Below are 121896 nucleotides of genomic sequence, written 5' to 3' on the forward strand. Positions count from 1 at the left end.
ATGTAAACCATGCCTCAAGACAGTCTGTTAGGGGAGATGTCATTTATCAGCCCAATCCGCTAGTCGAAGCTTTGCCTGTTGCCCGCAACTCCCCTGTGAGTCTGTGTATTCAAGGGCCATGAGTGGAATCCTAAGAGGGAGGACCTGTGGACCCTGGTTATGGTAATCGCCACAGAGATGGGTGGCCCCAGAGGCAGGTGAGGCCAAAAAGATTTCAAGAGGTCTATTCTGTGATTACCATTTTTTTTCAAAAGGTCAAAAAAGCCAGGCACTGAGGGGCACGCCTGTAATCCCAGGGGTTGGGAAAGCTGAGGCAGGAGGATTGAGAGTTCAAAGCCAGCCTCAGCAATTTAGTGAGGCCCTAAGCAAATCAGCGAGACTCTGTCTCTAAATACAATATTTTTAAAAAGGCTGGGGATGTGGCTCAGTGGTTAAGCGCCCCTGAGTTCAATCCAAGGTACCAAAAAAAAAGGGTCTAAAACTTTTTATCCTTATTTCCTTAGACAAATTCTTAGGATCGCAAGGTGTGAGATTTTAATATGTGTTACCAAATTTCCTCCCAGAAAAGTTGACTGATTCTGATGCTCCTCAGCAGGGGATAAATTTACCTATGTTCTCTTTGCCCTAAACACAGCTCCTAAGCTCTAGCCAAATTGATAGGCTGGAAACATAACGGTTCCGGATTCTGCTTTCTGTGGTTGAACTAGTTATGTTTGGTAGAATGAGTTCAAAAATCGAATCATTTCCTCTTCATCATATGTTTATTAAGTATGTCTTCCATGCAGGACACATTCTTGGCAATGGAGAGATGGAGTTTGTTCTCTGAGGCTGGTACTCTAGCAGGAGAGAAACATACTCAACTGACAGCTGCGTCATTCTTGCACTTGTGCTTGGTTTTACAAAGATAAGTTGCAGAGGATGGCACTGGATTGCCTTATTCTGGAAGGGCAAGGAGAACCAGCTTTTTAGTAATCAGTGTGGCAACCAAAAGAGGGGGAGAAAATCCACACTTCTACTGTAAAAAATTCATGCTCTTTAAATAATTTGAGTAATTTAAAAAATCAAGTATATACAAACTTATCAAAGTCAATGTTGGTCTTTTCAAAAAGGTATCCTTGGAAAAACACAGATATATTCCAGGGTTGCTTCACTGTTTGAAAAAAATGAATTTTAAATAATTTTCAAACATCACCAGAACTAAAGGCATAATATTTTGAATGCCCTAAACATTTAGTTCATTTTCCTTGGAGAAAAACTTCACTCTCTGAAATAGCCCAGAGTCATTCAAAGCCAAGTTCAATTGATGAGGCCTATGATCAACCTGGGAGATAAGCTTTTTAAATTAAAAACATTGCCTGACTTTTAAGAGTAATGAGCCCCGTCTTCCTTGGGTACTTAATGAGCCGTCTTCCTTTGGTACTTCGCGCGCTGTCTTAAGACAGTCAAACAATGTGTCAACATTTTTTTGAGAGAATGTCAGGCCCTTCTAGGGGGTCCCAGAAGTTTTCTTAAATCTTTTATGGTTCCCATAAAGTTGTGCTTCTGAAATTTTTATGAAGAACTGCAGGTACTCCTACAGTAATTTCTCAGCACAGATCTGTCAAGAGATAGTATCCTGGAATCTATGGTCCTTTGTGCTCATTCTTGGCAGAAAAACAAGAAATGAGGGAAATGGTTTCAGGATATAAAAGATATCACGTCAAATATATGTTTATATATCACAGAATCTATCTTTGCATATACACACGAAAAATATGTATGACATACAAAACCAAGTTTATCTACTTTTTAAAAGGAATACTGAATATTAGCCATAATCTTACACACCCACGTAGTCAAAGACTTCTAGAACTTTCTCCCCTCCAATGCAGAATAGTAGTTGGAAGAAATACTAACAAAGGAATGTTCTACAATTCAGTTTTTTTTATTTTGTATATCCTGCTCTCTATTTAAACTCAGGTGTCAAGCTAGGTCTTTTGTCCCTGGTTTGGGCTGATAAACCTCAGTGATCTGTAGTGCTCTTGAGTAAGAAACAACCTTGATGACCATTTTTCCTGATAAATCGCTCTGCTTAATGGGTGGGCCCACTATGAACTCCAGAACAGATATCGATGTTCCTGGATCAAACAAGGACTTAGAGAAGCTGCCTTTGCTAACAGCAGCAACTCTTCCTAGTCCTGAAGAAACCTAATGGCTAACTGAAAGTAGGAACAGCCCAGCACCTCTGCCTTTATTTTGTATCTGGCTTCTTTATTACCTTAAATTTTGTGAACTACTCATCTCTCTGCTCACAGCTAAAAAACGAATAATGCAAAGTTTATTAGCCCTAAATTTTCCTATGCCTATATCATTCCCCTTCAATACTGAGACACAATTTGTAGCATTCTGTTTCAGACTCCTGGAAGTCATTGGTCATTGGCCTACACCTTCCAGGAAATGTGCCCCCTAAACAGAAGCAATCATTTGATGGGGACTGAATTACTACTCCTGCTGGGTTCACAGGTCTGGCAGATAAACATTTTGAACAATAAACAAAAATTGCCCCCCTCAAGTGACTCTTACTTTTCTAGAACTGCCTTGCTTAACCAGAATTGAAATGTTGATCATCCTGACCACAGTCTGACTGAGAAGGCTAAATCTTGCCTATGACTCAATCCCTGTCACAGTTCTCCATCTATTGAAACCTGTAGCTCAAGTCAACTACCTGAAGACAGAGCTGGGATGCTGCATCTCACTCTGCCTTCTCAGTATGGCCAGATTAACTAAAGTTTCCTTTTCTTCTTTTCACCATTATCTATTCTGTTTGCTTTTGGGGGCAAGTGGCCAGACCTGGTTTGTTGGGATCCCCAGAGTCAGTAACAGGGAGGGATTTATTTTGTACAAATAAAATATCATTTTTTTATTGATACATAATAATTATACATATTTATGGGATACAGTGAGTTGTTTTGATACATGTATACATTGTACAACAATTAAATGAAGGCGATTATGTGATCACTTCAAACCTATCATTTGTGGTGAGAACATTCAAAATTCTCTCTTCTAGCTATTTTGAAACATACATTATTGTTAACTGTAATCTCCGTCTGAGCAAAAGAACACCAGAAATTACTCTGGAGAGAAATTTTCATCTGAATCTTGATTGCAGACAACAAATGGATTAAGAAAAAAATGGAAGTCTCATTATAGAATTAAATCCATATGCAACATATATAATTATCCTTGTGTTACAGCAAGATAAGCAAATTATAAATGGCTTATTTCAGAGTTTTATATTAGTTGCCACTTACTCCTGCCTATGATTCAGTGGCTCACAAGTTGTCTTATCCTGATCCAATACAGAACTTCCTTTCTCACATCTCAGGGTTCAGCTGGTTCATTTCTGCCCAGATGACAGTCTTTGCCTACAAGGGTCCCTTTTTACTCATGGCAGCCTGTCTGCAGCTGCCTGAAGTTCATTATAAATATGTACTTTATCAGTTTTATTCAAAGGATGTTGCTTTCCATTAGTGGTTGCCATAAGACAAAAATCTGATGCCAATTTGTTGAGGAACCTAAAAATAACTTTCCTTTCTAAGTCAGTGGCCCCTTAGCTTTCTGTGTCTAACTGCTCTCTGCTTGATGCTTCTGTGTTCCTAAAGTCTGCCTCAATCTTAAAAGTGGCCCAATTTGTATCCATACTTTGCCTCTCATGGTGGAAAGAAGAACTTCCCACAAAGGCCCTACGTGAGTAAAAAACGTGGATACCACCATCACTGGGCTCCCAGCCAACATGCTGTCCTTTGTTTTAGCAGATTAAAAAGTTCATGACTTATGTATCTCATGCTTAATACCAAGTGGCCACACCAATACACCACATATTTTTATTATATGCATTTTTAAATATTTTTAACAAGTTCTGAAGACCTCACAACAGAAAGCTGTTCTTAAGGGAAAAATCAAAACCACAATATCAGAATTGAAAATTGTGGTCAAATAGAAGTCAGGGCTCTACCCAGTGACTCGGTGAGAAAGCAGATGAGAATGCCGCCGTTGTTTGACTAAGCCCTGGGTGACTCCAACCTTAGCCCTGGACAGGCTGTGGGAGCAAGTGCAGCTAAACTGTTTTAAGCTAGTTTCCTTCCCCTTAAAGGGGCTTTTGTGAATGTGTAGTAAGGCAAGTCACAAAAAGTTGTCAGCATAGTGCTGGAACAGGGATATACAACAAATGGCAGCCATCAATACATGAAATTTCAGAGATCCCTTCCTAACCAACCTTGAGTTCTGCCACTCCAGTACTAGTAGATAAGTAATAAGATTTGTTCTTTGGGAGGGAGATTTAGGGGAAAGATCAATGAGGTATCCCTGGAGCCAAATCAATAATAGTCCATACTCAGAATGTGGTCCAAGGGTGAGCATAAATTCATCTACTGTGATAGAGTAAGAAATATATTTTTGGAAAGGGCCCCTACATCCTGAAATACATTTCCTAAAACTCACATATAAAAGTGTCTTTTATATGCTAATGAGGCTAATGAAGTGATCTATGGCCAGTGGTGCTGGTGTGTGTGGTTCCTTAGCCTGAAAATGTGGGGTGGTCACCAAGGATTACCAGGGGAACCCACCAGTGAGAAAGGGTAAACTTTCAGCTCCACCCTCTGACCCTGCAGGAGGGGCAAAGGGGTGAAGACTGACTTAATTACTAGTAGTAATTTAATTAATCATGCTCAAGTAACAACACCTTGAGAAAATCCCAAAAGGAAGGAATTCAGAAATCTTTCAGATTGATGAACACATGGAAATGATGTACCCAGAAAGGCATGGGATCTCCACAACTTACCCTGATCCCTTACTTTATGCATCTCTTCCATCTATCTGTTACTGACTTGTATCTTTTTATAATAAACCGTGTTCTGGAATTCTGTGAGCCATTCTAGTAAATTCCAACCTGGGGTGGGGAGGTGTTGTGGGAACTTCCAGTTGATAGTCTTGTCATGAGAAAGTTGTGGATAACATGGAGACCTGCCACTTGGGGTGGGTGTCTGAAGTAGGGTGCAATCTTGTGGGACCTGAGACTTTAGCCTGGAGGGTTTGCACTAACTCTAGTAGATAATGCCAGAGTTGAATCAAACTGCAGGACACTATTATGGTTTAGATATAAGGTGTCCCCAAAAGCTCATGTGTGAGTCAATGCAACAAAGTTTAGAAGTGAAATAACTGGGTTAGGAGAGCCCTAATCTAATCAGCACATCAATCCACTGATAGGGATTGACTGGGTAATAGCAGTAGGCAGGTAGGGTGGGGAAGGAGGAAGCATATCACTGGGGATGTGCTTGGGATCTATATGTTGTCTCTGCTGAGTGGACCTCTCCCTCTGCTTCTTGGTAGCCACGTCCTGAGCTGCTTTCCTCCTCCACTATCTTCCACCATGATATTCTGCCTTACCTTGGTCCCCAAACAATGGGGTTGATGTCTATAGACTGAGACCCCTGAAACCCTGAGTGACAAACTTTTCCTTCTCTACGCTGTTCTTTTCAGGTCTTTCGGTCAGTGACACAGAGCTGACTAAGACACCAAGCTGATACCTGCAGAAAACTCTCCAGTTTATAGTATGCTTGGTATGCAGAAATCCCACATCTGGTACAAAAGGTGCAGATAGTAGCAGGAGGTGAGGGAGGAAATAAGACTTTTCTTTCAGCACTCCACCCTAGGCTAATGTGGCCAGCACTGAGTTTGATCTTTCAAAAGGCAGTAAATGCTTTTACGTGCTTCACAGCTTTAAGCTTATCCACCTAGGCCCTCTGCCCAAAAGTCTGAGCTGTTACTAAGTGCATGAACCAACAGGTCACAACTCCCAGGAAGATAGATGCAAAATTGGCATCTCCACAGGCCTTTCAATTCTCATGTGTGGTCACCTTGCAAGCTGTGGTCATTCAGATTTGCCATGTTCCCCCTCCCAACCACAAGAGTTCCTTCCCACCCCTAAGTACAATTCTCTCTTCTGTGTTAGCAGTGTCAGTGAAGTATCTAGAAATGTTATGTCTTATCATTTTGACTATTAGATCCAACAAATAACAGCCATATGTAATAAATGTGTGTGCCTAATGGCACACACTTAGTGATTGATTAATGGCATCTTACTTCATGAGCCCAGCAAAGCATGGGGCCTGCTGCTAGAAGATGGCTAACGAACCAGAGTCCATTGGTGCTTTCTCTCAGGCAGCTGGCTTCCTTGTATGTTAGATGAGGGGTCTGCAGGGCGCCCTTCAATTCTAATATGTTGTCATTCTGCAACCTGTGGTCATGTTCAGATTTGCAATGTTCCCCTATCCTACCATGAGAGCCTCTTCAAAAAGGCCCCTTTTCCCTGTGAGCAATTTCAGTCAAATATATGGAAACATTGTGTTTCAACATCTTGACTATTAGAGCCAGAAGAGCCCTTCACCTGAGAATCCAAGCTTTCATTGTAAAAACGAAAAAAAACAAAGCCTAGCAATTTTGACTCACTCAAGGTCATGGAGAAGAACAAGACAGGGAACTGCACTTGGGGCTCTCTGCTTCTTGTCCAGTATTCCAGTATTTTCTCCAGAACCCTAAGCCTAGTTCTGCAACATGAAGCCAATTATTTTTCACTTTAGAGGACAGCTTTTAATTGCTACTTTACAGCCAGGAAAAGATAACATATTTTAAGAAGCAGGAACAAACTTAAAGTCAATCTCCTTCTCCACTTGGGCTCTTTAAAGCCAGTTACGTTAATTCACCAGTGACTGATAGGAGAAGGCACACCAGTGCCCCAGATGAGTATTGACTGATCACTCCAGACACTAATAAGTCCAGAGTCTGTTCCTAGGAAAATGTTTTGCATGTGTCATTAAGGCTATTTTTGGCCTTGCTGTCTTAAATTGAATGTAAACCAGCACCGGTGACTCTGAATTTAAATGTGATTTCAGTGAGGAATGGAGAAAGCACAACATTACTTTCAGTGTTTATGCTGTGGCAATATATATATTTTTTAAGGCTGTAGTAAATCTATAGACTTTCATGGGACTTTTTCTAAGTCCTGTGGATAACTCAAATATTATCTTTACACTTATCAATTATTATCCTAAACAGAAATGCTACTATTCAAAACATGCATTTATTTCTGTTGCAGATGTATCTTACCATACTTCTATAATTAAGATTAAAGCTCAACTATGAACAGAGCAGGGAGGAAGAGCAGGAAGAAAAGATTAACATTAAACAGAGACATGAGATGGGAGGGAAAGGGAGAGAAAAGGGAAATTGCATGGAAATGAAGGGAGACCCTCATTGCTATACAAAATTACATATAAGAGGTTGTGAGGGGAATGGGAAAATAAACAAGGAGAGAAATGAATTACAGTAGATGGGGTAGAGAGAGAAGATGTGAGGGAAGGGGAGGGGGGATAGTAGGGGATAGGAAAGGTAGCAGAAGACAACAATTACTAATAGGGCATTATGTAAAATTGTGGATGTGTAACCGACGTGATTCTGCAATCTGCATTTGGGGTAAAAATTGGGAGTTCATAACCCACTTCAATCTAATGTATGAAATATGATGTCAAGAGCTTTGTAATGTTGTGAACAACCAATAAAAAACAGACTGTCTTGTAAAAAAAAAAAAAAAAAAGATTAAAGCTCTTCCAAAAGCTCATGTGTTAGAGGTTTGCCTGCCAACCTATAGCACTATTGGGTAGGTGGTAATACCTTTAAAAGGTGGGTCCTATTAGGAGGAAGTAAGGTCATTAGGGGTGTGCCCTTCAAGGGGACTTTGGGAACCCAGCCACTTTCTCCCTTATGCTTCCGGTGTTATATGATCCCTACTATGATATATTGCCTTGTCACAGGCCCAAAAAGCAATAGACTAACTGACCATGGACTGAAACCTGAAACTATGCATCAAAATAAATCTTTCCTTTTTATTTGATTATCTCAGGTATTTTGTCACAGCAACAGAAAGCTAACACATATACCAAATGTAAATCATCTGTAATTTTTTTTTCCTAACAGAATAAGGGAGATAGGACCCACCTGAAAGTAATGTCCTGAATAACCAGTGAGTGGGTGAATGCAAAGGATGAATATTTTGCACTGATGATATTAAAAGCACCACAACTGATTTTTCATGGATGTCTTTGATTAATAACAACTGATACAACAGAACAGCCATGAAAATTCTGCTGAATCACTTTAACATCTCACCAAGTTTAGAAACAATGTAGTGACACTAAAATTTTATTTTTTCATTTGATTCAGCCACAGTGCTGAACATTCTTAAAAATGCAGGAGGCAAGTCTCAGCCCTAACCTAATAAACTGAAATTATGTCACAGAGGTGGGCTCAGGTACCTAAAAACTACATTTTAATAAAGTTATACAGAAAATTCAGAAGCACACAAAACCTTAAACCCCAAACTTCTGGAAGCTTTCCTAAAGGTCCACTTGTTTTCCAAAGATCAAACAGAAAACAGTAAACCAAGAAGTTAGTTAAGGAGATGTTGTGTTAGACACAGTTCTAACCTAGACCTAAATTTAAACCAAGGGTAATAAAGCTCTTCTACCAAGTCTCCAAACCCAAATTTGGGGAGGTTAATATTTGGTTAAATAGGTTGCTTGTATCATGGCACCAAATTAGGCAGTTGGGTGGAAGGATGGGTTGGGTGTCAAAGAAATTGATTCTCCTATTGAAGAATGGTTTGTCTGGTCAACTGTGGGGTTCAAGGAAGACAGAAAAGAAAGTGAATCCAGGGATGTCTGATCCACAGAAGGAAAGTGAAGGAACATAAACCTCAGAGCCACATTCAAGATGGAACAAGGGCTGTGAAGAGCCATGCAGAGAGAGGTCTAGACTTAAAAAGGGAGATCCTGGGGCTAAGCCTTTCTGGGGTGAGACACATCGTTCCTTTATGTCTAGGTACCCTAAACTCAGTTAAGCAGAAAACAAATGAGTGGTGGTGTCATGATGTTCAGTGACTAGTATTCAATATTTGATAGGAATTCATAATTCATAAACCACATTTAAGACATTTCATCTTTTACTATATACCTGTCTCCACCTACCAATTTCTTATTTACCTCAATGATAAAATGAAATATTTAAGGTCCTTTTTGCATGATAAAGCCAAATACTTTCAGCAGGTACATTAGGCATGTTTATTCCCACTTTGGAAATGAAGAAAATCGGACGGTAAGATCCAAACCAGATGGTTGTATGTGCAGAAACCCTAACCCATAATTCCAACTCCAGTACCCCATAATTTCAGCTCCAATTTTAGGCTCTGGCTAAGTGGTGCTCCAGAGGAAGTGGAAAATCCAAAAGATTGGGGGCAGAAGGGTAATGGCTTCCTGTGTTTGACAAAACAACACTTACCAACAAGAATGAACTTCCAATGTATCAAGACAAACATTTTATTAAAATTTTGTGATTTAAAAAAAAAGTCTTTGTTTTTGTCATGGCTAAATAATTTTCCAATATTAAGGTCTTCCAGGAATGTTCATTGGACAGATTTTCCAATTCTGTGTAGCACTTTATATTTGACCTAAGATGGCATCCACCATAATATCAATGCTCTAGTTTGGAACAGGAGAATGGAAACAAGTGTATTTGGCTCAAACATTCATAACCCTTCCTGCCTTGGTCTCTGTAACCAGATTGAGTTCCTTTAAGGGTAGATGGTGCTTCCTTTATTTGTTTATTCTGCACCATCACCCTTTACCACCTCCAACATTCAGCAAATATATGAACAAATATTTGATTGCTTCCCAGGGGCCAGACACCGAACACTCTGAGCTGAATGCTCAGGTAGAATCAGTTTAAAGGAGTACACAGACACAGTGTGATAGGATCTCATGAACTACATAAATCTGTTGTGAGCAAACTGAAGTAAGTCTAGAAGAGAAGATAGGAAAGAGAAGAGAAGACAGGAAAGAGATAAAGACTATACACTTTTTGACTACATAAGCCTTTTGCAGTTGAGAGGTTTTTATTTTTTATTTTTGTTTTTTTGCTGGGGTACCAGGGATTGAACTTGGGGCTCTTGGCCACTGAGCTACATCCCCAGTCCTATATTTTGTATTTTATTTCAAAACAAGGTCTCACTGAGTTGCTTAGTTCCTCACTTTTGCTGAGGCTGGCTTTGAACTCGTGATCCTTCTGCCTCAGCCTCCTGAGCCTCTGGGATTACAGGTGTGTGCCACCATGCCTGGCCAAGAAGTTTATATTTAATAGATGTAAATATATACATTTGTATATTATATATACACATGCAAAAATCGTGAACATGTTTAAGCACATGAAACTAAAATACTGAGCATTTAGTTTTTTAAAATCCAACAACTCAGAAGAGGTAATATTGTTATTTAGCTTTCCCAGGTATGGTATTGGCATTTTAGCCCCAGAGGATGCTATCTATCTCTTTTATTAGAAGTTTTAAGCCACTTATTATTGTATTTATGATAGACCCATTATATAATTTTAAAGTTTTTTTCATGAATACATTTAATAATTTTTTTGTATTCATAGAATGGGCAGAATGCCTTTATTTCATTTGTTTATTTTTATGTGGTGCCAAGGATTAAACCCAGTGCCTCACAGATATTATGCAAGCACTCTGCAACTGAGCTCCAGCTCCAGCCTCACATTTCTTTTTAACTAGAAATCTTTTGACTAGTGCAAGCATCTGGCTTCATTAAATAAAGATGACAATATATTTTCATAAATATATTTCCAAGCAGCAATTCCTAAGATGAATGCTCTACTGAAAATATTTATGATTTACATATTTATTATTAATTGAAAAATAGATCTGTAGCATGACAAGAAAAATACTTTGAGCCAGTTTTAAGTTTATGGGCTATATACAAAAATGAACAGAACAAGGACCCTTAATCTCAAGATCCTATGATTTGTCAGGGTGGGGAAAAAAATCTTTAAATAAATAAGTATAGATGTGATTAATTATGTTTTAGTTTAAAAGCAGACACTAGAGAAACTGTATCAACCATTACTTGTTTTTTTCTTAATAACCAGATATTCCTTCTATGGATGTTAAGATTTTATAGTGATTGCTGGCCCAAACCATGAAAACTCTGTTGAATTTGGTTTATTAATAACAAGTCTCCCATCTCAGGTCACTACGTCTCCCAGAACTTCAGTTTGCTTATGTTTAAAAGAAAAGGTAAGAATCAAACTTTTAGTAATCTCTTCTAAATAACTTATTCTACGAACCTCCCATTTAAGGAGTCAAGATTTCTAGGTTTGGGTGTTGTCTAGAAACTTTATACCATTAAGCAAGAGAGAATTGAAGCATCTAAAATAAAATAGCCCTTTATAAAGTTCCTGAAGTCAGGACTGTAGCTCACTGGCAGAATGCTTGCCTAGCATGTTAGAGGCACTGGATTCAATCCTCAGCACCACATAAAAAAATAAATAAAATAAAGGTAATGTGGTCATCTACAACTAAAAATATTTTTAAAAAAAGTTACAGAAGTCCATGAGATTGACATCATTTCAAAATATAGTTGCTAATAAGCCAGGTGACCTGTTGGGCTTGCCAAAAACATTAGAAGCATTAGGTAGGATGGCAGAGGAGGCAGGACCATATCAGCTACTGAACAGGATGTCAGGAGACAGAATAACTGAGAGTCACAAAGGAAGGAATGAGACCGCGTGAGGTTTGAGAATTCCTGTTCTTTGCACTATTTATTCTTCTTTATTTCTAATCCCTGTGTACCTGGTAAAGATATGTTACCTGTTGATTTTTAAGTGCAGGGTTATAATCTTCCCTCAGGTCCTACCTCATATCTTGTGTATTCATTTTTTCCCTTTAATTATTCATAAAAGAAATACTTAGGGGGGACACTAACAATATCCTCGGTACCATGTTAAGCAGTGGTGGGGATTCAGAGACAAACGTACAACATTTGCAGTCTCAAGGAAGTTGGAATCTTATAGGGAATCTTTTGGTTGGAATCTTATAATATACTCTGAGGGCTTCCATATACTTAAGGAGGACTAACAGAAGCATTACAAAGAAGGGGTTGATCAACTGTGCCTGAAGAGGAGGAGCAAGTTGCTGGGCATGATAGTATATACCTATAACTACAGCTTCTAGGAAGTGTAAGGGAAGAGGACCCCAAGTTCAAGGCCAGTTGGAGCCACTTAGCAAACTTTATCTAAAATAAAATGAAGAGGGCTGGTGTCGTAGCTTAGTGATGGAGCACTCACCTCATATGCATGAGGCCCCAGGTTCAATTGCTAGTGCTACAAAAATAAATAAACAAACAAGTAAATAGGAGAAGTTGGCAGAAAAAATGCCAAAGCGAGAAGTCATTTGAGTTGAGTAAATATACATAGGGTCCTGGTTTTCAGGCTGCTGCTGTTGGGTGGACACCAGTAAATTATTCTCCAATTATTTGAACAGCCTATCGGAGGCTCCCTTCTTTAAAGTCCTGAAGCACTTCAAGTGTATGCTACTCAACTAGCATATGTTATATACTAGTTTGTATTGCTATGTATCTTGAATGTGGGTTTTATCTTAGCCAGACTGTAAATTCACCAAACTGAAGGCTTTCTGAGGTAGGAACAATCTCTTATTTATCTTTGTTTTTCCAATACCTGGTATACACTGGACACCAATTGATATTACTTGACCTCAAAGTTAGACTCTTAAGATTCTTCGAGAATACATATGATATTCAACTATAAAGAATTCAACACTAAAGTTTGAACATAAATGCTGACCACAAGCAGTAAATATTTTAATATTGTAGCAAAAGGTTAATGCAAAGAGAATTTATCACTTCAATTAAGACTACGGAACAGATTATTTGATACTCTTCCAAAACTAAGAATGCCTTTCTATCTCATCCGATTCTATTTAAAACATATATTCCATATTATTTGGACCTTACTGAAATTTTATCTAGATTTATTTCAATCTGGTAACCATTTCATTAACACACATTTCTAATAGTTGTTTGTCTAGAACTTATCCAACCACCAGCTAGAATTTTAGATCAACTGTGCAGTACCATTACATTGAGGGCAATTGCTAATATTCGTAACAGATTATAACAATGACAATAAAGGAACCTAATTTTCTTCCTTCTCCCAAAACACCAGGACAGAACATTATATGTAGGACTTTCATACAGTTCATTAAATAGGGACGAGAGGTGCGTGGAAATGGGAGAGAGAATGGGAATTGCACGGAAGATGGTAGGAGATCCTCATGGTTATGCAAAATTACATATAAGATGGTGTGAGGGGCAAGAAAAAAGAGAGAAACATGTCACAGTAGATTGGGTAGAAAGAGGTGATGGGAGGGAATGGGAGGGGACAGGGGATAAGAAGGGCAGCACAATACAATAGACACTAGTATGGCAGTCTGTATAAACGTGGCTGTATAACCAATGTGATCCTGCAATCTGTACACGTGGAAAAATGAGATTATGTACCCCATTTGAATCAAATGTATGATATGTTAAGATCATTGTAATGTTTTGAGCAACTAATAAAAAAATTTAAAAAAAAAGATTATGGAGGAGGGGGGGGAGGAGGGTGGGGAAAATAAATGCTTAATTACATGTCATTGCACAAAAAGGCATGTAAATTTTACAATTTTAAGTTAATATTTCAATTGAAATTTTATAATTCTCAATTGATAAGAATTCTCTTTATACCAATAACAAATTTGCCTCGATTTTTCTGTGTATATTCATTTATGTAAATTTCTTCCGGAATTTTTGGATAAAATACCAAAATACAAAAGTAAATAAAGACATTAAAATATGCAAAAAAAAAAAGAGTTAACAGCCATGGTCAGAAAAACCAACCTCGTTAGAAGTATAGGTAACTTTCCTATGTTCATATATGAATATACACGACCAATGTAACTACACATTATGTTCAATCACTAGAATCTGATCCTAATTAGAATAGTTTTACTCCATGTATATGTACGTCAAAAATACTCTACTGTCATGTATATCTAAAAAAGAACAACAACAAGAAAAATAGAAGTGAAAAAACAGACTCCAGTTTTGGTGCCTCCTCCATGTTGTAATTCTACCAGGATGGTTGGAAGGAGAATTCTAAGTAGATGGCTGAAAGGTTTTATTTGCTGCTTTGGGATTCTTGGCTTCATGGGCCATCCACTAGAATGTCAGATAAGTAATCACTAGGGTGGGGAGGTGTGACTGTATTTGTTTGTCAAGTGTTGTACTCTCTTGCTGGCTCCCGATAACTGAAGATTATCAAGGGTCAAAATGTTCAGCCACAAAACCTTTAATAAGAAGGTGGACGTAGGTGCTTATCATTGTGAACAACAAGACTGAAAAAGACATGGGGCACTGTGCTTCCTTTTGTGTGTATCCTGAGAAGGGAGTGACTGGGGTAAATGAAGATGGTGCAGAGCTGTGAAGAGAAGAGGAATGAATGCTTGGCTCTAGACAGAGACTAGATGGGAAGTACAAGAAGTCAACCTGAGGCTGACAAGCAGGATTGACACTTATTTTTCCATGGGTACTTTTTTCCTTGGTGATTTCATCTATCTTCATAACTTCAGGTATAACCTGTAATGGATGATTCCAAAGTCTATACATTTAGTCTTCAAGTCTTGGTTCTAGTTGTGTATATACAACCACCTCCAAACATATCCATTTCATCAAATGGAACAGACATTTCATAAAAGAAGTACAAATGACTAGTAATCATATGAAAAACTGTTTAACATCTATAGACATCAGGAGAATGCAAATCAAAATTGCATTGGGATTCTATCTTACTTTAGTCAGAATGGCTACCAAGAACTTAAAAAAAAAAAGAATTAAGAAAAAAAAGGAAACCAGTTAATTCTGGTGAGTACTCAGAGGAAAAAAAGATACCTGTATGTACTATTGGTAGGAATATAAGCTAGGCAGCCATATAGAAATCAATATGGAGCTTCCTCAAAAAAAAAAAAATAGGACTACTATCTGATCCAGCTATAACACTCCTGGGTATACACCTGAATTAAGTCTATATATTACAGACATACCCATATTTACTGTGGAAAAATTCATAATAGCCAAGCTATGGAATGAGCACAGGCATTCATCATTAGGTGAATGCAGAAAGAAGATGTGGTATATTTATAAAATGGAGTATAATTCAACCATAAAGGAAAATGAAATCATGTCATCTGTAGGAACATGGATGGAAGTGGTGATCATCCTGTTTAACAAAATGTCAGACTTGGGAAGTCTAGTATCATGTTTTCTTTCATATATGGAATCCAGGGGATAAAAGACAACATGGAATTAGAAGGGAGATTGTCAGAGAAGAGGAATGCGCCCAGGGTAAAGTGTGTGGGGAGGGTAGTGGGAGTTATGCGGGGGGTAAAAATGATCAAAGTACATAATACACATGTACAAATATGCCACAATGAAATACATTATTCTGTATAATTAATATTCATTAAAAAAGAAATAGACATTTGATGATCCTACAGCTCAACAAATCCAACAACTAAGACTTCAATTCAAAACCTGGCCTCTTGTAGGTTCGGATCACTTTTTTGTATATACCTGTAATCCCAGAAACCTGGGAGGGTAAGGCAGGAAGATTCCAGATTTGAGAGCCAGTCTGAGCAACTTAGCAAGGCCATCAGCAGCTTCATGAGATCCTGTCTCAAACAAAAACCCTGGCCTCCACTTCTTTCCCACTTGTTTCCTATCACCCGGATTCCTTCCGCATGGTTCTTTCCCACTTTTCACTGGTTCAGTTATGTTGAAGTCTGTGTATCCTACCAGGTAAATACATGTTTTTGAACTGCATCTCCTTATCCCTCATTCCTACAGCCCTGCTTAAATACAGTTGTTGCAACTTTTCTCCAATTTTAAATATTGATGCGGTCAATTTTCTCCAACTTTATTTCTTTAAAAAACTGGAAAGGAGTGAGAGTAGAAGCTGAGCCCAGATGAGAGATGATGGTGGCTGGGACTCATGCCATGGTGATTAAGATGGGTAGGTTTGGGAAATAAAACTATGGAACTTATTGATGGCAGGACCATTAACCAGAAGGGGAAGCATGAAAAAAGAGGAACCTGTTGAGGAACATAGGTGAGCAAACAGTGCTGTGATTTAGACAAGTTCAGTTTGACATTCATGGGAATGTGTAAGCAAGAAAGCTACATAAGCAGTTGAACAAACAAACAAAAAAAAATCGAAATCCAAACAGTGGGAAGTTAGAGAAAAGATAGGCAAGTTCTGAGTGCCAAAGTATCCTCAATTTGAGTGGTTAAATAGAAAATGAGGAGTCTGTCTCCCTCTGTCATCCCAGAAAAAGAAGAAAACACAAAACCCCAAACCATCCAAGCTGGCATGGGATGGCCAGAGAACATGAAGTCACAGGAGTCAAGAGCAAAGAACATTACAAGTTGGAGGGAGGGGGCAGCTATTTTGAATGGTGCTGACAGCTTGAAAAAGATAAGGTAAGGTTTATGACTTACTTGACAGCACAGAGATTGCTAGTGACCTTGTTGGGAGCAATTTGTTGGAGTTATTGGGGTTTATGGAGTTGTTGGTCTGTTTATGAAGAGGTGAAGAAGGGAGAGGTTAAGTGCAGACCACTTGTTTATGAAAAAATCCAGCTGGGAAGGGCAGTAGAGGCTGGAGCTGATGATCTGATGAGGTCTTTTTTAGGATGGGCAACTCCATAGTATACTTCATGCTTGGAATGATCCAGGACAGGGGGAAAGATTGGATGCTGCAGGATTACAGAAGATGACTGAATGCGGGAAATCTTAGGAAGTGAGAAATATAGAAAAAGAGGACCAGATAGGAGGAGAGAATGCTTTTCTTTAAGATCGGGTGTCGGGAGTGGCAACCAAATTATGAGTATTGAAATTGTCCTGTAACAGAGGTGATGGCCCTCTGGAGAATTCTTGGTGCAAAAGTGCCCATGGAGATAGCCCAGTTGCTATGGTAACAACCTGTGCAATTGTGGGTTCTATGCCAGTCAGAAATATTATGTTCTTAACCTTGGGTTTAAGATGCCAGCTGCTTGGGGTAGAAAGTTACGGGCACAAGCTGATAATCATAATTAGGCTGCTCATACTCATGACCTTGGCTCTGCTTGTTTTGGAGAGACTTCCCCACAATATCGCTTTCTATGATAAAAACTTACATAATAAATGTGTTGATATGACTCGTGTCATTGCACTCCATCTGAGTGTGGTGTTCATGGGATATCCCAGGTTTTTCTCTATTTGTGTGTGTGCTTTATTTTCTAATCTCCCATTGCCCCTTGTCCAGTTTTCTGAATTAATGGTCATGCAGTTCATGACAATGGGGGAAGCGGGAGAACTCAGGAGATGGAGACAGGTTCATAGACTTGGTGGGGACAAGTTGAGTGCATGACTGTTTTTTTAAGCTTTTATCTTCCCAAATGGAGGAGGAGATAAGGCCAATCAAATAAATGAAAAATATAATGAAATACTAAAAGTGAATTACTTTTTGTTTTTCTGAAGTAAAAAAAGAGATACTAAAATAACAAAGTGAAAGAAAAAGAAATTTGAAGAAAAGGTATGAAAATCATCTTGAACCACAGGAAAGTAAGCACTGGTTGTTTAATACACAGATCCTATTTACTATCTATGGACAGTGTGAGAGCTATTTTTAGACATCTTCATAATTTCTAACAGTAAATATTCTGTCCCAGGATCCTTGGAAATTCTGCAAAGTTATGAAGAGAGGCTGGGAAATCAAGGTTGAAGAGAATCTCATGAAAGTTAAGTTTCCATAGATTGAAAATGACTAAGATGGAGAACCCATTCCCCAGAAATGGATGAATTTTTGCCTGAAAGAGAAGCATCTCAGATATCTTTCTAGAGCTCTGGAAAGATTTCAGTATTCTGAGGTAGCCATGTCCTAGCAGGTATTGGGTGAATTCCCTTGAAAGGCAACAATGGAGAGATTGGGAGCCTCCAGCACTTCCCAGGCCTACTAGCTGAGAGTCACAGATGTGGGTAGAGGTACATTGTCCCAAAATAGGGAATTTTTTTTTCAAAATGTTAAAGGATGTATAGTCTGAAAATATGGAATGTTTTTGGAAGACTCAAGGGGGAAACAGTGTCCCTGCATCTAAAGAGAACTGGAAAGGGAGAGGACAATCAAGGAAGTTAAAGCCTGAAAAGGGATCAGTGCAGAGCAACATGTCCATAAACAGAACATTCTGGACAAAGTTCAGAAGATAAGTGCAGAACAATCCTCAGCACCTCAAGGACAGTGGCTTACAGAACTGAGGGTAATTAAAGAAGGCACTCTGGTCTTGAGAATTAGAAGAGAAATCTCTTTTAGGAGAGGGTTTTAAAGGCTTTGTGATCTTCAAAAAGAAAATTCTCCCTAAAACACTCACTGAACACTCCCTCCAAATTTCTGCATGTCAGACTTCTTTCAGAAAAGAAAATGGTGAATAATTTTGAAATATTCCTACAGATATAAAAGAACCACCAGTCCTGCTTATGCACCGGAGTTGTGTGTATACATTCTGTAAAGTGATAATTGATTGTTGAGTTTAGGCCAGTAACATTCAGGGTTATTACTGAGACATGATTTGTATTCTCAGCCATTTTTGTTTATTTTTAGTATTTAATGTGACTTGTGGTTTCTCCTCTGATTAGATTTTCCTTTACTGTAATCCCTCCCTCTGCTAATTTTCATCATTGTTTTTAATTTCCTGTTCTTGGAATATTTTGCTGAGGATGTTCTGTAGTGCAGGTTTTCTAGTTGTAAATTCTTTTAACTTTTGTGTATCACGGAAGGTTTTTATTTTATCATCAAATCTAAAGCTTAGGTTTGCCTGGATATAAGATTCTTGGTTGGCATCCATTTTCTTTCAGAGCTTGGTGTATGTTGTACAATCTCCTGGCTTTGAGGTCTGGGTTGAAAAATCTGCTGATATGGGTTGGTCTCCCCCTATATGTGATCTGATTCCCCTCTCTTGCAGCTTTTAAGATTCTATCCTTATTCTGTATGCTAGGCATTTTTATTATAGTATGCCTTGGTGTAGAACTGTTGTAATTTTGTACATTTGGTGTCCTGTAACCTCTTGTATTTGGTTTTCCAATTTGTTTTTCATGATTGGGAAATTTTCTGATATTATCTCATTGTAGAGATTGTGCATTCCTTTGGCTTGAAACTCTGTCCCTTCCTTTATCCCAATGACTCTTAGATTTGATCTTTTGATGCTGTCCCATAATTCTTAGATATTCTATTCATGGTTTCTTTCTTCACTGTGTGATCAATTTTATTTTCTAGATTGTATTCTTTGTCTTCATTATCTGATGTTTCTTCCAAGTGATCTAGTCTGTTGGTTATGCTTTCTATTGAGTTTTTTGATTTATTGTATCCTTCATTTGAAGGATTTCTGTTTCCCCCCCCCCCCAGAGTGTCTCTCTCTCGGAGTAATATTTTGCTACTTGTATTTGCTCTTATCTCATTGTTGGAAGGATCAATTTTTGCTTGTATTTGCTCATTTAGGTCATTCTTTAATTCAAAGATTATTTTATTTATTTATTTATTTTTTTGAGAGAGAGAGAGAGAGAGAGAGAGAGAGAGAATTATCTTAATATTTATTTTTTAGTTTTCGGCAGACACAACATCTTTGTTTGTATGTGGTGCTGAGGATCAAACCTGGGCCGCACGCATGCCAGGCGAGCGCGCTACTGCTTGAGCCACATCCTCAACCCAAGATTATTTTAATTATGAATCTCTGAACTGCTTCTCTGACATTTCATCAACTTCACTGATATTATGGGTTCTGATATTATAGCATCCTGGTTTGTTTGGGGGCACTTTCTTCCCTTGTTTTTTTATGTTGTCTATATGTGTCTGCTTTTCTTGCAGTGTGGATCTGAGATGTTACAGTTTCTTTTCTATATTTTTGTCATACCTGTGCAGAATGTCTTCACCTCACCTTGATGTTGGGCTTCCAGACCCTTCTGGTGTCCTCAATAAATGCTACTACATCCTGGATCTGGGTCCTGCTTAAGTTGGAATGGGTGGGTCTGGGCCGCTGGGCTTGACCTCCTGTGGTAGTCTGCTGGTTGGAAGGGGAAGTCCTGCACCAAAGGCTAGACTCTGGTGGTGTCTGCCCTGCTTGTGGAGGAGTAAATCAGGACCACTGAGAGCAGGGATTCTGGGTAGGTTGGTGTGGGTGGATCTGGGCAGCTGGGATTATAGGTGGCTTATAGTACACTTTAATGTTTTAATATGTACTATATCACAACTTGAAAAGTTTAGTAATTATTTGTGTATAATTGGTTTTCTTTGGAATCATATGTATGTGTGTATATATATATATATATATATATATATATATATATATATATATATTGTCTTTAAAAGCATTCTGAAAATCAGGATTGATAGCTTTGGCAGACGGCTAAAGAGATCCATGTCAGTGCTCCTGTCAGTGGTCAGGAGCTGGGATTTACTATGTAATAAGCATGAGTTGGTGGGTCAGGGTAGAGCTCAGTGGTAGAGCACTTTGCCTAGCATGTGTGAGGCACTGGGTTTGATTCTTAGCACCTCATATAAATATGTAAAATAAAGGTCCATTGACAACTTAAAAAAGAAAAAAAGTTAAGAACCCTAGGCAAAGGTGCTCTGTTAGTGAAGTTTGATTTCAGTTTTGCTTTATGGTGTTATGGCTTGAAACTAGGGCCTTGTGTATGCTAGGGGAGCACTGCAGATTTAGTTTTTAAACTACAGACTATTGAGAACTGCTGTTGCTAAGTACTTGTCCATCTGCTCTTTTTTTAATTTTTTAAAATTTATTCTGATTTGTTATACATGATGGCAGAATGCAATTCATTTTATATTACACATGTAGAACACATTTTTTCAAGACACTGGTTATACACAAAGTATTTTCACACCATTCATGTCTTATACATGTACTTAGGGTAATGATGTCTAACTCATTCCACCATCATTCCTATCCCTCTTGCTCCCTCCTCTCTTTTCCCCTCCCTCCCCTTATGTCCATCTGCTTTTGTCATGTGTCTACAACAAAATAGTCCTGAATGGAAATCATTTTAGCTTCTGGTTCTTACCCACAACTCTCCTCCACTTCCACTAGCTGTTTTAGGATACTTTTGCTATGTTTAGAAATCCTCATACTGAAGCCCAGCTGCTAATATTGAAACTTCCAAGAATGTACAACTCGTTACTATGCTTATTTGTGTTGATCTAAATCATAGGACATCAAAATCCTCCAGACATCAGCAACAAATACAATTCCTGTTTTAGCGAGTTGCCATGTTATTGGAACACTCTAGATAAAGAAACATCATCTGTGACAGCTTCCCACTCTGAATTGTGTTGGACAGCAGGAATTCTGTTTCATTCTGCTGAAATCTAATTAATAAATTTAGATTATTTGAGCTAAATGATTTTTGTGTCATAGTGGGCCACAGATTGTAAAGACATACCGTTAGATACATGTAAAACCAAATGTAATTGAATAAATATGGCTTTTAAGAAATATTATCCTTAGATATAAGTTGATGGAAAGGCAGAGGGAAAACCTTCATAGAAAACCCTAATATACAATTATATGAGGACAACTTTCTGTTTGAATCCTAAGGTCTTGCGTATTTAAGATAAGTAATTTATGAGGATATGCACCAGGAACTATATGGCTCAGTTAAAAATGAAGAAGTTTCAAATACAGTGTGGTGAAAATGGTGAAGTCATTTTTATTTTCAGTGCTTTGACAAAATACCCCATAAAATTCAAAACTTCTACCATTATACAAAAATAGGTGTCTACAAGTGATATCTTCTGTCTTCATCACCAGTAGCAAATATATTAGGCAGAAACATGTAATTTCAGTAGCCTTAAATGAAAAGTGTAGGACACCGCAAGCTACACATTCAGCAGTATCATATCGGCAAAAGTTTAATCTTTTCACCCATTTGATAAATACACAAGGTTTATAATTTAATCATTTAAATTAACATTCTGCAAATATACATGTAATTTAGTGATTATTGTGCATGAATACATACACAATGCTTGTATGTACAAATTCCAGTTTGTTTTCATGTGCAAGAGATCTGATACAATCATAAGCTGTGTTTGTTTTGGTCCCATTAAATATTCACAATATAAAAGCACAAAAGAATCTTCGATTTACAAAAGAGAATTTGTTTAAAATCACTTCAACTTTTGATGTTTTTAAAGTATTATCTTCTCATACCACTATGAAATGTAGTAGTTGAACCTGTAAGAGAAAAACAAGACATTTTGCATGATTTTAAATTAGATTGTTCTATATAAATTAGCTGATATAGATAACAAAAAGATTACTCTTAACTCTCCATCAGAAAAAATGCCCTTTGTTCCTTAAACGTCTTATTTATAGTTCAACTGATTTTTAAAGAGATTTTGACTATACTTATAAGTCATCAAGAGTGGTTCTAAAGCAAGGAATCAAGACTCATGCTAATATAAAGTGTTCTAAAGGTTGAAGTTCTATATATTTTTAGTATATCCTAAAAAATATTTTGGTCTTCAGATTCTGGGTCTTGTGAAATTTGGACGCTTAAAACAAAACAAACCTTTAACCAACAAACAGACTTCAACTATAATAATGAGAGTTTCCTAGTACTACAAGTTACTTGTGTTAAACACATGAATTTTTTGAATGAATGAATGAAGAGATAACTACTAACTCAATCTGATATTAGTCCACAGTTTGTGGGACTAGTAGGAAAAGAGAATCATTAATAAAAGTTAAAAAAAAAACCTGTAAAAGTAGACTGAATACAATTCAAACTAAAATGATTCAAAATCTCTGGATCAGAAGTGAACTAAAGGAAGACAGGGTAAAGAAGTTTTCTCATAATGAATAGAAAATCCACTTCTGTTATCAAGTATGACACTTCAGGTATGTTTTTGAGGAAAGAAAAGTAAAAGATCATTGTTAGGATTTTTTTTTTTGGATCACTCTTAAAAGCACCAGGCAGTAGTAGGGATAATGGTTGTACTAAGTGATCAATCCTCTTCCTCACCAGTATCTGTATGCCTCACCACTTTCTACTATGCATTACCTCAGAGCACCTTCCCACATTAGTCTTCAATCATGAAAGATATTGTGTCCACCTAAAACTAAAATATATAAAAAAATAAAAAAAAACAATTTATTTATTTATTAATTTTAGTTGTAGATGGACACAATACTTTTATTTATTTATTTTTATGTGGTACTGGGGATTGAACCCAGTGCCTCACACAGTTAGCCACAACCCCAGCCCTCCAAGAACTTTTGAAAATCGCACATAGTACTTGTAGGAGTCATTCATGTATCTATGACTATAATGGTTGCTTCTTTTGTTCAGCCTCTCTTTGCAGACAGTCCTTAGGAACTTTACTTTTATAATTGTTCCAGAAATGGAAGTCCAATCTCCAGTTGAGATCTTGTTTGTTTCAATAAAAACGAACCAAAACCTCCATAATACACATTTGTTACAATGAAAACAAACTCAAGAATTTAAATCTCGGCCAGGTGTGTGGTGAAAGCCTGTAATCCTAGTGGCGCAGGAGGATCATGAGTTCAAAGCCAGCCTCAGGAATGGTGAGGTGATAAGCAACTCAGTGAGACTCTGTCTTTACATAAAATATAAAAGAGGGCTCAGTGGTTGAGTTCAATCCCCGAACTAAAATCTTATACATGTTAAATAAGAACAGGTTACAAAATATGCATCAGGATCCTGTTTTTATGACAAAAAATATACTTATGTACATATGGACATTGAAAAGGTCTGTAGACATATTTACTTGGGTGTTAAATAGTCATTATTTTAGGATTTATGTGACTCAAGATGTGATTTTTACTCTCTTGTTTTTCTATCCCACCATAAATATGTAACACTACATATTTAATAAGAAAAGTTTTTACTTAATATTCTAGCAAAGTTCATCAATAGACATTACAATTAGTAAGAATGATATTACAAGAAGGACATAACATTGACTTTAGATGATAATCATGTTAATTTAGCTTTTAAAACTATTTCTTAGGGGTAGAGGTTAATAATTTACACATATAAACATGAATCTACAGAGATAAGACTTCAATAGCATTCTATATAAACAATATTAATTACCTTTAAAACTTTTCAATTAAGCCTTTGTCTACAGGGATATGTTTAATTTAACTTATTATACCTGTTTTCTCTGAAGAATTTTAACATGATTCAGCTTTTCAATGACAAATTTTGAGCTTGTGTTGTGATTTTAAAGTCTGCAAAAGCACAGGTGTTTCTATCATCACTACATGAAACAGTTACTAAAGATGCATGTGTCCTCAATAGATACGATAAGAATTTAATAACGATTTCCATTTATAGTTAAATTAAATAGACTTTTATCAGAAAGTGGGGAAAAGATCCAAGCAAGTGTATCACAAAAACAATAATCCAAATAGTTGATAATCATATGACAAAGCACTAAGCCACTTGAATAATTAAAATCAATTAAAACTACAATTATGTACTGCACACCAAACAGATTGGAAAGTTGGCAAAGTTGTATATAACATAACTCTCACATACTGCTAGTGCATGCACAAATTGACAAAACTACTTTTTAAAAAAATATTTATTTTTTAGTTGTAGTTGGGCACAATATCTTTATTTTATTTATTTTTATGTGGTGCTGAGGATCAAACCCAGGGCCTCCAATGTGCTAGGTGAGCACTCTACCTGTGAGCCACAACCGCAGCCCCTAACAAAACTACTCTTTAAAATAGTTTGGTGTTCTCTAATAAATTTAAAGATATGAATCCTATGACCCAGCAATTTCACTCCTAGAAAGACATAAGCACAACTGCATTAGAAACACTTTGCAACAGTGTCCACAGCAGCATTGACTCTAATAGCTAAAAAGCAGAAACAATCCAAATCTAATCAACCACAGAATGAAATATTATATAAGTTGTAGAATATCCAAACAAGAGAATTCTATATGGTAACAAAAATGAACTATAGATAAATGCAGTAAGTTGGGATAATTCAGGAAGGTGACAGAAGACATAAAATATACAGATAAAGTTCAAAAATAGAAAAACTAACATATATGATTTTGGAATATATAAATTAGTAATAAAACTAAAGAAAAATCAGGATAACCTCTAAGTTACTAAAGAGGGGGCGGCTTTAGGACGTGGGCAATGTTCTACTTCTTAACACAAGCAATGTCTCCTCCACAGACATTCATATAATAATGTTATACTGGGGCTGGAGTTGTGGCTCAGCAGTAGAGTGCTCGCCTAGCATGTGCGAGGCCCTGGGTTCAATCCTCAGCACCACATAAAAATAAATAAATTTAAAAAAAGGTATTAAGTCCAACTACAACTAAAAAATAAATATTAAAAAAATTTTAAAAAATAATGTCATACTGAAGAGTTGAATTGTTCACTTTTCTGTATGTTGTTATAGTTAAATTTTTAAAAAGAGGGATTAAAAAAGAAATGGCTACTTTCATTATGGATTTCCTTTTCCTTTAGGTAGTTATCCTCTAGTATGTAAAACACCTTTCTTAATGTACAGCTTTAAGAGAGTTCAACATCTCTAGCAATTAGAGAAATGCAAATCAAAACTACTCTAAGATTTCATCTTACTCCTGTCAGAATGGCAATCAATCATCAAGAATACAGGCAACAACAAATGTTGGCGAGGATGTGGTGGAAAAGGCATACACTCATACATTGCTGGAGGGACTGCAAATTGGTGCAACCACTATGGAAAGCAGTATGGAGATTCCTCAGAAAACTGGGAATGGAACCACCCTTTGACCCAGCTACCCCATTCCTTGGTTTATATACCCAAAGGACTTAAAATCAGCACACTATAGTGGTGCAGCTGTATCAATGTTTATAGCAGCTCAATTCACAATAGCTTATCTATGGAACCAACCTAGGTGTCAATCAACAGATGAATGGATAAAGAAAATGTGGTATATATACTCAATGGAATATTACTCAGAGCTTTAAAGAAGAGCGAAATTATGGCATTTGCCAGAAAATGGTTGGAGTAGGAGAATATCATGGTAAGCAAAATAAGCCAATCCCATAAAACTAAAGGCCAAATGTTTTCTCTAATTTGTGAATGCTAATTCACAATAAGGTGGGGGTTAGTAGGAAAGAATAGGGTTACCTTAGATTAGGTAGAGGGAAGTGATGGGAGAAGAGGGGAGGAAATTTGGGGATAGGAAAGATAGTAGAATGAAACAGATATTATTACTGTATGTATATATGTGACTACATGACCAATATGATTCTTCAACATGTATACTCAGAAAAATGAGAAATTATATCCCATCTATGCATGATATATCAAAGTGCATAAATGAATTCTACTGTCATGTATAACTAATTAAAACAAACAAACAAACAAAAAGAGACCATGAAATTAATTTGTTTAACTTGGTCAAGGTAAGGCTACTGTATTTAAAATTAGATACAGTTGTTCAAAACCAATTTGACAGTCCTCTAGCCACTACAGTAATCAATATAATTAATGTTATGAAAATGAGAAATCAATACCACTAAAAGGAAATGTTTTAACTGAGTAATAATAATGTAAAGTGAAATATTTTCACCCATTTGTGTAATTATATGAGTCTGTTTTGTAACATACCTAGGTTTGGTTTATCATTTTCTTGTTCTCTTTTCAAGGTCATTTTCTTGTCATTAATTTGAGCATGTAGTACTTCAATTTCAGATAATAAGCTTCTTCTGTCTATTTTTTGGAGATATTCCATAGCTGCTTGATATTCAATACCCTTTTTGTAACAAAGGAAAAGAAAAAATCAAGTGAAGAGAGTTGTAAAGATAATAAAATTAACAACCAGAAGTCTGAAGAATAAATGAACCACACATGCTAAAGTTTTTTTTCTTTTAAAAATTTCATTATTTTTCTTGTCTAAAATGTGGGAAGATTTCTTGCAGATAGATGCTTCTTTACCTCTAAATACTGTAGTGTATTTCCTAAAAATAAGAGCATTCTTTTACATAACTGCAGTACAATGATCAAAAGAGTAATTAACTTATCATAATATTATCTGGTATAGAGAGTTTATTCAAATTTTGCCAAAAGTTCTTTAAGAAAAAAAAAGTGATTCATTCCTTTGTCTTTTGTGATCTTAAATTTTTTAAAGAGTACAGACAGGTTATTTTGTTACATGTCCATTAATTTAAAAAAAACTTTTTTGGACTAATGTAAGTCAAACTACTTGAGGGGTTCAGCCAGCTTTCCCCAATAATAGCTTATATAATCAGAGCACATTATCAAAACTAAGAAACTGACATGGATAAAATTTTATTTAAACTATAGGTTTTAATAAAATTTCATTTGTTTACATGTACTCATTTTTTCTCTTGGCATACAGTACTATGAAATTTCATCACTTGAACAGGTTCATATATATGTACCACAATAAGGGTACAAATTATTTCAATCACCACGGAGACTACTCTGTAGTCCTACCCTCTCTCCCTAATCCTAACCTCTGGCAACTACTGATATGTTCTCTATCACTATAATTTTGTCATTTTTAGAAGTTACATAACACACAGGAAGTTTAGGGTATTGATTGTTCCTTTTTTAATTGGTGAATAGTATTTCATTGTATGAATATATCACAGTTTCTCCATCCATTCACTTACTGGAAGACATCTGGGTTGTTTCAAGTATTTGATTATTACAAAGAAAATTACTGTGAACATTCATAAATAGGTTCATAAATAGAAACAAGTTTTCATTTCTGTTGATTAAATATCTACAAGTGTGACTGCTACGCTGTGTAACAGATGTACGTTTACCTTTACAAGACACTGCCAGATTTAGTTTCCAGAGTAGCAGTCCTACTTTACACTGCTTACCAGCAATGTATGTGACATGCAGTTTCTCTCCCTCTTTACCAGCACTTGGTGGAGTCACTATTTTTTATTGTGCCCAGTCTAATAGATGCATGGTGGCCTCAGTTGGTTGTGGTCTCATATTTCCCCAAGTGGATTCTGATTATGCATTTCATAGAAGTACAACAAATTAATTCCTTCGTATTAGGAAGTACTCGATGTCTTTCTTTCCTCATTACTGGTAATATTGATTCTGATCATTTGGGTGGGGTTTGCAAGGTTTCTCCAGTGTAAAGTTACTGTTTTTCCTTTTGTAGTTAAAAATGCTCTTTTAGGAATTTTACTTTTCTTATCAACTTTTTCACATTAGTTTTAGCATCCACTGTTGATTATTGCTGAATTGATTGTTACTATATTGTTGAATAAAGTATGATCTTATAATTCCTTTGTTCCTTCTACATTTAATAGCTGGCATTCAACTGTGATAATATATATCCATCTATATGAGCTCATGAATTCTTATTTTACTCTTAACTTTAAAATCTGTCACTTTCATTTTGTTTGATCTTTTAATTTTCTAACTTTGGCCAGTGAGGGAACCTTCAACAGGCTTCTGTGACCTTCTGTCATATTCCCTTATTTCTTTGAATAATTCTTTACATGCTGGCAAAATGAGGGATTCCAGGTTTACCTTATTGTCTTCCTACTCTATTCTTGGAATCACCAGATTCAAAAGGATTCCTAATTCTTTTTAATGGATAATATATTTAAAAAAATCAAGTCCTGGGTACTAAGTATTGTGAGAAGATTTGAAAAAATTTTGTTTTAGTTGTAGATGGACACAAAACCTTTAACTTTTTGTTTTTTAAAGAGAGAGTGAGAGAGGGGGGAGAGAGAGAGAGAGAGAAAGAATTTTTAATATTTATTTTTTAGTTCTCGGCGGACACAACATCTTTGTTTGTATGTGGTGCTGAGGATCAAACCCAGGCTGCACACATGCCAGGCGAGCGCGCTACCGCTTGAGCCACATCCCCAGCCCAAAAACCTTTAATTAATTTATTTATATGTGGTGCTAAGGATCTAATCCATCAATATACACTGAGTTGCAACCCCAGCCCTGTGAGAAGATTTTTAACTACTGATTTGATTCTGTTGTAGGTCTTTTCAGGTATTTTATTTCTTCCTGCATGAATTTTGATAAGTGATTTTTTAAAAATTTCACCTCATTTTTTTAATTTTTATAAATAAAATAATTTATAATATTTTGTTATTTTATTTGTTGCATGTTTAATTATGATCTCATCTTCATTTATAACATTTAAAAATCATAATGAATTCTCCAGAAAAGATTTTTCTTATTAGCATTTTCAAGGAACCAATTTTTAATGTTTTACCCTCTATATTGTACTGGTTATACTTTATTATAGTTAATCCTCATTATTAATGGATCCTGTGTTTTTAGATTTGTCTACTTGATAAAAAGTTTTTGTAACCCTCAAATCAATACTTGTATTGCTTTGTCAGACATAGTTAGAGTAGTAAAAAATTTAAATTTCCTCATGCACATGTTCCTGGCTGAGTTAAACAAGGGCATACTCTACCTTTGTATTTTAGCTCTCATATTGTTCACAAATGTCCTGTTTAGTAACTTGTTTTTCCATATTGTGCTTTTTATTTGTGATTTCATGGTTTTAAATGGCCCACAAGTGAAGGGCTTGGTGTTCCTAAGTGCAAGAAATCTGTGATGTGCTTTAAGGAGAAAATTGTGTTAGATAAGCTTCTGTATGATTGCTCTTTGCCGTGTTAAACATTAATGAATAATATACAACACAGAAAGTATTTTTTTTTCTTTTTTTAATGGTACTGAGTACTGAGGCCAGGGCCAAGAGTATGCTAGGCAAGCATTCTACCACTGAGATACATCTCTTCTCCCCTCCCCATATAAGATTTCTTTAAACACAACCACACAGAAAATAAGATCATGTATTGACTGGTTGGTGAAAATATTGTGATTGAGGCTTGCATAATCTATTCCTGTATTTCCCACAGGAGCAATGACTCCTTGTAGGTTTATAAAATATAACTACTGCAAATAATGAGAAGTGACTGTATCTTATTCCTTCTCTTTTCTTTAGGTTTTACTGCTCTTTTTAACTTTCCACGTTTGAGGACTATCTCATTAATTTTAAGTTTTTCTTACTTTCTAATATAAGACAAAAGGTAATGTTCTTCTCCTTAATACTCCTAGTGGCCCCTGTTAAAAATGCTAATCTTCATACTTAAATTAAGACTCTAAAACAAATCAGCAACTGATTTTCTTATTACTATTAAAAATAGTATTCTTTAAAATAAAATTTTGTTTTGATACCTGTTCTTGTATTCGCTGTTCCAAACACTTTAATAATCCAACTGCATCTTTAGTACCTAGAGCTGTCAGTTCAGTCTGAAATGCAGCTAGCAAAACATTGCGCTCCTTTAAGAAAACATGTTGGAGAGCAAGTAGAAATTCCCCTCGCCAGTCCGGGAGGCTCTCATGAGATTGAGAATTATCATAAACCTAGCAGAGTACAAATAACAAAAGTTAGGTTTCAAATAAGCATGTTTTTTAAAACATTCCACTAACCAAAATAGGTATTTAAAAGAACGTATGTATTTTCAGACTCAAAAATACATACAATAATTTATGTGAAAATTCATATAAAAAAGAATTTAATTTACAAAGTTCATTATTGTCCTTAAAAATAACAATGCTACATAGAATATAATATTCTTTGGGTACCTCAGATTCCCTTTGCACTTGTATTTTGGTAATTAAATCCTTAAGAGATGAGATGATCTTAAGGTAAGCTCTTCTCTCTTCTAGCCAAAATTCTGAAACCTGTTGAATAGAATGATCTTCTCCATCACCACATGGTGACTCAGTAAGAGAAAGCACCTGCATGCCCTCATTATGAACAGCTCTCAGTAATCCCTAGAAACCAAAATCCAAAAGCCAAAGTTATGACCACTCCTCCAAATACTGAAAAAATGAGAGCTACAAAGAAAAATAAATATTAAGCAATATAGCATTATGAAGCAAAATAGATTTAGAAAAGCAACTGCAGAAAAGAAACTCCAGGCACCTTTACTAAATGCCTTCTTCCTTTGGAGAGCTAAGTCAATTGCAATAGATGGTCTATGATTTCCATAGCTTTCATCTCTTAAGTTCCTTCAGTTTCATCTCTTAAGTTCCTTCAGATTTAATGATTAGCCACTGATTTGACCAAAAGAAATACTGTGAGAAAAACTTCCATTCCTTGAGACTGCTTTTATAATTTTGGCAAACAAAAACACCAATAATAAAAATTATTTTTTTAAATCTTCATAACATAATTATTTAATATATTGTATTTTATTATCTGTGGAATATGGGAATAAAATGAAATAGATTCTCATGGATTTTTTTTTCTTTTAAGTCATTTATTTTAGCCTGTTTTCATTTGAAGCATGAGGTGAGTGCTACTCTTTGCTTCTATTTGATGGGTAGACTGTACTAGACTTTGTTTGAGCAACCAGGGATGCTACTTCCAACATCCTTTTTCCTCAATATCTAGTTAACAGAGAATTGACAAAAAGATCTGGTCACTCACTAATCCTGGAAGAAAGGAGGGTGTGGAGGGCAGCATATTTTCTCCCTCTCTCTCTCCCTTCCTTCAATATTTCTTGCTATACAAGTTTTTTCAGAGATCCAGTATATAACTTTAAATAAACTACAATGTTCAACATAGAAATTATACAGGCTAAGTTTATTAAAATATATACCTTTATTTTCTTTGGAAATGATTCTGTTAAATTTTCACCTTCTTCTCCTCGTCCTTCTGATGCTGTGTCAAATCCCTGATTTTGTGTAAGATAAACTCCCTGACTCCAGTCTGATCCAGAATCTAAAATAAAGAAAACAATCATTTGTTGTTAAACAAACAAACAAACAAAAATAAAAAAACATACCCTCTCCAAACAAAAATAACACGTTTTAATCAAATACTATAAACATTCCAGAATTTTATATAACTTACCACTGGAATATATTTCTCTAGTTTGGTAAGCATTAGAATACGTTAATTCAGGTATCAAGGATCCCTAATTAGAAAAAAGAAACAACATACATAAATATTTTTGTTTTAATAAAAACAGAACCCAAGGAACTATTTTGCTGTTATAATGCTGTAAAAAGAAAAAAAAAGGAAAGAAAAAGAAAAAAACTCAATCTAAGCATACTTGAAATGAAACTATCTATGATTTATAACAAGTCTATAATTTTTTCCTTATGGATTTTACCATAGTAAGAAGAGATAGTTATTATTTAAGAACCATAACAAGTTGCAAATTTACATAAGAACTCTATTATCTAATACAATGGGGAAATTTAAATTCTAATAGTATAAAGAAGAGATATTTCCCAAATTTCTTTTAAAATTTTTGCTTAAAAACAGATTGTTGACAACAGTGGAAACTCCCCCCACATGAAAACAACAAAATAAATACCTCTTTAGGTCTCAGACACTGTATCACTGCCTTCAATGTACCACACTCCTCTGTCAGTAACTCAACAGCAACATAATGTTCCCTCTTTAAAGTTTCAGTTTCTGAAATATGTCTGGATTCCATATCCAAAATTTCAGCGGCATGAAGTTCTTGTATGTGTTCAATTATTTCAGTAAATTGCCTAATTATTTCAGAGACTTTTTCTGAGGAACAGCTAGTCTGTATATCAATTTGAATTCCTGCGTTTTTAACAAGAATTTGTGGAGTCTGGTTGCTCATGTTGACCTTGAGTATTTGGTCCGTTTGGGATGCAGTGTTTTTACCTACTTCAATAGGAAGTGGCTCTAAGCAGATGTTTCTGTTTGTTGGTACTTCAGACTTATCCTCTTTTATTAAGAAGTGGGATAATTTCTTTTTTTCCTCATCAAGTTGATTCTTAACTTGGCTTAAATCTCTCTGAAGAGATGCCATATTTGTCTCTTTTACCTGAAACACAGATAAATTAAGTTGAAAATCTTGCACATCAAATGAAGAACTTACAGTGGAGAGGGAAAGAGTATAATTTCATTTATATGTTCACTTGCCTCAGAATAATAGGAAAATCACTTTGGAAACTGTAATACATATATACTTTCGCATGTATGTATGGTCACAGGTTACTACAAAATTGAAATAATTTTATTAGCCTTTACTTTTGTTTCTCAAGGGATTTAAGTTCTCTTTAACAGCAGTTTTTCACTTCCTTTACTAAAAGACTAGAGATTAAAAGCATTCTTCTAATATAAAGATTCCTAGCAAAACAAGCAAGGATATGATGAATAGATTTATAACAATGGAATTTTTCAAAAAGACTTGTAAATTTAGTTTAAGTTATGGCTCTGGACTTGTTTCTATAGGACATTTTGAAAGGGAATTAAGATGGGTAGAAATGAATGAATTAGGAGTTATGTTACTTGTCTTACCAAAAGCTCTTTTTGAAGTTTTTCTGTCCTTTCTTTGAAAGTGGCAAGTTCTTCTTTGGTAGCCACCAACTCAATTCTAAGAGCCTCAAGTTCTTCAAAAAATCCACTTTCTCCACTGGCATTTATTAACTCAGTAGTTGTCTGGATAACAGTAGAAAACATAAGAAATACACCATTTTTTAAAAAAAAAAAAGCTAAGTTCAAAGCATTTACACATTCTAATGAAGCTTTTCCAAGACTGACTGCCTAGGGGTTTTAGTGATAAATGCTCTTTCAACAAATAGTGAAACATTTTAAGAACTATCATTTTGTATTCTTAAGGAAATAAGAAAGATTTTCTGGGAATGAAAAACAAATCATGCTATATATATATAACATTTATAAATTATTGATAAAAGTATTCTTTGTGCCACTCAAAAGTTTCATATTTATATTACTTTCCTCAAAAGATATGAGCTCAAAGATAATTATTATAAGTTATACCTAAAAAGTTATATTAATATTTTAATAATTATTACCTACAGTAATATGCAATTCCAATGAGCTAGGAAGAAGAAGTATAGTGAATGAAATTATTATCCTTTGCCAATATAAATTAAGTAGACATAAAATCCCAATGTATCAATTAATCTTCTGGGGCAGGTAAGACTGAACTTCTGGTACTTGAAATTGTAAGTTTATTAAGTGAGGGAACTTGAAGGAAAAAAGTATTTGTCGTGTCTGTCATACACTAAGAAATAACTGCAATTTCTGATCTTGTAAGTAGACTTAGGTCAGTTACAAATTTTTCCTAAGAAGAATAAAATCTATTATGAGGCATAAAATTTGCCAAGCTAATAACTTGTTACTCATATTAATTCAATATGAATATATTTTGATATTTTTATAATTGTATCTCACCTACGTAACTTTCACAGATTTTATGCCAAAATTGTTTTTGCAAAATTGTGGTATGACCATTTTATGAAGCTCTCCCCCAACCAAAAAAAAAAAAAATTGTGCTGGTATTAATTAAAAATCATCTATTAATAAACTGTCTTCGGTGCAAGATTAGAATGTATAGAATACTCATGAATATACATTATTGTGGTGGTGATGATTATGGGGTGCACTATGGTACTTAAAAGAGATGATGACATAACATACTTAGTAGAGGTACATTAAGGGGGAAAATATCCACAGAAATTCTAGAGGACATTTGCTAAATTTAATGTTTCCATATTTATTTGAACTATTCTAATTAATGACAACCCTGATTGAATAAAGATGTTTGAAGATCACAAAATATAATTTGGGCCCATTATTCTAGTGATAATAAAATGACCCTATAGTGTTAAATTTAATCTGGTCTCTATACCTTGAGTTTCTGTGTAAGAAATGTTACTTGTCTGCAATGTAACTTGGTAGGAAATCAAATGAACAGAGTATAATCAACTACTAAGTCTCAGCCAATGATAGTAGGCAACTATGTTTCAGCCAATCATAGGAAATCAACCAATCAAATCACATCCAAACAAGGTCTAGCCATGACTAATCAAGCAATTTCTGAATTTTATTTGTGAGTTCTGCCTCTAAATACCACCCACTGTTGCACAGTGAAACTGTTTGAATCTCTTCTGGTTCTGAGTGTTGCACAATGCATGTAGCACTTTTTGCTCAAACAAATTCTTTAGTTTGTCTAAAGTTCTTTAAGAACAGTATGATTTTTTAAAATAAAATCCCATTATGTATAAATTGGTAGGTGTCAGCAGAACTGTTTGACTTAGTAAATTACCAATCAGCTTAATAAGCAAAGGAAAAAAAAGAGTTTCTTAGGGTATTTTATGTGAAAAACTCAAATATAAAACTAACCTTGAGAACAAAATCTCCGTGAGGGCTTCTTTTCCTTTCTTTTCCTTCAAGTTTTTTCTTACTGTCCTCCAATAACTTCTGCAGTTCTATCTGCTTCTTTTCTTTTTCCAAAGCATTTTTCTCTGCAGTTTCTACTTGTTCTTTTTTTGAAATCAAAGTAGTATGCATTTCAATCACTTGTCTTTCTAAGTCTGATATTCTCAAGGTTAATGCAGACATATCTGACTCCATCTTGTTTTCTGTTATTTGATTTAAATTCTGCATATTTTCCTTTTCAAGTTCTGATGAATCTACTCCTTTATCTTGATAGAATTTCACATATTCCTGAACTGCCTCAAGTTGGACTTGACTTACAAGAGCAGCAGCTACTTTCTCCTCAAGTACTTTCTGTAGGTTTACGATCTTCTTCTGAAGCATTTCTGTTTCAGATTGGCCTTGTTCTTTTATGTCTTCTATCTGTTTATAACACTGGATAAGTTCTAAGTCCTTTGCGCTAACAGAGCTCTCAAGCTGTAGCAGTTTCGTTTCCAAATTTCTGGAAACTTTGGTGCTTTCTTCAAAAGATCTGAGATACATCTTGTTCTCAGGGGGTTTAAGAACATCTTCAATATGGATTACTTCCAGTTCGGGTTGGTCTTTGCTGATATCATCTATAGTCATGCTAACACTTTCATCTGGTATACTTTGGATTTTTTCCTTAGGGTCATGTTCTCTCTTCAAGTTGACTAATTCTTGTGTTAGCTGATCCATTTTAAAATTGGTTTCTTTAAGTACATTTTTTGTGAAGGCCATTTCTTCATTAGTGATTTCTACTTGCTGTTCCAAAGCCAGCTTTTCAGCTATAACCTTTTCTAACTGATGTTTCAAGCTGTCCTCTTGTTCTGAGGGGGAACTGGTATCCACCAACATATTCTGTTCAATATATGACAATTCCTCCTGAAGTTTTTCAATCACTTCATTGAGCTTGTCTGTTTCTTCTTCTCTATTTTTCTTCAAACATTCTTGATCACTCTTCAGACATTCTATTTGGGCTTCAAGATCCCTTATCAGTTCATTTTTTTCTTCAAAATCCTATTAGTTAATGAAAAAGGGAAACACAGAAAAGTATGTATTCATATTTTAAAATTTTGTTTTATTTTAGGGTAAAAACTTAAAGATGATCAGGCACAAAAGCTGTATGCTTGTCAGACACATTATGTTACAATAATAGACCAACAATATAGACCAACACCTCCCTTATCACATCAAACAAAGACCTTATTTAGAACATCATTCTGGAAGTTCTATTAAACATAAGTGGCTTATGCTTTTAGTATTTGATTCTCTATTAGGAAAATGTCAACATTAGTACATTTTATTGGAAAGGATAAAATACTGAATTAAGTCTATAACAGATGGCATCCAAAGCTAATTACTCTATTTAACTATATTAGATTTCAGATAATAACCAATTTTAAATGAGTATACCTTGTTATCTGTTGTAAGTCTAATTTGTTGATGAACGTCTCTAATTTGCTCATTTTGATCAATTTCTACCTCTTTTTCCTGTATTATTTGAGCAAATTTCCCAAATAGCATATGCTGGTCATGAGTAGAGATAGCCTCAGGATCCTTCATGGCAAATCTCAATTTCTCCATTTCATCCTAGTGACAAAAATAACCATCATAGTTGGATGTATTCATGACATGGCATTTTTCACAACATTGTTTTAATTAAGTCTTATAAAAAATACATTTCCTACAATGTACAAGTAAAAAAATTAGACATAATGTAGATCAATAATTCTTGAAATATTTTCATAAAAGATCTCAAAAATTTAATTATGAACAGAAAATAAGTTCCATGCAAATCTATTTGCTTGCTAGTGTTCTTTGAGTGAGTATTATTTAGATCTGGACTTAGTAAATGTTTATTATAACTACATAGGAGCAAAACTTATTATCTCTTTATAGAAAAAAAATTTTCTAAAATAGTTACCTTGAATAATTTATTTTCTTGTTCAAGTTCCTGTAGACGGGTAGTGGATTCCTTTTTCTGTATTTCCAATTGCATATGTAGTTGCTGAACTTCTTCATTTTTATTTTCAAGCTCATCTCTAAATTGCTCTAGTTGTTCTTCTAAGTTTGTTATCTTTAATATCAAAATTATGAAAAGTAAAGAAAAAAATCTTTACACAGATGTTTGTCAAGATAGAATTAAGAATGTTGGGGCTGGGGCTGTAGCTCAGTGGTAGAGCGCCTGCTGTGCACATGTGAGGCACTGGGTTCGATCCTTAGTACCACATAAAAATAAAGATATTGTGTCCAACTACAACTAAAAAAAATTTTAAAAAAAGAATGTTGTATTTGCTTTACAAAGTACATATGCTTAATTCATAAGAATAAAGGAAAGTGGTTTTCTAAGCCAGCCATACCTGTATGGTTCCTAGACATGCTCACACTGCACATTCTTTTTTTGTTTTTGTTTTTTGGTTTGTTTATTTTGTTTTTGATTTGGCACTGGGGACTGAACCCAAGGGAGCTTTATCATGGAACCACATCCCCAGCCCTTTTTTTCATTTTATAGTTTTTAGATAGAGTCATGCTAAGTAAGTTGCTTAGGGTCTTGCTAAGTTGCTGAGGATGGCCTCAAACTTGCAATCTTCCTGCCTCAGACTTCTGAGTTGTGGGATTATAGGTGTGTGCCACCGTGCCTGTCACACTGCACATTCTTAAACCATCTTGCCCAATTAGAAGACACCTTAAAGAAGGACACCAGGAAACATTTTCTACCCTAAGCAGAAAGAGTCACAGAAAGGAGCAGTCCACATGCTAACTCTTATGTTAAATTCAGTTAAAATTAAGTTAGTTGCTATTGAAAGGCTTAGAAAAATTGTAGAATTAATTCAGTTATTCTAGTATCAAATAAAACTAACTTAATATAGTCCCACAAATATCTAATTATAATCCATTGAATGCCCTGGCTGCTTTGTGGTTTGATTAAGCAGATGGAAGCAGAGATACACAATAAGGTCAAGAGATCCTTAGGTCTGAATTGCAGAGTAAGTTAACAAAATAATTTTAGTAGAAAACCAGAGAGCTCTTACTTATAGGAAAACAGAAATTTAATTTTTGAAGATAGATTATTAGTAATAAAAGTAAAATAATCCTCTTTGATGGTTATCCAAAAAAAAAAAAATGAACCTGATGACGAATATTAAGAGCTAATTATTGCTCTATTTAAAAAAATGGGTTTGAGGACATTAGCAATCACTTTAGCTCACTGCTTCACAGCTACTTAATATTTAATAAATGAATTTATAAACATATATTTACTTGATGATCAAAAATGTTGCATTAACAGCAACCTAAGATGCAGAAGCAGTGTTTAGTAGTAACTGGCTCAGAGCCAACTTTAAATCATTTAGTGCCTTAAAGTTGAAAAGGGGCATATCTTGCTTATATACTGATACATCACATAATTAGAATCATTCTAGCACAGGCAAGGCAAGGCCTTAAAAATCAGCCTAAAAAAAGAAATCAGCAGGGAAAAAAAATCAGCCTAATATTTCTTAAACAGAAATGGTATCAATACTAAATAATGGCTATTATTTATAGAGAATTACTGCTAGGCATGGGTACAAAGTACTTTATATATTGTTATTTTTTAAAAAGCCTGTAACAACCTTAGGAGCTCTATTCTATGATTAACCCCATTTCAGAACTGAGGAAGGGAGTTACAGCAAGGAGTAACTTGTCCTGAGGTCACATGTCTACTATGTGGTGAAACCACCTTTTGAACCTGGGGAGTTCCAGTCCTAAACTATAATTTATCCTGTTTCTAATAACTAATGTCTAAGACCTCTACTTAAATTTTTTTTGTAACACTGATATTGAACTCTGTAGACACTAAAATACATTTAGTGGTTGTACATATATAATTTCAAGGTTAGTTTATTGAAAATTGTGATGACTGTATCTTCTTCAAAGTTATATGACAGTATTTACACCTATTCTCTTCTATAACAAATTTTAATGACAAGGTATTATAAAATCAACATACACATATTTATTTAAGTAAAATTGCTGCCCCACCTCACATGACCTTTTTTTTTCCTTGTAATATCACTTAGTAGTCAAATTCTTAGCTCTATGTCTTAAAAGCCCTGCTACTCAAAGTGTAGTCTCTGGAGCAGCAGAATAGGCATCATGTGAGAGCACGTTTGATGCACAGAATGTTGTGCTGCACTCAAGAGCTGCATTTTGGAAGCTGAGGTTGTGGCTCAGTGGTAGAGCGCTTGCCTAGCATGCGTGAGGCACAGGGTTTGATCTTCAGCACCACATTAAAAAAAAAAGGTATTTAGTTTCTCTACAACTAAAAATTTAAAAAAAAAAGATTAAAAAAAAAAGACCTGCACTTTAACAAGATCCCCAGCTGATTCATATGCAGAGAAGGACTGGTTTAAAGTACTAACATTTTTTATTTTAAGTAGCTGAACTTTAGACATCACATCAGACTTTAGTTTCTCCAAATGACACTATGGAACATTCTTGTTATTCAAGCAGACTCTAGTTTCAGGCTGTCTTATAACAACACCCAAACCAGAACATTAGAAAGGTTTAAACTTGTTTTACTTATCTACCAATTGATATCTAGACTATTTGGATGACACTGATTTGTACCTATTTGAGTCTTATTTTATTTTGTGTTTTTTTTCTCTTAAAAAAAAGTATAGGGGCTGGGGTTGTGGCTCAGTGGTAGAGCATTTGCCTGGCATGTGTGAGCCACTGTGTTCGATTCTCAGCACCACATATAATCAAAAAATAAAATAAAGGTCCATCAACAACTTAAAAAAATGTTAAAAAACTTATATATGTTCCACTAATTAGATAGCATATTCCTTGAAGTCTGGTGTTGATTTCACAACTGAACAAAAGTGCTCTACATTCAGAAACAGCTTAATAATAAATGTTGAATGACAGTCTTTAACATTTTTCACTAACAAGCAAAATATATTCAGTGTTCTGGCATCATAGCATCATAGGGTTCCAGAATCAGTTCTTTCTGTCTGTACTAAGTACTAACCTCTCTTGAGGATCAGGTCACACATTGGCAAATTAGGAGATTTTAGAACAGAATCTATTCCCAGGGAGAGTGTTAAGGGTTAATGGGACAAGGCATTTAATATACTTTCTAGCCCTCAGCCCTCAGCAAAGTTAACTATTATTTACTATTGCTATCTGTAAACTAGAGCTCATTAGTTCTACAGAGAGCTAAAACTTACTGATCCTTTTCTCAAAATAACTATTGTCTCCACAATATTTCCTTCTCCTATAAGAAGCTGTTTTCTTCTTTTTATTCATCCCACATTTCTAAATAGTCTAATGAACTTTCAAAAAATGTTTTATACAAATCTAGGTTTTAGGAGTATTTGAACGTCTCAACTATAATGATACATAAAGATATCTTTATGTTTATACTCAATAGGATATCTGAAAACATTTGCCTAGTTTTCAGGATAGAATGCTTAAGTTATTTTCATTAAAAGACATATGCTTTAATTCTACATTCATACCTCTCATTATTCAGTTATAGGTAAGGGAGTGAGTTCTGATAGAATACTCATTATAGTTATTTAAAGCAAGTAAATGAAGGTCAGCTGTTATTTTAATTTGTATATATTCACTCAACATCTTTGGCTCTGGGTCTCTATCTGCAAAAACTGAAAGTCAGTTAACAGATGCTCTCTCTATGGTTTCTTATAGTTCTGTACTACTAGTACTATGATCCTGAGTAAAAGGTAGATGTTTATTAGAAACTTAATTCAGGAAATTAAGGTGTTAGTAGATATATATTACATTCAAATGATAATAAAAATAATAGGGCATGGTGGCACATGAATGTAGTTCCAGCTACTCAGGAAGCTGATGTGAGAGGATTGCTTGAACCCTGTAATTTGGAGTTTATAGTCAGCCTGGCACTATACTTAATGGCTTCCATCTCAAAATACAAAAACAAAAACAAAAAAACCTGTGTGTGTGTGTGTGTGTGTGTGTGTGTGTATGTATAGAATTAGGGCTAAGGAAATAACTCAGTGATGGAATGCTTGTGTGAGGCCCTTTGAGCCCCAGAACACACACACAAATGAAGAGAAACAACTAGTAAGCTACATCAAGTATCCTTAATCAACTACCACTACTTTTAGATCCAGTTGTGAAGGTTCATTTTTTGGGGGAGGAGATTATTCAGTATTTAAGATAAATCATTAAGTATTAATTCCTTTCAAATATACAGAAATAGTTACACACAAAAAAAATGTGCTCACTGCTTCCATGAAAACTCCAAACTTAATAAACAAGAACTTCTCAGATGTTACATAAAAATGGGAAAACGATCCTTCTCATGGATCATTTCAACTATAGTAATTTCTATGGATTCCTTTTTTCTTCTTTGAACTACAAATTCACTGAACCGTCATTTTAGCTGATGTCTAAATTAGTTTTGTAAACAGATTTCCAAGTACTTATTACCAAATACTTCTACAATATTTAAGCAAAATAAGTAATTGTTAAAATAAATTTAAATGTTCTGAGAAAAATTCTATGGAAAGAGACAAAAACATAATTAAAAACATTTTAAACATTTAAAATTATTTAATACTATACAATGTTGAGTATTATATGTTTTAGGAAAACTACTAGTAGACAAAGAAAGTTAAAATTACTATAGCTCTAAAGGTAAATTTTCTTTTCTTGTTCTCACAGGGGTATTATTATGTTGCCTAGGCTGACCTTAACCTCCTTGGCTCAAGTGATTCATTCTCCTGCCTCAGAGTCCTGAGAAGCAGGGACTACAGGCATGCACCACCATGCCTAATTGGATCCTTCTCTTTAAGAAGGAGGGAGAAGGGCAACACAGGATAACTTTATAGTTACTTTCTTGTTATTATTATTTTGTGGTGCTGCAGATTCAAACCCACATTGAGCTAAATTCCCATTCCTAGTTCATTATTAATCTTTTAAGCACAAGCTTCATATGTTGTAAAACAATACTATCAATTCTCAGGGAAAAGTTTAAAAAGAAAAAGGAAAGCAAGCAAACCCAAATTCACAGTAGAGAGGAGCAAAAACTCAATGCCCATAGCACGAACAGGAGAAAAGAGATGCTGCCTTTTGTCCTAACTACTACATTTCTCCACTGTCCTCTTCATTCAGCCCATACCTGCTAAATTATCCTTTCTCCCTCTCTAAATTTCTTCTTGCTTCAAAGTGCTCACACTAGTTATCCTCTCAACCTGGAATAAACTTCCTTCATAAGCTTATCAATTCACATGTTTATTGTCTTGAAGATCAATTTAGGCACTGAATTGAGAAAGTCTATACTTTGGTTTTAGACCACAAACTTCATTTTGTTCAAATGATATTTTCAAGGTAACTGATTTTAAAATAACTCAAAACATATTTTGTCATTTAAAAATAAAGTGGTAGAGCGCTTGCCTAGTATGTGTGAGGCACTGGGTTCAATCCTCAGAACCATGTAAGTAAATAAAACAAAAGATATTTGCCCATCTACATCTAATACACACACACACACACACACACGAAAGAAAAAAAAAAGTCCTTACCTCTTTCTCTTTTCTGTCGATAGCATCTCGCTCAGCTTGCAGTTGCACTTCTAGAGACAATTCTGCTTTAGCTTCTAAGGCTCCAAATTGTTTCTGGTCCGCTACCTTTAAATATATAAGAATGTTCTCAAATTTTCAGACATTAAATACTGATTATTCAGAGTGTGTGTGTGTGTGTGTGTGTTCGTGTTTCCTTTTGGATAAGTAGCAATTCTCTCTGACCAGTTAGGAGGACAAACTCTACATTAGTGAATATCAAAAAGTTACTGTCAGTCTTGAATACATTCATAGAGTCAAACAGGAACTTTTGACACTTAAAATGCATTTCTCAGATAAAAATGAAGGCTCTTTCCCATCTGCCCCCACCCTCAAGCTTTCTTATTCAAGCTCTGATGTTTGTGTATCAAACTTTTCTTCATTAAAACACTTAATAAAGTTAACTCAAAATGTCACACCTTTTGAAAATTGTCTGTGCTAACAAGTAAGGCTTGTTCCAGTTCTCTCACTCTGAACTCTAACTTTTCAATTTCTTCATTCCTCTCTTGTACATCTCTCTGAAGCTGTTCTTTTGATAGAAGCAGCTCACTGCACTTGTCTGTTTTTTCTTTTAGATCATTTGTTAACTGTTCAACCTGAAAATATAATAAACAAAAAAAATCTAAAAATTTGAAAAGTTCATAACTTTTAATTCATCTCAAAAATCATTTTTTTCAAAAAACATTTTGAAATGCTATATTAATTTCATTTTTTATAAGGATAGCAACTATTATCTCAAACAAAGGTTGATAGTTCCCAAGTTGATAAGAACTAGGCAGCACTAGTAAACAACAAATATTGCTTTTGCTCAACCCTTTTTAGAAAAATTTCTTTCTCTTAAGACTAAGACTTTAGCTAGGAATAGGGGAAAACCACATTTTGAATAATGTTGAATTATCTAGTAATGGTACAATCATACTAAGACCTATGACCTTAAAGATGGCAAATTTGTAGAGTACTTACTGACTTGCTCTCAGAATGTGAAGTAAGATAACCTGAAAAAAAATCTTTCATGAATTATTTTTTGATAATAGTTATTTACAAAGCACTTTCAATCTATACATTGCACCATCCCAGAATAGAGATGAGGATGGGTGGTAAGAGAGAGCTGTACATTTAGTGTCTTAATAGTTTCTCCTGCATCCAAAATAAATGATGACACATCCCAGAACTTATCCCTGAAGACTGATATGCAAGTGCCTTCAATTCAGTGGCTCTGGGATAGAAGAATACAGGAAGGATTAATAAGATAATTTATGAAATTAGTTCTGATCAAGAGGGAGAGGAAGTTCCTAAAAAGATAAGTGATGGTAAGAAATAAAAGAATACTGCCTTTATTCAGTGAAATACTTGGAGGCAATTATACAAAATGACAATCATTATTCAGAACATTAAAAAATGCAAGCTTAATTATAATTACAGGATTAAATTTTAACAGTAATAAAGCTACTGAGAATAATAGGTTGACTAAGTTTTGGATTAAGTTCATAAGAAAAGGCTATAAAACAGGTACAATGAAATGGCATATTATAATGTTTTCACAGTTGGAATTTTTGGGTCTTCAGAAAAACAGAAGCTGGGATTAGTTCTGGCAGGGTAAGCAGAGAACAAATGGGTCACAATGTTCCTGAGGAAACTCAAACATACCTTAAAGTTTCATGAATGAGATAGGTCAAATTTCAAATATTTTTTAAAAAATTATATAGTAGAAAATGGCAGTCAAAGTTCTAGATCTTGAATTATCTTTTGAGTTTCAATGAATAAGTCACTGTTTTTCAAAAGCTAAAAATACATTTGTTAGAAATAAGGGCAATGACTACAAACAAGGGGAATGATGACTTTTCTGCTATTCTAGCAGATTTAAAATTTCATTACAATGAACTTATAGGCATTTTATACTTCATTGAGGTACTTTTAAGAGAAATGAATCAAGTAAACTTCTTAGAAATTGTAGATAATTTTCAGCAATAAAATTATTTTCAGAAATAATAGTAGTTGAATTTAAGTGTTAACTAAGGGCCACACTAATACTGCTATGCAGTGGGAGCTATTACTGTCTTTATTTTAGAAATGAATAAATAGATTTAAAAGGTTAAGTAGCTTAGTTACTGTCACACATCTACTACATAGCACAGCCATGATCCACACTGGGATTGCCTTATCTCAAGCACAATCTCTTTATAACCGGGATAAGCCATCTTTAGAAATATATATAAGTGATATACGTATAAATATGTATAATATTTCCCATGTAGCATTTGTTTAATAAATGTAGAGTTTTCTGTATGAGGAAAATGGACAGTGGGAGTGACAGAGTAGAAGCAGGGAGACTGGTCAGGAGGCTACCTCACACATATAGGCAAATAATAATGACAACTAAGACACAGGGAAATGAATAAAGCTGAAAAGAATAAAAAGATATAGTATAAATCTGATCCATTAATGGTTTGGGATCAGGGCTGAGAAGGAGTGGGACTGAGGAAGAATTCTAGAACTTAGCAAAGATGATTTAGAAGGCACAACATTTATTGAGATGAAGAAGGAATAATTTTATTCTTGTCTTTTTGATAAAGGCTATTCAGGAACCAAGAATATGATTCCTGGATATGTTAAAAATGAGACATCTACGTGGAGACGGAGTAGGCAGTTGAAAATTCAAGTACAGAGTTCAACAGAGATGTTAGGAATAAAGGAACATCTGTGGGGCAATTTACAGATGACTGGGAAGAAAATGTAAAAACAGAAGAACGAGGACTCTAAGACTAAGTCATGAGGTACCCCTCATTTATTTTGGGTAGGCAGAAGACAAATAAATACTGGAGGAGAGAGACCACACTCTACAGTAGGTGTGTCACAGCAGTCAAGAGAAGGCGATACTTATAGAAGACTGTAATGAGTGTCTCTAAATGGTTGAGTAGTATTAAAGACAGAGAGGTGATTACTAGATACAGCCAAGAGGCTTTGGGTAACCTTCATAGGAACAGTTTAAATATACTAAGGGGTATAAAATTCCAAGAAAAAGATGTTGGAAACTTCATTGTAGTGGACTGTAAAAGAGAAGAGAAAGGGAAATAATTAGTAAAGAGTGACTACAGAGAATTATCAGTTTAGTTGGGATGGGAGTAGAGAACTAGGCAGAGAAGTTTATTTAATACTAGAAAATAGGGCTGGGGATGTGGCTCAAGCGGTAGCGTGCTTGCCTGGCATGCGTGCGGCCCGGGTTCGATCCTCAGCACCACATACCAACAAAGATGTTGTGTCCGCCGATAACTAAAAAATAAATATTAAAATTCTCTCTCTCTCTCTCTCTCTCCCTCTCTCTCTCTCTCTCTCTCTCTCCTCTCTCTTTAAAAAAAATACTAGAAAATATATAAAGATGGAAATAATTCCAAATTTAAGTACAACATTTTTATGTTTTGTTTTTTGTTTTTGATGGTGCTGGCATCAAATCCAGGACTTCAGGTATGCTAGGCAAGTGTTCTACCATGAACTATAACCCCTAGTCCAATATAAACATTTTTTAGGGTTAATGACCTCCTCACATTTAAGTAACATTCAATGTCCTGATTTTTAAGATTTATACCTTATTCACTTTTAAGTTTTTCATAATGTAACTCTTACTTCACACTCAAGATAAAAATAGGCAATACCAATAAAATTCTTACCTCTCTAGTTTGATGTTCACCAACAGGCTGGATTCGAGGCACAACCTTAAGTTGTTGTTCTAACTTCTGTATTTCTTGTTGGAACACATCTCTCTCATGTTCTCTGTCAATGGCTTGCTCCTGAAATTGAACAATAATAAAAACAATAGTAATTGAAGAAACAATATTTATTAAACCGATTATCTCTCTTTAGTTATAGGTTAAGTTTGTTTGAAAAGAAAGGACTGATGACCATGGAATCACAAAGATTCAAAAATATTTTTGGTATGACACATTACCTATTTGGGTTCTTCCACAAAATTTAAATACTTAAAATTTATTTGAAGTACATTTGTTTTCATTTAGGTAATGTTAAACTCAGAATGAAATAATTCTCCTCCATCAATGAATGTACTTGTACAATGGAGAAATTACACTGCTAACTCAGTCATTAAGCAAATAAACAAACTGTCTGGTAAATCAATTTCTTATAATCTTAAGTTTTATACCTAAAATTATAAATAGTATAAGACTCTAATTCTCTGATATGTGAAGAGAAAATCTGGCTTATAAGAAATCTTAAAGAAGAATATCCATGTGAAATTAAAGATTTAACATCTTTTTGGAAGAGAGCAATGGAAGCTTGGCAACTATTCCAGTCCAAGTGCCACACTGTTGTTACCTGTGTTCACACCTTTTGAGGTGGACACAATGGTAGACAATTAGCTCTTGGAATTCCTACCTGCTTTGACTACTGATTAAATGAGAGACTAGTAGAAGATTAACTATGAATTTTGGAACGTTAACTAGTAGGGCTTATTCACAAGCTAGTGGCACAAGTTTTGTTGTTGTTTAGGGTTTTTTTTTTTTTTTTTGGTGCTGGTGATTCAACCTAGGGCCGGCCTCATTTCATTCATGCTAAACAGTACTCTACCACTGAGCTACATTCCCTGCCCTAGTTTTACTATTTTCATTTTGATTGTTACATAATAAATTATTGGAATACTCTCTCCATTGGTGGAATACACACATAAGCAAAAATATTAAGAGTCCCTATAATTTAAAGTTAAAATAATATAGAACAGTATCACATAGTATTCTACTGAGAAAAATCAATATCAAATTGCAAATACTTACATCTAAAAATTTTCTCATTTTTTCTAATTGCTTTTCCAGTGCTTGGTTTTGCTGTCTTAAATCCATTACTTCAGCATTTTTTTCTTGTTCCATCTCTATAAACCAACTGACTTGCTCTTCAACATCTATTTCCAAAGCTTTCATTTGTTTTTGAAGTTCATCATGTACTTTCTCAGCCTGACACTGCAATTCTAGCTTTTCCTTCATTAATTTTTCTGTCTCATGTAGTAATTCTGTTTATAAATGCAAAAGCATTCAGAGTTAATTATAATTAATGGTGCTTCCAGTAAATTTTACCTTCATGAAATAAAGGCTGAGAAATATTTTAAGTCCATATTAAAAAGTAAATATTCTCTTATAGAAATAACAAAATATCTTACTGCTACACATACATAAACTAGTATTATTAAAATTATGCAGAATTAACAAAAAGAAAGTCCCGTCACAAAAACATTTTTGTAAAAACATAGCAAATGACAAAAAAGCCACTTTTCACTATTAAGAATAGAACAAAATTGAATGAAATTTAAGCATAGAAAAAGAACATTTTTATTTACCTCACACAAAAATTAATTCATTCCAAACCCATAAATCACTTTCATATGTATACATAATATACACAAAAAATCACTGTAAATCTTTAAACAAGCAAGGAAGAGTTGTAGAAGAAGAAATATGACTAGACCCAGAATTTCCTGTTATTCTTACTCCTTATTAGATCCATATTACTGAGTTGTTTTTGCATGCTCACATGTATGTGCATCAAGGGAAAACTGACACGTGAGAGGCAGTGTGGTTAGCACTAAAAACAGACTATGTCTTCAAATCCTAGCTTGCCTCTTTTGTTTTACATGATATTCAATATGATGATCCTTGGTTTCCTTATATGTAAAATGGGAACTATATCATTGCCAATCTCTTACAGCAAATTTGGAATCAAATGAGTTAAAATATGTAAAACAATAACTGTAGTATAGTAAGCACTATTGTGTTAGTATCATTATTAATATAATAATAAAGTATAAAAGAAAAAGTAAACCAATCCTCTAATAAAGAAAATGGAAAGAACTTATCTCTAGAATCTTTATACTAACTGATGTACCAACACTATACTCAGGACAAGGAATCAACAGAAAAAATTTTTCCTTTGAAAACAACACTGATACTAGATGTTAACATAAAGTAAATCAATCAGAAAGCCTCTTACTAAATTCCATTGATCTTTTTACTACCATCATCTTATAAACTTCCTGACTTAGAAGAGGATTCTGGAAAGTCATAGACTACAAGATTTAATATATTTGTTAACAAAAAAAAAAACATTTTCTTTGAAAAATTGAAATTGTTTTAAGTTTCATGCATAACAGATAATAAGGTGATGTCATTATCAATCTCAGTTGTTAATTTCAAGTGAAAATGTGAACTTTTATAGTAAGACAAGTTGTTTTGTTGTTAAAGAGAACAACTTTAAGAGTGAATCACAGCAGCAAAACTGCGAAATTAGAGACATGTTAGTTGGTTGAAAATCCAAGTGTTACTCAAAATTTGCATCTAAATCTACCACTCAAAAATAGTCCATGCAATTTTACGCACACACCTGCTTCAGGTGCTGCATCGACTGCAGCATCTATTAGTCCTATGAAAATAGAAAACAAGACAAGACACAACAAAAATATTATACATATTCTATTGGCTAAAATAAGATAATGCATGTGCCCACATATATATTAGAAAGCAGACGCTGAAGCCACTGATTATTATCACTGGAGATTTTAAGAAGTTCCAATATTTCTTGAATATTTTACATGTATGACACAAAGTTTTTCCCCATTAAAAATTACAACCCTAAACCCATGTTAGACTAATTTCATCATTTTACAAAAAATGTATGTTGTATTTCTTAATTGATCAAATGAAATTAGACAGTTTATAATTCCAACTTATGTTTACTATAAAAGTGAGGACACAATAAACTGAATTTAAATTTTTACTATTACAAAGATTGACATTTACTGCTAAACAAACTTTAACGTCAAGATATTATTTAATTTCTTATTTAAGGAAAAATTAAGGTTATTTATAAATTTAAATTCTCTTTGAACTCCTATTACACTAGATGTCAGCCTGCTTCTAGCGCCATTGACCTTTTCCATCTATTTGGCTTGCAAGCCCCAGACCTGCTTATTACTAAAACAAGTTCTTAGTTATTTAATCCGACAATACATTTTTGCTGTCTCTTTTCTATTAAAAAGCCTAAAGCTTACACAATTTATAAAATATTCTGCCCCATTATTTGTAACCTTCTCTTGAGGCAGATTTTTGGGGTTAAGTAAAGAATTGTCTTTTCCTGTTAACAGTCAACATCTGCCAGAGATTAAAAAAGAAAGAAAAGAAAACCCTGGTTCTACTTGGTTGTCTAATAAGACAATTACCTATAGGTATGTTTGGTTATAATTTTTTTGAATATACTTTTTTTAGTTGTCAGTGGATCTTTATTCTACTCATATACAGTGTTGAGGATGGATCCCAGTGCCTCCCACTTGCTAGGCAAGTGCTGTATCACTGAGTCACAACCTCAGCCCACTCTGCTATTATTTTTAAAGTTCCTATATGGTATATGAATAATGGCATTGAAAAAAAGGGGGAAAATCACTCTTAATGTTTAAAGAATATAAATGAAAAGAAAAGTGTTCCAAAGTCTGAAAATACGTACGTTGTACAACTGGACTTGCTTCTGCTTTCATTGCCGCCTTCTGTCTTGACAATAATTCTTTTTCTGCTTGGATTTCTTGTTGTTCTGCTTCCAATTCTTGCAACCCATTACCTGCACGTAACAACTCCTGCTCAAGGTGATCTATTATATCAGTTTTTTCCTGAATTTGCCTTTCAAAAAGAGTTTTTTCATCTGCGTAGCCATCAATGATACCTGTAAGATAAAATGAACAGGAAATGGAATTACAACTCATTTAAATTTGAACATTAATATGTTTTAATATGAACAAAAGAGCTGTTAGCAAAACTTTAAATCATTCCAACCTATTAAGAGTCTTGAATGAATTTGCTATTAATAGCAGCAACTTATTGACTTTTTTTTTTTTAGTTGAAGATGGACACAATACCTTTACTTAGTATATTTTATGTGGTGCTGGGGACTGAAGCCAGTGCTTCATGTGTGCTATCAAATGTTCTACCACTGAACCACAACCCCAGCCCTTAACTTTTAATATGTACATTTGATTTAGTCGTCGTCTTCTTTTTTGAGTACCAGGAATTGAACCCAGGGGTGCTTTACCACTGAGTTACATCCCCAGTTCTATTTTATTTAGAAACAAGGTCTCACTAAGTTTCTTAGGGCATTGCTAAATTGCTGAGGCTGGCATTGAGTTAATAATCTTCCTGCCTCAGTGTCCCTGGGCATGTCACTGGGATTACAGGCATGCGCCACTGTGCCTGGCCTAATGCAGTCTTCTTGTTTACCAACCTGACATTAATGTGAAATTTCTCTAAACTTTCAAATACTTTGCTATACTGAAGTATCATCACATTGTATATGCGTAATTCACTTTAGTAAAAAGATAAAAATAGACAAGTTTCTAGCTTAATGTAAATCAGATATTATAAATCGAATCACAATTCTAATAGAGTAAAGAGAATGGGAGAGGGGAAAGAAGACGGGAGGGAAAAGAAGGGGATCATGAACTGAAATTTATTTCCATGCATGTATGAGTTTGTTGAGATGAACTCAGCTACTATGTATGACTATGAAGCTCTAACAAAACATTTTCTCTCAAGTTGGTATTTTAATTCTAGAAGGTTAAGGTCAATACCACAGCATGGGGGAAGAGGCAAAGCCCAAGGCTTTAGAGGCTTAAAGCCTATGGTCACTATTTAATGGTTACCTTAAACAATTCAATAACATCTTTACCTTCGGTTTTCTCATTTTTAAATTACAGGCATGTCTTAGGATGGTGGGATCATGGTAACAACTCTCCACCATCCATTTCTCTATTTTCTAAAATTCCTTTATATTTTCAGTAATTCTACAAGTTCCTTTTATATTTAAATGTGTATATGCAGTTTTAAAAACTGCTTGGAAAAACTCTGAAGACAAACTACAACTACTTTCCAATGGCTGCTCTAAATTAGAGTAGATTTGTTTCTGAATTTGGCTGTACATCAAAATCTCTATTTTAAGATTGAAGTTCTGCTACTCTGACTTGCCAAAGGCAAGGTACTTACCCTCAGCCTTACTGAGCTCCACTGCCAGCTGTTCTCTGGCCCTAGACTCTTCATGAATGTGCTCTCGCAGTTCTTCTTGGCATTTAAGGAACTCTGTTGCCTGTTGTTTCTGTTTGAATGACTCACGCATCAATTCTGTTTGTGTAACTTTTGCATGTTCAAGCTAAATAAGAAGGGAAAGAATACATAAAGGAAGATGAAGTGTTGGAAAACAAGTGTCATTTTCCATTAAAGTAAGGATTTCAAATAAAAGACATATTTCTGACTTACAGTCACTTAAGACAGTTCTAATGCATGTTAACATTTGTGGGTAGGATAAGTCAATAGTAGACTCCACATTTGTTTTGAACACTTTAGAATTCGGAGGCATTAAAAATATAGCCTTCTTAGAATGCTATCATTGGCATATACTGACTCCATTTTTAAAATAGTTTTTAAGATGGTAATACACACTTGAGGCCAAAGCTCTCAATCGCCATAACTTAATCATTTGTGTGAAATTACAAAAAAGCACTAACTTTGCTTTAGTTATCTGAGCTTTTATATGTCACCATCTACTTATCTGTTTTTACTAAAACAACTACATGCAGAAAAAAAAAACCTCCACAAAAAACAAAAAACTGAGCTCAAATGTTTCCAGTACTTAGCCCCAGAATTTTAAGAAATAATTGTATGTATTGACAACAGGCTTACAGCAAGTCTCTTAAATAAATTTTGTAAATTTACATAAGTTTGTGTATCAGAAAGACATTACTGCCATGTTTTAAGCTTAAAATGATAAAATGTAGTGGTTTCTAAGGTTTCTAATTAGACATAAATAATGTATTATAAAATTAAGATAATATTTAAAATCTTATTCTTAAAGACTTCTGCTCCTCACACCTGAGTGTTATTGCCAAACCAAATCAATTTCCAAAATATTCAGTATACAATTGTTTTTTTAATTTAATTCATTTTTTTATGTTGTAGATGGACAAAATACCTTTGTTTTACTTATTTATTTTTATGTGGTGCTGAGGATTGAACCTAGTGCCTCACACATGTTAGGCAATCACTCTACCACTGAGCTACAACCCCAACCCCAATAATTGTTGTTTTAAAAGAAAGTTTAAATTTTATTTATAACCTATTATTTAAAAATGAGCATAGATATAAGACTCATAATGGAAAATTAAACATAAATTTTAATTTGTAACTAATTTCCTAAAATATCTGTGAAAATATATTGTTACTTTAAAAAGGAAAAATTTTATGAACATGTTCACTTTTAACTACCAACAGTATTTTCCTTTAAATGTGGATAAATACTATATTTTAATTTTTACTATAAAGAAAATGACCATGAAGTATACATGCTGTACACAACTACTCTCCTGAATTTAGTCAATACATTTTTTAAAATACATCGATTGCTTCAATATGTACATAATTTTTATTATATACTAATGACCTAGAAAATACATGAAATATAGAGTTCAAAGTTATAACTAAAAGAAGATGAACTATTTTCCAAATTTACTACATAAATTCAATAGAGTATTTACAATAAAATAAATATTTGCTTTAGATAAATTTGATAAGTCTTTGCCTCTATGCTCCATTTCATGACAAGATCTAAACCACCTTCACATACATTTAGATATTTACCATGAAATCATGAAAAAACCCTTCAGTTTTAGAAACAAAGCAAAAACCTCAAGCAATCAAATAAGTAAGACTAATATATTTTATTTACAATAGCAATTGGGATCCACTGCATTTGGGATAAGAGTCCCCCTTAAAATTCTCATTTACATACTTTACACAATACCTTCTATCCAGTTAAGGTATGATTTACTCCTAATATCTATAATAGTATGAATTATATAAAAATTTTAAACTCAATATTTTCAAAGTATTTAGTAAACTCACCATTATACTTAAAGTATGGATAAGCTTTAGTAAAGATTATGACACTTAAAACAAAAGTTGTAGAAGGGGTAACAATACTATTCTAAAAACCATCTGGTTTGTTAAATATTAGCTAGCATGTACAGTTAAAGTCACCAAAGTTATAAAAAGTGCTGAATAACTTGTAGTCAATCATTCACAACATATTTGAGAATCAAATAAACCTGGAATACTGAATATGCAGGTATCTTTATGCTAAACACCTTTAGCAATGTTTATAAGTTTCACATTAAAAACAGAAAAAAGATATTTCTCTACAGAATTAGTTGACATATAGAAAACTAAAAATAAGTTCCTTATGGTGTAAGAAAATCTAGAATCCAAGTTTGCTTTTACCTTGCCTGGAACTACTGTCAGTATGTCATGGATGTAAACAATTCATTTAGCTGGTCTAGGTATCACAATACCTATTCTCTCAAATATAATCATTCCATTTTTATTCCCATTTTTATTCAGGATTGGATTCATAAACATACAAAAACAAGAATCTTAAAGACAAGCAGAATATTTTTTAAACAATTCACCTGGCACTGGAGAAGTGTAATATTATCTCATTCTGCTTTCTGGAATTAAGAACACAGCCAAGTTGGGACTTTTAGATCAAATTGAGCTCTTTGATACATTTAGGATGAATGGGCAGCAGTATATACCAAACAATAACAAAATAAGGTTCTATTCCGTTAACCTTATTAACAATACTTAAAATTTCATTTCTCATTATACTTATTTGTTAAACTAAATTAATATTTTATACTTACTGAATAAGGAGGGGTAGGCAGTGGAATTTTAGAAATTAGCTTTAATATATGCCCATTTCTTTTATGAATCAAGTGGAAAATAGAAGTATTAATAATTACTGAGTTATTTTCATCCAAATGTTCACACAAAGGAAAAGGATACGGTAAAGGCACTCGAGATTCAACCTCATAAATATCTTCATCTTTTTCTTCCAACCAAGAGCCATCGAGTTTGACAGTTGCCAAATATGTCCTGTAAGAATCCATTCTAGAAGATGAAGGAGCCAAGCTTCTTCAATTATCAGTTTTCTACTACATTTAAAAAGTTCCTTTTAGTTTATCTAGATATTCCATTCTGTTTAGTGCTATCAAATACATAAAAAAATTAATTCATAGTACTGAACAATAAAAAGGGTGAAAATGTCTGGCGGGGGGAACCCTACAAATCTAAAAAACAAAAACAAAACAGAAAGACTCCTAAATGTCTACCAGTCTTTATCTGAAGAATCCAAAACAAAACAACCAAAAACTGCACAAAAACCAAAAGCACGCAAACAAAACACCACTGTTTTACCTAGAATAGGTAAATCCTTGAAGAATAAAAGAATGAAAACATAAATGTGTAATATGCTGAGCAATAAAACTGCTTTCAGTATCAAATTTGTCTGTGGTAATAAGTAAGCCTTCCAAGCAGAACCTGGCAGGGAAGGTCAGGTTTTAAATCTCCATAGTAGCAGTCTTGAGAAACGTAGTTGCAACATTATTTCCCTTGGTCTTGCAGCTTTGCCCTATTCAAAAGGAAAAGCTCTTTCAAACCGAGCTGCTCAAATAGCCTTGCAGGCTGAGCCAGAGGATTCTAGTCAGTGTCCCCTGAGGAAAAGGTCAGAACAGAGGGTGTGGTTTAATGTCTTTACCTATATGTGCACTGACAGGTGGAATGTGAATTAATACGCCCACACAAAAGCCTGCCTAACAGGATCCAAGTTCCACGTCAGATCTTTGAAAGAGTTATTTAGAGAAGTTTATAATGTGTCTAAGATAAGCTGGTATTTTTCCACCCTACTAAAAATTGTTTTAATTAAAAATGTGAATAAAATATGTTTGAGTTTACATTACTAATCAGCTATTCAAGCATATCAAATAATCATAATTATTTCTGGAAATTAAATTAGAATCTTTTTGATAATTCCTTAAGATATAATACTTTTGAGCAGCCACTGAGGCTAACTAAATACAGAAATTCAGTTATAACTTATTTTCACATTGACTTATTTATAGAGGGCATATTAAGGAAAAAATTCTTTTTAGAGCCACTTTGTATATAAGTCGATAATTACACCACTTAAGGTAGCCTATGAACCCTGACTGAAATGTAAAAGCGACAAATTGTCCATAATAGTTAGCTTCAGGTTGTTCCAGAAGCCTGAGCAATACTGAATAAACCAGCCATTCATAATTTTAAAAGATAAATAACTTACTTATTACTAATAAAAGACTCTCAATAATGAAAGTTGTTTTAAATAAAAGACTTTCATTTTGGTGCCTTTTTCCCCCATCTGGTAACTGAATATCCTAAACCCACAAAGCCTTTATCTAAATGGAAAAACACCATACTAAAGCAAGTGACAGGCTTAAAAAGGCCTTTGATAGCTACTCTGACTACATAAAGTAGTTTCGAAGAGCTAGTACTTAAACCCTTCTCAGCAGACTAGTAACTGAGGCAGAGAAAATGAAATTGTTTTATATACAAGTCCCAAAGTTGCAAGGAGATGTAGTTGGGGAGGGGCAGCTGCTGCTTAAAGTTCTGAAAATTTTTGTTTATTACAGTTTCTTATAACCTGCAGTTAGTCTGTCAAGATGTCTTAACACCTATATGAGATGGAGGCCTGACCTTATGACTGTTGCAGCTAAATGTGATTTTTTTAAAGAGAGAGTGAGAGAGGGAGAGAGAGAGAATTTTAATATTTATTTTTTAGTTATCAGCAGACACAACATCTTTGTTTGTATGTGGTGCTGAGGATAGAACTTGGGCTGCACGCATGCCAGGCGAGTGCGCTACTGCTTGAGCCATATCCCCAGCCCAAGCAGCTAAATGTGATTTTAATGAAGCTCCAGCAGACGTAAAATCATCAATACCCTAGCTGTTCACACTTTATGAACTGGTGGATCCCACACCTAGCCTATGAGATACCTCTTAAAATACTCTTTCCCTGCTTCTTTGGCAAAGTAGTTATTTTGATAATCATCCAATTTCTCTCATTTGAGGTAAAAACAAAACTGTGGGTAAGAAATAATTATTCATAAATAGCAGCATTTAAGTCAACATAAGAATTAACAACAAAGAAAGAAAAAAGAAAGAAAGAATAACTAAGGAGAAAAATAGACTCAAAGAGTAATAGATAAAGATGACCCAGAATGTGGCAAACAGTCTTTGTAATAATATATTAACTAGTGGCATACTACATTAATTGATATTCAGAAAGAATACAAAATAAAACAATAACAACAAAAAACTGCATAAAAACCAAAAACAAACAAAACACCATTGCTTTAACTACAATAGGTAAATCCTTGAAGAATGAAAGAATTGAAAACATAAATGTGTAATAAGTTGAGCAATAAAATACCTTTAAATTAAATGATATACTAATATTTTCACCCCAGTTTTGGAAACACATAGAACTTATTTCCATTAACATAAAACAAAAATCTTTATAAGTAAGGTGTGTCCTCTTATGACTAGGAACATGGGTCATGGTAAGAAACTAACTACAAATTTAACTATTGTTAAAAATGAATGAAAAAAGACTCAAAAAGTAGTAAAGAAGAGTCTGGATGATGGCATATGGTGATTCTGACAATAATTCAAGTTATATTCAATTTTGCTTTTTCCTCTAGTTTAAAAGCATATAAACCTTTCTGCAACTAAAAACTTAAAATACAATGACTTCAATTTCTAGAAACACATTTAACTGTCCAGACTAGCTCCTTATCCTCGGGTTTCAGAAGATCATGACTTTACCATATACAGGAGGCTATTAATTGACAGCATTGAGCTACATTTCCCCAATGAAAAAGGTTTACATTAATCATATAATGTCAAGCTATTTAACCTTTTTCCCTGTAAATTATTTCCTTCAAATTGTAAAACACTTCTGCTGCTGTCTTTTCGTCTTCACTTTATTTACTTATTTCTCTAAATTATTTAATGGAGGGACTCACTCCTGCATACATTACCTGACCAATGCTAAGCACACTGGGGGCAATACTTGATGGCAATGTTTCATCACATAACGTTGAAAACTAGTCCAACAAATTGGAAAACTGCCAAACTCCACTGAAATCGTTCCTGTTAAGTTTGCCAACAATCTCTGGATTTCAAAATTCATTTCTCAGTTATAGTTATGATTAAAACTAAAGAATAACTAAACAAAAATCTTAGTCTGCTCTTTAATCCTCAGATTCCAAGAAGGCAGAAGTAGTAGTGGTGAGAGAGAAGAGTTAACCTAAGGTACTTGAAAAACAATATTTTGACTGTATATTATAAGGCTAAAAACAAAAAGTACTACACACAAATAATGTAGTCTAGTTAGAGAATTTGTTTTTCACAGGGGTGTAGGATAGCAATTCTGAAATGACATATGGTTGAGCAAACAAATAAAAATGCAATTGAACATGAGACTCTCTTTTTCACTGTTGGAGAACAAAGTTACTAAGAAAAAAGGGCAGGGCAAAACAAATGCTGTGGTACCAGAACTGGAGGGCTCAGAATGAATTTATGGATTTTTAAATTATACATGTATACAGAGAGATTCAGGTATAGATAGAAGGATTAGCATACAAAGATATATTTTTAAACTATCCACTAACAGGGCTTAGAAGTAATGACATCCTAGTAACAATGAGAACATCTAGTACCTAGATCTTGGTTTCTAGATAGTATTTTCCGATAAAAGAAATATGAATTCCATGAAGAAGTGATTGATTCTAAAGTTAGGGTAGGAAAAATACAAGATGGGTTTGAAGCTTCTTGTAGTACCAATACTCAAAAAAGCAAGTACACTTCAAAAGGATGTACCTCAAAAAGTTCTTAATGCCAAAGCTGAAACAAAACAAAGTATTAGGTTACAACTAAAGTGATAAATTAGTCATGAGTCTATACTGATATTGATTAGAAGTGAAAATATAGCTCATATAGCTAAATAAATAAATAAAACAATGAGGAAAGTATAAAATTACCATTAGAACACCATAGTAATAATTACTGCATGCAAGATCCAACAATGGATGTAAGAATATTAGATGAAAGAAAGTTAAGGAGAAAAGGTTATTTGCATATTATCAAAGTACCTCCTCCAAGATAGTTATTCATTACAAAGGGGAAAACAGTAACATTACAGTTGAGAAACCCAGCAGATATCACAAGCAATGAAGATTAACATTACCTGTAATAATGACATATTGACTCACATAACCGGGCATGAAGCACAAGATGGGCATAGCATTTTTGTGGTAGTATCAAAAATATACAGGCTTCATATAATCACAACAAACATCAGACAAATCCAAACTGAGGAACATTCTAAAAAATAACCGACAAAAGACTAAAGTATTGTCAGAGACTGGTGAAACCAAAGATGACATGACAACTAAGTACAATGTGGGATCTGGGAATGAATCTTGGAACAGAAAAACGTCATTATAGGAAAAACCAATGAAATATAAATAGTTTATACTTTAGTTAACAGTACTGCAGCAATTTTAATTTCTTAGTTTTATAATTATATTATAGTTATGCACTATGTTAATGTTAGGGAAAGCTGAATGAGTGGTTGGTACATCGAAACTCTCAGTTTTAGAATTTTCTGTAAGCTTAAAGTTATTTTAGAATGAAAAGTTAAAAACTGTCCCCTATGACTTTAACATGAAGAGTTAAAGAGAGAAGAGGTCAGAGTATAATCTGGTTTCCAGATACCCTCTGACCTTCTCTCCCATGCCTCTCTCCACTCTCCTTGCTCCAGCTGCCCTGTCCTCTGTCAAGCACAGCCCCTGGCCTTTGAAATTGCTATTCCCCTGCCTAAACATTCTTTCCCATTTACCTGTGTATTAGCCTCCCACTCTTCTTTAAGGAATATGAATTCATATCACTTTATCAGAGAGGCCTTTACTAATTTTCCTCGATAAAATACTCTCTTCCTCCATTATGCTGTACTTCCCTTTATTCTTTTTCACAGCAGTTATTACCAACTATGCATCTATTTATTATTGGCCTCCACCATTAAATTATGAGCTCCTGCGAGCAGGGATTTTGTCCATTTCCCTTATCATTGTATCTCTAATATCTAGAACAATAATTGTTATATAGTAGGCACTCAAAACTTCGCTGAATGAATGAATGAATGACTTATCTCAAACATCAAACCCCACAGTAAGCTTTATGGCCTGCACCTTACCCCAAACTGTCAGATGCTATTCAGAGTATCCTGTGCAGAGCTATTTGCCTGTATTTAAATGAAAGCAAAAAGACATCACAGCAGTGCCATTTTGTTATAAAAATGAAGAAAATAAATCAAGGTTAAAGGAAGAAGAAGCAAATGATAATATATTAAAGAGGAAAATGGGATACTAGTTATTTCACAAAGATGTTAGACTTTATTTTGTGTCAATTTAACGATTAAATTATTCATTTGGTTCATAATATTTTAGTTATTAACAATATTCTGAAGAAGTCATTGGATTTAAACATTTATCCATGGTTAAGATTAATAATTGATCTGCAGTTAGTTTTAAAAACTGTCACAAAGCTCCTATTCCCTTACTTTAGCACTTAACAAACTGAGACTCATTTGGAAAATACCATGACAAGGCTCTTACTGCACCTCACTACCTAGTCACATAAACAGAGAGTTGTCATGTGTTATGGACTTGACCTAGGGAACTGAGTGTTTCAGGAAGATCCCACACACTTAACTGTTGACTGATGGCAGTTTTAATGACTATGGCGAAGTTTTCTCTAGTTGTCTGTAAGAGCAAATAATCTGTAGAAACCACTGCTCACTTGTCATTTATTTGTCATTTTCCATGGTGATTATCAAAAGATAAATACTATAGTACATTAACCATAATGTGCATAATTTATAGTGGCATTGAAGAGTAGCAACACTATCAACAGTGGTCAAGTTCCAGGTCAAAAGTATGTTATAAGGATCAAGAAAGAAAAAGTAGGGCTGCAATTGTAGCTCAGTGGTAGAACACTTGCCTAGCATGTGTGAGGCACTGGGTTCCATCCTCAGCACCACATTAAAAAAAATAAATAAGTAAAATAAGTTTATTAAAAAAAGAAAGAAAAAGTATTACCAGTTGTTTTCCTGGTAGAAAAAGTATAGATCATAGAATATAAACACTAATATGACTGAAATAAGCATAAACAAAACAAAAAGAATTTAATATAGAATTATCTATACTATACAACTTTCATAGAATAAAAGGGATAATATTAAGATGCCTATGCATTCAAGCTTTAAGTACTGACTCAACTGACTCAGTGGACCCGCATACTCTAGAAGTTGTTTATGGATAAGCATTCTAAAAGAGAGAGAATGCAGGACTTAGGCTAATTATAAAAGACTAAAAATATAGTAAATCTTGGTAAAAATGTGTATTTTTTAATGTTAAATATGGAATTTCACATTTCAACACAACATTTACAATGTCAATGTTTGAGTTTAAATAGTCTGCTCAACTTTGGGCTAAAGGAAAGGTGACTATAAAATTCTCTGATCCAAGAGTGTAAAATTAATGTCTTAATAATATAAATGAAGCTGAATTTTATGGGTACCATTTCATTTCCTTACAAGCACTTAGGATGTTGATAATGAAAAATAAAATAACTCTTCAGAACTTTGAATATAGGACCACCACTGATTTTTTTTAAATTTAAATCATTTTTCCTACTCTTGGCAAATAACAAGTATTTGAGCTTTCAAGAATATTATATGTCTTTGGTTCTCTGTGATGCTCAAGTAAATTTTTGAGTTACTGAAATAGAAGCTTTAATCATTCTGTACATGCTACAAAAGAAAGCTCTAGAGAAACAAGAATTGCCCAAGGTTAGAAATTTCATCTGCTATTTAACTACAGGCCTCAGAATTAATCTATGAAAACATTTTTGGGAACTACATAAGGCATATGTTTGCTTTAGTTTGGCCAATCAAGGTGCAAACCAGAAGATATATTTATCTAACTATTTATTCCCCATCCTTTCCCCCAGTGTTGGGGATAGAACTTAGGGCCTTGCATATACTGGGCAAGTACTCTATCACTGAGCCATATAACAGGAAATACATTATGATGAATTTCCCTGACCAGTTAGTGAATTCCCCTTACAATATGTGGTATCTCAAGAGTCTTTTCAAGGTATAATTCATATTCTATCACAGAAAAAAGGTTTAGTTTGTTTCCAAATAGAAAAAAAAATACCTGGAGAAAATTCTGGGTAAGTGTCATATCTGAAGACCATTCAAAGAACAAATATTTCAACAGAAATGTATGTTATTTTGATAATTCCTTCTTCATTGAATCCCAGCAGCATATTAAAAGTATCAGGGGGTGGGACAGTAGATTGATATGAGAAGTTAACCAACTAATAGGGAATAAATGAATCATTTTAAATGTCAATAATTGAAGAAATAGCTTAAGTCAATAATTTAACCCTAATAGAAATGAATCAGGTATTAAAATGCAAAATATATATTTGTCATAGTTACTATATCTAATAGTTACTGCTATTGCAGAAACATGCCATATTAAATAATTTATTAGAGAAAAAATACCAAAGAAAAGCCAGTCATCAGAACAAGAGCTCAAAGACATTCTTTCAACTTCTCAAGCTTAATATTTAAAGAACAATATTTTTTTGAGAATATTAATATTTATTTTTTAGTTTTCGTCAGACACAACATCTTTGTTTGTATGTGGTGCTGAGGATCAAACCCGGGCCGCCCGCATGCCAGGCGAGCGCACTACCGCTTGAGCCACATCCCCAGCCCGTAAAGAACAATATTTTAAAGGAAAAACTGCTCAAACTAATTTCCTACCAAGAGATAACTTGTATGGTGAATTAATCTACTCATATTTATAAAAAGAATGTAAAAATCAAGTGAAAAAATTGCAAGTTTGATATGTAATACAATAATGGTATATTATGACATACTACAACATATAGTTTCAGACATTTCCACTACAACATATAGTTTTAGAGATTCCTTATAGTATTAAATAACATTTTAATGGAACATTTCACACAATAGTGAAGTTAAAATCTCTTTTGATATTAAAAAAAGTAATGTGTAACAATCTAGAAAATCTGGATATTAAAACATCAATGAGTTTTTGAACTGGAAGAGCTCATCATTACATTACCTTCACCACCAAAAACAAGACTACTAAAACTAATATTGGTTATCACAAACACAGCCAATTATTAAAGAGAAGCCTAAATAAATTTCTGTGGGACAGTAGAGAGAAATATTTACTCATTTATGCCTTATGCAATATTCAGTAGGTAGTAATAATTAAGGAGTTTACCTGACTACTAGTTTCACTTAGAGCTTCCAGTATTTTTTCAACTGCTGCTTGTAGTCGACAACTAATATTCAGCATTAATTCTTCATTTTCAGGATCTATTTCAGTTCCAGCAAAACCAATCCTTATAAGGTGCTGCAATAATTCTGTTCCTTCCTCAGTTACTTTTGAACACATGCTATTATCAGTTCTTGGCATATCACTTCCAGAATAAGAGGATATGGATCTGTCTATAACTAGAATAACAAAATGTTAAAGGCATACATTAATAACAATAATTTCACTTTAAATTTTTTAAAATCAAGTCAAATTGAAATCATTTTTCAAAGTACATGTGTTTTAATAACAGCATTGTAAAATTGCAGAATTTAAGATTTGGGTTATTTAGTAATTTTTCTTTAATAAAAGTTTTGGGGTTTTTTTGGGGGGGTACTGGGGATAAAACCCAGGGCCTTGCACATAATAAGCATGTGCTGTATTGTTGAGCTATACTCCCAACCTGATAAAAACTTTTTAAGATAACTTTTAATAGATATTTATCAAATGTCAAGCATGTAGAGTTTGCTAAGAAATGAGGACACAAAGGAGACAAAATCTGGTTCCTATTGTGAAGGACTTTACAGTATAATGAAACAACACACATAGATACATAAGGAAAAAAAAACTCTATTGTGCAGTGGGATGTAACAGGTTATCAAAGAATAGAATAAGTGCTCCTAATTTGTTTGGAGTAACCTGACTTTTAAGCATTACATATTTGAACATTACCTGCTCTGGCTACAGATTAAAAGAAACAGATAATTTTGTAGCTTGCTATTTTTGTAAAAAGTATACTGGGAAGAAATTAGGATGATGAACAGTGCTAATTTAACTACAGACACTGTTACCATACTATCAACATTATTGTTACATCTTACATAAGAAAATCTGGTTGACATAGGCAGATGTTAAGCTTTGCAACTGAACAGAGGAGTAGTAATGGAATATGTGGAGATACATAAACTGTTAGAAATTTGGGTACAGAATTAGGGGTCATCTGTAAAAAGATAAGAGTTTAAACACTGAAAGTGGTTACATCTGTTTTAGGAGTGATATTTAGTGAAAGGAAGAAACAAAGTTGGAGCCTCTGTATATCATAAGCTAACCAAAGAAGCCATATAAGAAATATCAGAGAGGAAAGGGATGTTCTAGAAGAGAACATTTCAAAAAGGAAAAAACTTTAGTGAAGTTATTTGCCTAGAAATACAAACAGCCAAGGATTATGCTATGAATTTAATGACTGAAAAGTCACTGTTCTCCTCAGAAAGAAGTGTTGGTACTATAAGAACAGAAACTAAAGTCAGTTAAAGCAAGAGTTAGTCTATTCTTTTTAATTTTTTATACCTTCATTTTATATATAAATTTTTTATGCAGTGCTGAGGATTGAACCCAGAGCCTCACAGGTGCTAGGCAAGCACTGAGCTATATCCCCAGCCCAGTCTCTTCTTGCTTATTCTCTTATGAAGTATACTGAAGTTTACCTTGCAGGATGTGTGTGTGTAAGTTAAAAGAAACAAATAGTTATTTTTATGAATATAAAATGAAATTTTATGGTACAATATGACATTTTGTGGTACAGAGAAGCAATCAATGGTGAGAAAAAGACTGAAGATTCTGTGTTCACATGGGAATAAATCTAAAACACAAATTACAGAAAACACAAGCACAAGGTGAAACAAAGCCATTTATAAATGATCACTGGGTGTTAGTTTTTTTTTTTTTTGGAATGGCAACAACAACAACAAAAATAGGCAATAAAGCACCTAGAAAAGATAAAGATGTCAATCAGCTTAACATATTTTTCAGGGCTGGAGGTGTAGCTCAGTAGTAGAGTGCTTGTGCTTGCCTGGCCTGAGTTAGGTCCTAGGTTCAATTCCTAGCGCGCCTGCACACACACGCACACACACACACACACACACACAAATTGAAGATAGAAATTATCTGAAATAATATGAATATGTTCCATTAAAGAAACAAATTTGTTTGTTCCTATGAAACAAAAGAGAAAGACAGCAAAATTATAATTACCCATAATGACTAGTCTGGGGGAAAAATCTGAGGACAAAAACATGCTAACAGAAATCAAGAACAGGCAATTTGGTGAACAGAATCACTTGAGTGGTGAACCAACCACTCAGATGTATGTTGTAAACACAGCAAATTGTTGAGAGCCACAGCCCAAGGGGCCCCAGCAAACTTTCAGACTGCCAGCTGATGATTGGCTCACAGCGGCCCCAGCAACTTCTAGCTCATTGGCTCCTCTGCAGTGATGCTCATTGGGCTGTTTCCCTGCCCTTTCAGACTACAGAGCTGCTCATTGGGGGACTTTTTTTTGGCTCTGCCCACGTGACCCAGCCAATGGGCCTCAAGAGCAGGAGGATTGGGGGAGGTGGAGAGGCTTGTGGTTTGGGGAGAGGCTTGTGAGAAGCCGGTGGTGGCAGTTGGGCTCTGAGGGTTTTTCCTGAGGAGCTGTTTTGTTTGACGTGTGTGGTTCTAAAAATAAAGTTAGTTTCTTTTGACAAGTGGCTCCTGATTGTGCCCAGCCAGACTATGGCAGCAAATAATAGTTATTAAAGTCTTTTAGTCATATACTTTATGAATTATACCATTCATTTCCTGATGCATAATGGTAAGTTTTTCAGGTTAAAGGAGGGTGAGCAATATCATAGTGTCTTCCCAGCCTCAGTGGCTCACTGAAGACCTCTATGGTTCCAATTGGAAATCATGCGAATCAAGCTTGACCCAAGTGTCTGACAGATGAAAACTGTACTAAAAGATATGGAGTGGAGACTTAAAGAAATTTGTCCAAAGTCACATTAAGGCAGAAAAAAATGAGGCTTTCTCATTACTAATCCAGTATTCTTTCTATAACTTCCCACTGCTTCAAAAGGAAGCTGAAGCAAACAAACTTCAATCCATGGACTCCTACAGGAAAGATGAGAGCATTCTACGCCTAAACTATCACACTGCAGACCTAAAGGAAATTTTCTTTCAACAACCTAGGGAACTGATTTTTATGAACTGATCTAATATCCACTCAGGTTCAAGTGATTTGACATTTGGCCAAAATTTCCTTTCAATTTCATAAACTAGTTTGCTTTTACGAGGAAGTGAATATTAGCACAATCATTTATTATTTTCAAGTGTTAACAAGTTCATACATGTTTAAAGCCTAAACAAGTTCAGGCTTGAAGGCTGAAACTACATCACAAGTGATACTTTAAAAAAAAAAACAAAAGGTGATTCACAATCAGATTAATCCTTAATTTTTTTTTATGGTAAATAACACAAATCTTTCAAAGGTGCATTTTAGTTTTTACAGAAATGCTTCCATTAAGAATGTGAAGAAATGTCAAAAGAACTTCTTACATATGGGGCATATTGTCAATATTTAAAGCCAGTATTTTCATAAAATAAATGTTTTAAATCATAAACTCTATTAATTCAATATATCCTTAAAGATGCAAACTAGGTAAGTATACCCCAGTGATATTTAATTTTATTAGTAAAAGTAACATAACCAGGCATGGTGGTACACGCCTATAATCCCAGCAACTTGGGCAGGAGAAGTATGGGAAGTTTAAGAGCAGCCTTAGCAACTTAAACCAGGCTCTACACAACTTAAGATAAAAAGGGCTGAGTTACAGATTAGTGGTTAAGTGTCTCTGGGTTCAATTCTTGGTACCAAATCAAACCAAAGAATGATTTGTAAATACAAAAATATAAGATTGAGTTAATTAAATGGACCAGCAGAATTATCTGTGCCACAATATTTTACACAATATATTTCTTAACTTTGGATTGAATTTTTCTTCTAATGTTTTCTGAATCAACAGTTGATTTCAACAGTTAACATTTTTAAAGATCAATAATAATAATCAATAATAATAATCATAATCAATTCATTTATGTACAAAATGGTTGTAAGTAAAATATTAAGTATGATGTAATCTTCCCTTGAACAGTAATCTCAGTGTTTCCTTTACTAGACTATGAACTACTGTAAAACAGAGACGATACAGAAATTGCTGAATAAGTGTTTATAGAATTGAACAGATAAAGTTGCTTATAATTAACAGACTATTGTTAGATATGTTAAAATAGACACTATCTATGGATATAGATAGTGGATAGAGGATCTGCTTTCTCCAAGAAAATGAACATAAACATTATCTTCTGTGCTTGCTTGATCTCAATTACCAATTTGTCTTTATAACTCAGCATACTGCTTCTTTAAGTAGTTGCTGTTGTTTGCTGAATATTCAGTAGCCATTTTAAGAAATATCTATGAGAAATGCTAACAAAAAGGCAAAACATATTTTTGCAATGTACAGAACATTCCTTAGAGTGTCTTTTAAATATGTAAGTCAATCTAGTACAGTTGTTACCAACAGAACAGCAAAATTCCTCCCTAGATGATTAAGTGAAACAAATTAATTACCTTAAAAATTTTTGGTAGTCACTTTTATAAGTTTTAGGTATTTTCAAACATTACCTAATTCTTCTTAATACATCAAGATCCATATATAGACATAATAGTCCTTCATTGAGAACTTAACCAAAAGTAAGTTAATTTGAAAAATATATCTACCTAGTTCGAAAAGAGTAAATGTGGAAGGAAGGGTTTAAAAGTCAGGATTATTTCATCTTGTATTTTACTAAAAATGGCATTGAAAATTATTTTTGAACTCACCTGAAGTGTCTTTAATTCAAATTTATTTTAAATTCCAAATCAATATTTTCTTTGTAGTTAAAATGTACTGCTGGCTAACTAGTACTTAAGCAAACCTTCTGTAATTGGAATACTTTCTATTTTTCCCCATGAAGCTTAAAAACTAGAATGTTTCAAAAATTGTAAAGCTCTGGCATTTCAGAATATTTCCCTCTACCTGGGCAGAAGTGGTTGGATGTGAAATGATAGTGAACTATAGGCTTGACCTTCTAATTTAAGAATCCAGGGCCTATTTCTCTGGAAGCACCTGACTAACCTTTCCCCTCTTTGATTTCCTGGTATCTTCTCCAGCAAAGAAAAAGGAACAGAAAAAACGAGACAGATTGGAGGTCAGCAATGTGATGGTAAAAATTTAAAATAAGAGTGTACAATCATAGATATAAAAAATTGTGTTCTATATGTGTAATATGAATAGTAAACATTCTGCTGTCATATATAACAAATTAAAATTTAAAAAAATAAAATTAAAAAAGAAATTAAAAGAAGAGCCCAACCCACACAGCTACAGGAAGATGACAGAATTAGGAAAAAAGCCATCTCATAAAAGGACCTAATCTTTATATCTACACACAAAAACTGTCAAACCACTTTTCCAAAAGGAAGAAAGGACCTAACAGAGGATAGTCTTTGGTTTCTTATTATCACATTCTTCTAACTATCTCAATGAAAACTGGTGCTGGATTCCTACAAGTTCTTTATTTTAAGCTTTCCTGATTTACAGGGTGGTGATGTGGAACTTTTCCTTTATAAGTGGAGAAATGAAAGAGTCTTCTGGTTTGTGTAGGCATACCAAGGTATATAATGGCAACTCTAAAACATTCACTTCAAATGCTATACAATAATACATATAGTGCTTGGAACAGAGTGGCTTTGTGTTTGGAGGTGCATTTGTTGAAAAATACTTGAATATTCTCTCTCCTATATATTCTATACACAGAAAAAGTGCCTTGAACTCAGCAAGATCATTTGAAGATGATTATTTCACAAGCGTATGAAACTAGTATTACCTCTTATGTGTTCCTCTTGGATAGCTGACTTTACAGATGCCTCTGATTCTGACCTCCAAATAAGGCTGACAGATGACTGGCCTTTACTAGATCTATCTAAAATCCCAAGAACATGGCGGCCAATAGTTTCTTCAACAGCTATGGTAGTCTTTACAACTTCTAAGAGGATCTTCAGAAGTCTGTTATTAGTTTTCTGGAGTGCAAACCTATACAGATTAAAAAAACACCACATTTATTAAAATATTTAATCTCTATAAAACATTTAATCTTAAAATATTCATTTATTAAGATATTTAATCTTTTTATAGGATAAAGCCTTTGCTCACCAAAAACACAATGTAAAATATGCGTTTGGTGAAAAATATATAGCTCTATTAAAATAACACAATAGCACCTACAATGAAGTGCTTCTTACTCTTATTTTTTTAAAAAAGTGATTTGTTTAGAAAACAAATGTATAACATTTTTAAAGGTGCATTTTATTGACCTGAAAGAAATCAAATAATTATATTTTTTAAGATAGTAATTTAATTGGAAGAAAACTTTAAGGAGACATAAAACTTGAGTTTCAAAAATTGTGGTAATACCAATATCTAGATAATTGCCTTGGTTATACTGTTCATGTTTATATATATATGGTTTATCTTTTTATGTTGTCAGACAACAATATTTTAATATATAATTAAGAATCCAACTAGAAAAAAAGTGGTAGTATTTGTATAATTTCTTGGTGATAAACTAGATGTTTAAATTACAAGAACTGGCAAAGACCTGCTTTTAAAAAGGCTTTCAGTGAAACTACTCAGTCAACACCATAGGAAATATCATAGGCTGTTATTATACCTGCTCCAAAGACAAAAATATCTCTAGTTACACACATTGCACTCAGCCAGTAGGAAAAAAACATATTTTCAACTAAGTAGAAATAATAGCTTGTCTTTTTAGAGATAAGAAATACATTAATCAGCCTTCAAAATATCTTAGCACTATGAACATGTTAATGCCTATATTTCCAGACTTTTTTCCTCCTCAGCTTCACTCAAAAATATATACATTTTAAAAACAAAAACTGATCATACTGGACAATGTGTTTTGTAAGCTTTCTTTTTAGCTTAACATGAACATTTTACCATGTGAAAAAATGTGCTTCCATAAATGGTGATTCAAAAGATTATATGATTAATTTTATGAATAACTAAACAACTCACTCAACAGTTTAATTCAACAGAGATACTATGGTTATAAGCTTTATATTTAATACACATAAGATACAATAAGAAACTTTCATAGTAAGGTCCCCTGGCCTAAGAGACTTCTTTCTCAACCTCACATGTTGTTTGACACATTACCAACAATCTGGTTGAAAGGGTATCTGTTTCACAAGCACATGACAGGCCTATTTTAAGATCAGGTAATAAATGGAGTAGTTTTCCTTTAGTATTTGTCAAGTGAAAGAGAGTTCTATTTTTGTATCTAGATCAAATTCTCTGCTTACATAATCAAGAATGTTTAAACATAAAACCCCAAATAATTTAGTTAGCGGTAAGTAAGGGTTTTAATTCCTTAACTTCTTTATTTTTAAAAAAATTTAAAAAAATTTTTTAAATTTATTTTATTTTTTTTATTGGTTGTTCACAACATTACAAAGCTCTTGACATATCATATTTCATACATTAGATTGAAGTGGGTTATGAACCCCCAATTTTACCCCAAATGCAGATTGCAGAATCACGTCGGTTACACATCCACAATTTTACATAATGCCCTACTAGTAATTGTTGTATTCTGCTGCCTTTCCTATCCCCTACTATCCCCCCTCCCCTCCCCTCCCATCTTCTCTCTCTACCCCATCTACTGTAATTCATTTCTCTCCTTATTTATTTTCCCATTCCCCTCACAACCTCTTATATGTAATTAATTCTTTAACTTTTATTTATAGTTTTGTTCAAGTCCTAAATTCCAGGAGTTGGATAATGTGATTAAAACTGATATAATGGTAAAAAGAAATAAAGATGAGCAAGATGTTTATTTTATATTGGCATGGTAACTCTAATTTTCATACACTGTCTTTCTTGTTTGAGTTCCATAATGACTATGTTCCTACTGATGATCCAATGGGGAAGCCAAAATCTTAGGGGCCAAATTCCTCCATGCAAGCTGAGAAAGGAGGTTAGAAGGACACAAAAGGGTTGACAGTCAGAAATTGGAAAAGGAGGAAATTAAGTTAGTAGATATTAGTTTTAATTAAAATTTTAAAAATTATTTCCATTTGAACAAAATAAATTTTAGATACTGTGCTTAATATTAATGTGGGATAATTATAGTATAGTTTTGTATATTTTAATATTAACACCTACAAAATGAAGGTATGGAACGTTTTGTTAACATTGGGTCATTAATTTATTACTTTATAAAACTAGGATATGTATTAAAAGTTCTCACCTGTTAATGCATGAAAGCATGAAAGAAAACTAAATGTTGAATATTTACATATGCAGTAATTTTTTTTTCTCAACATAAACAAACCAGAGAATAGCTTACACTGAATCCATGCCCATACACTGAAGGAGGAACAAAGAAATAAAGCTCACAGGTAGAACTGTTTTTTTTGTTTTTTAGGTTACAAAACAGCATTAAGAAGAATAAAATTAATCAAGAAAGGTTTGATGTCAAAACAATTCTAAACATTTAAAGTCAAGTTTATGATCAAAAATTTTTATTACATAAAAAGATTTAAAAATTTGTAATTTAATGTCTAAAAATTGATAATCTTTTATATATTATACATATACGGACATGTTTCATACATAGAAATATATGACACGTTTCATACACAAGATATTATTTTTAAGAAAATACACATGTACAAGATAAAAATAAGGATGAATAAAGTTTATTACATTTGAACAACCATTTTAATTGACTTTGCACTGAAAAAAAACACATTTTGTATACCTTTCACTGGACAGACTATCAGGAGGTACATCTTCAGGTTTTCTGTCCATTTCCTTTTCTTTCAACGTCTGTTCCTCAACTTCCCTTTGGTTTTCATTTTCATTCTGTTTAAGTTTGTGCAACGGCAGAGAGGACAAGACAGAAAGAAAACCTGTCATCTTAGAAACAGCATATCATTCTTCTATACTGGTATGATGTGAAACAAAAAGTGCTTGAAGTAATATTTAACTACAATTTATCAAGAGATCAGCATTATCAAAAAAGGATAAAACATTCAAGTGTAGAGATGAAAAATGTTTTAATGGCTTCAAACTAATACACTCTATATAGTGTGACAATAAGCGTTGTCAGGTTGCTCCTTGGTAGAACAACAGTTTCTCCTACAGCAATGCCAGATTCAAATTATCTTAAACAGAAAGCAAGGCATTTTGACTCCACCTACCTTACATCTAAGTGATCACCAATATGTTAAACTTAGTAACTATAAAAATATATTTCCCACCAACAATAAAGACAAACAAATCCTACTGCATTGTTGATCTACTGTTCCTAAATGCACCAAAGTCAATACTACCTGTGTTTGCGTACTGCTGCTGCGCAGCTCACAACACAGCTTCTCTCTTCCAGCTAAAGACAGCTGCTTTAGTGCTTCCAACTCCTCTAAAAGCACCCTTTCTCTTTCTGAAACCAGGTTTTCGTTATTTAATGAGGATCTCTAAATAAGAAAAAAGGTCATGGAAGAATATTGATTGTGATAGAGGTAAAAAGCAGAAACATCAAGCAGATTTCTTTTAACACCTTGGGACCAAGAGACCTTGGTTCTACCTTATGATTCATATTTCATTATTAGGGATTAAAAGCACATATGAAGTTCAATACAAAATTTGCAACTTTAGAAAAAAAGTTATTTAAACTTAAATATTCAGGAATTTGTATAGTTCGAGTAATATTTTCTCTGTCAATTTTTGCATTGAAATTTTAGAAGAATAAATTCACAAAATGCAATGAAGAAAAGCAAAACTGATTTTTCAAATGATATATTTTATTCTCAAATATCAATTTTCCTATTATTTTATATTTAAAAAATACACGTTGTTTTAGTTTTCAAAATTAAATTCAATAAATTTGTTTTCATAAGAACTTTCATGTAAATATTTCTTGCTTTTCTGCAATAATTTTGTGAATATATTTTATATAGCAGTTGACAAGAATATAGCTCCCAAATACCATGAAATATTTAAATTTAGAAAAGAATGTTATATAAATTTGAATTTTTCTAATCAACAAGAGATGTGTCCTTGGAGAGAGTTCTAGAAACAGATTACTTCAGAAGATTTCCATTCATGATTAAAAAGATAGATTAAAGATAGATAAAGATAAACCTTGGAGATGGTAATTGGTAGACTCACGGAACTATAAATGAACATGGAAAAAGTGAATGACACAGCAGCTGTATACTCAAGTAAGTATAATATTTCCAAAACTCTCAAAGTGCTTTAGCTATGTATGGTCAATAGAATTTTAAAATTTATATTGTAGTCACATTTCCAGTGCCTGAAAGGCAGTTAAATAAAATGATAATGCACATTATACCAGTTGAGTTAAGTGTGCCTAACAAGGTCTAAAGTTGATCCCAGGAACTTCCTGATGTTAAGTATTTGTAATTTATTTGTATCTAGGAAAAATAATTTTGACTTAAAAAAAAGCCACATAAAAAATACCATTATTTCAATTGAGGAGAAAAAAGACTCTAAAGTTCCATACCTGGGCTAACTGTCTATTAAGTCTCTTAATCTCTTCTTGTAGCTGCTCCTGTTCCTCTCGATGTCGCTCCATGTGTCTCATGTGTGCCTGCCTCAACAGTTCTGTGGCCTGTTGATGTTCTTCATACTGTCGTACAAGTTCTTGCCTCATATCTTCCAACTGTTCTTCATTTGACATCATTTGTCTAGAAGCATCCATGCTTGATGCCAACATCTTACCATGAATCTTTGATAGGAAAAAACACAAGCAAAAAACTCAATCATAACAATTTTGTGGCGATTAGTCAGCATTGATATTTTAACTGAACATGAAAACAATTCTATTAACAACATAAAGCATCTGAGTTTTAGTTTTATTATTAAACAAAAGCATAAATCACTTTTTTAAAAAATTATTTTTTAGTTGTAGATGAACATAATACCTTTATTCATTTATTTTATGTGGTGCTGAGGATCGAACCTAGTGCCTCACCCATGCAAGGCAAGTGCTCTACCACTGAGCCACAATTCCAGCCCATAAATCACTTTTTTTAAAAAAGTATTTTTCTTACTTATAATTCCAAAACAACATGAAGTTAATTTATTACCACCATATATGTTATTTTCCAAAAGGAAACAGCTACTTATCAGATAGTTTAGCTAAAATCTAATTCTAACAGAGAAAAACAAAATACTCAAGATTCTTTATCCACCCCCTCCAACCCCCACCCCCTCCACTTTTTTTTTCCGCCCATACTAGAGATTGATCCCAGGGCCTCACACATGCTGGGCAAGTGCTCTACCACCAAGCTACATCTCCAGCCCCTTCTCCTAATAAAGTTATAACTCCTGATATTTTATAATGGGGAAATAATATAAACAACAACAACAAAATATATATATATATAAAGTTTATAGGGCCAGGGTTGTGCGCCTCAGTGGTAGAGCACTTGCCAAGCATGCATGAGGCACTGGGTTCAATCCCGGGAACCACATAAAAATAAACAAATAAAATAAAGGTATTGTGTCCATATACAACTAGAAAAATATTTTTAAAAATTAAGTTCACAAAATAAAAGAATTTCGCCTATTTAATTTTTATTCATTGGTCATCACAGTATTATAGAAAACTGCTTATTCAGAGAAAAATTATAATAAATTTTATTTGGAAATAAATACTTTACATTTATGAGTTTCTCACTCATGACAAGTCAATAGGTTCTATGAATACTCCAATCCCTTAAGATACTAATTAAAATCATTCTGCCTTGAACAGCTACAGCTAAATTAGTTTTCATAAACATTTCACAAGTTTTGCATTACATAAAAAGCTGACAGTTTTATTTGAATACTCCTCTGAACAAGATATATCTATCGTGAACACATAAAATAAATTTGAAATTCAGATAATTTTAAAAGAAGTAGAATTTATTGTTTTCTGATAAAGGCTGCAATTAGTTGGGGTAACAGATCCTCAACTAACAAGAAAAAAGAATTAGTATATAGATAATAAGATACTTTGAATTGTCTTCTTGAATTCGTAGCAATTTCCTTTTATGTTCTTACATTTAATTGAGCAAATCTTTTGGCCACAGGTATTAACTAGTTATAATATAATTAACCTTCAATTAGTTTAAATACAATTAACACAGGTATAATTTACAATGAGAACTTAACATGTACTATGTCCATAAGACAACCAAGAATACTATGACCTGACTTATTTTATACTTCACACCAATATTGTTTCACTTAATCAAATACCTTATAATTAATAAAACACATTAAAGTCAAGACTGGACTTCATACTTTCATTCTCTATTAATCAGCATTATTGCTACTGTTTTAAACTGAAGATATTTTTATAAGTTTTTCTTTTTTATATTCAAAGAAGCATACTTACAGATTCGCTAACTATAAATGTTTTGTCTTTGGAAAACATTTCTTCTGAAATAGTTGGTGGACCTCTGATTCTACTATATCATCAAGATGATCACTGTTTGGTAACAGAACTTCTCCATCTTCTCCTAACTCTTTACTAAGTGGCTTAAATTCTTCTTTAAATTTCATGTCCAATGCATCAGAGGTCTGAAGATCAATTTGATCCTGAGATAATTTCATTTCATTAAAATAATGTTTTTCATTTTGCTGACAGAAAGTAAGTGCTTGTTTTGATGACATAGTATTTTCTTTTCCCTTTGATAGTCTAGATAGTTCAGTTTGGTGAGCAAATGCAACGCTCATTGACACAATGACCTAAAGAAATCAATCAATCAAACAAAAAGGATTAGATTTATAAATACCAGCTGGATTTAAAAAGTGGGTCATTATTCAAAATTATATGAATTAGAAAAAAGCCTGGCCTCATAGTTTTAAAAACAAAAATAAATCCTCTGATAAAGTGATACAGAGATAGGCTATTTTTCAATAAATTTAACATCAAAGTGTTTTACTGCCTGCCTTTTAAAATAAAACAAGCAAAATTTTTCTAACTATAACATCAATAAATGCTCAGTACAAAAATAAAAAAAATAAAAGTCTTTATAATTCTTCCTTCCAAAAAAATTTACTTGGCCATGAGTGATAATGTTCCGTGACAATCCTCCATCAGTATCTGTAGTTATTATCTAACATTACAATAATTTATCAGGGTAATACAACCACTTTTTCTCTTCATAACTTTTCCCTCATTTTTAGAATGCCAAACTCCTTCACAAGGTAACTATTTACAATGTAACACATATATAAAAACTTGTGGCATTCTGAAAAATTGTAATTACTATTCTATATCAAGAAAAAAATGTTCTTCTCAATGAAAAGCACCGCAAAACATTCTATGAAGCAGCAATTATAGTTGATGCTGTTATACAACTGTTTGGTGGACTATATATGAAACTTACAAATAAAAACAAAGTACATACCATCAATAAAATCTATGCTTTTTTTTTGACAGTTCAAAGATCAAGAAAATCTATAAACCAAGAAAATCTTCCAGATAAACTATAAACTTACCTTAGCTATTTCTTCTTCTAATCTTTCTTGGTATTGTTTTTCCAACAATTTAACCATATTTGTTTCTTGTTTCATTCCACATTCATTAGAAAACTAAATTAAAGGGTGAAATATGACAATTTACATTGATTTTATACCATTAATTTTAAGGATGTACTCATTATTCCAAAAATATCACTATTTTTGGACACTTTCAAATAAAAATAAATTTCAGTTATCTTTAACTAAAAATATTAATCTAATAATCCTACGAAATAATTACACTTATTATAAACTTAAAGATGCAAAGAGAGAAATATATTTACATATCTGTAATTATTAGCATAAATTCTAGGGTGGGTTAAGGATACTTAAATATAATTAATAAGACATATATATATATAAATGTATATTTATTTTAAGTAAAATGTTAACAAGTGGCTATGTTTGATAATGAAATTATGAGCAAATTTTCTTCTTGGTATTTATTAAAAGAACACAATTTTCCACATACAAATTATTTTTATTAAAAAAAAATCTTCTTTTAGAAATGTAGATACACTGTCAACATGAAAGTATTTGTTTATTTACAAATTATTTGAATTTCATCCAACAGACATTTAATAAGGGATGAGTGTGGCTCATATCTCTTCTTAATATCCAGAATGAGAAAGGGCAATAGGCAGTGATTTTAATTTTTACTAGAATTTAGAATTATTGAGTGAAGATGAAGATGCAGTTGGGGGTTTGAAAAAAGTTTTGAATAATACAATGTTGAGGAGAGGCAGAGAGTGGTTCAGTGGCAAGCACAGTAAAAAAAAAGGGCTTTTCTATCATTACTTCTGTTGGAAGATGGCCTGATCCATTATTCCAGCCCTAGCACCTTGGATTTTAGGGAATCCTATACACCATTCTGAAGATACCCTCTGCTTCCATAAGAGGAAGAAAAGACTATGTTGGCCATGGTACTGAAGCTGATTTATTACACAGTTCATAAAGAAATGTTACAAAGAAAAAATTTAAACTGTAACAAGGAAGGAAAATTCTCAAATTTAACTTTCTCTGTGTTTTTCCTATGCTATGAAAATATTTCTATAGACATTCTGAATCTTTTACATAAGGTATTATCCTCATGCTTTATGCTTAATCTTAGCCAAATATTTACTACATAATTACAAAACTGAAGACATAAAACTGATAGTAAGAAAAAAGTATCAGTGTACATAACTGTTTAAAAATAAAGATTAAAAATAACATACCTCTATTGCATGATCAATATTCTTTTTTAGACAACTTCCAGGATGTACTACTGATTTCTGTACATCAGATTCTTTAATTACCACTGAATCAACAGAGAAGCTAAATATAAATGAAAAAGTATAAAAAAATTAGTGTTATGTGTTTTATCCAAAGTTTCTACCATGCATAATGTGTACTGAGGCAGTGGGGAGACAAAAATGATAGTTCCCCCAGGGTTACAAGTATTGTAACTTAAAACATTTTTGACTAAGTTTTCCATTTAAAAGTAACAATGAATATTATGTCATTTAATGAATTTCAGTATAAATGTATGATAAAAAATTTATTATGTAAAAAAACATTTTTAATAAGTCTTTTAAAAATAATATCTTAGATATGCTTATATAGCAACAGTGTACATAATATAATATACTATATACACTGATACTACACACTACTTATATACCTAAGATATATGATACATATTATTCATATTACATGGATATCTAAATTACACAGACACAAAACATATAATAATATAGAATAGATTATATTGGATTAAATATATTAAAAGAGCCAGGTACAGTGGTGCGTGCTTGCAACTCCAGAAATTTGGGAGGTTGAGGCAGGAGGATCAAAAATTCAGGACGAGCCTTAGCAATTTAGTGAGACTCTCTTTCAAAATAAAAAAAAAAGGTTGGAAATGCAGGAAGATGGCTGAATAAAGTATTTGCTTCCCTGACAGATCTGTGGAGTGAACCAAGGAAAGCAGAAAGGCCACTTTTCAACAAGATGGGTAGGTGAATAGTCCAGAACTAGGAAGGACTTAACTGGAATTTAACACTGGATACTCAAAACAGATCATGGACTCAAGAGATCTTGTATAATAAAATAAGGGGGAAAGATCCCCAGCTCCACAGCTGTAAAATAGCTGGAAGTACAAACCAGAATAATCCCTATGTGAATGTAGTAAAGCAATAAAGGAACTAAAGGAACCCCCATGAAAATGGAGGTGTTTTGCGGTATGGAGAGCTTAAGAGCTCAGAGATACTGCTCAAAAAACAAAAAACAAACAAACAAACAAACAAACTAAAAACCTCAGTAAGCTGTGCTGCACAGCATCTGTGTACAGGAGGGAAGCCACCAGCTTTCTTGGCGGCATGCATGAAGGACAGCAGAAAGAACCATTGCGAAGCAGTGGCTGGGGGGCCTGCAGCTAGGTGAGTCAATTATTGGCAGACCAAAGTCTGGCCCCCAAAATGTGCAAGGCAAACCTATGCTGTGTGATACAGAGTGTTCCAAAGTGAGAAAATCAAGCATGGAGGGATATTTACACAGGAGAATACTGATCAAGGAAACCCACCTGGCTTTCCCCTCCCCATCCAATCAGCTGCTTGCAGTACTGGACGGAAGAGAAGTGCCTGACTGTGAATTTGAAAGGACAGGCAAAGGAGAGATCAAGTTTGGAGACCAAATGATGACCAGGGTTCATGGGGTCTGCAGGCAAAGTAGTGGGCTAAGAACAGATTCCTACATCACATGTGTAGAACCTAAAGGAGGTTCCCAAGGTGCGGTCTTCCAATGTGGACAGACAATTGCTGAGCCTTGGAGGTGTGATGACTTAAAATCTTCAGACCAATAGGCACGCAGTGAAGAGATTGGAACGTACCTAAGCCTACACCTTGGCTCTAGTAGTTCCGCTTCCAGGACTAACCCTCTCACCCTAGCAACCCTAACTACCCTGAGGGTGGAGCTAGCATCAAACTCCAGACAACATACCTAACTGCTCAGAAGAGAAGCTGAGAAACTTTTGAACTGCAATGGAAAAAAGTGTTCAACTTTTCATCGAGATTCCTTTTTTTTCTTCTCTCACATGTCTACCATTTTTGAAACCAAGTATTTTTCATGGATCAGTTTACTGAGGACTGGGATATCTGAATACTACAATACAGTTTTGTTGTTTATTATTTTCTTTTAAAAATTTTTTTACTATATATATATATATTTATTTATTTATTTTTCCCTCTCATTTATCTGTCTCCTTGGATTCTCTTTCTCACTTTTCTCTTGCTAACACCCAACCTCTATTAAGTCCTCCCTTCATTCTTCCTATAATTTTTTTTTAAAGAGAGAGAGAGAGAGGAGAGAGAGTGAGAGAGAGAGAGAGAATTTTTTTAATATTTATTTTTTAGTTCTCGGCGGACACAACATCTTTGTTGGTATGTGGTGCTGAGGATCGAACCCGGGCCGCACGCATGCCAGGCGAGCGCGCTACCGCTTGAGCCACATCCCCAGCCCATTCCTATAATTTTTTAACTTCTATCTTTTCTGATCCTTCCTCATAAACATCACACCCTACATGACTTTTGTTCTCTCTTTGTCCACCAATGGAAACTGTAAACTTTTTTGCAAACTTACTGTTTATGTTGCAGACAATAATTGAACACATCATTTCAGTTTAATGGAACAAAACTGTGGATGCCTTAATAGGAGCTATTTGGTTTAAGGCTGTATATTGTTTGTATTGGGTGCAGTTATTATTTGTCTCTTCCTTAAAGGCGAGGTACTAGAAATCTTCAGGGACACTATGAATCTACAGGGTAGAAACTGTACTGCCTGAAATCCACACTGCTAGAAGGGCAGACATAAGAACAACATGAGAAAACAATGGAACAAAGTGGCCCAAACAAACCAAGATGATCCAATAATTAAACCCATAGACAACACAGTAAAAGAAATGTAGAAAAGGAGTTTAGAAAGTACATATTAGACTGACCTGGTACATAAAGAACGATATAGGGAATAAAATCAGAGATAAATTTGAGGAGGTAAAAGATCATTGCAGAGGCAGAGATTCTCAGAAAATGACAACAACAACAACAACCCCAGAAATCTTCAAAATGAAAAATCAATAAACCAATTAAAAATTCAATGGAAAGTATTATCAATAGACTACACCATTTGGAAGATAGAACCTCGGGCAATGAAGACAAAATATATAATTTTGAAAATAAAGTTGACTACACAGGGAAGATGGTAAGAAACCATGAACAGACCTTCCAAGAATGATGAAATAACAAGAAAAGACCAAATTAAGATTTATCGGGATAGGTGAAGGCATAGAGATACAAACCAAAGGAATGCCCATTTTTTCAATGAAATAATATGAATAAATTTCCAAAATCTGAAGAATGAAATGGAAAATCAAATACAAGAGGACCTCAAATGTACAAGATCACAACAGACCCACATCAAGACACATCATAAAGAAAAAGGTCAATTATAGAAAATAAGGATTGAATTTTAATGGCTATGAGAGAAAAAATATCAGATTATATAGAGAGGGAAACTAATTAGGATCTCAGGTGATTTTTCAACCCAGACCCTCAAAGCCAGGAGGTCCTAGAATAATATATACCTAGTTCTGCAAGAAGATGGATGCCAACCAAGAATTCTATATCTAACAAAATAAAACTTCAGATTTAAAGATGAAATAAAAACCTTCCATAATAAACAAAAGTTAAAAGAATTCACAACTAGAAAATCTGTGCTATAAAACATTATCAACAAAGTATTCCATGAAGATGGAAAAAAAAGTCAAAATCAGCAAAGGAAGGAGCCATACAAAAGGAATAATCAATCAAAGGAGAAATTAATTCAAAGTAAAAAGTAGAAATAAACTAAAATGACTGGGAACACAAATCATATCTCAAAAATAACCTTGAATGTTAATGGTCTAAACTAATAAACCCAAAAGACATAGATTGGCAGATTGGATTAAAAAAACAAAACCCCAAAATCTGTTGTCTCCCAGAGACTCACCTCATAAGCAAAGACATCCACAGAGTGAAAATGAAAGGACGGGAAAAAACGTATCACTCACATGGATTGAGTAAACAAGCAGGGGTTTCTATCCCCATGTCAGATAAAGTGTACTTCAAGCCAAAAGTTAATCAGAAGGGACAAAGAAGACATTTCATACTGCTTAAGGGAATTATACATCAACAAGACATAATACGTTAAATATTTATGCCCCAAACAATGGAGCATCTACATATATCAAACAAACCCTCCCTCAATTTCAAGAATTAAATAGACCATAATACAATAATACTGAGTGACTTTAACAAACCTTTCTCACTACTGGATAAATAGTCAAACAAAAACTAAACAAAAAAAACTATAGAACTTAATAATATAATCAATAATTTATACTTAACAGACATATAAAGAGTATTACATCCATCAACGAATACATGTTCTTCTCAGCAGCACACAGACCCTTCTCTAAAATAGATGATATATCTTATGCCACAAAGCAACAATTATGAAATAAAAAAAGAGATAATACCCTGCATTCTATCAGATCATAATGGAATGAAATTAGAAATCATTGATACAATAAAAAATAAAAACTACTCCAACACCTAGAGACTAAATAATACGCTATTGACTAACCAATGGATAGAAGAAGAAATCAGGGATGAAATTTTTAAAATACCAGAGATAAATGAGAACTGATACAACTTATCAAAATATCTGGGACACTATTTAAGCTAAATTCATTAAAAGAATGGAAACTCAATGAGCAAATGACCTAACATAAGATCTCAAAGCCCTAGAAAAGAAAAACAAATCAACACCAAAAGCAGTAGAAGACAGGAAATAATTAAAATCAGAGCTGAAATAAATGAAATTGAAATAAATAGAACAATTAAAAAATTAACAAAACAAAAAGTTGGCTCTTTGAAAAAATAAATAAAATTGATAAACTCAATTGTGCTAATGAAGACAGAAAACTCAAATCACTAAAATTCATAGTCACAAAAAATATTACAACAGATACTGTTGAAATACAGTAGAGAATCAGAAGCTATTTTGAAAATTTATACTCCAATAAAAATGAAAATTTTAAAGACATAAACAAATTTCTAGAGACAAATGAGCTACCCAAATGGAATTAGGAGGACATACACAATTTAAACAGATCAATTTCAAGCAATAAAATAGAAGAAGCCATCAAAAGCCAACCATTTAAGTAATGCCCAGGACGAAACAGATTCTTAACCAGTTCTACAAGACCTTTGATGAATTAACACCAATAAGCCTCAAACTATTTCATGAAACAGAAAAGGAGGGAACTCTTCCAAACTCATTCTATGAAGCTAGTATCACCTGATATCAAAATCAGACAAAAACACATTAAGGAAAGATAACTTCAGACCAATATCCCTAATGAACATAGATGCAAAAATTCTGTATACAATTCTGGCAACTCGCATATAAAAACATTAAAAATATAGTTGTTATGGTTTGGTTGTGAGGTATCCCCCAAAAGTTCACATAAGACAATGCAAGAAGATTCAGAGGAGAAATGACTAACCCAATCAGTGAATTAATCCCCTGATAGGAATTAAATGAAGTGGTAGGGTATGGCTGGAGGAGATGGGAATTGGGGGGATGGCTATGGAGTATACATTTTTTATCTGGAGAGTGGAGTCTCTGTATGGAGTATATATTTTGTATCTGCAGAGTGGAGTCGTCTCTGTCTCTCTGTTTCCTGATCACTATGTGAGCTCCTTCCCTCTGCCACACTCTTCTTCCAGATGTTCTGCCTTACCTCAAAGCCCAAGGGATGGAGCTGGCCTTCTATGGACTAAGGTGTCTAAACACCATTAGCCCTCAAATAACACCATGAGCCCTTTTCCTCTCCTAAAATTGTTCTGGTCAGATCCTTTAGTAACAGAAATAAAAAAAGCTGACTAAAACAATAGTGCACCATATTCAAGTGGGATTCAAGGTTGGTTCAACATACAGAAATAAATAAATGTAATTCACCACATTAATAGACTTCAAGAAGAATCATATGATCATTTCAATAGGAGCACAAAAAGCATTTGACAAAATAAAGCACCCTTTCATGTTTAAAACACTAGAAAAACTAGGGATAATAGAAACATATCTCAACACTGTAAAAGCTACACATGCTAAACCCAAGACCAAAATCATTCTAAATGGAGAAAAACTGAAGGCATTCCATCTAAGAACTCTAGTAAGACAAGAAAACCCTCTTTTTACCACTTTTATTCAATATAATCCTGGAAACTAGCCAGGGCAAGTAGACAGAAGAAATAAATTAAAGGGATACGAATAGAAAAAGAACTCAAATTATTACTATTTGCCGACAATATGATTCTATATTTAGAAGACCTAAAAAATCCACCAGAAAACTTCTAGAATTAATGAATGAAATTCAGCAAAGCAGCAGGACATAAAATTAACAACCATACATCAAATGCATGATACAACAAATCAGTGATAAAGCCACTGAAAAAGAAACTAGGAAAACTACCCCATTCACACTATAGTCAAAAAATAAAACAGAATATTTGGAATCAATCTAACAAAAGAGGTGAAAGACCTCTACAGTGAAAAACCACAGAACACTAAAGAAAAAAATTGAAGACCTTAGAAGATGAAAATATCTCCCATGTTCTTGGATAGGCAGAATTAACATTGTCAAAATGGCCATACTACCAAAAGCATTATATAGATTTAATGAAATTCCTATTAAAATTCCAATGACATTCTTTGTAGAACTAGAAAAAGCAATCATGAAATTCATTTGGAAAAAAGAGACCCAGAATAGCCAAAGCAATCCTTAGCAAGAAAAGTGAAGCAAGAGGCATCATGATACCAGAACTTAAATTATACTACAAAGCCATAACAACAACAACAACAACAACAAAATGGGATGACACTGGCACCAAAACTAACACATAGACCAATGATACAGAATAGAAGACACAGAGACAAACCCATATAAATACAGTTATCTCATACTAGACAAAGGTGCCAAAAATACTCACTGGAGAAAAGATAGCCTAAAAAATGGTGCTGGAAAAACTGAAAATCCACATGAAGCAAAATGAAATTAAACCTCTATCTCTAATCTTGCACAAAACTCAATTCAAAGTGGATCAAGGATTTAGGCACTAGAACAGAGACCATGCACTTAACAGAAGAAAAAGTAGGTCCAAACTCTACCATCTCAGCTTAGGAACTGACTTCCTTAACAAGACTTCTAGAGCACAAGAACTATAAGCAAGAATCAATAAAAAGATTCAAACTAAAATGGTTCTTCACATCAAACAATCAATAACATGAAGAGAGAGCCTACAGAATGGGAGAAAACCTTTACCACATACACCCCAGAGCATTAATCTCCAGGATATATAAAAAAACTCAAGAAACTTAACACCAGGGGCTAGGGTTGTGGTTCAGTGGTACAGCGCTTGCCTGGCATGTGCGAGGGACCTAGGGTTTGATTCTCAGCACCACATATAAATAAATTTAAAAAATAAAGGTTCGACAACTAAAAAAAAAAAAAAATTAAAAAACAATAAAAACACCAGAAAAACAAACCAATCAATAAATGGGCTAAGGAACTGAACAGACACTTCACAGAAGACATACAATCGATCAACAAATATGTGAAAATACGTTCAACATCTCTAGCAATTAGAGAAATGCAAATCAAAACTACAACGAGATTCCATCTCACTCCAGTTAGAATGGCAACTATCAAGAATATGAGCAACAGGCCTAGGGACATAGCTCAGTTGGTAGAGTGCTTGCCTCGAATGCACAAGGCCCTAGTTCAATACTCAGCACCACAAAAAAAAAAAAAAGAAAGAAAAAATATGCAACAATAAATGTTGGCAAGCATGTGGGGGTAAAGATACACTCATACATTGCTGGTGGGACTGCAAATTGGTGCAACTACTATAGAAAGCAGCATGGAGATTCCTAAGAAAACTTGGGATGGAACCACCATTTGACCCAGTTATCCCACTCCTAGGTTTATACTCAAAGGACTTTAAATCAGCATAATACAGTGATGCAGCCACATCATGTTTATAGCAGCTAAATTAACAATAGCTAAACTAGGGAACCAACCCAGGTGTCCTTCAACAGATGAATGGATAAAGAAAGTGTGATATATATCTCCCCAATGGAGTATTACTCAGCCTTAAAGAAGAATGAAATTATGGCATTTGGTGGCAAATGGATGGACCTGGAGAATATCATGCTAAGCTAAATAAGCCAATCCCAAAGAACCAAAGGCTGAATATTTTGTCTGATATGTGGATATTAATTCACAATGGGGTGGGGGGGATAGGGAAGAATAAACATACTTTGGATTAGACAACAGGCAATGAGGGGAGGGGAAGGGTTATGAGGGAAGAAAGGATAGTAGAATGAATCAGATATTATTACCCTAGGTGCATATATGATTACATCACATATTCTACATCATGTACAACCAAAGAATGAGAAGTTATACTTCATTTATGTATGATGTCAAAATGCATCCTACTGTCTTAGATAACTAGTTAGAAGAAAAAAAAATTGCTAGAACTAAAAAAAATAATTAGTTATTGAAACTACATATATAGAAATAATAGTTCATTAAATTTGATTTGTCTAACATTACCCAACTGGTATGTGGTAGATCTGAACATGAGTTATTTTAAATAAAAACAGTAGTTCTGAAAAAAAAGAAGAGGGGTGAGGATGTGACTTGGTGATTAAGAGCCCCTGAATTCAATCCCTGATACAATACACACACACACACACACACACACACACACACACACACACACGTGTGTGTGTGCACGCGCGCATGTATGTATGTATATAAAGATATATCTAAGATATATTACTGAGTTTAAAAAAAGTTTGTAAATTCTCACTTGCATTAAAAACCTGTTTTAACATATATGTCTATATAAATAGGAAAATGTCTGAAAGAATACATATCAAAAGTAAGAGTGATTGTTTATATTGGAAATGAAGTGTGGCAATAGTAAAGAGAAGATTCTTAACTTACAGTTAGTTTAATTTTAACTTACAATTAGTTTAATTTTAATTTTATCTACCCACATATCTTTTGGTATGTATGTCTGAATTCTGTATTGTTATATAAGCATTCAATACTTTGTAAAAATGTTTTCTTAAAATGTCTAATCTTATACAATAAGGTAAGATTAGTATTTAGGAATCATGTGGATTTAGAATATATCAGTGACTTAAATAGACAAAGATAAGCTTAAATTCCTAGGCTGGGGTTGCGGCTCAGTGGTAAAGTACTTGCCTAGCGTGTATGAGGCACTGGGTTCAATTCTTAGCACTGCATGTAAATAAATAAATAAAATGACAATAAAATTATTTTTTAAAAAGGCTTAAATTCCTTAATTGAAGACAAACAAAATGAAACAATACTTCCTCTAAATTTATATACATTTGGATATATAAAGTGCATACATACATTATTTATATATACACATACATGCGCACACACAGTGATTATAATGTATGTGTACATATAAAACAAATAATTTTAAGAAAAAATGAAGTAGAAAAGTAAGACACAGACTCTTTGGGGACAATTTCAATTTATGTAAGAACATGACATCTAAGTAAAGATCCAAAAGGAGATGAGGGTGTGGGCATACAAATACCTGGAGAATAATCATTCTAGGTAGAAGAAAAAGCCAATAAATCCCTAAAGCAGAAGCGTACTGATATGTGATATATTTGAGGATCACAGTGGGGTTGTATGAGGTTTTTTTTAATCTTTTAAAATTGTTTTTAGTTGTCAATGGACCTTTACTTTGTTTATTTATATGTGGTGCTGAGAATCAAACCCAGGGCCTCACACAAGCCAGGCAAGGGCTTTACCGCTGAGCTCCAACCCCAACCCCATAGGATTATATGGTTTGAGAATAGTAAGTGATAAGAAAGACAGTAGGAAATGAAAGTCAAAGATGTCATGGTCCTCAGGACCTAGTGAGACTGTAAAGAGCAGAAGAGGATTAGAGTAACATGATGTAACTGAAATTATAAAAGCAAAGGTTCTGGCGCTTGTGTTGACTGTATAGAGAACAGACTGTAAACAGAAGTTGAGTAATCCAGGTGAAACACACAACAATGGCAGGGACCAGTGGAGCAGTAAGGAGTGGCACAGTTTTGATGTACTTTGAAGGTTAAAAAAAAAGATTTTTTTCATAGAATGGCAGAGAGTTATGACAGAAAGGAGTCATGATGGATGAAGATGGCTACAGAAGGAGCAAATTTTAGAAGATCCTGATCCAAGAAAACATAAATAGTGGTAATTCAAAATCATTTCTTCTCTCCTCATAGATCAGGGTTCTATTTGGGACATGATGAATTTGAGCAATTAGACAATCAAATGGAGTATGTTCAAGTCATAGTGGAATGATCATACTTAGACTATTTAAGTATTCACCACATCAACATATCAAAGCCTAGGCATAGAATAAACAAGTAAATGTCTACTACCTGACTTATTTTAATTCAGAAAATAGATTAATAATAACATCTTTATAAGAGTATAAGTAAAATTCCTATAATAAAATGTCTTTGGTTTATACCAACATTTATTTCACACATTTCAAAGATACAGAATTATCTCCTGCTCTTATTTCTCAAAAATGTTACATCCTATCTCTTTGTTAAAGTTATATTTTATTCTTAAAATAACCATTCCAGATGATACTATCATTGTTACTAAGGTACAAATACCGCTGAATGAAGTTTTAAGTAAATAGATACCTTGGGTCCACCCTGGCCTCACTAATGGCTTGAAGCTTCTCCTGTAGAGAATAAATTTCTGCCCTATGATTTTCTTTAGTTTCTTTCAATTGTTGGCGCAAAAAGCATATGAAGTTTTCTAATTCTTGAATTTGTTCTTCAAGTTGTTTAATTTTTTTGGTATCTTACAGAGAAGATAACAGGAAGAGAAGACAATACACATTTCAATACAAACTTCTCAGTGAAATAACAATCATTTTATTTCAATGTATAAAAATATTTATTCTTTGAAAAATGTTTTGAGTGAAACTCAGGTTTTAATTTGACTCATTCTGACTGATGAAAACAAGAAAACAGTGTGATTCAATATCATTTCTCCTATCCTTATGGTATAGTATCTCTAAATTCAACAATTTTATATCATTAAAACAATTCAGAAACATGAAACAAAAGAGGTGTTGAAAAGGGACCAGAGGAGAGTAGTTCATACCTTCCACTTTCCTCTTTTATTTTTATTTCTAAAAAATGCTGATAGTTAATCACTAAACTAAATTTTTTTGCCAATTAAATGAACCATTAGTTAACATGAAATTTGGGAAATAGTGGACAGACTACCTCAAGAAGATATCAATTAAAAAAAATACAAACTTAAAATATTACTATATTCAAAGAACCCCTGAAGTGAAAAAGCATGGTATTATCTGATATGCTTGAAATTCTATTCTGTTCACCAAAGCAATTCCAATAATAAAACTCATTCCTAAAAGCAAAAGTAAAGGCCTAGAGATACCTTGAACACAAGAAGTCTAGTTAACTAGCCAAATATTCATGAAAGAAAAACATTAACTGTGACTAATTGTTTATGGTTCATTGTATGGTCCCTTAACATTGTTGCTTTCCATTATGCCATCTTGGTCTTTTAACTCACTCTCTAGTTTCCCAGGATAACTCATTCTTGTCCTTGACCTCTTGTCCTTGACATTCATGCTGATTATAAATCTTTGCCTCATACTTAAAATTTTTCTCCCAGGTTTCAGACTTCTATTTTCAACTAACTCCTATATATTTTTTCAAAGTCAGTAAGTATTCTATTCTTAACTCAATATATTTAAAACTGAATTTATTATTTTTTTCACAAATTGGTTCCTTTTTATGACTAGAACCATACTCTAGTTTCTTAAGCTAGAAACTTGGGTATCATCCTTAATTTCTGCTAACATTAACGACAAACTAAAACCTAACTCTAAGTGTTGAACTTAACTTTCTATCATACTCAATTCAATCTGGCTGGTCTTCCCATCAATAATTTCATCCTTTCCAACTGATCCTAATGGTATCACCTTAAAATAAAAATCTTATTGTTACTCCCACTATTTAAAATCCTGCTGTAGGTCTTATCACCAATAGCATAAAACATAAACATGTTTCATCAGGGTACATAAAACCTTTCCTGATCAAGCTCCTTCCAATCCAGTTTTTTCTAGCTAACACGACCTGAACTCCCAGTTCTCCCAAATGGATGCAATCTTAGATAGAGCTCAATGCTTAAGACTCCATAGCCTTCCCCAAATTTCCAACCTAATTACTCTTGTCCATACCCTCATCCTACTCATTTCCCCAGGAAAGACAAGACTCTTTTTTCTCCCTCCATTCATTATATTTCAGAAATTTTCAGTTTATTTTATATGTGCTTTCCCAATAGATTATGATTTCCTATGGGGAAATGACTCAGTAATTTTAGTTTTCTCTAGCACTTGAATGAATATCCAATGATTATATGAACAAATAAGACTAGGGCTTAGATACACAAGTCACCTTCCCCTGTGAGTTCTAAGGACAGAATTATGAAATGGTGGACTCTAAGTGATGCTTCATGGTAATTATAAGTCAGAAATTATTTACCTGTTTCTTGTGTTTTTACATTCTGTAGTTCTAACTGGTATATTTTCTGAAGTTTGTTGATCTTTTCCTCTTGAGTAGAAATAAGCTCCTCTTTAAGACTGCAAACAGCTTCATCTTCTTCATTTTCCATATATTCACGAACCTGATCCACGTGAGCTGAATAAACCAGTGGAAGGCATATGTGCTGAGCTTCCATCTGTAGCCTTAAATCATTCTGAAAGTGAATATATATTAGAAAAATTTAAAATAATTTACTATAAAATAATTTACTTTTTGCATATACTAAAACAAGAGGAGAAATAAATTATAGTTTAAAACTTCATAAGAGAACCAATGACATTTTTTTTTTCATTCTTCATTCAGTTATACTGAGCTACTTCTTTTTTCAAGGAGAGTAGTATCATTACCTCAATTTTATAGCAAATTTTGATATTTGGTATAGCTTATAATTTGTCCATATTGGAGAGTCTTTATTCTGACTGTCTGGGACTGCTCCCTACAGGAACAAGTTGTCTCTGCAGGAAACAGCCTAGAGCCTCAACATTTTAGGATATTTAAAGGCGAAAACCACATCCAGATTGACTTGGCAACCAGCAAGCAAGCAAGCAAGAAGTAGTACAGAAGCTGAATAAAGCCATTAGCGAAACAATGCAATGTCTTAATCAAATTTTCATCTCATTCATTTCTCCTGGGATTTTTTCATAATCATAATCAAAAGAGAAATGGATCAAAGTGACCCTAGTTGAATACAAATTAAAGAATGGCTACTAACATCTAATCAATTATTCCCCAATAAGGTACAATGCCCAAGGAAAATGGGAACCAAAGAGAACAATTTTACATTGTGTAAGAACTGCTATTCTGTATTGCAAATAGGCTATGCTAGGCAATTAGTAATGTGGTACAGTGATGGGGCTTTCCTATGGGAGAAGCACTTCTTATGTAATATGGAGTCTCAGGGTAAAATGAAATCTGTTTGGTCATTGCTTATATAGCCTGGCCTATAACATTCCCCACTGGTTTTATGGAACTAGTCAAATCATTAATTAATCATCATTGGTTTACAGCTACTGTAGTGAGTATGGAGGACCATCAGTTTTACAGAATGTATTTTTTGTTTTATACATCTTATTAAATAAACAGTTAAAGATGCAGGGTCAAATTAAAAACCCTAAGAGGACTATCAGCAATGGATCGGCTACAGCTGTGTAAGAGTAGTTAGCCAAGGAGACCAGGAGAACAAATTTTCATACCAATTTCTCTCATGTTGTCTTGATTCTTCCTTATCTTTCATTTTTATTTTCAAATAACATTTTATTTTCATGGCACTGGGAATTGAACCCAGGGGTGCTCTCTACCAGTGAGCTACATTTCCAGCCCTTTTTTTCAATATTTTCATTTTTATGTGGTGCTGAGGATCGAACCCAGTGCTTCACATATGTGAGGCAAGCGCTCTGCCACTGATCCACAATCCCAACTCCAGCCCTTTTTGAGGCAAGGTCTCAATAAGTTGCCAAGGTTGGTCTTGAACTTAGAATCCTCCTCTGCCTTAGCCTCCCAAACAGCTGGAATTACAGGCATGCACCACGATGCCTGGATTTAAAATACTATTTTAAATATGGAAAAAATGCAAGCAATAAACTCAAAACCCAAATTAACAAGTACTATAATATTTTGTCTATTTTTTTCATTCCCTATACTCCCTATACACTTCTATGTTCTCATCACTCCTTCCTCACAGCAACCATAATCATAATTTGCTACAAATCCAGTCCAATTCTTACATTATCACTTCTCATTACAATACATTTTGCATTCTCAATGCACTGTATATTTTGTATTTTTATGGACTTACACAAATAATATTAATTTTACAAATTTATTTTCTTATTCAATATGTCTCTGGTATTATTCCATGTAGGTAACAGGGGGTTTAATGTCTAGTACCACAAACAAACAAACAAACAAACAAAAAGTTAGCAGCATGTAGGCAACAGGTTAATTCATTTTAACTGTGGTATTATGACTATACCAAAATTTGTCCATTTCCTTTCAAGAGATAAATTGGTTTATTCCTAATTTTTGGATATTTAAAAAAATACTGCTGTTAAATTCTTACACATGCCCTTAGATAAATGCGCTAATTTCTTTCTAATTAGTGGTTCTCAAATGTAACATGCATCAGAATCACTTGGAATGCTTATTAAAACAGGTTACTTTAGGAACCTATCCCCATCCGCACAGTTTCTGATTCAGGAGAGGTCAAAGAGCTTTGAATTCTAACCCGTTACCAAGTAATGCTGTGCTTCTGGTCAGGAACCACACTTTGAGAACTACTTAGAAATATAGTGCATTTTTAACTGTGCTAGATTTGATCAAATTATTTTTATATGACAGTACTAATTTACAATGCTTCCAGAAGGTTGAGTACTTATATACTCACATCCTTACCATTCTTTATATCAGACTAACTTCACCAACCTAATGGGTATAAAATGTTATTTTATTTTTACACTGAATAGTAAGGTTGAAAGAATATTTTCATGTTTATTAGATACTTTGATTTCCTATTCAGGCACATGTCTTTCACATCTTTTGCCCATTATTATTTTATTTTTGGACCTCTTGTTACATTAATTGTTCTTTCTATATTCTTGATAGCTTTTGTTTGCAACTTACATACATGGCAAATATCTAGTCCCAGTCCTCAAATCTGTTTTATATTATTGTTTTTAAAAGATACAATAAAAATTTTAAATCTTTTCCCATGCTTTGTCTTTTATATTAAAAGTCTTTCCCTATCTTAAGATTCTATTTTCTTCTTATGTGTACATTTTTAACCAACCTGATTTTTTTTCCCTAAAGCAACAAGGATCTAATTCCCTAACTTCTAACCTCTAGTATCAAAAGTCAATTGTGCTCAAACAATTTTGTTTTTTTTTCCTCCCAAACAATTTTGAATACTCTAAGCTTCTTCTGCTAATTTGGTTTATTTTTTGATTTCCTTTGTCTCTGCTCAAATATTATCTCACCAAAGTAGTCTTCCTTGACCTACCCTATGCAAAAAAAGCCCTACACTTAGGGATCTTATTCTTCTTATCATACTGTAATTTTATTCATAGCACTTAAGACCACCAGAAATATTTGTCTGTATTTTCTAATGTTCATCTAAACCCTAAAAAGTAAACTTTATTCTTCCTTGACCATTTTTATTCACTGTTAAATTATGAATGACTTGAACAGTGCCTGGAATGTAGTAGAGATTCACTAAGTGATTCATTGATTTGTAGGGCCTTCTTGCCACATACTAAATTTTTACAAGATACAGATCTGTTCTGGGCTTTTCATTATATTCCACTGATCTACTTAACCATCCTGGCATCAAACCATATTGTTTATAATGATTTTGTAATAAGTTTTGATAACAAATACATACTTTTAGGATTGTCTTGAGTATTCTTGGCTATTTACTCTTCTATATCAATTTTAGAATCAGTGGTCCACATTCATTAAGAAACCTTATTGTAATTTTGACTAGAACTATTAATTAGGAGAGAACTGATATTTTTCTTTGTATCTTTCCATTATGGATATGATATGTATTAGCACACAGTCAGGTCTTTGTGTCCTTCAATATTTTATAATTTTCTTAACAAAAACTCAAAACATCTTATCTTGGGTTTAAAGTTTTGCCTGATCTGTTCATATTTTTTCTCATTTCCTATTCTTGTCATATTGCAAGAACTGGAGAAGCATTCACTAAGAACTACAAAACCATGTTGCAATAGTAATGTTGACAATGGGTATGTATCCTAGTCCTATGCTTGATTCTAATGGAAATGCTTCTAAATTTCACCATCAGAAATATAATCTGTCAACATTTTGATGAAAATCAGCATCATGACTAGAAAATTTCCCTGCTATTCCTGATTTCCTAAAGCTATTTTTTTAACTTATAAATGGGTTGTCAAATTTTTTATGAATTTTTTTCTGATTATGTACTAAAATAATCATGGATTTTGTCTTGCTACATAAAAATGTAGAGATTACAGTCACAGATTTTTTCAAATGTTTAACTATTTGTCCACTCTTAATATAACTTGTTAATATTTTATTTGGAATTTCTGCAACCACACTTACAAGTTAGATTACTCTACAATTTTATTTTCTTTACAATTTCTATCAGGACTTCATATTAAGATTGGCCTTCTAAGGTGAACCGGGTGGTTTTTCTTTCTTCAGTTTTTCTTCTTTCCTTTCTTCTTCCATTCTCTCTTTAATCCTATTTTAGTGGACAATTACACTTTTGTTCTTGGAGAGTTAATAAGAATCACTTGTAAAATGGTCTTAAGTCTAGAATTTTGGTTTGAGATGAGGCAAAAGGGAAAATTTCTGACCACTACTTCAAACTCTTTAATGATTCCTGACTTATTCATTTCTATTTAATGGTCATTTGAACTTATTCATTTCTATTTGCATTAGTTCTGGTAATTTATATTCTTCCAGAACACCATCTAGAGTTTGCTTATATTTTCAAATCTATTGGCAGAGATTATTTGTAGCATTATTTATGACTTTTAAAATTTCTTGTGGTATCTGTACTTATATCCTTATTTCATTCTCGATTTTGTTTATGTGTTTTCCCCTTGGTCATATTTTTGGAGATCTAATACCTGTAAATAATCTTTTCAAATAATAAACCTCCAAAATTCTTGAAAAATTTTCCCACTTGTTTATTACAAGTTCCCTTATTTTTGCTCTTTATTTCCTTCCTTCTATTTCCTTTGAATGTAGATATTCTTGACACTTTTCTATGCTGTTGAATACTTAACTCATTTCAATATCTCATTTATTAAATTGATAATATTTAAACCTAAAAATTATTTTTCACATATCATGTTACATACATTCTACTTTTAAAAAAAATATTCATGGCTCTACTTGTGCATTTACTCTTCCAGCTGAACTATAAACCAATTAAGTCAAATTTCCGTAACTTTTTAAGTTTGATAAATCTAGAGATAACTGACATTCTATAATATAAAAAATTGCCCACTCAGAAATGAGACTTTTCATTTATTCAAATATTTTTTATTAAAGTATTCTAATTTTATTTGTATTGGTCTTACATATTTTTGGCTAATTTTGACATTTATTTCACATTAGGTTTTTTGGTTTATTTGCTTAGATTTTTTTTCTCAATTTCTTAATTACACCTGTGAATTATCTATTTCTATTTATGCCATGTATCTTTTTATCTTTGGAATGGTTAGGGCTTATAGAACAATGCTAAATAGCAAGCGACAAAAGCTATTCTGATTTTCATTCTAACATGAAGGCCTATCCTGATTCACTGCTGATTCTTGATAAAACGGCTTTATTTCCCCTATTCACCCCTCATCTGTCCATTCGTAAAACATTATTAACTGCTGATCATGTGCAAAACATTATTCTAGGTACTAGGGATATAGCAGCTGTCTATATAGCCTATATAGTAGTGTCTCTTCACTCACAGAACTGATATTATGGTTCCTCTTGAGGTTTCTAAGCTCCAGTATATGTTTCTAAGCTCTAGTATCTCTTCCAATACCAATGATTACCTCCAATTTTAAACACACACACTTGAATTTATGGCTTCTCTCAGCATCAATAATTAGCCAATATCTATAATGTTCCTGACACTCCTTATTTCTTGCACCCCAATGTTGAAAAGATTCTCTGATAATCTGGAATTATACTCCAAAACTATTCATTTCTTTCTTTTCAGTTAAAAAATTATTTTTTTCTTTTTCTTTTTTGGTACCGGGATTGAACTCAGGGCACTTGATCACTGAACCACATCTCATCCTTATTTTGTATTTTATTTAGAGAGAGGGTCTCACTTAGTTGCTTACCGCCTCACTGTTGCTGAGGCTGGCTTTGAACTCACTAGCCTCCTGCCTCAGCCTCCCTCAGCTGGGATTACAGGCGTTTGCCACTGCAGCTGGCTAGTTAAAAATTCTTAACAGCCACATTTATTTTGGTTTCAGTGAGATATATCTGCTCTAATTACTAAGTTTAATACTGAGAGTAGGAGTATTTTGTTGCCTCTGCAGTATTTCAGACAAGTAAACAGTATCACTATGTAAGTCACTGCTCAATTTCTTCTGTGAGCTTCCCTCCACCTGCATACATACCTTACTCCCCTCTGTATCAATGATGGAGTTTATTTTAGTAATGATAAATGGGAGCAATTTACAGACTTGCTTTTCTTCACTTTGTTTAGTTAATTTCAAGGAGAGAGTATCTAAATACCATTGCAAGTATCTTCAATACAGAAACAAAATTCCTATTAAGAAAATTTCACCAATTTGACAAATGTGCTTCAAATTCAGGTCTTCTTTGAATAATGCTTTTTAATAAAATTTAAATTATGTCTGACATTTTTTAGGAGTAATCACCACCATTTATAGTTTTAAAAACAATTTGCAATATTTATCATAGCAATAGTAGTTAAGCAATTTGAATTTCTTGGCTCTATTCAAGTTATTAAAAACGTAAAGTATGACCACATTTGATAAGATCATCAACATAAACATGTCAGTAGAAATAAAAACAGAAAACTTTCCGATGACTTCCTATTGTACTTAGGGATAAAAATCTAAACTTACAAAGTCTATAAGGCTCCCTATGATTGAGTTTCTTCCTTCTTCAAACTCTTCTCAAACTCAACTACATAGGCCTTCAATTCGGTTCCTCAAACTTACTCATGGTACAACTACTCTAATTTCCATAATGCAGCCTCCTCCCTCTCATTCGAATCTCAGTTCAATGTTAATTCCTCCAAGCTCCAGACCACCACCCACCTCCACCCATCATTCTCAATTTCTTTTGTGAGCTTCCCTGTTTTATTTTATCACAATACCCTATTTTATTTCTTCATAGACTGTAACAATATTTCTGTCTTATTTTCTAATTTATTACCTGTCTTCCTCACTGAAATATATACTCCTTAACTTCTTCTCTGTTTCAACACTAAACTCTTATATCTGCAAAAGATATTTATTACCTAAGTTTTAGAAACACATAAGTTTATTTAGCAGGCTACAGTTGTGGCTCAGTGGTAGAGAGCTTGCCTAGCATGTGTGAAGCACTGGGTTAAATCCTCAGCACATTATAAATAAATAAAATAAAGGTAAAATGTCCATCTATAGCTAAAAGATGTTTTTAATTATAAAAAGTTTATTTAGCATTATCATACTGAAGATACACATCAGACTTTTCTGTTATTTCTAATATCAATAGCTGACATAAAAGGAAATAACCTATTATTTTATGTGTTCTATTTCTTTAGCTGTACAGAGAATTAATACTATTTTTTCCTCCTCAGGTATAAGACTCAAAAAACTCTAGGACTTAAGTGTTTTTCTTGCACAAAGGAAAAAGAATCTGTAACTTTTGAACAACTGCATAAGGTTCTAAAACACTCAAGAGTTTGTTTACAATTGTGGAACCTTGAAAAAGACCAGTATGAAATAAAAACTCTAAAAGTCTTTGAAATTGCAACAAAATACTAAGTTATAAAATCAATAACTTTTGTAAAGTTGAGATTCTAAACAATATTATTTAAAGTATTGTCTTTACAAAGAAAATATTGCTTTACTTCCTGAGCAGAATATGTAATAGATTAGCTAAAAGAAAAACAGTGTTTAAGAAAAAATAGGAAAATTAAATGATAAATGATAGATCCAAATGAGAATTACATGATTCACTTTCATTCTGTTTTATGAATTTGTTTTAAGAAGGTGAAAACTCTTTTTAGCACGAAATGTACATTTTCACTGTGCTATACCATATGTAAATAAGTAAACATACCTGTTCTGATATAAGTACATAAAGTTCCTGAAGGAGTTTATCATTTTCACTTGATTGATCTGTCCCAGGTGAGGATTCATTTGTTACTGATGGTGAAAATAACTGTTCTTGCTTGCTTTCTCTTCTAATAGCCACATTTTCAAAAGAAATTTTCTCTTCCACTACTGTTTTTGTTTCTTCTCCAAAATATTCACCTACATTAGATAATGATCCTTGAGAATCCTTGCTTATAATAGTTACTATTCCATCTTGTAAAGAGCTTAAATGAACATCACACATGTTTACATTTTCTGCTCTATGATGGTTAATTAGGAGTTCTAGCTCTTGGCATCTCAATAGAATTTTCTTTTTTTCTTGCTTTAAAGATTTGACTTCTTCACTGAGAAAATTAACCTCACCATGTTTCTGTTTTAATTGTTCAGAGAGATCAGACAGTTTCTCTGACAATTCTAGCTTTTCTCCCTTGGTTACCTCAAGTTTTTCCATAAGTTATGTTGTATCTTTCTCAGCAACTTCACAGATTTCTAATGGCTCTGCGACAAAAGTTTTGTCAGTATCAAGCATGGCACTTTTCAATTTGATTATAGCTGGATTTATTCTTTGTAAATGAAGCTCTTCATTTAGTGCTTTAAGTTTACTTTTATACTCTAATTCTTGTTTGTTTTTACTATCTTCTAAATCATCTTTTACCTTGAGAAGGCAAATATACTCCTCCTGTAACTCTTGATAGTTAACTTCAAAATTTTTTTCAGCAAATGAAAATGTACTTCTTTGCTTCTCAATTTCTTCATTTAGCTGAATGCACTGTTGCTTGAGGGCCTCATTCTCTTTTGTAAGCATTTCCATTTCTTTTTGCCAGCTACAATCTTTGGATATGGACTTGCTGGAGTCAATGAAAATCAATTTTCCTTCTTGTTCAGCAGGAACATAAATTTTCAACATGTCCTCAATAGCTTTTTTCTCATTTTTAAGAATGTTATTTTCTGTTTCAAGTTGTGAAAACTTTTCTTTAAGGTCATCCTCTTTTTCCTTTATTTGTTTCTCCAATAATTCAATTTTAAGTTGTAATTCCTGAACTTCTTGTTCAAGTGTAACTTTTTCTTTTTTTTCTCGTCTTAATATTTCGATTTCCTCTTGGAGTTCATGCATTTGAAGGGTCATTTCTTCTGATTTTGAATCCATGATGGACTTCTGTAAATCTTTCAGTTTTGAAATTTCCAAAACCAACTGATTCTGCTTAGTTATCAAATTATCTTTTTCAAATTGCATTGTTTCTATCTTTTGTCCCATTTCATTTTGTAAGCCATCTATCTGCTGTTTATAGTGAATGCCTAAGCTATCTTTAAGTTTTTCAATATTTATTCGATGTTCAACTTCTAAATCTTCTTTTAGTTTCGAAAGTTCTTCTTCATGACTAAATAGGAGCTGTGTTCTCAGCCTCTCTAATTCAGCTTCTTGTGATTCAGCCATTCTGTCTAATACAGCATTTTTTTCTTTTTCCAACATTTCAAGTTTTATGTTGTAATTTGTAACTTCTGCTTCATGTTTTAACTCTAGTTCTTTCCTAGATTCAGATGCCAGAACAATCTCAGCTTTTAAAGCTTCCACTGTACTAAGGGACTTATGTGCTTCATTCAGTTGACTTTCTTGTTCAGCTATTATCATTCTAGCTCTCTGAATTTGGTCCCTTAAAAAGTTCAATTCTTCCAAAAGGTCATCAAGTTGTCTCTGCAGAGTAGATTTTTCTCCTGAAACTATTCCTAGTTCTTCTTGGAGTTTTTCCTTTTGAGCGTTAGTATCTTGTAATTTCATATTCAGTTCATTTATTGCCACGTTCATTAACTTTATTTGATCTTCATTAATTGTAATATTTAAATGTGATTTTAAAACACTCTCAATTTCTTCCTTATGTTGTGCTTTAAGTTCCTCTATCTGTGACATGTGTTGCTTTATTAACTCTTGTTTCATCTGTACTATCTGTTGCCCATACATTTCATCCATCTCTGCTCGGAGTTGTTCTAATCTTTTCTGCATTTCTTGTTCCACCATTCTCTGTACCACATCAGATTCAAACTGGCATTCTGAGTAATGATATCTTTTCTGAAGGTCTTCAGCTGTACCCTGTTTTATTTCTTCAGAACACTGTCTTTCTTTTTGCTTAGAATTAGCCAGCTCTAATTTCATACTTGCAATTTGTTCTTGTAATTCTCTTATTAATTTTTCAGTGGCTGTGACTTGATCTTTTAGCTCAAGATTCTTTTTTTCTTCTTCTATTAGTCTTATATTTAATGCCTGGATGATTGCCTCCTTTTCCTGTAATTCTTTTTTATTTGACTTTTCTACTTCATCTTGTTCCTTTAGAAAGAAAAGAAAATGAAAATATAAGAATGACATTTTTAGCTTCTGGCAACTTCTTATGGGTGTCTCCTTTTTATATAATTCTATAAAAAGCAACTGTTGGGCCTGCCCCCCCATTTTTCCCAGTACAAGGAGACCTAGGACTTATATACCTGACAGTACATATGAGCAAACAATATAACAGTTTTACCCTTCTTGGGAAGAAATTTCTCTTATATTGTGCTGTGATTAAATATTTAAATTTAAAAATGCAATCTAATTTGCCTAGCATGTGTAAGGCCTTGGGTTTGATCTCTAGCACCACGAAAAAAGCAAAACAAAACAAAAACCAGTCTGACTAAAATATCTATATAAACCATCACATTTTCATTTTTCTTATTAACTGGTCAACATTCTAAATATTAAGTATTTCTGATGGCTAGTTATAGTACTACATACTCTCTAGACACTCTCAGAAGACACAAAAAAATAAAAACCAGTCCTCCCCTGGATTCTCAGAAGAAACAAAAAAAATAAATAAATACCGGTCCTCCCCTGGATTCTAATGATTTGAAGGTATTTCATGGACAAGTGCTATAAAATGAGAAAAACAACAAGAACTAAAGTGGATTCCTTTAAGTCTTCCTTAACTTCATTCCTGGGGTTTTAAGTGAATCAGAAATTTAGGGATATGCAATGCTTAAGTGACTAAACATCAAGTGACACCTAAGACCACTACTGTATATTTACGGCATACCAACTTGGGCTTAGACTCACAGTTCAAACAGAAATATAAAAGACCATCAGATAATTTTCCCCAGTTCCTATCTGGGGACTCAATTTTGGAACTGGAGATTAGGCTAAGGCAAGACATATTAACGCATATTCATTCAACAGTTAAGAGCTGTATTCCCAAAGCCAAGGAAATAAGTGAAATCTATATAACTGATGAAAATATGGGTAAGGAAGTAAAGTTATCTTAAGGAGACACGAGTCCTTGCCAAACAGGACTTCTAGGCGCCTTGAATGAATGTACTAAGAAAATGTAGGCATTGATCAATTGAGTATAGTTCTTGGAAGAAGACCAACGCACTGTCAACCTTTGAGAAGTCTGATCCCTCTCGAAAAGCCATACTTAATGCAGAAAACAATGTTGGGAGGTACAGCAAGGAGCATTTAAGAAGTTTAGTCTACAGACATGAACATTACAACTCTGAGATGGATGTAACAGGTTATCTCAACCTCATGCCACTGAAGATCTGATTCCTCCAACACCCTTTCATCTAATACTTAATAAACAACTTTTAAAATTATTACCTGGCTTTTAAAATTCATCTGTCCATAGAAAGAAAATAAAATCCAATGAGCTTAAAATCTGAAGTTTGTGATAATTATTTCTCATTGTAAATTCACAGTCTTATATTTAGACTTAAACATTAACCTCTTGAACTAATTCACCTCTGATATAGCTCAAGAAAAAAAAAAGACTTCTGAGCCTAACAAATAAAGGCCAAATTTTGCACTACATAAACCAAGGTTATCTTGTGCAGCCTCTTGAGACTATGAGCTGTTGTCTTAGTGTCACATATTCCTTTTCCAATTACATCATATGTTATTACCAAGTGCTGAGCCTTCTTAATTTCTACACTAGAATGCAACATTAGTAAATTAGTTTAATCTGTTAATCCTGGTATTTCTATCTGTACAATAAAGATAAACTTCCTCTATTTCCCAGAATGTGTTTGAGGCTAAAATAAAATAATTAAGGTATTTTATTTTTACTGAACTTTATACAAATATATTCATATACTAGAAATAAATTTATAAATCATTTGGAACCTATATAAAATGTAAAATCAGGACTGGGGCTGGGTCACAGAGGTAGAGTGTTTGCCTTACACGCGTGAGGCACTGGGTTCAATTCTCAGCACCACATAAAAATAAATGAATACATAAAGATATCGTGTCCATCTACAACTAAAAAAATTTTTTAAAAAGTAAAATCAGTTCATGATGGTCAATTTTAGCTAAACTGTTAAATAATAACTAGTTTTGAAAAATGTTAACACTGATATAAAAATCTGCTATAATTTTATTTCCTGATTTTCTATAAGATAAAAGGAACACTCCTCATAAAAGAAAATAACTTAATTCAACACTGTCCAACACCTAATATGATTAATAAATAACTAACCATAATTCTTCATTCAACTATTAAACACCACAAGTTCACAGTTTTCTTTGTTTAGCTTTTTTCAAATTACATGGTTTTAAATGACTTGTTCTATGTTACAAAACTGACAGCCCTTCAGTCAAGGATGCAATCCTCTATTTTTAGAACTACACCTGAAAGAGTGGGGAATAATATACTTCCTGTTTGTGACTATTATAACACAGGAGGTTTGGAGAATTAGGATAATGAGCCTTTGACCATCAATATAGTTACTTCATCTGCTCTGACAGAACTACTTGTCAAAGGGATTCAATTTTTTGAAAACTGAGAAATTAAAATATAATAAGAAGAACAATAAAAGTATTGTTGCTAACATTCAAATAAACAGTTTATTTTCATTACTAAAATGAATTACATAAATTTTAGATAATATGAAATTATACTGCCTAGTGACAATAAGAGATAATAAAATCCTAGATCCGGGCACTTTCAACCTAGGCCTCGATTATCTTTCTACTCTTACCCTCCAGAAAGACACTTCCAAAGCCTACTGCTTTCTAAGTAAATTATTTTTTGCTCCCTATACATTTTCAACATTTCAGCCTGGGTCTTTATGCCCACTCCACACCCCGCAAAGAATATCCTGTCTACCTCTATTTGTTATGAATTCATAAACAATTATCTTGATTACCAAATACGAATTGAATAGCTATTATGTTCCATATATTATACCAATTTATGGGTAAACAAAATATAAATACCACTTTATTCCAATTTATAGATCTATCTCAAATATTACCTCCCTGCTGATGTCTACCCAGAATCTTTTCCTCATAAAGCAGACCTAGTCAAAACAATCATAACACTTGTTACCTGCACTTATTTTTTATTTTGTGGTAACTTGTGTACATGCCACACCTCTCCATGGGTTCAGTGAAGAAAGGGGACATCTTAAGGTTCATCATATATCTTTTGCAAGGGTTACTACAGAATAGATATTCTGTAAACACTTGCATAATCTTTAAATTACCTTAGTTGAAAAGCATGCCCTTCTCATAATTTTAATTTGTACATTTCCTATTTTTCAAAGAGGAGTCTCTGGAGTCAGATAACTGAGCTTTGAAATCTGGCTCTATCAATACATCACTTCTGCACCTGGATTATTTCCTTCATCTTGCGTTGTCTTGGTACCATCATTTGTAAAATGTAAATGATAAAGGTACCCTTATCTCATAGGGTTGTAGTGATGATTCAATGCATTAATATGTGTGTAAGAGGCTTTGAATACTGCCTGTTATAGAGTAAGTACTTAATAAGTGCTAGTTAATGCTTTTGTTATCCAAACAATATTCTTGCCTTGGTAATTTCTCAACTTTCTGTAGAATCTTCTATGTTTATAAAATATGCTGTATTATATGTATTCTGCATCTTCATTATTCACAGATTCTGTATTTGCCTACTTGCTCAAATTTATTTGAAACCCACAAATCCATAACAATGGTGCTTTCATAGACATTTGTAGACACGCACAGAGTGATGGCAAGAAATTTGAGTTACTGTAAAATGATGTTCAGCTATATTCAAATGATATGATCACACTATATGATCACACTGCCTTGTTTCAACTCTCATAGAGAAAAAAAGAGGACAGAGATGGCAAGGATCAGAATGCAGTGTAGTGCAAGGAGCTCAAAATCTCAACTCTGGCACCTGTTAATGGGGCAGCTTCAGGCAAATCACATCTAAACTTCAACTTCTCAAAAAAACAAACAAACAAAAAAATAGAATCTACTAGCATGAATTGTTTTTAAGATTAAAGATTACAACATGGCGGCGGGCGCGGAGACATCAAGTCTCTGACCTCTTCAGCTGCGTGGGCATAGGGAGTCGTAAACCATCTAAATGCTGTTTGCTCAGGATCACTAGGCAATGCTGAGCTGATGTGGATCGTGGGCGAACAGTCTGGGCCTCTCAGAACACACACTGAGCCTGGATCGCCTGTGTCTCGCAGACAAACAACTGTCACTCAGCACTAAATGATCCCGCTGAAACAACTGGTCGGCCCTTCTGAACCTGCGGAGGTTAATACCAACCGAGCCTTCATAGGCAGTGGCCACAGGATTGAGACGGGGCTTGGGAGAGCCAGTCAGGACCCACCCGTTGCATTGGTCACCCGGCAAAGGGAACGAACAGTCGGCATTTGCATGGGATACCACCATGGCAGAGAACTGACATCACCAGAATGCGGTGGAGGAGATAACTCCATTGAAACCGGCGGCTACAGGTGTGTAACCCCCAGCCCACACTCTCCACACAGTGGGGAAACCTTAAGGGCCCCTCCCAGCTCTCCCGTGAGCACGATAGTCAGACCAAGGGAATCAAGATTGGCGCAGGACCCAGGGCAAGGAACCCCCGGCTACTGCTCCCACCAGTGCTGACAACTGAGGTCTTTTGCACCAGCTACCGGGGAAATCAATGATAAAAGAAGGAAGGAAAAATCCTACATCACATGGAAAATGAACAAAATGTTACTGAATGATCAATGGGTTACAGAAGACATAAAGGAGGAAATCAAAAAATCCTTAAAGATAAATGAAAATACAGACACAACATATCGGAATCTATGGGACACAATGAAAGTAGTTTTAAGAGGGAAATTCATCGCCTGGTGGTCATTCCTCAAAAAAAAAAAAAAGGAAAAACCAACAAATAAATGAGCTCACACTTCATCTCAAAGCCCTAGAAAAGGAAGAGTAAAACAACAGCAAATGTAGCAGAAGGCAAGAAATAATTAAAATCGGAGCGGAAATCAACAATATTGAAACAAAAGAAACTATTGAAAAACTGACAAAACTAAAAGTTGGTTCTTCGAAAAAATAAATAAGATCAACAGACCCTTAGCCATCCTAATGAAGAGAAGAATAGAGAGAACTCAAATTACTAACATACGGGATGAGAAAGGCAATATCACAACAGACACTACAGAAATACAGAAGATAATTAGGAATTATTTTGAAAACCTATATTCCAATAAAATAGAAGATAGTGAAGACATCGATAAATTTCTTAAGTCATATGATTTGCCCAGACTGAGCCAGGAGGATACACACAATTTGAACAGACCAATATCAATGGAAGAAATAGAAGAAGCAATCGAAAGACTACCAACCAAGAAAAGCCCAGGACCGGATGGGTATACAGCGGAGTTTTACAAAACCTTTAAAGAAGAATTAATACCAATATTTTTCAAGTTATTTCAGGAAATAGAAAAAGAGGGAGCTCTTCCAAACTCATTCAATGATGCCAACATCACCCTGATTCCGAAACCAAAGACACCTCAAAGAAAGAAAACTACAGACCAATATCTCTAATGAACCTAGATGCAAAAATCCTCAATAAAATTCTGGCGAATCGGATACAAAAACACATCAAAAAAATTGTGCACCATGATCAAGTAGGATTCATCCCTGGGATGAATGGTTTAATATACGGAAATCAATAAATATTATTCACCACATCAATAGACTTAAAGATAAGAACCATATGATCATCTCAATAGACGCAGAAAAAGCATTCGACAAAGTACAGCATCCCATTATGTTCAAAACATTAGAAAAACTAGGGATGATAACAGGAACTTACCTCAACATTGTAAAAGCTATCTATGCTAAGCCTCAGGCTAGCATCATTCTGAATGGAGAAAAATTGAAGGCATTCCCTCTAAAATCTGGAACAAGACAGGGATGCCCTCTATCACCACTTCTATTCAATATAGTTCTCGAAACACTGGCCAGAGCAATTAGACGAAAGAAACTAAAGGCATAAAAACAGGAAAAGAAGAACTTAAATTATCACTATTTGCGGATGACATGATTCTATACCTAGAAGACCCAAAAAGGTCTACAAAAAAACTACTAGAACTAATAAATGAATTCAGCAAAGTGGCAGGATATAAAATCAACACGCATAAATCAAAGGCATTTCTGTATATCAGCGACAAAACTTCTGAAATGGAAATAAGGAAAAACACCCCATTCACAATATCCTCAAAAAAAATAAAATACTTGCGAATCAACCTAACAAAAGAGGTGAAAGATTTATACAATGAAAACTATAGAACCCTAAAGAGAGAAATAGAAGAAGATCTTAGAAGATGGAAAAATATACCCTGTTCATGGATAGGCAGAACTAACATCATCAAAATGGCGATATTACCAAAAGTTTTCTATAGGTTTAATGCAATGCCAATCAAAATCCCAATGACATTTCTTGTAGAAATAGATAAAGCAATCATGAAATTCATATGGAAAAATAAAAGACCCAGAATAGCAAAAGCAACTCTAAGCAGGAAGTGTGAATCAGGTGGCATATCGATACCAGATTTCAAACTATACTACAGAGCAATAGTAACAAAAACAGCATGGTACTGGTACCAAAACAGGCGGGTGGACCAATGGTACAGAATAGAGGACACAGAGACTAATCCACAAAGTTACAACTATCTTATATTTGATAAAGGGGCTAAAAGCATGCAATGGAGGAAGGATAGCATCTTCAACAAATGGTGCTGGGAAAACTGGAAATCCATGTGCAACAAAATGAAACTGAATCCCCTTCTCTCACCATGCACAAAAGTTAACTCAGAATGGATCAAGGAGTTTGATATCAAATCAGAGACTCTGCGTATGATAGAAGAAAAAGTTGGCTCCGATCTACATATTGTGGGGTCGGGCTCAAAATTCCTTAATAGGACGCCCATAGCACAAGAGTTAATAACAAGAATCAACAAATGGGACTTACTTAAACTAAAAAGTTTTTTTTCTCAGCAAGAGAAACAATAAGAGAGGTAAATAGGGAGCCTACATCTTGGGAACAAATTTTTACTCCTCACACTTCAGATAGAGCCCTAATATCCAGAGTATACAAAGAACTCAAAAAATTAAACAGTAAGATAACAAATAACCCAATCAACAAATGGGCCAAGGACCTGAACTTCTCAGAGGAGGACATACAATCAATCAACAAGTACATGAAAAAATGCTCACCATCGCTAGCAGTCAGAGAAATGCAAATCAAAACCACCCTAAGATACCATCTCACTCCAGTAAGATTGGCAGCCATTATGAAGTCAAACAACAACAAGTGCTGGCAAGGATGTGGGGAAAGGGTACTCTTGTACATTGCTGGTGCGACTGCAAATTGGTGTGGCCAATTTGGAAAGCAGTATGGAGATTCCTGGGAAAGCTGGGAATGGAACCACCATTTGACCCAGCTATTGCCCTTCTCGGACTATTCCCTGAAGACCTTAAAAGAGCGTACTACAGGGATACTGCCACATAGATGTTCATAGTAGCACAATTCACAATAGCAAGACTGTGGAACCAACCCAGATGCCCTTCAATAGATGAATGGATAAAAAAAAATGTGGCATTTATACACAATGGAGTATTACTCAGCACTAAAAAATGACAAAATCATGGAATTTTCAGGGAAATGGATGGCATTAGAGCAGATTATACTAAGTGAAGCTAGCCAATCCCTAAAAAACAAATGCCAACTGTCTTCTTTGATATAATGAGAGCAACTAAGAACAGAGCAGGGAGGAAGAGCAGGAGGAAAAGATTAACATTAAACAGAGACATGAGGTGGGAGGGAAAGGGAGAGAAAAGGGAAATTGCATGGAAATGGAAGGAGACCCTCATTGTTGTACAAAATTACATATAAGAGGTTGTGAGGGGAATGGGAAAAAAACAAGGAGAGAAATGAATTACAGTAGATGGGGTAGAGAGAGAAGATGGGAGGGGAGGGGAGCGGGGATTGTAGAGGATAGGAAAGGTAGCAGAATATAACAGTTACTAATATGGCATTATGTAAAAATGTGGATGTGTAACCGATGTGATTCTGCAATCTGTATACGGGGTTAAAATGGGAGTTCATAACCCACTTGAATCTAATGTATGAAATGATATGTCAAGAGCTTTGTAATGTTTTGAACAACCAATAAAAAAAATAATTGAAAAAAAAAGATTAAAGATTACAATCCATGTGATACATTTCCTACCAGGAGCTCTTATTGACTAAATAATTTCCCCAAACTGGAATATAACTCAAGTGAATAAAAAGAATCAACCACATTTTTTTGTAGTTTAAATTTACAAAATTTCTTTTTCAGAATTTTATAATCATGGCTAAAATAAGAAGAAATACATTTAGTTGGGGGAAAAAGGATAGAAATCCTAGTTACAAAAATAGATTCTCCTGACTTCAGTTTAACATAGGCAGATCACTTTTAAGCAGAGTAATGAGTAGTATCATATTTAAAACTATTACTATGAAATTCTCAATGCTTTTGAAATATATTATTTTATGTACTCAAAGAGTTTGTCTCAATTATGAAATTTTGTGGTGCATATGCATAAAAAAAAAGATAAACACCTCCATTAAAAACTTTAAAGTTAATTACAAAGCTGCTACAAGTAGGTTGACTTCCTTAAGATACACATACCATTTCATATACTTTAATTTTCTCTTGTAAGAAATTAATTTGCATTTTGAAGTCTTCCTTCTTTTTTTGATAATCTTCTAATAGATGGTCTTGTTCTTCAAGCTGTTGTTTGGCTTGCAGTAAATCTGCAGCTGTGTTACTGTGAGTGCTGTTTCGTAGAGTTTCACTAGCCTGTAACTTAAAAATAGAAACCTCAAAATATTAAATTTTAAGTGACACTTTATCGTACCCTCAGCCCACAGGGGTTCTCTGGAAAGTATGCTCACTTCATAGGCTTACAATCTCAGTCAACATGTTTCCATGCTGTCAACATGCTGATAGGTAATGTGCACTTTGGGTAATGAGCCAAAGAATTTACCTTTCACATTATAAAGCTGAGAAAATAGGAGAAATAAGACAGGCAGACAGGCAGAGAAAAATGCGGACTGAAAGTTCTTCCTGGATTCCTGATGACTTTTCAAACTCTAGTTCCAATTTCTCTCAGAGTTCCGATTGTATTTCTGCCCTTAAGTTCTATAAACAAGCCTGTATTCTTACCTTAAATTCCTCCCTTTTGTTTAATGCAATTAGATTATAGTTCCAACTAAAGATTAATGGAATATATCCAGTTGTCAGTCTAGTTATAATTGAGAACCTAATTAACATAAAACCATACCAGGGTTGGAAAAAGTAGGGTGTAACTGCAGGTTAATTTCTGCAAAAATACACCTGATAAGACTTTGTAGAATTTTTAAATAGAGACAGGGAAAAGTACAAAGAAAATAACAGCAAGAAACTACCCAAGAAGTATAAATTAAATTCTTGATTAACATAACACTTATTCACTAGTTTTTCCAGTACGAATAAACAAATGGCTTTATAACAGATTTGTTCTAGAAAGTGAAAAAATTTAAAAATTCGTTATAAAAATCGAGTAAGTCTTGTTCTACTTGTAATACTTACTTGTTGGAATTGAATCTGCAATTTTTGACTTTGCTCCGTCAACGCTAAAAATTCTCTCACCGTTTCATCCCTTTCCCTTCTTGCCTGTTGTATATTGGCGGTGAGCTGTGTGATAATAGCATCTCTTTGTTTAACTGCTGCTTCAAATTCTTGTAACTAAAGGAAATCAGAGAAAAGAATTACATTCTAGGCTTATATTTTACATAAAACTGATTATCATTATTACAAGCAACTTTTTAAAAAAATATGAGATTCAAAGCACATTAGTGGAATTCTTACAATTTATATGCTATCTCCCACATTTGAAAGCTATGAGCTTTAAGAAATTTGTTTTACTTCCAAATCAATCTCAAAGAAATTAATGTGCACATGCAAAAAATTTTCACTTGTTCTGGCTTTTCTATATATCTAATTCTAGAAGCAAATGCCTTTATATTGGGGAGCTCCCCCAATCTGTTACCAGGCAACACCACAAACTTGTTTTTGGAGAGGATGAAACTGTCATCCTCATTAATGTCCCATTTTCATCTTGAGTTCATAACTGATTACTTAATACAAGAGATGTCACTCTAACTGCAGAGAATATTTACAGGGACTTGCTGATATTCTTAATGGGTTTAAGTCATCATTTTTTTAAAAAATGTGATTTATACCACAATTTTCTTTCAGGCTCATTAGAAAAATATCTATCCTGAAATCACTAAGGTTATTTTACTCTATCTTATTAAGTTAAATAAACAAAGTAACATACATGTTACCCCTATTAGTTGAATTCTAGTTGTAAAATGGGATTCTTAATACTATGCGCAAGAACCCCATTTTTCTCATGAATGAGATAATCTTAAGTTAACACCTGTAATTCTCATTAAATACATAAACTATCATTAAAATTTCCTGGAGGGCTGGGAATGTGGCTCAAGTGGTAGTGCCTCGCCTAGCATGCGTGAGGCACTGGGTTCGATTCTCAGCACCACATAAATGTAAAATAAAGATATTGTGTCTACCTAAAAAAAAACTAAAAAATAAATATTTTTTTAAAAAATTTCCTTTTTTGTTTTTGTGAGTAGCAAACAAAGGCCACAGAAGGTAAATGTACCTGATGCAATCCTTCAGTCCCATAGGTGGCCCTCATTTCTTCCAGTTCTCTGTTCAGTTCTTCGGGCTCATGTTCAGGTTTCCCAACTAATTCGTTTTCTATCAACTCTAGGTGAGTCTCACTATAGTGTGTGCCTTGTTCAGAATAAGAATCAACGACACCAAATTCTTCTTCCTAAATCAAACCAATATTTTTAATGATTCAGTACTAGCAACATTCCTGAGATAGGAATTCGAATATTGAATTCCATAGCAAAATCCACTTTAAAACATCACTCTTCACTTTGAAGTTCACTTCTATAGCAATCTGGTTTGCTATTAATGTGATATTACCTTAAAAGCACCTAAACAACATATCTGCAAATTTTGTTCCAATTCAATGTTATAATGAAAATGAGGTAACTTTGTTTTGTTAAGCAGTAAAGAAGATCTAGTAACTTTTAGAAATCACATACAGAAAGAATTACATACAGGAGAAAGCTTGGTTAGTAAGTCAACTGGTTTTAAATAATAAAAAACATTAGTATCATGAGTAGTTTTATATACTGTACCATTAATAAATTGGTAGGCTTTTCTGTTTTCACCACATTACAGCAATCATTTACCTGTATAAAAAAATTTCCTGATATATTATGATAGACCAAATTTTATTTACCTAACAATAATATTTCTACTAACTGTATCTTTTACATCTAGGGAAAATGCCTTAATAGCAAAACAAATATGGTGATTATATTTAACTGAAGTATCTAAGAGGCATATCAAATGTCAATCATTCCTCAAACATCTAAGTTCTTACAATGCAAAAGACACTTTCATTTAAGTAACTGAAGTTCTAAGTGCAGTTCCTATTTAGTCTTCAGAAAGATAACTAAAAGCTTCAAGTTACTAGATCTTCTTTTACAAAATGCTTCCTTAAAATTAGCTAAATATATTTTTAAAATTAAGCCCTATTTATTTTCAAATAAAACCATTTACTGGTATAAATTTAATTAAAGGCTAGTAAGCAAACCAAGGGAAATAAAGAGGTAAAGAATACTCCCCTAAGAACTTTCCTCTGGGGACAGTACTACTGCTAGTCACTTACATGAATACTTACATCAACAGAAAAAACTTGTTCATGTTTAAGCGTTTCTTCATTGTTTAGAGTTCTCATTATTGTGGATTCAGGCATCACGGCCGATCCAACACCCTGAGAACTATTTATGAACATCTCCTCACTCTTTGATTGATCAATATTCAAGCCATGAACATCATTTTTATTGCTTGAGGTTTTCTTCTTTTTTGGCTTCTTATGAGGGTTTTGTCCATCCAATCGAGCTCTTCTTTCTCGAAACTCGGCAAGCTACAGGAAAAAGTATCATTAACATCAATGATAATTTTTCTTTGGGATCACTTTCTTTAAAAGATCAAACTATCACCAAATTAAAATGATGATAATAATATAGATGACTTCACAGTTTCAGAATAACTATTGGATTGAATATTCGGGTTGTAAAGTTTGTAACACTAGGTACTTGTGAATGAACTTATTAAATATTGAGGGGTAAGAAATGAACATGTCAAGTCTAAAGAAGAGGAAATTAGAAATTAAAAAGATAATGTTCTAGGCCTATATTACTCATTATATGAGTTATATTATTTTTTCAGAAAAATTAACCAGAAGGTAAACCCCATGAGGGCAAGGACTTTTTTTCCTCCCTACTTCTATATATTAAAAGCCTAGAGCAATATTAAATAAATGTATGTTGAATTTTTTATCTATTTTTTTAAAAAGAGAGAGAGACAGAGAGAGACAGAGAGAGAGAGAGAGAGAGAGAGAGAGAGAGAGAGAATATTTTAATATTTATTTTTTAGTTATCGGCAGACACAACATCTTTGTTTGTATGTGGTGTTGAGGATCGAACCCGGGCCGCACGCATGCCAGGCAAGCACGCTATGGCTTGAGCCACATCCCCAGCCCCTATGTTGAATTTTTTAAAAGGATAATTTATCTTTTATTGAAAAGTCACCACACTAAGCAAGATCATATAAAAGGCATATCTAATTCTACTTTATTAAAATGTTCCATGGTTTCAAAATTAAAATGAACAATTTTCAAATTACTTGAATCACTCTTAAAAGGTGAAAGATAAAAGAATGAGACTAAGTAAATTTCTTTGTTCCTTAAAAAGAGGAAATATATGATTGGAATTACTGTAACTATTAAATAGACCAAATACAAAAATGGCTAATAAATGAATAAGAACATAAAAAGAATCCTTCTCAGTATAACCTCCCTCCCTCCACTAAGAAAACCAAAACAGAACAAAAAGTTTCTCATAAAAATAATATCCACAATAGCTTTCTGGCAAGACTACTGTTTTATAAAAATGTGAAAGGAATAAGATCGTATCACATATTCAATTATTTATAGCTATTTAGTTTTATTTTAAATTTGAAAAATGGCAAGCTAGCAGATAAGCAAAAAAATCTGAATCAATTAGATAACCATCTGATACTGAAATGATGCACTTTAAATTACTGAGAAAACATTTATTCTAAAACATGCTGAAAATTCAGACTACAGCCATCTGTGTTTGTCATTTGGAAGCCAATTATAAAAGTGTTAACATGTGTAGTCACAGAAATAGTTGCAAGATTTACTGGAAAGATATTATGTTCACATATTTATCTTTCAAAAGTAGACCAGATCACAAGTAAATGTCTTATCTTGACCAGAACATGAATAGACAACTGAATATAAATATATTGAGTTCCTTAAACTCAATATTTATAATTTTATAAATGATCATTCTCAATAAAACAATACATTTTCAAAATGTTATATATAAAAACATGCCAAGTTTTTATAATGTTCCTTCAAAAATAAATGACTAATTGAAGTCTGTTTTGTGTATTTTTGTGTGTCCATTGACTATTTACTACATGCCAGGCACTGTGCTGGACATCAATGAAACACATGGTCTCAAAAGTAGAAATTCACAGTACAATGCCAAACTATTATTAAATGGAGTTAGAAATAAGGGTTAAAGCACAATTTCTTAAGCCTGACAGTCATTCATATATACATATATGGACAGCGAGAAGAGAGAGAAGAGGTGTATTGTGTTATAGGAAACTGTATTTTCCTGATTTTCTTTAAAAAGGCCTTCTGAAAGAGATGTGTTGTAGTTTTATGCCTGGAAAGCATAAAAATTGGATTTATGTCAGGTTGTAAGTATATAGTTCAGTTATTTAACAAATACTTATTGACTGCCTATCATGAGCTATGACAGGGCATGCGGTGATAAATAACACATATGAACTCTCATGAATTGTAATCCAGTAAGAAAGATAATATTAAACAAATAAAGAAATATGTACATTCAAGTTATCAAAAGTGCTTTGAAGAGAAAGTATATGCATTAAAGACAGCATACAATGGAAATTCAATTTGTGGGACTGTGGGGAGAGGTCAGAAAACATCTTACTGAGACAAAAATGTAGAAGCTGATATATAAAAATCAATTTGTTAGGGGCTGGGGTTGTGGTTCAGCGGTAAAGCGCTTGCCTAGCACATGCGAGGCCCTCAGCACCACATAAAAGTAAATAAACAAAATAAATATATTGTGTAGAAATAAAAAATATTTTAAAAATCAATGTTACCTGATCAATATCATAATCAGTGGCAAAACGAAACAGAACTAGAGTATCTGACTCCAAATCCAACCTTTCATTATACTAATTTGCTTTCTATGTATTTTTAGGTCCTTTTTCATAGTATTTCACAATCCTAGAACATTAATTTTAAAGACATGAACAAATGAAATCGCCAAACTGACAAGTGTTTTTTGACGAGAGGAAAAACAAACGTGAAAATGCACATACCTCAAAGAGAATGTTACAAAAATATGTAATCTGGTAATCTCTATAGTATTTAAAAATAACTATAAAAAGTGATTTTTATGTTTTTCCTGTAGAAAATGGAAGAAATCCCGAATAATTCTAATTATGGTGACTATTTGTTCTTTTCAGGGCTGTCATTAAGCCTTTCAATATTCCTTCATGGATGATAAACAAGAAGCTATATAAACTGTCTCAGAAAAACTTTGGTGGCCTAACCATGGAAACAAAAAGATTATAACCCAGACCCTGCAGCACCTCCCTCCGAGCGCAGCGCACAGGGCTGCCGCAAACTCGTTCCCCAGGCCTCCTCCCACCCTTTCCCGGCCACCGCCTCCCACCTCTGGCCCGGCGGTCCCCTGCTCTCCTACCTTCTTTCTACCAGCTTCTATCTTTCTCCTTCTTTCTTCGTCCTCCATGGCTTCTCCGGGGTAGGCAGGGAAAGAACAGGGAGGGGGTCGGGGGTAGAAAGGAAAAACCGGTTCAGACCGAGGTGGGACGGCTAGCTCCGCGATCCAGGCCTCAGAGCCCAGCCGGGAGCTGCCTCCGCCGGGAGCTGCCTCCGCCGGGAGCTGCCTCCGCCGGGAGCTGCCTCCGCCGGGAGCTGCCTCCGCCGGGAGCTGCCTCCCCGCCGGAACAAAACCAGTCAGTCGCTGCAATCACTGGCGAGTCGTCCTGGTCCACACCAGTACAGCAGGAGTCACCGACATTTCCGTCTCCATGTAAACACAGAGTGAGGTGGGAGTCAAGACACGTCACAGTGTGCAGGCCCTCAAACGCCTCGTTGCCTGGCAGGTGCGCCCGCGGCCCCTCCCCACCCACGTCGCGGGGCAGAACATTCTAACCCAGTCCTTAGCGCGCGGGGGAGGGGGGGGCTCCAGCCTCCCAGGCGACCCCCACCGTGCAGGGGATTCAGTGCTTCCAGAACACAGCTGCCCCGGCCCGCCCCGACCGGGCCCGCCCCGCCCCGCCACGCCAAGCCGACCCGACCCGCCCAGACCCTGGCCGGCCCGCCCGCCCCGCCCGCCCCGCCACGCCCGCCCCGCCACAACGACCCCACCCGCCCTGACCCGGGCGGCGCCGCCCGCCCCGCCACGCCGAACCGACCCGCCCCAGGCCGGCCCCGCCCGCCCCTCCACGCCGACCCGACCCGGCCCTGCCCGCCCCGCCACAGCGACCCGACCCGCCCCGACCCGGGCCTGCCCCGCCCGCCCCGCCACGCCGACCCGACCCGCCCCAGGCCGGCCCTGCCTGCCCCGCCTTGCCGCCCCGCCCCGCCCACCCGACCAGGGCCGCCCGCCCCGCCATGCCGACCCGACCCGACCCGACCCGGGCCAGCCCGCCCCGCCACACTGACCCTACCCGACCCTGGCCGGCGTGCCCCGGGCCGGCCCCGCCCGGCCACGCCCCGCCACGCCGACCCGACCCGTCCAGTGCCCTCCTCTGCCGTTCCTCCCGTCCACCCCATCCCCTGCATTCCCTCCCAGGCCCTGTCCTTTCCCTTGAGTCCCTGAGTCCGGCCGGGACCCCTCGCCATCACTCTGGTCTCCCGTTGCAGGGCCTGGCTCCTTGCTTGAGCCCAGGCCGCTCTTCGGGAGGACCCTGTCCCATCCTCTCAGGCCCCTTGCTTGGGCCCCCTCCTGTGCCTGCCCTCTGGTCCCCAGGTGCTCTGTGTATCCTTGCCCTGCCGAGAAACACCCCCTCCCCTGCTTGCCCCTCGCCTGGGCTCCTGGATCGGGTCCTGGCTCTCCCCGCACCCCCTCACGGTGCCCTCCTTTGGCCCTTGTTGGCCCTCCACAGTTGGTCCCCCGGTCCCTTGGTGAGCAACTAGTCCCCTGGGGCAGCGGAGTGGCCTTGTCTGGCCTGTGCGCCCTGCAGGCTCCCAATGGGAAACACAGTCCTGCCCCTCGCCGGGCCCCCTTGCTGCCCGCACCCTGACACCTGGCAGTGGACATTGGGCCTGGCCTTGCGCCGCCGCTCTCCCCCGCGACGTGCCCTCCCTACCCCCGCCCCCACACTCTGGCCTTGCATGCTGCCCCCTACCCCCGCGGAGCCCTCCCCAAGCCTGACCCTTCGCGCTCCAGTCCCCTGAGCCCCTGACCGCGTTCCTCGTGTCGCGTGGCGCGGCTTGGCGTCGCCTCTGCACTGGGGGCCCCTTGCTTGGGCCCCCTACCGCGCTGCCCTCGGTGTCCCCCGCGCCTCCCTCCATACCCCTCATCCTTGCGCCGCCCCCATCCTTCCCTTCCCTGCATTCCCCTCGCACGCGCGGTCCTGGGGTTGGTGCGCTCGGTCGGTGCAGGCGTCCTCCTGCATAGGGTCCCTCCCCTGCCTGGGCCCCTTGCTTGGGTCCTGGCACTCACCCCTCTCCGCCCCTACCGCGACCCCCCGCGCCGAGAACCCTCCCATCGCCCTCCTCCAGGCCCCCATCCCTTGCCAGGCCCTCTTTGCCAGGTCCCTGTCCCAGGAAGCTGGGTGTTGGAGTAGGGGGTTGAGCTCCCAGTCGACCCCTCACCCAGGGCAGAGGTCACTCCCCCCTCCGCAGGGGAGGCTTCACCAACCTGGGTGTCAGGGTGGGGGGTGGAGCTCCCGCCTCCACTCTGCACCTAGGGGAGAGGGCACTCTGCAGTCTGTTAGAGGTAGAGGACATTCCCCCCTCTGGGGTAGATGCGCCACGATCCTGGGTGTGGGTGGGGGAGCTCCCACTCGGCACCCAGGGGAGAGGGCTCTCCAGACTCCAGGGGAAGGCCCCTTTAACTTGGGTGTTGGAGGGGAGCTCCCCCCCCTCCACACCCAGGGAAGAGGGCACTCCACCTCCAGGGGGTAGTCCCCTCTAAACTGGGTGTCTGGGGGAGTTCCCCAGTGCACTGGGGGCACAGGGGAACTCCCCTCTACAGGGGGGAGGAGCCTATAACCTGGGTGTCTGGGGGAGCTCCCTTGTGCACCCACCACAGAGGTGCACTCCCCACTCTAACCCTAACCTTAACCCGCCTGGGGGAGGCCTCTGGAAGCTGGGTGTTGAAGTAGGGGGTTGAGCTCCCCCTCCATCCCTCACCCAGGGCAGAGGGCACTCCAACCTCCACAGGGGTGGCTTCACCAACTTGGGTGGAGGGGTGGGGGGTGGAGCTCCTGCCCTCACTCAACACCTAGGGGAGAGGGCACTCCACCCTAGGGGGGGAGGCCTGTCAGACCTGGGTGTGAGGGGGGGTGGGAGCTCCACCTCAGCACCCAGGAGAGAGGGCATTCCCTCTTGGGGTGGAGGCCCCTGTAACCTGTGTTTGGGGGGGGAGCTCCCCTCCACAGCTGGGGAAAAGGGCTCTTCAGACTCAAGGAGGGAGGCCCCACTAACCTGGGTGTGTGTGGGGGAGCTCCCCCCTCTGCACACAAGGGAGAGGGCAATACCCCCTGAGGAGTGAGGCCTCTCCATCCTGGGTGTTGGGGTGGGGGGAGGAGCTTCCGCCCCTAACCCCTCACCTAGGGGAGAGGGCACTCCCCAGTCTTTTAGAGGTAGAGGACATTCCCCCCTCTGGGGTGGATGCCCCACTAACCTGGGTGTGGGTGGGGGAGCTCCCCCTCCGCACCCAGGGGAGAGGGCTCTCCCGACTCCAGGGGAAGGCCCCTCTAACTTGGGTGTTGGAGGGGAGCTCCCCCCCTTCCACACCCAGGGGTGAGGGCACTCACCCCTCCAGGGGCTAGTCCCCTCTAACCTGTTTGTCCGGGGGAGTTCCCCAGTGCACCCAGGGCACAGGGGAACTCCCCTCTCCAGGGGGGAGGAGCCTCTAACCTGGGTGTCTGGGGGAGCTCCCTTGTGCACCCACCACAGAGGGGCACTCCCCACTCTAACCCTAACCTTAACCCTCCTTGGGGAGGACTCTGGAAGCTGGGTGTTGGAGTAGGGGGTTGAGCTCCCCCTCCACCCCTCACCCAGGGCAGAGGTCACTCCCCCCTCTGCAGGGGAAGCTTCACCAACCTGGGTGTCAGGGTGGGGGGTGGAGCTCCCAGCCCCACTCGGCACCTAGGGGAGAGTGCACTCCACCCTAGGGGGGTGGCCGCTCCGACCTGGGTGTGAGGGCGGGTGGGAGCTCCACCTCAGCACCCAGTAGAGAGGGCATTCCCTCCTAGGGTGGAGGCCCCTCTAACTTCGGTTTGGGGGGGGAGCTCCCCTCCACACCTGGGGAAGAGGGCTCTCCCGTCTCAAGGGGGGAGGCCCTTCTAACCTGGGTGTGTGTGGGGGAGCTCCCGCCTCCATACCCAGGGGAGAGGGCACTATCCCCTGGGGAGGTGAGGCCTCTCCATGCTGGGTGTTGGGGTGGGGGGAGGAGCTCCCGCCCCTAACCCCTCACCTAGGGGAGAGGGCACTCCCCAGTCTGGTAGAGGTAGAGGACATTCCCCCTTCTGGGGTGGATGCCCCACTAACCTGGGTGTGGGTGGGGGAGCTCCCCCTCCACACCAAGGGGAGAGGGCTCTCCTGACTCCAGGGGAAGGCCCCTCTAACTTGGGTGTTGGAGGGGAGCCCCCCCCCCTCCACACCCAAGGCAGAGGGCACTCCCCCCTTCCCAGGGGAGGCTTCACCAACCTGGGTGTCAGGGTGGGGGGTGGAGCTCCCGCCCCCACTCAGGACCTATGGGAGAGGGCATTCCACCCTAGGGGGGGAAGCCCCTCTGAGCTGGATGTCAGGGCGGGTGGGAGGTCCAATCAGCACCCAGGAGAGAGGGCATTCCCTCTTGGGGTGGAGGCCCCTGTAACCTCTGTTTGGGGGGCGGGGAGCTCCCCTCCACAGCTGGGGAAGAGGGCTCTCCCGACTCAAGGAGGGAGGTCCCACTAACTTGGGTGTGTGGGGGGGAGCTCCCCCCTCTGCACACAAGGGAGAGGTCAATAACCCCTGGGGGGGTGAGGCCTCTCCATCCTGGATGTTGGGGTGGGGGGAAGAGCTTCCTCCCCTAACCCCTCACCTAGGGGTGAGGGCACTCGCCAGTCTGGTAGAGGTAGAGGACATTGCCCCCTCTGGGGTTGTTGCCCCACTAACCTGGGGGTGGGTCAGGGAGCTCCCCCTCAGCACCCAGGGGAGAGGGCTTCCTGACTCCAGGGGAAGGCCCCCTCTAACTTGGGTGTTGGAGGGGAGTTCCCCACCTCCACACCCAGGGGAGAGGGCACTCCCCCCTCCAGGGGCTAGTCCCATCTAACCTGGGTGTCCAGGGGAGTTCCCCAGTGCACCCAGGGCACAGGGGAACTCCTGTCTCCAAGGAGGCGGAGACTCTAACCTGGGTGTCCAGGGGAGCTGCCTTGTGCACCTACCACAGAGGGGCACTCCCCACTCTAAACCTACCCTTAACCCTCCTTGTGGAGGACTGTGGAAGCTGGGTTTTGGAGTAGGGGTTTGAGCTCCCCCTCCACCCCTCACCAAGGGCAGAGGGCACTACCCCCTCAGCAGGGAAGTCTTCACCTACCTGGGTGTCAGGGTGGGGTGTGGAGCCTCCGACCCCACTCCGCACCTAGGGGAGAGGGCACTCCACCCTAGGGGGGGAGGCCTCTGGGACCTGAGTGCGAGGGGGGGGTGGGAGGTCCACCTAAGCATCCAGGAGAGAGGGCATTCCCTCTTGGGGTGGAGGCCCCTGTAACCTGCATTTGGGGGGGGGGAGCTCCCCTCCACAGCTAGGGAAGAGGGCTATCCAGACTCAAGGAGGGAGGCCCCATTAACCTGGGTGTGTGGGGGGAGCTCCCCCCTCTGCACACAAGGGAGAGGGCAATACCCCCTGGGGGGGTGAGGCATCTTCATCCTGGGTTTTGGGGTGGGGGGAGGAGCTCCCGCCCCTAACCCCTAACCTAGGGGAGAGGGCACTCCCCAATCTGGTAGAGGTAGAGGACATTCCCCATTCTGGGGTGGATGCCCCACTAACCTGGGTGTGGTTGGGGGAGCTCCCCCTCAGCACCCAGGGAAGAGGGCTCTCCAGATTCCAGGGGAAGGCCCCTCTAACTTGGGTGTTGGAGGGGAGCTCCCCCCTCCACACCCAGGGCAGAGGGCACTCCCCCCTCCAGGAGCTAGTCCCTTCTAACCTGGGTTTCTGGGGGAGTTCCCCAGTGCACCCAGGGCACAGGGGAACTCCACTCTCCAGGGGAGAGGAACCTCTAACCTGGGTGTCTGGGGGAGCTCCCTTGTGCACCCACCACAGAGGTGCACTCCCCACTCTAACCCTAAACTTAACCCTCCTTGGGGAGGCCTCTGGAAGCTGGGTGTTGGAGTAGGGGGTTGAGCTCCCCCTCCACCCCTCACCCTGGGCAGAGGGCACTCCAACCTCCACAGGGGTGGCTTCACCCACTTGGGTGTAGGGCTGGGGGGTGGAGCTCCCGCCCTCACTCCACAACTAGGGGAGAGGGCACTCCACCCTAGGGGGGGAAGCCTCTCCAACCTGGGTGTGAGGGTGGGTGGGAGCACCACCTCAGCACCCAGGGGAGAAGGCATTCCCTCTTGGGGTGGAGGCCCCTGTAACCTGCATTTGGGGGGGGAGCTCCCCCTCCAAAGCTGGGAAAGAGGGCTCTCCCGACTCAAGGAGGGAGGCCCCACTAACCTGGGTGTGTGGGGGGGAGCTCCCCCCTCTGCACACAAGGGAGAGGGCAATACCCCCTGAGGGGGTAGTGGCCTCTCCACCCTGGGTGTTGGTGTGGGGGGAGGAGCTCCCGACCCTAAGGGCTCACATAGGGGAGAGGGC

The 121896-nt window shown here is 35.4% G+C and overlaps 1 pseudogene across 1 annotated transcript; it reads right to left on the reverse strand.

Moving 5' to 3' along the window:
• Nucleotides 1–24884: 24884 nt before the first annotated feature.
• On the reverse strand, nt 24885–112126 carry LOC308640437 (A-kinase anchor protein 9-like; annotated as a pseudogene). Its single transcript, XR_014024359.1, has 34 exons — nt 112121–112126; nt 111859–111912; nt 111309–111482; nt 110213–110368; nt 109271–109447; nt 98256–100610; nt 90402–90615; nt 88521–88683; nt 77903–78002; nt 76665–76757; nt 75556–75758; nt 73675–73899; nt 72485–72625; nt 71911–72014; nt 68956–69161; nt 63181–63413; nt 51908–52070; nt 50382–50594; nt 49266–49304; nt 47669–47901; nt 46553–46672; nt 43307–43483; nt 42852–42956; nt 37226–37378; nt 36715–36891; nt 35248–36318; nt 33397–33537; nt 32435–32920; nt 31966–32029; nt 31712–31833; nt 30690–30881; nt 30279–30467; nt 26691–26835; nt 24885–24931 (listed from the first exon to the last, which is right to left on the reverse strand). The product of XR_014024359.1 is annotated as an A-kinase anchor protein 9-like (transcript).
• Nucleotides 112127–121896: the final 9770 nt, after the last annotated feature.

The sequence above is a fragment of the Spermophilus citellus genome, assembly GCF_964194105.1.
Source record: "Spermophilus citellus genome assembly, contig: SCAFFOLD_58, whole genome shotgun sequence".
Classification (NCBI taxonomy): Eukaryota; Metazoa; Chordata; class Mammalia; order Rodentia; family Sciuridae; genus Spermophilus; species Spermophilus citellus.